Below are 144,179 nucleotides of genomic sequence, written 5' to 3' on the forward strand. Positions count from 1 at the left end.
ATAGTAGCCAATACTCTTTTTATGTATTTGCACTCATGGTATTTACAATAGGATTTATTTCTCTATTGGTTATAGAAGCCAAGACTCTTTTATGTACAGTGAGGTCAATCAGATTATGCATAGAGCCAAGCGTGCAAGCTTGTATGTCTATTGTGAAGTCTAGCATTATTGACTAGTCAATGGGAGGGGTGATGACCCTAGATGAGAATAAAGTTCGAGAATTAAGAGGCTTCTAAGGAAAGGTTCACACCACTATTGGTATCAACCACGAATAGCCACTCTCTCTCTCTCTCTTGAAGTGTTCGAGTTGTACATTGATGAGATTTTATTTTCTTGACGACAGATGAAGAGGGTCTAGATTGTAATTAGCCTAGACAATTATGCCCCTTATTCTATATGCTACATATACATATGACATAGTTCTTATTTTATATTTATTAGAGGGGTTACTAAAGACATTTGGATGCTTTGCACACTTTTTATAAGAGGGATCTCACAGCGAATCTTCGTAAAACAAGATTATCATTTTCAACACTTCCATATAATATTTCACATATAGAGGGGTTACTAAAGACATTTGGATGCTTTGCACACTTTTTATAAGAGGGATCTCACATCGAATCTTCGTAAAACAAGATTATCATTTTCAACACTTCCATATAATATTTCACATATAGAGGTGATGCAATTGAGATAAGGACATCAAAAGTCTATCTTTTACTAGTCCTCTTCACCATGCAACATGTTGCCTAGGCTCACTTGCTAAGGAGCTATGTTGCAATGGCCCAGTTAGAGAGAGAGAGAGAGAGAGAGAGAGAGAGAGAGATTTGTGAGTACATTGTGTGTGTGTGTGAGAGAGAGATTTTGTGTGAGTACATTGTGCATTTAATTTTTTTTGCTTCCATGTGTGTGAGAAAGTGGGAGAATGAGAGGGTGAGGCTGAGAAAGAGAGAGTGAGGGTGATAGACAAACCGTTTATGGAGTGAAGAACATTGATGTGAGTGACACATCGAAGGAGAAAAGAAAAGGAGGGAGCAACCAAATGAAGGTGGTACTTTGGAGCTCAGTGGCTTGGATGGGACAACCAAACCTTGCAATAATAATCTCATATAGAAACTTTGCCGTAAATGTAGCCTTGTTATCCGTAAGAGCCTTATCCTTGACTCACTTGGTATAGTAATCAATTGCTACCAAAATATACTTATTTGCTAGTTCTTGTGAGACGAGGGGCTTGACATGTACAACAAAATCTAAATCCCACTTTTGGAAAGGCTCTAACATCAATATTGGATTATGTGGCATTCTATTTGTAGCATTTGGTTGACCTGACCTCTCGCAAAAATCACAAGCGATTACGTACTGCCATTTATCTTTCAATATTATTGGCCATCATAAACTTGTCTGAAAGATTTTACGACTTGTTACATCATCTAAGAAATGACCTCCAGTGACACCTTGGTGTGCCTCCATAAGAACTGCATTCTTCTCATCATGATCTGGTACTACACACACCTCCTCAAAACCTAATCAATTTCCATTTGTATGACCTGCTAAAGGTTCTACTATGGAGTGCCAATATCTTGCAATGATCTCTTAAAATAAAGGTTCTACTGTGGGGTGCTACTCTCTTCTGATGATCTCTTGACATAAAGGTTCTCTTGCAAAGTGCTAATCTCTTTCGATGATCTCTTAACATTTCTTCTGAAAATGCTCCATTAGCTAGGAACATCAGCATTTCATCATACCATGTCAGTTGAGGAACATTCAATATGAATAAATCTACATCGAAAAATTGGTCTAGCACACCCTCTGGTGGTTCTTTGGAATCAACCTCGTTACTTACTACTACAAAGGTACCATTTTTTTTGAATTCAGGCTGAGCCTAGTCTCTCAGCACAATGTTAATTATTCTTGAGTACGCTAATGTTTTCCATGTTTAGCATCTTGATTGTAAGTAACACGATGTTTAGTAATCTGGGTTGCACAAACTTCCTTGTTTGACTAATGTTTCACAATGACATCTATTTGTGTAAACTTGCATCTCTGATTAATGTTTAACAATCACATCTATTTGATGTTTAACCTGTAAATTCTATATTGGTTTATTAGCCAACACTTTTGCCAATCCTGTTTGTGATCGATTACTCAAGCATGCTCTGGTTGACGTTTTGATGTTTTGAGAATTATGTAGTTGTGCCTGCATGAATTTTGCTTGGGTAGATGTTCTCCCCTTGCCATTAAAGTTATGGATTTTTTTTGTTGTCTACTTGGTCATCCTTGGGTTCGTCTTTGTTTCCATAAACATTCGGATGGCATTGGTGTCTTGTTAGCATGTTTTCGATGTCTTGAATATGAGTACTACTAAGCTACGGCATGATGTGTCCTTGTTCTTCTATAATGGATGATAGACAAGGAACGATGTTATGATGCTCCGACAAGAACATTGCCGAATCTCTGACACTTCTAGAATCATGACTCTCAAAACATAATGTCAACACAACATTTAAAGGCAGATTACAACATGAAAATTTATTAATTTTTGGACTTCTTTTCATCAACGTGGGTGTAGTTGACATGTCATCTTGGCATGACATGTCAGGGTGGTCTAGTTGGTCTCCTAGGAGCATCCCTACCCCATCTGCTAACCAGCCATGGCTCAGCAATAGGTGTCCCTCCAATACCCAAAGTTTCAGGGCAAGAAGAAGGAGAATCTGAACATACATGTAGCAGATTTTGGAAATAATTGGTTGGCCAATGGCATGCAAGCCCTTCTATTTTGACAATCCACAAATGCAATGCATTCAGTGGAACCTTTGATGGCTAGGCCACCAACGTCCAAAAATATGTATCATCCAATGCAAGTTTTTTAGTGCTTAGTGCGATATATATAACTTTCCAAATCGAGGAACAAAGTGTCACCTCTCAAGGAACAAAGTATCACCTCTATTCAGCATGGTTGTTCCAAATCGAGGAACAAAGTATCACCTCTATTCAGCATGGTTGTTCTCATTCCTAAGCTGTTACCCCCCCTAAGGTATGCACATCAACCTTGGTAGCCCCTAAGTTAAGAAGGTAGGTAAAGGTGATGACCCTTGTCAAACAAGTGGGTTAGATGACCATGACTTCTACACCCTATTAGAGTTACTGAAAAAAGTGAGTCTCCACAAGAATTTCTCAGCCTTGGGATAAAACAAGTATCATTCACCTACACTAAGAATAGTGAAGGACCTATTGTAAAACCATTATTGAAAAAAGATAAGTCTCTTCAAGAATTTCTCAACCCTATGGTAAAGAAATGTCAACATCTACCAACTCTAAGAATGGTAAGAACCACAAGAACCATGGCCAAAAAAAAATATGACACACAAGAACCTCCCACATCACAACTAATGCAAACAATCCTCTCCAACCAACTCAATCAAGGTACACACTTTGGTTTTCAATAGCTCAATTGAATCACAAGATGAAATTTGAAATTTGAATTGTATGCCAAATTGTGACTTATAGTTCAAATTGATCTTAACGTATGTGTCTAGTTATATGATGCACATATTGAATTGTTCGATGTGTACAATTGACATACAATTGTAAATATAATTGAATGACGTACACATTAAATTGTTCCATGTCTAGTTGTATGACATACACTTGAATTGATTGTACTGGGCATAAAGTCATAAAATTTCCTCAAATTTTTATGCTTTTTATAAACACCAAGTATTTTCATGCACAAATCTCATCCACACTCACTAGAATCCATTTTCACAAGCATTTTCCATGCATAAATCACATCTACTCACTCATTAGAATCCATTTTCACAAGCACCTTTCATTAATCATCATTTTCTATACTAATCATTATTTAACTATGATAAAAACTTAATCAACGTATTAATTATAAATTAAGCACATCAATTCATTTTCTCACTTTGTTGTCACATTGCATAAGCTTTCACTTTCACAACACATCTTCACACTATTACAAACATGAGGTCTCTACAGGAACATGATAAAGATGCTCTGGCAATAATCACATCATCAAAGAGGTCAAAAAAGTGAGCTAAGGGAGAGTGGACTCCTGCATTGGTGGTGACCATATGGAAGAAATCTAGGAAAGCACCCACTCAAGGACCAAAGCCTATCCAAGTACACCACAATGGCCTTATCTTCATCATGTCATATCATAGCACTTCAACATCTTTCAGAGACCAAAAATACAAAAGTGCCATTACCCATTTCCCCCTTGGTCCCTTAGTGCAAACACTACCATGGGTCATGGACATACTAGGGTGTATCTAGTCTATATCTTCTTATGACCCTAATACAAAGCAAGGGTGTATCTAGTCTATATCTTCTTATGACCGTAACACAAAGCAAGGGTGAGTGATACCTAATGAGACAACTCCCACATGGTCATCTGACTCCACATACTCAAGTTGCAATGCCATACACCTCCCACTGCTCCTAGAAAAGTTCTATGCACAATGCCAAGGACAAATAAGCTATATGTACATGAAACCATTGAACATGAGGTTAGGGTCAAGGACACCACAAAAAGAGCACAAGCCTGAAAGACATAACAAGAAGTTGAAAGGTTCTTGCAAAGTGAGCTTGCTGGTTTAAGGACCATGCATTCCCACCAATCTATTTAAGCTCATTGAAAGGCCTAGTTGGAACTAGAAAAGTAGTTAAGATAAGAGAAAGACCACCTCAATTTTTGTAGACCAAGAAGACATCAGCTAGCCCAACATAGAAGAGGAAATAGAGAGGGACCATAAAGAGCTGGAAAGGGCAAGAGAAACACCACCAAAGGCATCTCTAAAGTTAAAGGAATTGAAAGAGTGGCTAGACCAAGTGTATATGCAAGCCATAGAGATATCCTTGCTCTCTAAGGTCCTGAAACTCCTTTCACTCTTTCTATTTCAACCTTGACACTCTCTTGAAACAACATAATATTAAGTGCATTCAATCATTAACTCCTAACTGGCTCCACAAACTTAATAGCCACAACTTGCATATGCATATTGCACTATGGCCATGTCCTTTTTTTTAAGGGACGTCACTTTACTAATCCTTGGAATGTATTTTCCCTACTGCTCCATCCCATAGTCAATAATTTCAGCTCTCATGGTGCCACATTTACAAGATGCTTAAATCTTAGATGATGAAGATAAAGGTATCCTATAGATTTTTTAACCCAAAAGAGATTACCCCATCTAAAGAGCCATCGGAAGAGATTTTAAGGAATAGATTCCAATGATTCCAAGCTCAAGGATAGAGAGAGGCCTACTCCACTTACCAACACCTAGTGAATCATAGTAGCATTACTTATAATCCTAGGGACATACCTTCCTTCACCAATGGTCTAAGCATGTTTCCTTTCATGCCAAAAACACACACACACACACACACACACACACACACATTTACATTTCCATGAAGCTTCAATGACGTTACATATTTCTTAAGCCAAATTAGCATATAAATGCTAATTTGACTTAAATGCTAAAAGGTACCCAAGCTTAATGTAAATGGTTTACATTAAGCTCTTTGGTACCTTTTTTAATATAAAAATTTCCCAAAGACCAATGCTAAGATCATTAACCCTTTTGCTTCACTTAATAAATCGGCCATCCACATGCTTCCCAAAAAGCCCTTCTTTAAACTTTTTCACTTCCTTGTGTAAAGACCTTCCACAAACCCATTTCTTGTTGAAATTGCGTAAAAAATTATATTGCAAATTTCCAAGCTTTCCCCAAATCTCATCAAAAGTTCTATTTCAAAAATCCCAAGTTTCCCCAAATGTTTCAACAAGACTGGGTTTCCCAAAAGATGGGAAATTCGGGCTTTGAGCTATCCACAGATCGATGGGAAATGAGAAAATATGGCCTTTAATCAAAATTACCAAGTTCCACTTCAATCTGAATTAAATTCAAACCGATAATATAAGAGCTGTTAAATTTACTTTATTTATCTGAGCTACCCCCATAGATTGATGGGAAGTGAGAAAGGAGTGTGACCAGATATTGCCTTCAATCAAAATTACCAAGCTCCACTTCAACAAGAGCTAAAAAATTGCATAACAATTATATAATTACATGATGTTTTATGCAATATTATGAAATTTGTAATAAAATCAAAATTATATTGCATAAAAAATAAAAGTCAAACCGGGAATATAAGAGCTAAGTTAAATTTACTTTATTGATCCCTATTTTTACCTTCTATCTTTATTTATTTATTTTCTCGCATGAAGCACAATATGGGAGATAAACTTGTGCCTCCTTCAAGAATAGCTTTTGGCATTGCAAAACTTAATTGCTTTAGAAAGGCAAGCCAAAGAATCATATGGTCTATTGTTGCCCCACAAAAGAGGAGACATCTCACTTGATTGTCCTGAAAAGAAGAAGTCGAATTCGGTGGCACAAGTACATATGATCAAATAAACAAAGATGAGGAAAAGGATTAATCCTTCAAGCAAGATGGCAACTTGAACCCTAACTATTCTAGAAGCAAGCAAGATTTTCATGGGTTTTAGATCTAAACTCTACACCTTCTAGTTATAAATCTAAACTCTACACCTTTTAGAGGTAACCAAGATTTTCATGGGTTTTAAATCTAAACTCTACACCTTCTAGTTATAAAGTGAAACTGCATTCGCTAGTACCAAATATAACTGCACACAAGAGGTGAAAGATTTAGGTCTAATAATCAAACCATTAGAAGAGAAACAAGACTTTCTAGTACCTCCACTTGGGGGGATAGATAGCATTTTGAGCATGCCATGGGCATCATCATAACCCAAAGACTAACTACATTATATCCACACCATCTGGTTGGTGGATGGCAACAAAGAAATTTGCCTTAAGTGTCAATCTAAAGGAGAATTGAGTCCTTTGTTGAGTCATACAAAGAGGCCCTTGAGAAAGGAAGGGAAAAATTTCATGGTGTTAGTCAATCAATTAATGGCTATTCTTGACACACTAACAAGTCCATCTCCATGTCAATTTCTCTCAGAATTCTTTGATTGATTAGATGATCACAAAATTGAGATAATTCTTAGAAATTATCCATCCCGTAAAGCTTCATATAGAGCTAACATAGTGAAAGGAAATCCAAAAACAAATTGAGGCATTGTTAGAAAGATGTTTGATTAGACCCAATAGGCAAAAGGAATCCCAAATACAAATCAAGGAGTTGTTAGAAAGAGGTTTGATTAGGCCTAGTAGCTATTTGGAGCTCCAGTACTCCTTATGAAGAAGAAGGAAGGGACCTTTGAATATGTGTTAACAACCCCTCTGGCACTTCCTAAAGCCAGACCAGAGGATCACAAAATTGAGATAATGCCTAGAAATTAACCACCATGTAAAGCTCCATATAGAACTAACATATTAGAGCAAAAGGAAACCCAAAAGAACAATGAGGAGTTTTTAGAAAGAGGTTTGATTAGACCAAGTAGTTTTCCGTTTGGGGATTTGATGTAGATTACTCATGCTTTGGTATATAATTAGATGTGGCAACCCTTGTTAACCCTAAAATGGGTTAACACCCCCCCTTCTTCCTGATGTCAATCGCGTCCTTGTTGTGATATCAAAATTGAAGACTTTGTCGAGGAGTTTTTTTAGCATTAATAAAAAAAATGTTACGTGTCTTTGATCCTCCGGGGGGATGAAGAAGAATCTAGTTAGTAAAGGAAAATGTTAATAGTGGATGGGATGCTAATTGGAATGGGGGGCATTGCGTGTGATTTCTATCTTTTTTCTTCTTCTTTATTTGTTTGTTACATGCAAGCTTACAATATTTATTGAGGTTAGCGGGGATTCTATGTGGCTCTATTAGCAATGGAAGAAGAGAGATGGAGCATTGACGAGAAAGCACATCCCTTTGGTTAAATGTGTCCCTTTGTAAACTATCCAGAGGATTCTATAGGTCATTAGATTCTCTTTGACCATTTGTCAAGCTGATGCATAATAAAGTACAAAAGTGTGAGTCCTTAAACTCGTGTTGGAGCTGTTGCAGTCAAAACATTTGATGAAGGTTACTTTGCAAGGCTAAGCTTTAAGCAATTCCATGGTCCCCCCATCCCAGAGATGTACCTGGAAGGTATCGATACGAGGTTTCCACCAATGAGTGAGTAAAAAGTGTACTCACTGAGCAGTTGCTTCTTTTGATTATAATAGACAAGGATGATATTGTAGAAGAATGGTTCGTAAGAGTGGAAACGTGATGAAAAAACATTATAGCCAATTGAGTGAGTTTTAGCCACACGATGATTTTACAGGGAGTAGGAATTACAATCGTGATTATTAAAGAATCATGGTGGTAAAAATCATATGCTTACACTAGATGATGATTGATGTGAATTAAGAAAAAGAGGAAACATATGTTAGCTATGGTTTTGATGGAAATTGAGATAGCCTAGTCAGCGTGATTATGCAGAGATAAGAATCACGAGTGTGATCCTTGGAAGAAGAACACGGCCACATGAGAATTAATGCAACACAACATAGAATATGAATGTGGAGTGAAATTTGATAGTATGATTTGAATCTATGTGGACACATTTTGGTAACTATGATTTGTGATGATGTGGCATAAATAAGGACATTGAAAATCATGGCAACTTAGCCTTTTGGTTTTCCTTATATGCTGATGATGTACATAGTATGTACAAACAACCTTGTATGTGTAAATGATTGAGAGGGTAAATCTTTGTTGGTGTGATTATTAATCATGGCATGATTCCTGTGTGGCATGACTATAAAATCATGCAATCAAAGTTGATATTTTTGGTGATGATGATGATGCTTTGTACTTCTTGATACTTATACTTCATCATTGATACCATTCTTTAGTTGTTTGTTGAGCTTTGAATGGCATGACTTTTACTAATGTGTGGTAATCATGACTGTGATTTTTGGAGAATCATAGTAGATGATTTCTTGATGTTACCATGTTTTAAGCCTTTTTCATCCATGTAAAGCATATATGAACCTTAGATGATCATTTTCTATGCATTTCTAGTGGTGTGATTTTGCAAAAGGAAGAATCACAACTATGATCAATAATCATGGCATGAAAATTTCTTGGTTGTTGCACTTTTAGCCATTAGAAATGTACTTGGTTGCATTTCAGAGTAAAAGTATACCTCTTTTAGCCATTAGAAATGTACTTGCTTGCATTTGAGAGTAAAATTATACCTCTTCCTTGAAGGTGACTAATTTTTGGTATCCTATGTTTATCTCATTCATTGTAGCCATCTCAGACACTTTGTAGGCTATTGAGCAAAATTGTATTGAGAGTGAAAGTGTACCTCTTTCTTGAAGCTGACTACTTTCTTGAAGCTGACTACTTTCTAGTATCCTTTATTTATCTCATTCATTGTAACCATCCCAAATGCTTCATAGTAGGTTGTGGGAGGTACTTGTGGCATTTTTCCTCAAGTAGTGGTTCTTGTGGCTCCCCAATTATGATTTTGCACTCCTGTGAGTAGTGGGGTTTTGTGTCTACCACCTTTTTTGGGAGTGTAGATATGTGTATCTGCCCACTGAGCTTCTCCAATTGCAGCTATTGGTTTAAAGAGTGGTTTTATGTAGATGATTTGTGGGGACATCTCTATAATTTTGAATTAGGATCCATGGGACAAGTGAGTGATGCACAATCATGCATGCCATATTTCTCAAGCAACCTTAAAGTATACTTCTTTTAACAAAGAAAGATGCCAGAAGCAAATTGCCACACTTCTAAACCAAGAAAATAGTGGAGTAGTCCAAGATCAGTCATGGCAAATGATGTCGTGAGTTGAGTTTGAACCCATTTGAGTAGGTCCAAATTAGAGCCAGTGAGTGTCAGATCATCCACATAAAGCACAAGAATGCATATATCATCATCCACAAAAAGCACATAAAGATTAGGATCTTCATGAGTCCTCTCAAAATGTAGAGAAAGGAGAAAACTGTCAATCTTCTAATACCAAGCTCAAGGAGCTTGCTTAAGACCATAAAGAGCTTTCTGTAATAAATACACATCATGTTCATGAACCTGTGCAATAAAACCTTCAGGTTGTGCCACATAAACTTCCTCCTCTAAATCTCCATTCAAGAAGGCAGATTTAACATCCATTTGATATATAGGCCAGGCATAGTGTGCAGCAAGAGCAAAAACAACACGAATAGTAGAATATCTGGCAGTAGGAGCAAAAGTTTCATCAAAGTCTTCACCTTCTTTTTTAGCATAACCTTTAGCAACAAGTCGTGCCTTGTACTTATCAAGAGTACCATCAGAATGAAACTTGACTTTGAAAATCCACTTAACACCAATGACCTTTTTATGTGAAGGTGGTGGAACTAACTGCCATGTGTTATTAGATTCAATAGAAGAAATCTGTGCTTGCATTGCTTCACACTAATGTGGTAAGAAAAGAGCTTCCTTTACCATTTTAGGCTCAAACACATCACCAATATGAGACATCAAGGCAATATTTAACTGAAGGGCGTGTACGTAAGACACGTGTAGTAGATTGTTGAGCATTTGAAAGTGATATACCTGAATCCTGAAGTAGAGAGCGAACCCATTTTGGAGGACCAGAAGTCCGTGTAGAATCCAGTGGAGGGGATGAAGTAGGAACTGATGGTGTAGATGAGGATGAGACTGTAGGGAATGAGAGAGGCTCAAGCTCAAGAGATGGAAATGGATCTAAGAGAGATGTAGAAGGTGGTAACTCATCAAGACCAAAAACATGCTCATCAAAGATGGCATCACGTGAAAGAACAATATCCTCACAAGAAGGATCCCAAAAACGGAACCCTTTGGAGCGAGAAGCATATCCCGTGAATATCATAGGTTTGGACTTAGCATCAAGAATGCTCCTCTTAGAAGAAGGCACATGCACATGAGCAACACAACCAAAGACATGAAAATGAGAAACAGTAGGCTTGTGGCTTGTGAAAGCCTCCTCTGGAGTCATGCCGTCCACTGCTTTCGTAAGAGAGCGATTGAGAAGATAAAGTGAAGTAGCTATAGCCTCACCCCAAAAGGAGGAAGGTAGCTTCGCATGATGTAAGAGGGAGCGGGCCATTTCGTTCACCGTTCTATTCTCTTTCTTTCAACCACACCATTCTGCTGAGGAGTGTAGGGTATGGTGGTTTGTCGTTGTATGCCTTTTGAAGCTAGAAAATCCTCAAATGCTGTAAACTCACCTCCATTGTCAGTCCTGAGAAAAGATACCTTTTGACTTGCTTGATTCTCCATTTGGGCAAGCCAAACCTTGAAATGAGAAAGAGCATCAGACTTCTTAGGTAAGAAATAAACCCATGATTTGCGAGAGAAGTCATCCACAAGAAGCATATGATACTTGGATCCACCAAGCGATTGTACTTCCATAGGTCCTGCAAGATCAGCATGAATAAGCTCAAGTATGCGTGTGGCCCTATGAGTAGCCTCCTCTGGAAAAGAAGCCCGATGTTGCTTTCCTTGAGCACAAAAAGAACAAATGTGATGTGGCGAGGTTTCTGAAGCTTTGGTAGACCTATAACCATGTCATGTGAGACAAGATGTTGCAAAGTAGCAAGAGGAACATGGCCAAAGCGGAAATGCCATAGATCACTATCTTCATTAGAAACAAGTGCTTTAGAAGAAGCAAGATGAGACTCATGTGGTGGCAACTGTGCTGTAAAAGAGCTTATATGATAAAGCCCAGCATTTTGATAACCATGTGCCACACAAGAAAGTGACTGTCTATCAATGATTTCAATCACTTCTTCATCATCAAAGTAAACCCCAAGACCTTGAGAAGTAGCCTTAGAGATAGAAAATAAGTTGGCACAGACATCTTAGGCACATGCAAAACATCATGTAAGATAGCATCTCCAAAAGAAACATCACCAATACCAATCACACAGGGAGAGACGAAGCATCACCAATGTGTACTGATGAAGAGATAGACTTATGGTTTTCCAATAAGGAAGAACTATTCGTCATGTGAGAGGTAGCACCACTATCGGCAATCCACTCATCCGCAGTATGCGTATCAAGTTCTTTGATTACCACAAGTGATGTGTCACATGAAGAAGTAGAAGACATAGCAACATATGCAACCTTGGAGTTACTGTCTTCCTTCTTGTCTTTGTCTTTGTCGTGAGAAGATGTTGATGTAGAAGAACCCTTAGATTTGGATTCAAGTTCAGCTTTTACCTTCTTGGATGCCGCCTTCTTAGCAAAACAACGATCCTCCGTATGGCCACTACGACCATAGAAAGTGCACTCCTTGGAAGAATCCTTTGATTTGTCCTTGTCGCCTTTGGTTGAAGAATCTTTAGCATTGGAATTAGAGCCTTTGCGTTGATCATTCCCCTTGCCTTTGCCTTTGCCCTTGCCTTGGCTTACAAAATCCGAGTCCTTTTTGTTTTGCTTGCGAGTAAGGCACTTATCATGAAGAAGACCCATAGTCTCTTCAAAGGAAGGGGAAGGAACTCGAAGAAAGATGTTATCTTTGAACGATTCAAAAGAAGAAGGCAATTTACCAAGTAGCTTGTGGACCGGATTGCTTACCAATGTACCAAACTCTTCAAGTTGCCGCTTGATTCGATTGAATTCTCCAAGCTTCTCCACTATGTTGTCGGATTCGGAGATAGAAAGCTTATCCAAATTTTCTTTCAACTTAGCCATCTTAATCGTTGAAAGTCTTCCATATTGCATTTGTATAGCGTGCCATAATTGTTGAGCCGTACTCCTTGTAGTAGAAAGAAGTTGAGACACAACCGATATAGACATGCCATGCACAAGTAAAGCTTTGGCCCGTGCATCCATATAGGTTTGATATTGTTGAGCCGTACTCCTTGTAGTAGAAAGAAGTTGAGACACAACCGATATAGACATGCCATGCACAAGTAAAGCTTTGGCCCGTGCATCCATATAGGTTTGATATTGAGAAGGCACCATACGAGGAGAAGTGATTATAGACCACACCCCGGCGCTTTCCAAAAGAAGTTGCATAAACAAGGACAAAGTGTGGTAGTTGTTTGGGGTAAGGTTTTGTGAATCGGAAAGACTTGGAAGGCTCAAAGATTGAGTGAATGGGTTAAAGGGCTGATATGATTGAGTGGGGAGAGGAGTAGTAGTGGAAGTAGTAGAAGGAGGAATCATAGTCGATGAAGTTGCCATAAAAGGCATAGATGATGTAGGGGGATATACCATAGAGGGCATAGAAGTATGTGGATAGGAAGACATAAAAGACAAAGAAGAAAGAGAGAAAGGATCCGTAGAAGGTAATGGATATGACGGAAAAGAGAAAGTAGAAGCACCTACCGAAGAAGGAATTGCACCAACTTCCATTGTAGTAGTTGCCGGTCCACTCCAACCATCGTAGGAGATGTAGGATTCATAGTATCTTCAAGTTTGCCTTTGTCTTTTGGAGTAGAGGACTTCCGAGATCCCATAGGGAGAGGAGGGTGGGAAAACACAAGGGAAGAAGTGTCGTACCTCCAAAAACGCAGCCAATAGATGGGCTGTCCACCAAGGAAGTATCTCCAAAATATGCACAAAGATAGTGCGAAAATGCAGCCACAAAACGCACCCGATATATGAACAAATAGACTCCGTAGAAACCACCAAAAGAGGGCTGAGAATGTAGCCTCAGATAGAAGGAGTATGGAGGAGTTGATTGTCCACAAAAACGCAAACACAAAGTGTGTAGCAAAGTGGAATTTTCAACCAGTAGAAAAGGTGTAGAAAAGAGGATAAATATGTACCTCAAAACACCATGAAGAGGGCTGAAGTTGATGATGAAAACGCAGCCAAGAAATGGCTACAAATCTCTCCACAATAAGCCTCCAAAAAAACGCTACCGCATGTGGCGAAAACTAGTTTGGCAATGTTTTCACCCGCAAGTAGAGTTGTAGGACTCGGATTGAAGTGCTTTAAAAACACACTTGTAGAGGATGGTAAGGGGATGGTTTGAAGCCTTTTGCATCATTAAATGAGTGCAAGGATGATGAGTAAGGGCTTCTGCAAAAAACGCAAGCAGAAATTCTACATGCAAGCAGTCTGTGAAGAATAACTCAAAAACGGTGAGGAATTTGCGAAAACTTTTTTCTGCTAAGTTGTAGACCACGATGATTCCAGTAGGTTTCGCGGGCACAATCCTCAAAAACGCATTCGTTTAGTAGAAAATCAAAAAAATAAAAAAACACCATTGAAAGCGGGGGGATTGTTGAAGAGGACTAGAGGTAGAGAGGAAGAAGGATAAGGAGGCTCTATGTGCGCCACCACCTTGCTCTGATACCATGTGAGAAAAAAGAGATGAGAGAAGAGACAATGTACTCAAGAACTCATCAATGAACCACTAGCCAACTTGATTAGAAATGAACTACAATGCCTCATATATATAGGCACAAGATGAATGGATCTCTAGAAAAGTTCCTCCACCCTTTCCTCCACCCAAAAATGTGTAAATAAGAAAAAATGAAAATGAATGCTATAAATCCCAAAAATGCCTAGAGGCTAAAGAGTGTGCCACTAGCGTGACACCATCTAGAGATGACACCTATCCAACACTTGATTAGTATAAAAGAGGGAAAGATTAGTGAAACGATTAATTTTATATTAATCCTTGATCACCTTTTTACATAACTCATTAAGACTAATGAGCATTTAATGAGAAGATGCTCATGAGTTGTCAATTTGTCCATTTTGGGGGTCATTTATGAAGGGTGTAAGGTGTGTCATTAAAGAGTTGACTTTTTTGGGAAAAGGCCCATATCCCTTTCATTCTAAATTCAAAAAATATTTATCCCAAAAAGGAAAATTCGTATTTTCATTAGACTTTAAATAAAAAATAAAAAAATTAAAATTTAATTCTCACGTGAAGTCCGGTTCACGCGTGAAGAGTTCTTCATGGCGTGAAATAGTAGTTCACGCACGCACAATTTTAAAAAAATGAAATTTAATTCTCACGTGAAGTCTGGTTCACACGTGAAGAGCTCTTCATGGTGTGAAACAAAAGTTTATGTGGGTGTCAGGCTTTTTCTGTAAAGCTGTTTTGAGTCAGTGTACATATGGTATGGATGGTGTGCAATAAAACTTTGCCCTGAATGCCCTGGCAAATGTACAGCCTGAATGATTTGGTTGAAGGTCGTTTTATGCACGTGTTCTTTTGTTGGGAGAAAATGCTAAAAATCTAGAGCTTTATAGCAATTGTGTGGTGTGCCGGTGGTTGCTAAAAGCAGAGCACCGAGACTGGGAATTTGATGGCTTGGTAGTTCTGAAGTTGATGATTATGGTTGTGAGCAACCCTAGCATTGTATTGGAGTGTTGTATGCACCATATACTTAGGTGAAACTAATAGTAAGTGGTGTGGTGGCCCTTAGTGTGGTTTGGGGAAAGAAGTTTTAAAAAAATATATAAAATAAGTGGCCAGCTTGAAGAGACACGTGGAGCTTGAAAAGGCCGCCAGCTTAACGTGTAGAAGGTGATAGAGGCTGCTTCGAGAAGATTGTAAGGAGCTGGAGGGCGTGAAAGAAGGAGACGGCGGCCGTTTTGAAAAAGAAGACAGCGCAGAGAAGGGCTGCTCAACAGAAAGGAGAGTCGCCTTGAGAAGAGCAGTGGCCGCTATCTGGAGAGGTGACAAGCTAGCGTAGGAGAGTGCAGAGACGCAAGACGAAGGGAAAACAAAGAGGATCGTCGCCTTGCGAGTGGGCTGCAACGCCAGAGAGAGCCGACTGGCTGCTGTGTGTCTTGCTGGGGGGCTGCTGCAGCGAGAAGAGGTGAGGCTGGTTACAGGCGAAGAAGAGGCACTGTACAGAGGAGAGTCGTCATCTTTTGCTTGGGGCTGCCCTGAAGAACTGGAGGGACCTGCGCTCAAAACGCAGTGAGAGAGAAAGAGAGAGAGAGAGAAAGAGGGGCTGGAGCGCAACCGTAGGCCTGAAGGGAGCGCAGCTGCAGAGAAGGTGCTTATTTTTGCATGGCTAGGTGCAGATATATACTGCCTGTCGGGTAAACTTTGCAGAGGCTGGTGCAGAGCCACAGCCGGGGGCGGATATTGTTGTAGCCTGAGAGAAGCTATATAGTGCTACCTCATAGATGACCAAGGGCTGGATGGTGACACCCGTGGGAAGAGCAAAGGGAGAGGTCACCGTGTGCTGCAGAGAGGGCCGAGAGCTGGTGGCCGAGTTGAAGAGGGAAGCAAGAGGCGAATCAACAAGAGGAGAAGTTCCCGGCCAGCAACAGCAAATGAAGATGTAAGTGAAAGTCATTGGCAGGAAAGAGAGGGTCATCAAGAGAAAGGGAAGCAGACGAGAAGATAACCGGTAAGAGTAGCAAGGTGGTGAAGAAGTCAAAGAGGAAGTAGCTGGTGATTTCATAAGCAGAGGGAGTGGTTAGTTGCTGCTACAGATGCTAGGTTAACTGCTGTTGTGATATATACACAGAGAGTGTTTTTTTATTATTGTCATGTATTTAATTTTAGAACTAGGTCCTGACATTGATGAGATCTACTTTGAAGACCCTACACCCTTTGAAATTGTGTTTTCCAGTAGCTGTTCTAGTTATTGGTCAGTAGTAATCTATATAGATGAGGGGGAGTGGTCGAACTGTGAATGGATCTTAGATGAAGATGGTTCAGAGGACATCTTAGATGTCCAACTCTGTAGAGATGAGGATTTTTATTGAAATATAGGTGTTGCTTTGTATCTTTTCTTGTCTGGTGTGGGTTGAGCAGTGAGTGTGGATTGTGTTCCAGCCAAAGAAGCTGGTGGTGCCTCTTGTGCTTATGAGTGTTCTGAAGGTGGTGAGTCGGCGAGCTATAGTGGCCTTCTTGTGTTTCTGAGCTGCCTCACATCTGTCTGGTGCCCCCACTGAGGAATGGCTCTGTTATTTCCTTCAGTTATCAGGGTGTGTGCCCTAGGTGTTGAGAGTTTTAGAAAGGGTGCTTTCTTGGGATCTGAGGTGAAGTTTGGGGGGTGAAAATGATGTCTTATCCAGAGTTTTATGGTGGTCCGAATGAGGATGTGGCAGACTTTTTGGAAAGGATGGAGGTTGCATGCATCAGCAACCATATTAGTGAGTCGGTACAGGTGTTGCGGCTTCTGAGCATCTGTTTGAAAGGGGATGCAAGGACCTGGTACAGGACTTATGAAGAATCATTGAGGGCTGCTGTTCCACATCAAGATATGACTGAAAATGGATTAAAGACAGCACTCAGCAACAGGTTCAAGAAGGTGGAAGACCCCGACAAGGTTTGGCATGAGGTGCAAGCTCTGACACAAGGTGAGTTTGAATCATTAGATGATTATATGAAGAAATTTTCTTTGCTTTGGGAAACTCTATGCAGGGCTTTAGGGGAAGACCAGGTGCCGCCTGATATGATGAAAAAGAATAAGTTTGTAGCCGGGCTTAAGAGGAGTATCTGCTGGAAAGTGGAATTGAAGAAGCCCAGGTCTTTTGAGGATGCGGTAGAAATTGCTAAGTCAAAAGATTGGAAGCTGCAACGAATGAATCAGCTGGGGATGATTCTAGTTGTAGCTCAGCCGGAGATTTGTAGAGTGGAGGCCACACCCATGAGTGCAGTGATCGAGAGGATGAAGCCCACTGAAGCCCAAGCTATGCAGATGGTGCCTCAAGCTAGTCAAGGAGTACCTATGGTTCCTGCAGGTTCTGATGAGGGATTGCGGCAGGATATGAAACAGATGGTTGATCTTATGAAGAATTTGAGCTTGAATTTAATGGGAAGTACAGGTGATGGACGTGGTAGAGGCCGTGGCTACAATCATGAGGGGGGAGATGGACAAGCAGGGTATGGACGTGGTCGCGGTAGGGGCCGTCGTTTCATCCCTACATGCTGGAACTGTGGTGAGCTTGGTCATCTGAGTACAGATTGTGATAAGCCTCAGCGTATGGGTGGTGATATGTACCCACTACCTTCACAGTTACCTGATAGGTCAAAAGATTATGGTATTGATATCAGGGATCAAGCAGGCCCCAGTGGAATCACAGCTGAGGAGAAGGGGAAGGCAAAGGTTATGAATGTTGTCACACTGGAGAATGTTCAGGTGAGAGAAGAAGGGGATGTGATGCCTGTTGGCAAGCGCACCACAGATGAAAGAGAAGGGAAAGGGGCGGCTGGACCCAGCCGTAAGAAGGGGAAGCAGCAGGAAGGAGAAGATGTGAAAGCCAAAAGGAAACGGAAGCCTCGTAGAAGGTTCCAGGTATCAGATTTCCCACTGGGGGATGGGCAAACCAGCTATGACTTGAAATCTGATTTGGTGAACAGGAAGGCAAACATCACCTTTGGGCAGCTGGTGGAGATGGTGCCAAAATTGAGAAGACAATGGAAGAGACTGGTGAATCCAATGGAAAAGGAGTCAGAGAAGAGGTCAGTCAAGGTCCTATCTTTAGAGGAGCTTCCAGATATTTGTCCTATTGTGGAGGTGTGGAGTAAGGGTAGAAACCTTGGTGAGGCCTATATAGATGGAGGGGCTCAAATCTGTGTGATTACCCAGTCATGTGTGGAGCAGTCAGGCTTGAGGGTGTCTGGGGTTTCTGGGTTTCGAATCAGGATGGCTAATCATCAAAAGGTAAAATGTCTTGGTATGATAAAGGAATTGGAAATTGAAGCTTTTAATGTCAAAGCTACTGTAGATTTCCATGTGATGCCTGCGGGTCTGGGTGCTTTTCCAATCATTCTTGGACGACCCTGGTTGCGAGTGGGTGCAGTACAAGATTGGAGGTATGGGACCATTTCTTTGCATAATAAGCAGGGTAATAAAAAATCTTTTGAGATGCATAGTAGGAGATCTTTAAACGATGTGTGGGAGAGGCCACAGGATTCAAGTGAAGAGGAAACTACCACCACCACTTCTGAATCAGAGACGGATTCATCGACCACTGCTTCTAGTGGAGAAGGGGCAGATGTGGCTTTTCTTATATCAGAGCAACAAAGTAATGAAGTTAAAGCGGTGCATGAAGTGGGTGCTGAGGGAGAAGATACTATGGGGTCATATGAAGTGATCGAGGAATTACTGCAGCCAAAGATAGAAGTGAAGAAGAAGCAGGAGCTGATTGAAGGAATGCTGAGTCCGGATCTCTCAAGTGGAGAAAAGGTTAGATATGTTAATATGCTTTCTCATTTTCCAGAATTGTTCATCACTTCTTATAGAGAGATTCGAGGATTTAAAGGGCCAGACCTGAGGATTGAATTGAAGGAGGGTGTAAAAACTGTTAGGCAGAAGCTTCGCAGGATGGGACGAGAACAAATGCAGGCCCTAAGAGAGGAAGTTGATAAGCTGTTGAGTGCAGGTTTCATTACACCAGTGGATACAGCTGAGTGGGTAAGTCCTACGGTGGTGAGTCCAAAGAAAGATGGCAGGTGGCGTATATGTGTGGATTTCAAGCCTTTGAATGCTGCTACGAAGAAGGATTCTTACCCTCTACCCTTTTTGGATGAAATCTTGGATACTGTAGCTGGATATGAAAGGTATAGTGTTTGTGATGGGTATTCAGGTTATTTCCAGTTAAAGATTGCAGAAGAAGATCAGTGCAAGACGACTTTCATTACACCGTGGGGATGTTTCTGCTACAAAGTTCTTCCTTTTGGATTGATGAATGGACCAGCCTACTATCAAAGAAGGGCAAATTGGGTATTATCTCCTTTTTTGAATAAGTTTGTGAAGGATTTTATTGATGATTTTTGTATATACAGCTCCAGGCAAGAACATTGTGACAAGCTGGCTACAGTCTTTCAGCGTTATGATGAGTGTGGTGGTCAATTAAATCCAAAAAAGTGCTTTTTAGCTCAACCGAGGGTGAAGCTTTTGGGCCATGTTATATCAGAGAATGGTATTGATCCAGATCCTGATAAAGTCAAGTCTCTTCTTCTTCTTCCTACACCAAAGAATACAAGGCAACTGGCCACTTTTGTGCAAAAGGTGAAGTATATGGCTCGATTCATTTCTTTATCTTCACAGTTGCTATATCCTTTGCAGCAAGCAGCACAGCATGATCCTTTGCATTGGACGGAGGAGTGTAAAGTGGCTTTCCAGAAAGTGAAAGAGGTATTGGGAGCTATTCCTACAATGCAGGCACCTAATTGGGAACAGGTATTTTATGTCAATCTTTCAGTAGGTGAGGATGCAATTGGAGCTATGCTGTTACAGAAGGGGAAAGAATCACATTATATGCAACCAGTCTACTGTGCTAGCAGAGTAAAACTTGCCAGAGAGAGGTTGCTATCAGAGGTGGAACTTGTTATGGTCAGTGTACTTTATGCATGCAGGCGGTTCCGCCATTACTTATTGCCTCGCCCCTTTGTGTTTTTGACAAGTTACACTTTTTTGCCTCAGTTGATAAATGGTACAAATTTATCTAAGGCTATGATGAAGTGGGTGATTGAGCTGCAGGAATTTACCTTTTCATTTCTGGTGGAAGAGAGTACCAGGGCTACCTTAGCGGATCTACTGACATATAAGGAGAGTCCTCTTCTTATAAAGGAGGAAACCATCAAGAAGCCAGTTGAGGATGCGGCTGAGTTGGTGAATGCACACTTATTATATTTTGATGGTTCTTACAGGAAAAGCCATGATGCAGCCTCAGGAGGTTTGGTGCTTTATGATCCACAGGGTTGCCTTGTTTTTAAAAAGGGTGTTAAAGTGGATGCACATAGCAACAATGAAGCGGAGTATCTGACTCTGGAAGTTGGATTGCAAATATGCTTGAAGCATGGTGTACACAGGATTCGCATTCGAGGAGATGCATTGCTGGTGGTAAAACAGGTATTGGGAGTTTGGAAGTCAAAGAATTTGTTACTCAAAGAAATGTGTTTCAAGATTAAGGGTCTACTGAAGGGATTTGAAGCTTGGAGCCTGAAGCATGTGGATCGAGGCCATAATGAGGAGGCTCATGAAGCAGCCCAGGGAATGATTGGTGAAGTATTTGTTCTTAAAGCTCATGCATTATTTTATTGTGGCAGGGAGAATCTACAGGATGTGGAAGAGTTTTTGTTAACAGGGATGATTCCTAATGGTATTGACAAATCAAAAAAATATGGTTTCATCAGGAAAGCTACAAGGTATGTGATGATTGGTGATGCTTTGTATTTGAAAGGAATTGATTTGATAATGCGAAGGGTACCTTGGAAGGAAGAAATCTACAAAATTCTCAAGGAAAACCATGAAGGAGCATGCGGTGGACATTTTGCATCAAAGATTACCTTACATAAGGTATTGCAGGAAGGTTATGTGTGGCCAAGTGTGCATAAAGATGTTAATCATTGGTGCAGGTCATGCAAACAATGCCAAGCTCACAGTAAACGGATTTTAAAGCCTGAGATGAGGAAGACAATTCTTGCTTATGATGTTTTTGAAAAATGGGGAATTGATGCTGTGGGACCATTACCTATTACCAGCCGAGGGAAGTGTTACATCTTAACTGCAGTGGATTACCTTTCTAGATGGGCGGAAGCAAAGGCAGTGAAACAAATTACAGCTAAGGAGGTAGCAAAATTTGTATATCAAGATATCTGTTGTAAATTTGGTGTGCCATTGGAATTGCTTTCTGATCAGGGTCCAGGATTCAGAGCAGAGCTTATGGATTATTTGTGTACAAAAATGAAGATCAGCCGCAGCTTTACTACACCTTACTATCCACAGTGTAATGGCCTGAATGAGCGGTTCAATGGTGAATTGATCAAGATTTTATCTAAAGTGACAGAGCAACAAGGGAAGATTTGGGATCTGGAGTTGCCTGCTGCCTTGTGGGCATACCGAACAGCCATTAAAACTGGTACGGGTTTCACTCCATTTTGTCTTGTTTTTGGGAAGGAAGCCTTATTGCCTATTGAGGTGGAGATACCAGCTGTGAAAATGTTGGAAAAGCTTTTGGAAGAGCCTAAAGATGCCTTTAAAGAACGGCTGTCATATTTACAAGAAGCACAGCTGAACAGAGATAATGCTTTGAAGCATTATGAAGACATGCAGGCAAAGACGCTGGAGAAGTTCAACAAGAAGATTAAAAGCAAAGGAATTATGAAGGATGATCTGGTATTACGTTATAATAGCAGACTGGATAATGCCTTTCATAAAAAGTTTCAAATTAAGTGGGAAGGACCTTTCTTGGTGATGCAAGGATTTACAAATGGCACTTATCAATTGGCAGATTTAGATGGGACTTTACATGCTTCCAGGGTAAATGGATACAGGCTGAAGAAGTATTATGCACGTCTGATGGTAATGGTGCAGGATGCAGTGTCTGAAGATCTTATTCCAGATGAAGGGCAGTTTTTGGATATGGATTTAGGTCTGGAAATGCTTTTTGCTGCTGATCATGAATGATTCAGCAGGCTGGGGGTTGGGCAAAGTATGTCAGGCTTTTTCTGTAAAGCTGTTTTGAGTCAGTGTACATATGGTATGGATGGTGTGCAATAAAACTTTGCCCTGAATGCCCTGGCAAATGTACAGCCTGAATGATTTGGTTGAAGGTCGTTTTATGCACGTGTTCTTTTGTTGGGAGAAAATGCTAAAAATCTAGAGCTTTATAGCAATTGTGTGGTGTGCCGGTGGTTGCTAAAAGCAGAGCACCGAGACTGGGAATTTGATGGCTTGGTAGTTCTGAAGTTGATGATTATGGTTGTGAGCAACCCTAGCATTGTATTGGAGTGTTGTATGCACCATATACTTAGGTGAAACTAATAGTAAGTGGTGTGGTGGCCCTTAGTGTGGTTTGGGGAAAGAAGTTTTAAAAAAATATATAAAATAAGTGGCCAGCTTGAAGAGACACGTGGAGCTTGAAAAGGCCGCCAGCTTAACGTGTAGAAGGTGATAGAGGCTGCTTCGAGAAGATTGTAAGGAGCTGGAGGGCGTGAAAGAAGGAGACGGCGGCCGTTTTGAAAAAGAAGACAGCGCAGAGAAGGGCTGCTCAACAGAAAGGAGAGTCGCCTTGAGAAGAGCAGTGGCCGCTATCTGGAGAGGTGACAAGCTAGCGTAGGAGAGTGCAGAGACGCAAGACGAAGGGAAAACAAAGAGGATCGTCGCCTTGCGAGTGAGCTGCAACGCCAGAGAGAGCCGACTGGCTGCTGTGTGTCTTGCTGGGGGGCTGCTGCAGCGAGAAGAGGTGAGGCTGGTTACAGGCGAAGAAGAGGCACTGTACAGAGGAGAGTCGTCATCTTTGGGCTGCCCTGAAGAACTGGAGGGACCTGCGCTCAAAACGCAGTGAGAGAGAAAGAGAGAGAGAGAGAAAGAGGGGCTGGAGCGCAACCGTAGGCCTGAAGGGAGCGCAGCTGCAGAGAAGGTGCTTATTTTTGCATGGCTAGGTGCAGATATATACTGCCTGTCGGGTAAACTTTGCAGAGGCTGGTGCAGAGCCACAGCCGGGGGCGGATATTGTTGTAGCCTGAGAGAAGCTATATAGTGCTACCTCATAGATGACCAAGGGCTGGATGGTGACACCCGTGGGAAGAGCAAAGGGAGAGGTCACCGTGTGCTGCAGAGAGGGCCGAGAGCTGGTGGCCAGTGCGAGTTGAAGAGGGAAGCAAGAGGCGAATCAACAAGAGGAGAAGTTCCCGGCCAGCAACAGCAAATGAAGATGTAAGTGAAAGTCATTGGCAGGAAAGAGAGGGTCATCAAGAGAAAGGGAAGCAGACGAGAAGATAACCGGTAAGAGTAGCAAGGTGGTGAAGAAGTCAAAGAGGAAGTAGCTGGTGATTTCATAAGCAGAGGGAGTGGTTAGTTGCTGCTACAGATGCTAGGTTAACTGCTGTTGTGATATATACACAGAGAGTGTTTTTTTATTATTGTCATGTATTTAATTTTAGAACTAGGTCCTGACATTGATGAGATCTACTTTGAAGACCCTACACCCTTTGAAATTGTGTTTTCCAGTAGCTGTTCTAGTTATTGGTCAGTAGTAATCTATATAGATGAGGGGGAGTGGTCGAACTGTGAATGGATCTTAGATGAAGATGGTTCAGAGGACATCTTAGATGTCCAACTCTGTAGAGATGAGGATTTTTATTGAAATATAGGTGTTGCTTTGTATCTTTTCTTGTCTGGTGTGGGTTGAGCAGTGAGTGTGGATTGTGTTCCAGCCAAAGAAGCTGGTGGTGCCTCTTGTGCTTATGAGTGTTCTGAAGGTGGTGAGTCGGCGAGCTATAGTGGCCTTCTTGTGTTTCTGAGCTGCCTCACAGTGGGCAGCCAAAAAAATTTTGAAATTTAATTCTCACGGAAGTCCGGTTCACACGTGGAGTATTTCACCACGGCGTGAAACAAAAGTTTACGCGGAAAAAAAAATCAAAATTTAATTCTCACGTGAAGTCTAGTTCACATGTGAAGAGTGTTTCACGGCGTGATATAGAAGTTCACGCGGCCCAAAAATAAATAAATCAAAATTTAATTCACGTGAAGTCCGTTTCACACGTGAAGAGTGTTTCACGGCTTGAAACATAAGTTCATGCAGCCAAATAATAATAATTCAAAATTTAATTCTCATGTGAAGTCCAGTTCATGCGTGAAGAGTGTTTCATAGCATGAAACAAAAGTTCATGCGACCAAAAAATAAATAAATAAATAAAATAAAGACTCTAGAAACCACCCCTGTTTGGAGGCCCGTATCTCCTAAACGGTGTATCCGATGAAAGGCGCTCTAGGGCTCATCGAAAAGCTGACATCGAGCTCTTCAACTTTGGACTCGGTCATTTGAAGTCAAAATTGATCATTTTAGCCTCCGACCAGCAGTCTCAGGACTCGACCCGGAAATCAAGGTAAAAAACAGTCCAAAAACCACGAAAAATCACCAAAAAAATAGCACAAAAACGACGATGAGCTATATTCGGGCTACTTTTTGAGGGTCTGAACGACAAAATCACAGACGAATCAGAGAAATAAAGTTGTAATACAAAAATACTACAACATCATTCAGAGTTTTTCAAAATTCTTTTTGGAACACCCTAAAAAACGTGCTGCGAAACAGGGGAAAATTTATTGGGAAAATTTTTTCGTCTTGAGACAGTGATGGAAAATAGGTTTCAGGACCTCCTCTTCCATCTAGGAAGTTCCTAGCATACACTTTTTCCAAAAAAATATCTCTAAGAGGTCGTTCACGTACGTATAGCGCTTAAGCTAATTAGGGCAAATGGACACCCATTTGATCCAACGAAGAGTACGCCAAGCCTCTTGAGGCTGTATAACGGGCTGTGGGAAAGTATAAAAAGCAAAAATAAAATAATATTTTGTGATTGCTCATTAAGGAGCATTTAGGCACATGGCCACAATAGAGGGATTGCCTACAATTACACAAGGACTAAATCCAATGGCTGACATCTTCGAGCCATTGAGATCCATACCACCAATTCACCTCCCCATACCATTGACCATGCCTATAACAAGCATGTCATCGGGTTTTACACCCCCTATCACTTTGATTCCACCAGGCTTTGGCCCCTTGCCTAACATTCCTACAAATTCTATAAGTACCAACGCTTTCCTGGTGGATGCCCATACCTTGGACATACTGACTAGTCTAGAAAGAGGGGGTGGCCCAAGGAGTCAGTGAGTCTCTTCTAACAAGAGCACTTACATATGGCCTCAGTGACTCATACAGAAATACGGCCATACAAATTTCCAAAATCATGGGCAAATATGATGGAACAACAGACCCTATTCAATTCAAAAGTTTGAACAGAGATGTGAAGCCTTTGGAAATCCAAACTTATGCCCACTAAAGTACATGCGTTGAACTTATACTTAGAGGGAAAAGCTAGTCGATGATTCATCACATTAATGCCGGCGATAAAGACCAACTTCAAAACCTTGAAGCCAGCCTTTATACATGGCTTTTCTAGACAAGGTGATCGGTGGAGTGCAGTAACAGAACTCTATTCAATTGAGCGTCAACCAAATGAATCCATTAGAGATTTTATCCTTCGGATAAAACTCTTGGACTCACGTTATGAGTCATGGGAAAAATTAAACGATGTTCAATTGAGGAGGTGATTCATGATGGGCTTAAAGAATAACAGCTTACACAACTTGATCATTGTATCCATTCCGGAAACATTCGATCAATGTTGTAAAGAAGCAATGCGTTTAGATGGCAGCGTGCTAGAAGATAATCATGCTACTATGAGATGTTATTTATCTAAACCAAATGAAGCAATGGCAAAAGAAAGACCGATCTCAGAATTGACATTCCCCGAATTCTATGCAGCCTTGCTTAAAACCTTACGGTCAACATCTCTAGAGCAGAAGAAAACCTTCAAAATCAAACATCCTTAATGCCTATAAAAATGACGAGTGAAATGCCTTGTGTTGAATGCAATCACTATGACCATCCTAATCCTCATTGTGCATACAAGGCACCTGTTTTTCTATACTGCATGTATTGTAAAACCTTTGATCATGATACTAAAAAATGTCCTGCTTCATCCACGATGGACTCACAACCTCCCATGCACACAATAGAAACTGTCCAAAGGGTGGAAACTGTCCAAAGGGTAGAAACTAGCAGTTAATCGGACACTTCAATGTTTCTATTGTCATGGACCTCACAAGGTGGTAGAGTGCAATACTTCCATGCCCATAGTCACCAACACCTTGCAACCAATGTGTGAACATTGTGGCATTGATCACATGTTCCACGATTGCCCAAGACGAGTTGCTTCAATGCAACTTGTCTCACAAAATACAACTCTTAACATCTTAAGTGTACAAAATGGGCAATTGGCCACGGTGCCATTGAATGTGCTTACACGTTTAGAAGCCAAGGCACGACAAACAGTCAAAAAGAACGCAAAAGACAATACCTCAACATGGGTAGAAGAACATGCTTTAAAACAGAACCCAAAAGAGAAAACAAAACCTTCTAAACCCAAGAAAAACAAAGAACAACAAATTGTTGAAACCAAGGTCGAAGTAAAAGACAGGGAAAAAGAATTGGTAGAAGTAAACCCAAAGGGGACATAAACAAGATAGAGCCAAAAGCTATACATGATGTAGAAGCATCCACATCAAAGACTACCACACAAACCACAACACCCATACGTGCGACACAGGATACAAAAGCCCAAAAGAAAATTCGATCTCGTCGCATGGGTAAACATAGTGAAAAACTGACAAACCAAAGGAAGTCAGAGAATGAAACAAGTTCTAGTACATCACTAAGTGAGGATGAGACAAGTTCTTACTCTTCGATCACATAGACCAATTAAGAAACTAGATCCCACCCAACCACCCCAAATGGATAATAATGATCACATGACATATGCAGAACGCAAAAGTGAGCTCAAGAGTGCATGCTTAGCATGGTTGAATGTCTTACAGAGTCACCGGTTGTGATTGAGCCTCATAATGCCAAAAGTAAAACAATAACCAAGATACAAAACCTAGAGGAGTACCGCTTTCCCTTTCAAGAGGAAGACACACTCCCTACGGAAGAGTCATTTAAAATAGACTATACGAACTATAGGCTTGAGAAAGCACGTACGGAATTCGATAATTCCCTTGCAAGATTAAAAGAGTCTCTCAAAACCTCGTATAGAGGAATGATCTTCTCGCATAATAAAGCTAGAATCATATCAACACTTCTCGCATAATAAAGCTAGAATCATATCAACACTTCTCGCATAATAAAGCTAGAATGATCTTCTCGTATAAAGCTAGAATCATATCAACACTTCTCGCATAATAAAGCTAGAATCATATCAACACTTGCACCTTTAATGGCTCAACCTGAGTTATACAAGGACATAATAACAAACTACATAAAATAGGACTATCAGGATTCGCAAACAGCCCAACAGCCCTCATTAAGTATTGTTAGAGGGCCAAGTGTGCCATTGTACGCATTGGGTACTCTTGAAAAAGCTGAGACCCAAACGGAGGATGAAAGTGAATGGGAATATGAAACAGACACAGGATCTGAAGCTGAAACAATAACCAAAACACCCATGGTTCCTTTGGAAGACTCCATCATGGTATGGTTGGATTTCCCTACACGAAATGATGTTCAGCGCAAACGTGCAAGCAAGTCATAACATCATGTGACAATAGACACTTGGGTGTCACTGGGACAACCTGAACACCCCGACAAGCAATAGTCTTGCAAAAAGAACCACTGAACAAAACATTGAAGTTCCAGGTTACTTTAGATACATTGCTCGAACAATGGATGGCAATATGGAATTTACATTTCATGTTATCCTAGATTCCCTTGTGTATGATGTCATCATTGGCGGCCCTTGGATAAGTGAATCATTGTATTCAGTAGATGAATCCATACAAACAGTCACCTTGAACACTCCTCCATGCAATGTACAATTGCTATTACGGGAGGAAGGAACCTTGCAGGAGCCGGAATGTCCCCCTAGGATTTTGGTTGGATTGAAAATTTCAAATGAAATCACCACAGCTCAAGCACAGCTTTATCCAAAACGAGAACATAATCTCATGACCCTCGAGCTATGGGATTTGTTAGGTCAACCAACACTCACGGCACATCCTGAAAGGATTACCTTTACACAAGACTTGAACATGCCATGTCTGGGGTACTTTGAATATACAATGTATATTGAAACTAACCCCTTCACTTGCAAGTTTTTTGTGGTTATGTGTTGGAAGCATATTTGATCTTGGGGCATAAATGGACTGTTGCTGCCCAAGCACCACTGTGCTTTGCTAGCGATAGAGTCATCATGATGGTCTCAACGACAAAAAGTTGACAATACCATACTGCGAGAAAGAGGATCCCACTTTAATGGATATCTATGATGCTAAACGCAAAAGGATACAAGCCTCTTCCACAAAAGCCCCTCTACACAATGACCTACCATCTGCATCAACAACCAACTTTGATAAAGCCTCTACTCCTTCAACCCCATCCTCACCTACAAGGTTCGATGCCAAAACCTCGCAATCAGCACCTATTCTTGAAGAATTCCCTAGAGCCCACAACTATCTAACTCTAACAGGGAACTCAAAGGAAAGGCCCTGACTCCTATGCATCTTCATCGACAAACCTCACCAAAGGAGACAACCATATGCTCAAAGGCCTCGTCATCGAAAACCACTCAACAAGAGACTCTAACCTCATCATCAACAATGCCCATGAGTCTCAAACCTGCAGCCTCAACGCCAACCAAAGTCAAGGAGGGCCCCAAACCTTCCACATCACCCCAAAAGAAAACTCCCCCAAGACTACCACAATCACGATACCTTAATAATATCAAAATGTGGGTGGAGAAGCAGCTACTTGTAGCTCAAGGCTACTATGAAGGTGCCAATCAAATTTGGGTGCCTCGACAGTCAAAACCTCTTCCTCAACGTAGCACTCGAAAGCCAAGGAAGAAGAATAGTACTCCACAACACCGTCCACACAAAAGCCTATGTGAGTTCCTTAAAGAACTCCACCAATGCAACAAATGTGGGTACCAAAAACATTACTGCAAGCACAAGGGTACTACCAAAGAAATACCAAAGCTTGGGTCCCCAAGCGCATCACAAAGTCCCCTAAGCTCGCACAAAGAAGAAAGCCTCAACACCAAGCACATCGGCAACCAAAGTACAATGTTCATCAAAGATGGGTGCCTGTGCATGTACTTCAACAACAAGGATACTATGATGGTAATTCCATCATATGGTTGCCAAAATCGAACAATGTGAAGAAAACCTCACCACCGACTTCAACCCCAACAACTTCACCTATAGTTCGACAAGAATGGAGGCCCAAGAAATAGCAAGCAAATCCCTCAACCACTCTCGTGCATCCAGCATCAACAAAGGAGCTTGTCTGTTCAAGCAAACAATCAGCAGTCTTCCCTAATGCCTCGACATCATTTCAACAACAAATTTAAGATCAAATACGAAGACTTAAGAGCACATCAAGAACAAAATAACAATGCTCTTGTAACCCCTATGGAAATGATAAATGATCCATCCTAAGCAAGTGCAAACACAGTTGTAAAGTCACGGCCCATGTCAGTCTCTGTAATTTCACGTCATGACTTTCACGTCTGCAAATTCACGTCATGACTTTCACGTCTGCAAATTTCACGTCTGCAATTTCATGTCATGACTTTCACGTCTGCAATTTCATGTCTGCAATTTCACGTCATGACTTTCACGTCTTGGATCTTCACGTCTGTAACTTCACGTCATGACTTTCACATCTGCTATTTCACATCATGACTTTCACGTCTGCTATTTCACGCTTCAGTGTTTCACGTCTTAGCAGTTCACGTGGAAAACAAAAAAAAAACCCAAAAAAGGGGGTCAAATTTTACAAATTCTCTCTACCCTAAGAGTAGGCTTAAATCTGGGAATAATTTTTTTCTTTTGGTCCTTTGGTCTCACTCTTTCAATGGCTTGTAGTTGGATGAGAATTTGCCAAAACTTGTCCACATATACTTGAACAATCTCTTTGTCAAGTTGTTGAAGCATGTCCCATTATTAACACGATCTAGCTTTGTATTGAGGTGGTAAGAAATTATGTTTGATGAGCTTTTGGAACTCCTTGCAAGTTTTTGGCCTTTCTTGCCCTTGCTTGATTGCATTCCACCACCATAATGATACATTTTCGGCTAAGTAATTTGCATCTAGTTAACCTTATCCTTCTCAAAAAAATCTTCCCTGAAAAAATAATCATCAAGCTAGCTAATCCACGACAACACCATCCTTGCATTCTTTTTACCATCAAAATTGTGGAATGTAAAAGCTTTATAGCAACTGATTTTCTTCCCTTTTCATCGTTCTTGCTCTCGGACAGTCTCCTTAATGGTATGTTAAATGTCGAGTTCAAGTTCAACACTTCGAGCTCATTTCCTGCTAGAGATTAGTTCTTCCAACTCCTTTCTCTGAAGAAGAAAATATTATGCCTAAGTTTCTTGTGACTTTCAAGAATCATCCTATCAAAGATGCTAAACGGATACCGGAAAGGTTTTTTTGTTCTTTACCAAAATCTAATCCACTCATACCATCCACACAATTGAGGTCAATTATAACTAGAGCAAGAGAGGATGTTAGTCATAACCTCTATAAGTCAAGTGGGGACACCTATGCAATCATACACATGGGAACGTTGGTGATCCCATTATTTAATTCTATATGTGTGACGTATATTTATCGGGGATATCTTATGTGTGGGATGTGCCTTTTATTTATACCATTTTATAGGATCAATGTGTTTAATCAGCTGTGTGCTGGTATAATATAGTGAGGATTAATATGTTTAATCAGCTGTGTGCTGGTATAATATAGTGAGGATTAATATGTTTAATCAGCTGTGTGCTGGTATAATATAGTGAGGATTAATATGTTTAATCAGCTGTGTGCTGGTATAATATAGTGAGGATTAATGTGTTTAATTGGCTCTGTGCATTGAATAATATTATTTTGATGTGGGTGATGATTGAGTAGCGGACTATTTGTTGTAGGTTGGAACATGTGTTGGACCACAATGAGATACTTTGAAAAATATGTGAACACCTATTATGGTTATATATTTTGGCATTTATATTTTTGGAAGGCTAAGGCCTCAAACCTTTGTATAAACAAATTAGTATTATTACTTTTGGTAGGCTCAAGACTTGGTAATTTTAGCTTTCTATATTTTTGGAAGAGCTAGTATGCTCAAGAACTCAAAAGGCTATTTAGCTTTATTTTTTGAATAATCTTTTTGGAAAAGCAAGCAATAATATATTAAATATGGGTCGTTGGTGCGATGGGCCACACTCATCCAGGGGGTTGGAAAAGCATTTTCTCAATGTCCACCCTCGTGTCGTTTCTACGGGTGACAGATGTGCTCTATTTTATAAGGTCCCCTTTATGAGAGGAGTAGCTTATTGTGGTGGTGAGCACCCAAGCACCTGACAATTTCCAATTTAGGCACTGGTGTGGCTAGATGGTTAGAAGATTGGCTTATGTAGACTTGGCACTCTGCCAAGTAGGATGCATGTTAGTGAGAGCTATGTGACCGCATTAGTGAGTGTTAGATAGAAAATTGAGGACACGTTCTCGGGTGTTACGAGGACCATTTTAGAGTCTAGACGGTCTTAGATGGCCATGGAACCTATGCTAAGTTCCTATGGGTCTTAGTTGTAGTCTAATATGGTCCCAATTGGATGATGTAGTCGATTGATCATTTTGGACCAAGTTGTGGGTTGGCCGACGTGGCCAACCTACGTCCATGCTATCCCAATTGGATGATGTAGTCGATTGATCATTTTGGACCAAGTTGTGGGTTGGCCGACGTGGCCAACCTACGTCCATGCTGACCTTGGGTACTATAGACTAGTTTGGTAGCCTTAGTTCATCATTGAGTTCATTGTGTTAAGTTCCTATGGGTCTTAGTTGTAGTCTAATATGGTCCCAATTGGATGATGTAGTCGATTGATCATTTTGGACCAAGTTGTGGGTTGGCCGACGTGGCCAACCTACGTCCATGCTGACCTTGGGTACTATAGACTAGTTTGGTAGCCTTAGTTCATCATTGAGTTCATTGTGTTCAAGCACTCCTGTAAGCAAGACATCTTCCGCAGAGCTTGGTCTAGATTGCTATCAAAGCTCCTTACCCGAAGCACACGGGTGGTGGGCGGGTGCCATCAGTTTGTAATCAAGTTTGCAAGCAATTACATTGTTTACTCTTCACTTCTTTCTATAATTCAATGTTTCATATTGTGTTGATCTTGCTTCCGCTGATGTGTATTCTTTCACCCAGTAGTCTGAGTAGGAGCTTTTAAGACCGAGCTAGATGGTTGGGTTTCTATTCACTGCATTTATGCATAATGCACTCCCATTGCCTCTTCAGATCACATTGATATTCCATGGGAACAAACTCCTTTAAGAGTGTCTTGCAGTAATCATCCCAAAAACTGATGGCATGCTGTTGTAGGTGGTCTTCCCACTGCACAAGTGTGGCACCTGTCAGAGCCATGTGAACCAAATAAAGTTGAATGGCATCAAAACCACCTCCTACTACCAACATGGCTGACATCCTGCATGTCTAATAATTACGACTTCATCGTCCATCTTCTCGTTGAACTTGGGAGGCTTTAGAAGCTTCAACAATTGTGCTTGTTCCTCACGAGGCATGGAGGAAGAACTCGCCAAACTGGTAGTGCCCTGTTATTAAGCCAAGGAAGATAATGGGAACTAGGAGAGGGACTCTGGGAAGGAGATTGTTAGCAACACAAATGACAAAAGCTAGACCAAGAGTGAGGCTTACTTGATTCATCCATACCTCCATCTAAGGGAGAAAAAACTCTAACAAGGGGAGTTAGCACCACTTCATCCTTGGAATCTTCTGGCCATCAAATGTGTCTAAATGTGGAGCGATAGGTGCTTAGGGTGCAATATCTATCTTGTCTAGATGGGTAAACAACTCCTCCATACAAGCCACTTATGCATCAATACTCGCTTTCATGATAAGGAGTAGTTTTGTAAGTTGTTCTAAATCTATGACTAATAGCTAAGAACTAACTAGTGAAATAAACGCTTTTTCCAAACCGAACCTTCCTTACTCCTAGAATCTAGGAGCTCCACCCTATCCAAGTCGTCAGTCGTCCCATAAGAAAAAATTTGCAAGTTCCATAGGCTCTGATACCAATTGTATGTTTATGTGCTAAGGGTTATTAGAATAGAAGAGGAGAGAGCAACACATCTCAAACACAACGTGCACACAAGTAGTATTGTATTGTATTACGTATACAACAAAAGTGTTAAAGTTGAATTCCAAGTACAAAATATGACCACAAATGATGTTAAAGCCAATATATGTTATAGATCTTCCTTGGCAAGCCCTTAGTCTAGAGACAACCTCTATAGAGGCTGATCGCTTCATGGAATACGAGATGGGAGATCGAGTACCCACACATGCTATATAGAGGGGGCTAGAGTCTAGTTAGCCTATGTTGAGCGTGTTGGCTCTTAGAGGACATGCCCATGACCACCAATGTGATGGTCGACTGCCACATGGCACAACTCGACTTCCTTGCTAACTAGTACTCAACAAAGCTCTACACGGTGCTCATGCGCTCCCGTGTGATGGTTACTTGCCACGTGTGCTACCAAGGACATGTGGATACAAGGGTGTATAACACCATTTATCATTTATTATCAGTTTCCTTTTGCTGGAGACATCATTACGTACGAGCACTTGGCATTTTAGGCAATTTCAGCTTCTTGACAAACACATCTATTATTAGAGTCCATTGTTAGAGACATCATGTTACGTACGAGCATTTGACATTTTAGACAACTTTAGCTTCTTGATGAACACGTAATTCAAGAGGTTGTGTTTCTCACTATCATGTGCCATGATCCTAACATTCTGACCCTCGATCTTGCCTCGTATCCTCATAAGATCATATGATCCAAAATTAGGATCCCACATAGTAGATGATAGGCAACACACATATGATGCCTTCATGGTAAACCTTTACTTCCCTTATCTTCAAAGAACCCGGAAAGAAAACTTTTGCACAAACTGCACATGTTTTTATTGAGATTTAGCTAATTTAGCACCTTCTTCTTTCTTCTTTGGGTACTTAAAAACAGAGTGGCCCAAACTCATGTATTGAAAACAAAAGGCCTTCATCTTTGGTCTTCTAAAAATACTTAGATGGCACACCCGGATACTTTGGTTAAGTTTCCTTGGAGAAGCACATTCGGTTTCTTTAAAGTTTCCCTTTTTTAAAGATGTCCGTTTTAGTTTTCTTAAGCTTTGCCCATAGACTTTGGATTATTATGAAAGATGTGGCATGCTTTATTGCATCTTCAAGAGTCTGGGGAGACTCCGATCACACATGTAACGATAATGTGAGTCTAACCCCCTAACCTTTTGAAAGTTATCAATGTCCTTAAGCTTAAGGATACATTCACCGCAAGATGCAATGGGTTTATCTAGAGGTTTTTAAACCATTTTACACTCATCCTAGGCGGTCCAAGATGCTACTATTCATTTCTTTTTATACATTACTTGTTTGAACTCCTCCCAGATTACTGACGACTAGCTTTAAAGCTCTGGAGAGAGGATTTTTAAGGTTCATAACCTGGTTGGGCAGCTAGAAGGTGTTGCATAAAAAACCTCAAATTGCTAGTGAAGAGAGGCAAACAGTTCCAACTTTACTCTATGAAGATGCTTCTTAAGGTGCTGTCCCCTATAATCTTCTACTATAGCTACGTTTTATTATTAAGGTCTGTTAGATTAATGGAAGCAATATATACTATACTTCACCCAAAGCGCTCTATGCACACAGCAACACGTTGCCGCACAGGGATTGCCTGTGGTGTCCTCTTTGGTGACAGCATGACCAATGTCATCACAGAGCTGATTAAAGGTGGTTCGGCTCATTCTGAAGGCCTGGTGAAACACGGGATCAGGGAAGTCGGGCTCGTTGCATCGGTCCCACCATGCCTGTGATCAGTTCTTCTTCCAAGCCTTCTCTGCACAGTCTTGGCAACCACAGTAGCGCCATCAGCAGCGGCAGTGTTCAATAAGTGGGCCTTCTTCACCTTGATGTCGTCTCCCTCCTCATCCACTGAGAAAGCGACAGCCTCGAGTGAACATGTTGACAATGCTCTTAAAGTGGCATCGGCTTCTTTATCTGTCTTTGTTATTTTTCCTTTCCCTCTTTTTTACAGGTCTCTTCTCTTCATACCTTGCAGCACAAATTGATATTTGTATGTGCATCATGTTGCAATTTCCTTTTTTTTTTTTTTTAAATGGCGAAAAAATTTATTGCAATTTGTCATTGATGTTATATTTGACCTTGCATAGGTTTATCAATGCTGTACTACCAACCATGGGCAAGGCCACAGTTTGTGATCAAATCAGATGCTTTGAAAGGAGGCCCTCGTCATGTTAAACACACCCATTTGATTCTTGGAGATGCATCAGGACAAGGCCTGGCAGGGCGAGTTCAATGTGAAGGTTGGTATAGAGTTCAAAATGCATGTCTGTTTAGTGTTTTTTGAATGTGAACTGTTTCACTTATTGTTAGTCTTTAGCAAAGGGAAGGACTCTGATTCAATCTACAAATGATTAACTCATATAGTTTAGCAGTGCTACTATACTTTACAGGTAGCCTTGTTTGAGAGCTGCCAAAGAGAGAGATGCTCTTGGCTAGTTAATAAGAAATGAAAGAGCCATCTGCCTCCACCTTGAAAGGTTGGGGACGTGGGTGGACATGTGAGAAGGAAAGTCAAAGGCTGCATTTGTGTAAGAGTCACTACTATGATCTGCATGTGTTTGTCTCATGAAGATAAGAGTTGATTATGGCTATAGATGAAGGTGCACCGGTTGCATTCTGTGACATGCCTCGTGGAAGCATGTCTAGGATTAACGTTAAGCAAAAGACATTAATGCTAATCCTATGTTTATGATAGTTATTGTTTTCATGTGTTCATTACTTAGCATGGTTCTGAGGCACATTCTTTATATTATTTTGAAAGAAACCCATTAACCACTTTGACTTTCCGATTATGTCCATGATTGCTTGCCTTTTCTCCCTTTTTAATAGGTTTAACAGCTTTAGTTGGGAAAAAGAAGATGGGGCTCACAAATGGGTCATGCTTGCCAACAAAAGGAGAGCGAGTTTCTTTTGTGACATTTTTTGTGCCACCTAATGAAGAACCATCACACAACAATGATAAGGTTGCTAATGCTGACATTATGGAATTTGGAAACTCTACCCTCAGCAAAGCTGATAGGCCTTACACTATTCTCACCATCTTTCTGGAATCTTTACAGGTATGTGTCTTTATGTTGCTATTTTTTTTCTCACCAATTGTTCCATACATATAAGTGCATATATGTATGTATGTAGTAGCTTGAAATGTTTCTCTTGTTGTGGGTCAGATCTCGAATCCAGGTAGCGTGGCAACTATTTTGACGGATCAAGTTTCACCCATTTTGACAACTAAGCTACCTGAAGGTGTTCGTGTCTACAGGACTAGTGGAAATTTTGCTCGAAACAACCTTATGCTTCAAAGATTAGAGTCATACATTGTAAGTGTTGTGAAGTATAATATCACACAAGATCTAGATCAACGAGCATTCCACCCATCGGCCTTTTGCGAGTTTGCAGTAGTTCAAGACTGACCTCATGGAGAAACCCCCTTCAACATTGGAGCTTTCCTCCTGTTGATTTTCACCCTGTAGCAGAGCTGACTGCCAGGTACACTAAAGGAGAAAGGTGGGTTCTACTTGTGGACGGTATGTCCTAGGGAGTCTCAAGGTAGAACCTTACACAAATGAACACACTTAAGCTCTCTCATTCAATGAACATTATAGACAAGATAACACGACACAACAAGACACAATGGAGTGCACAATACTCAGGGCTCAAACCATTAACCTCTCATCACCGTTACAAGGCTACTCACTGCGCCACACACTCAGGAGTGGTCACGATGAGATAGTCCGACACAGACTCTGCTAGAATTGAAATGGGAAGACACAAGACGTAGTACACTCGACTGGTACAACAATGACTCAATTGCTCAATAGAGAGAACGCCAGCTTCCCACTGTGTAGAGTCCTTTTGTAAGCTTGGAGAGTCTGGTAGGTGAGCAGCGCTAGCAGTGGATTTAATGTTGATGCGCCCCACTGAAGTAGCCGTTGAATGACTGCTTCTATGATTGATTTATTTTGGCTCCCTGGATGTCCTTTGGGAGTTCCCAATCTGCTTGGGAGAGTTCCCTCTAGATTTGGGAGTTCCTTATCTACTAGCATGCTGGGCACCCTTAGTGGCTACTGGTGTGCCCACCACTAGAGTGCTCATCGTGCCGGTGAAGCCAAGAAGAAGCAGCACATTGAAAATGGATAAACTGAATGCTTATAAAACCAAAACGAGATGAGGAAAGGGTGCGTTGTGGAAAGGGACAGGAGTGGCCATCAAGGTCTCTCGACATCCATCATTGCACCACCTGGCTCTTCATCGTCCATCACCATCTGCACTCCAAGGGCGTGTCCAACAACCGCCACCATCACCATCAGTACTCCCTCGCCATCTCACTGCCCACCACCGCCACTCTCTGACTCACCATCGCTCTCTCATGGCCCCATTTCTCCTCATCCCTTTCCCCCTTCTCTCTCATGGCCCCCAACCTCCCTCTCTCTCATCATGCCCTTCTCTCCCTCTCTCATCGCCTCTCCCCACGCTCTCTCAGACCTTCTGTTCTTCTCTCTCATCTCCCCCCTCCCCTCTCTCTCATCGCCCCCTTCTCTCTCTCATTGTAACCCATGGATACTTTGTAACATATTTTTGGTCTCATAGACCCTAGTGGTCTTTTGAAGACGTTAATTCTTTCTTCTTGCTCATCGCCTCTCCCCGCCATCTCACACACCATTTTTTTTCCCTTTCCTTCTCATTAGTTCTTTTTCAACTCGTTTTGAACTTTGGAGGTGCTCACTAGGCTTGTGTGACGGGCAAGGCAATGTCAGCATACATTCCGATGAAGTGCCCGTGATAGCAAGTGTGCCCGCCAAAGACTTGGGTGTCCTTTGAGCTCTTTGAGATGATAGGATGAGGGAGGTGAAGAATGGCAATGATTTTGTCTGGATCTGGGGCAAGACCCTCGGCAGAGAGAATGTGCTCAAGGAGGGTGCCTACCAAGAATTGGCATTTGACAGGTTTGAGGTGCAGGTGGAATAACCAACACTTGTTGAAGATTTGAGGTGATTGGAGCAGGTGCTCACTGAAAGCTTCTAAGCATGAGAAGAGGTGGGTGCCGGTAAAGTTGGAGAAATCATCCACAAAAGTGCAAAAGAACCTGAGGATAAATTTCCTAAAGATGCTGGTGACAATCCTCTGGAATGTTTCTAGTGCATTGCACAGGCCAAATATCATCTTGTGCTGTCTTGGCACGATCATCTGGGTGAATGGCAACTTGGTTGTAACCACTAAGCCCATCCATAAAGCTGTATAGGGCGTGACCAGGTACATACTCGAGAACCCTGTCCATGAATGGAAGAGGAAATCCATCTTTTAGAGTCCCTTTGTTAAGAGAACGGAAATCTACACACCTGAATTTTGTTGGACTTCTTCTTGGGCATGATGGCCATGGGAGACAGCCTGTCAGAGTGCTCGATTGGCGAGATGATGCTCGAAGCCTCCATCTTCTCCAGCTCTAGCTTCACTGCTTTCAGCATGCTTGGGATTCAACTTGTATGCACACCCATGAATATGACGTGCACCTTCTTGTAAAAAAATGGTGTGCACGCCTATGTTTGCTGGGACATCTTGTAGCTCTTTGTAGGTCCAAACAAAAACATATTTGCAGGAGTGAAAGAAGGCTGAGGCTTGTACAAGCAAGACGTGATGGTCCCACAACCAAGAGGCTAGTAAGATCGGCCGTGGCTCCTCCGTTGTGCCAAGATTGAATTCCTTCGCTGGATCTTGAGAGGGCAGTCAGGGAGGAAGCTCCCCTCTCTGGGCAGCTTGGTTGAGCATGGTGGGGTCACGGGCTGGCCTGGCCTGGCCGTTGGTCGATTGAGAAGTCGCCATGCTGATCATGTTGCTATGTGGGAGGGAGCTCTTCAAGAGGAACGGGGGGTGACTGTTGGTTGTGGGTTTGGGTGGATGGGGTGGCACCTTGGCAGGTGAAACCTCCTTTGGTGAGGTGGAGGTGACCTCTGGAAGCTTCTTGCCATGCTCGATCATTAATGGGTCCTCCCAACCCAATGGCCTCAATTGTTTCTGCTTCTGTGTCTGCTTGCAATAGTGGAGTGATCTCCAGCTTGTGGCAAGCCAGGGTGCCTGCTGCTTGCAGCAATTTGGCATCTTGTGTGTAAGGCATGATGCCTTCCTCTTCGTCTGTGCTGGTTGGTGTAGGTATTGTGGGCATGATTGTGCCACCGTGCACTGCTTGATCCATTCCTCCTTCCAACTTCAGTGCATCTGGAAGGTGGATGACCACAAAGTCGAGAACAAACTGGGCACCATCTAGCTGCACTGGTACTCTCTCCACCAGGTCCAGAGGAGTGACTTCACGCTGATCAGCCATCCGTACATGGAAGTTGGCAGATTGGGTGAGCTAAAAGCCGATGGCCTGCATGGTCAACTCAGGCATCAAGTTGACATTAGACCCACTATCTATGATTGCACTAGAAAGTGATGTGCCTTTCATGTGGACTGTCGGGAGGGGACTCTGGTAGTCGGTGGAGTGGCAATGGTTGGGCCTATCCCCATGTAGGTGGCAATGTCCTGTGTCCCCGGTTGCCTACCACTAAGAGGAGCTGATGGCCTATGTCATTCCCATCAAATGAGCAACAAATGCTGCAAATTGTTGGTGGACCTCAGAGCTCGAGTGAAGTAGATCATGAAGGGACACATCCGGTTGATAGCGTTGAAGAATGGAGTGGATTGATGTTGTTGATAGCTTGAGGATAGAGGACGGTGCGAATGGTGAGTTGGGAGGTATGGCAGCCTCGTGTGGTGGTGTAGTCAGAAGATCTTTGTAGCTTTGTAAGAATGCATAGTCCACTAGATTGCGGGGAAGAGGAGATGCGTCTTCAAGATTTTCTTCAGGTTTGGGCACGGGTGATCACTCTGCAGGTGGGGGATTGATCACCAGCAGTTGGAGTGGGTAGTAAGAGGGTAACTCCTAAGGGTGGAGGGGAGGTGATGGGGGGTGGAAGTGGTGACAAGGGGTGTGCTCCTCCCACCAAGACGAGGTGTGCTGTTGGGAAAGTGAAGTCCGTGGATGGAGAAGCAGAAGCGCTGGCCCTCTATGTGGAGTAGTCGATCCTTAGAGTCCGGGCAGTAGCGGCAAGGTGGTGATCCTGCAGGTAGGGGATTGATCACCAGTGGTTGGAGTGGGTAGTAAGAGGGCGACTCCTAAGGGTGGAGGGGAGGTGATTAGGGCTGGAAGTGGTGACTGTGTGAAAATGGCATTTTATCCAGCCCTAAAAAGGGGATTTATCTTGATTATTCTGGATTTATTAGTTCTTTATTCATGTTTTTGTGTCTTGCTGCTAGCCGACTGTCCTTTCACTGGACCGACCAGCAGCTCACACACTATATATAGCATAGCCTCTTCATTCAGCTTTTCGTACCACTTCATAGCATAGTAACATCCGTTTCGTCGTTTCGTCATTTTGATGGTTTCGTTTTCGAAATGACACTTCTTATATACACATACCAAATCTATAACATAGCCAACAGAAAGATGAAGATGCATTTTTTGGGACTAGTGGGTATGAAATTCATGATTTTGGGAGTAGGTTTTTTGGTATTTTCAAAATTTGGGCAAGAAAAGGAGAGAAAGAGCGGAGGAAAGAAACAAGTTGGAAGGGAATAGGGAGGTGAGAAGAAAAGGAGAGAAAGTTGGAAGACAAAAAAAGGAGAGAGAGGAGGGGTGGACTGTGGAGGAGAAGAGAGAGAGAGGAAAAGGGAAGAGGAAGTGAAGGAGCGAAAAGAAGGAGTGGACGAGGAGAAGAGGCGGAGCAACGGGTTGCGGCCGAGAAGAAGTGTCGGATGTGTGAAGTTCCAAATGGGCAGCAAACAGGGACGGAGACAATGACAGAAATCGCATTTGCCAAAAAAAAAAACTTTTTGCCCGTTTTTTTGACCTCACTTTACATCTGGGTGAAACACAGTTTCGATGGGCAGGTTTCATTTTGTTTCGAAACGTTTTGTGCTAGAAACGTTTCATGTTGTTTCAAGAGGGCAAAACGGGTTTTTATGTTACTATGCTTCATAGATCATATCTGGTACTACACCTGTTGGTGGTTGCTGCTGCTGCTGGGACTTGCACTACATAGGATTCATCATCCTTGCCTGTCAACTCCAGCACATCAGCGTTTTATATCAGTTCATGGGACAACAGCCCTCTCTGCTACAATAGAGCATAGTACATACCATCATTTTACATTAGCTCCTGGGGGGACAGTAGCCCTTTCTGCTACACTTCAGTACATCAGCGTTTTTATCTTCAGTTCATAGGACAACAGCCCTCTTTGCTACACTGTACAACACCTCAGTGTTTTTATCATCAATACATATCTTGGGATAGCAGCCCACTCTTTGCTACAGTTCTTCATTGTTTTTCTTCTACAGTTTACCTTGGGACAGCAGGCCACTCTTTGCTCACCATCTCACACCACTTGGGACACCACTTGGGACGGCAACCCTCTCTGCTCCTCTTCATCCCTCGGGTATTGCAGCACCCTTGTCACCAGAGCTTGCACCACTTCCACCACTCGGGACGGCAGGCCTCTCTGCTTCTCACCACCCCTCAGATATTGCAGCACCCTTGTCACCAGAGCTTGCACCACTCGGGACGACAGCCCTCTCTGCTCTTCATCACCATTCAGGTATAGCAGCACCCTTGTCACCAGAGTCTGCGTCATCATTGACATCATCATCACTTCACCTTCCGCTGCCCACTACCACCTCGGAGTGCCTCTACATCCACCGACGCGAGCCTTTGACACCAACCACCTCATGGAGTTCCTTTGCCTCACATCGACGCGTGCCTTCGTCACCGACTGTGCTTCAGTTCCGTCATCGTCTTTGCTTTTGCACTGGTCTTCTTCACAGAGTCACCTCACATGGGCTTGAGAGGGTGTGTGAAAATGGCATTTTATCCAGCCCTAAAAAGGGGATTTATCTGGATTATTCTGGATTTATTAGTTTTTTAATCATGTTTTTGTGTCTTGCTGCTGGCCGACTGTCCTTTCACTGGACCGACCAGCAGCCCACACACTATATATAGCATAGCCTCTTCATTCAGCTTTTCGTATCACTTCATAGATCATATCTGGTACCACACCTGTTGGTTGTTGTTGCTGTCGGGGCCTGCACTACATCCGATTCATCATCCTTGCCTGTCAGCTCCAGCACATCAGCGTTTCATATCAGTTCATGGGACAGCAGCCCTCCCTGCTACAATAGAGCATACCATCGTTTTACATCAGCTCGTGGGGGGACAGCAGCCCTCTCTGCTACACTTCAGTACATCAGCGTTTTTATCTTCGGTTCATAGGACAACAGCCCTCCCTGCTACATAGTACAACACCTCAGTGTTTTTATCATCAATACATATCTTGGGATAGCAGCCCACTCTCTGCTACAGTTCTTCATTGTTTTTCTTCTACAGTTTACCTTGGGACTGTTATGACCGTGTGAAAATGGAACAACACAAGTGTGGGCATGGTGGTTGCTGAGCAAAAATATTAAAAGATTCACATTTGGGGTGCCCGGACAAATGAGAATGATGTGTGGACACTTCAGATGTGAAGGGGAACCAAAACATTAATGTTTTTAATGTTTTATTTATGGTTGCCCCTAGGCCTTAGTGGCCCCTAGGGAACTTTAATGATTATTAAAGTTGGGGCCCTAGGATAAGTTTGGAGAGGAGGCAACTCCACTTTTGGAGTTACACGCCTCTCTCATCCCTCTCTCTCTCTTGCTTTTGGAGAGTCGTGCAAGTTCTCAAGCGTGGGAGAGAAGCTGGTCGACTGAACTGTTTGGCTGCTGTGCGTTGGGCTGCGTGCTGGATTCTCTGTACAGAATAGGACAGGCCGTACAGCTGCAGCACGTGGCTGCCTGTACAGGGTACGGCTCTGCTGGGAGAGCAGGTAGAGGCTGCGCTGCAGGTTCTGGCGGCGGCTGTGCTGCAGGTACAGTCGTACAGCAGGTACAGGCGGCTGTACGACTGTTGACAGGCGGCTGTACGACTGTTGACAGGCGGCTGGTTGCAGGTACAGAACTGTACCATCAGGTACAGTCGGGTACAGCAGGCGCATAAGTAGACTCAGGCGACAGTAGCGCAGTCCGTACAGTTCTGTACGGACAGATTCAGTCAGGTGTGCAGAGGCTGTACGGACAGGTACAATGGAGAATTACTGACCTGTACGGACAGGTACATCATCTCCAGTTGCAGGCAGAGCTTTTCCAGAGCTTGGTTGGTGCAATAGTCAAGTGGTTGCAGGGGAAAGAGTACAGACAGTCGTCAAGTGCAGATTGGTACGAACTGTTCCACGGGTGCAGAATCACGCACTGACTTGGTAAGCTCTGAACTTGTTCATCTGTCTTTCTTTCCGTTGGCTTATGTCTGCTGCAGAGTTGTGCTATCTGGCCCCTTGTGAGAGGAGGGGTATGGCAGATTGAAAAGGGTGGAAACAAAGATTGGACAGTGAATGTATGTTTGTGCTGAGTTGTGGAATCATGTGCATGAGATATGCTAGATGTATGCTCAAGGCTGTCCTGCTGAATGGTCTTGGCTGATCAGAGGGAAGCACAGAGTGTTGCTTTGAGACACAGATCTGTGTGTGTGAATCCTCTGTGCTAAGAGGTATTGTGGGCTGCCAGATTGGACATACAGGTGTATTCTCTTGGCTGGTTTTGTTGTACTCAGCCTTACATATTTTTGAAATTGAATAAAGAAATACCGCAAGGGGCGCCAAGCTTTGGGGCCAACAGGTGTCGTTCTCTTTTCAGATTTGGAGCACTCTAGCTCCAATCACTTTTGTTTTTTTATATCTGGACTACAAGTGGAAGGGTGACTGCTAGTCTACCGCACTTTGGTTTCTACCAGAGGCCAGTTTCAAGGTTCCGTTGCCGGGACCTATCATCAACTTTCTTAAGGGGGTGAGCTCGTGGTTGCCTCGAGGAAAGTCATCGCTGAAAAATTCAGCAACATGTCTGATACAGAAGACGAGTACTTTTATCATGAAGAGGAAGAGCAAGAGACCTCTCATGAGAGAAATGAATCCGAGGATATTCTTGCAGGAGAACAGGCTCCAGATGATGAGCATTATGAGGATGTAACACAGCCAGAAGATGTGCTTGGTAAAGAGGAAGATGATGCTCAGTTTAAAAATCGTTTGGCTGGTGTTATGGATGTGTTTATGCAGCTCACACAAAGTGAGAAGTTTGCTGAATTTATGAGATCCCGTATAGAGCCCGAGAAGAAGAAGAAGAAGGTGCGTTCTAAGAACCTTCCTCAGGGTCATAGTGGTGCCTTCCCACAGGATCCATCTTTTGGACAGTTTCGGAACATGCAACAGGCTTTTGGTGCTAACTCTCAGAGTTCCTTCTTTGGACAGCCATCTATTCCTCAGCAGACTATGCATCCAGGTTATTTTGGTGGTGGCTCAGTGTTCCAATCTATGACTGGGGGTTATCCTCAGGGAGGCATGGGTTTGCCAGGGCCTTTTGGAGCTAATTTTCAGGCTGGTATGCAGGAGAATATGTATGGTGGTATGCAGTCCGGAATGCAAGGAAATATGTTTGGGAGCATGCAACCTGGAATGCAAGCAAATATGTATGGTGGCATGCAGCCCGTTATGCATAATGGAATGTTTGGAAACATGGCTGGAATGTATGGCATGCCAGGTGTGGGAATGGGTAATGTTGACCCTATGATGGGCATGAATGTTGGGGGCAGCAATCTTGCGAAGCCACTTCCATACGATAATCTAACGCCTATGGGAAAGGCGAAGGATTATAAGGAAGGGGGAGCTGCAGTGAGATTTGACACATTCAGTGGGGCCAAAGATAAATTAAAAGCACTTACCTTTTTACAGCAGTTTGATGCTGCTTTCTCTGGTGGTAATTACACGGAGTCCTCAAAGGTGAGGAAAGCTGCCACTTTTCTCAAAGGCAATGCATTGCAGTGGTGGTCTACTCTTCTTCTGCAGGGCATAGCACCCACTACTTGGGTACAATTTAAACAGGTGTTCTCTTCCGTATGGCTCACATCTACATTTGAGGTGGATGTTATGACTGCATGGCACAAGTTGGATGCTTCAAAGTGTGAAAATTTGGAAGATTATAACAAGAAGTTTTGGGAAGCTTTACTCCCAGTGACTTCTTACCGTGCAGTGCCTTTGTCTGAGCAGGTAGAGAAGTATTGTTGTGGGCTGCCCAAAGAGGTGCGTGATTATTGTATCAAGACTCCAGTAACGAACATGTCACAGATGATAGAGAATGCTATGACAGCTAATGCGTTACTCACTGGAGGTTCATCTGGGTTTAAAGGAAGTAAGAACTCGAGCAAGAAAGCTGAAAAATCTGGGCATACTTCACGTGATGCTAAAGGGTCTTCAGAGACGCGGTATAAGAAGTTGCCAATGCCCAAGAGATCTTCTGAGGAAAGACAGGCTTTGAGAGATGCTCGGAAATGTTTTTACTGTACTGAAGAGGGACATATGTCATTTAATTGTCCCAAGAGAAAGTCCCAAAAGGACTCTGACAATAAAGGAGAGCCCAAGTCAAAGAAACCAAAACCTTCTGTAGGGTTAGTTCCTGATCTTGTGGGAGAATAGCCAGGTGGTGAAGAGACAGAGTTGTGCAGGGCATGGGGCAAAGTGAGAGATCAAAATGCCTTGATATTCTTTGACACAGGTGCTAGAGCCAACTTTATTTCACCGGATTTGGCTGGCCGATTGGGGATTCGTGCAGAGGATATGGGGCCGTTATATGAGGCTAACATGGCTTGTCCAGGGTATGCAGAACCCGTTACTCCTATCATTGGGAAGCTCAGGCTTCATTTGCAGGGTTATGTGGACAGCGAAGAGTTTTTCATCATGCCACTTGATGGTTGTGATGTTTTGTTGGGTATGCCATGGTGCCACAGAGTACATGCGGTGGTGGATACATACAATAGGAAAATCACTCTGACTCATAGAGGGAAAGAACATGTTTTGGATGTAAAACTTAAAGGGGAATCTGTTCCTATTGTATCAGCTTCGGCAATTTCATTAGTAATGAAAAAGCATCTTTCCGCGTACTTGATTTATGTAAAGGATGCACAAGATGATGAGTCTAAGTCTAATTTGTCTATGCTAGATAAGGACAGGACTGATTTCTTATGTGGGTTCCAAGATTGTTTTTCCGAGTCATTGCCAGGAGAACTTCCTCCTGAGAGGCCAGAAGATCATGCCATTGATCTAATTCGTGGTAGTACTCCACCAAATAGACTGCCGTACCGTGTTAGTGCAGCCCAACAAGAAGAAATTATGAGTCAGGTGTAGGAGCTTTTGAATAAAGGGTTGATACAGCCTAGCTCATCACCCTTTTGCTCACCTATACTCTTAGTGCAAAAGAAGGATGGTTCTTGGTGCATGTGTATTGATTGAACAAGAATACCATCAAGAATCGATTCTCCATACCGAGGATCGATGACATTTTGGACCGCTTACAGGGCTCCACAGTCTTTTGTCGTATTGACTTGAAAAGCGGGTATCATCAGATACGTATTAGACCCGAGGATGTGCATAAGACAGCATTCCGAACCATGTTTGGGTTGAATGAGTTTTTGGTTATACCCTTTGGTTTGACAAATGCACCTGCCACATTTAACAGAATGATGGACAGGATTTTCAGGCCTCATAGAGCGTTTGTGGGCACATTCTTTGATGATATGATTGTGCATTCACAAACTGAGGAAGAGCATAGAAGGCATTTGGCCATTGTGTTTGCAGAACTCAGGAACCATAGGCTGGTTGTTAATGGCAAGAAGAGTGAGTTTTTCTTGCAAGAGATACATTTCTTGGGGCATATTGTGTCTAAGCATGGAGTCCGTATGGATCCAGCGAAGGTGGAAGCAATTCTTAATTGGCCAGATTTGAGGACCGTGCATGATGTACGCAGCTTTCTAGGATTGTGTTCCTATTACAGGTGGTACATACGGTATTTTGCTGAAATTGCGTCGCCCCTTCATGCCTTAACAAAGAAGGCAACTCCGTTTAGATGGGTTGATCGGGAAATTACAGCCTTCAAAAAGCTCAAAGAAAAGCTTACTTCGGATCCAGTATTGGTGTTACCGGACCTCCGAAAGACTTTTGTTGTCCAGTGTGATGCATGTGGAAGTAGCATCGGGGCAGTTCTCATGCAGGAAGGACATGTGATAGCCTATGAGAGTAGAATATTGCAAGATGCCGAGAAGCATTTACAGGTTTATGAGAAAGAGATGTTGGCTGTAATTCACGCTCTTTCTACATGGAAACACTATTTGCTTGGGGCTGATTTCACTGTGCAGACAGATCATCAGACCTTGCGTTATTTCCTCACGCAAACTAAGCTTTCAGAGAAGCATATGCGTTGGGCAAACTTTTTGTCTATGTTTCACTTCCAGATTGTGCATGTGGAAGGCAAAAAGAATGTAGTGGCAGATGCTTTGTCACGCAAGCCACAGGTCTCAGCAGTTTCATTTGCTTATCATCATGAGCTTGATGAAATGAAAGAGCAGTATGCCCATGATGAGGACTTTGAAAGGTTGTATGATCAGATGTCTGAGGGTCAGCGGCATGAGCACCATACTCTCAAAGATGGGTTTCTATTGATGCATGGCAGACTGTGTGTTACCAGGCCATTGCGACTCAAGGTTATGATTGAAAGTCATGCTCCACCGTATGCAGGTCATAGAGGTATTGACGCCACGGTAAAAGCAATGGAGACTTTCTTTTATAGGCCAACCTTGAGAAGAGATGTTGATGCCTTTGTTAGGCAATGCATCGTATGTCAGAAGGTAAAGTTTGACCGTCAAAAGACACCAGGGTTACTACAGCCACCTATCCCAGATAGACCTTGGGAGAGCATTGCCATGGATTTTATATTTGATCTTCCACGCAATGATGGCATTTGGACTATCATATGCAGGTTCAGTAAGCAGGCTCCTTTCATTCCCGTGCGTAAGACGATCAAAGTGGATCATATGGTGAAGTTGTTCATGGCGAACATCTTCAAGTATCATGGCTTGCCTACGCCTATCATTAGTGACCGTGATCCACGGATGACGAGTTTGTTTTGGAGAGGGTTGTTTGACAACATGGGTACAACTCTCAAGTTTTCATCATCATTTCATCCACAAACAGGTACCACCCATTTTGCATACAAAGGATAAGATCTTTGAGGCTGATCAGTATGTGGAGAGTATGGATGAAGCTTATTGGAGAGTTAAGTTGGCACTCCAAAAAACTCAGCAGAAGCAAAAGAAAGCCGCAGACCGTCACAGACATGCATTAGAGTTTGCATTGGGTGATTGGGTTCTTTTGCGCTTTGAAAAGGCTAGACTCAAGAAGCTGAAGGGTAAAGAGCGCTTATTCCCTAAGTTAAGCATGCGTTATTATGGGCCTTTTCAGGTATTGGAAAAGATTCGTGAGGTGGCCTATCGCTTGAAGCTACCAGATCACTGGAGGATTCACAATGCTTTTCACGTGAGTCTCCTTAGACCTTTCCGTGGGGATGTGCCTGAGGATGTATCAGATGAGGCTCAGCCGGAAGTTGAGGAACTTGATGAGGTTCTTATTCCAGAGCAGATACTGGCACATAAGGAAAGAAAGGTACGAGGTAAAGTTTCCCGTCGCTATCTTGTGAAGTTCAAGAACTATTCACCGATGGATGCGAAGTGGATGGAGGAAGGTGACTTAACAGATTCACCTCAGGTTTTGCAGCTTTATCTCGATGCCTTTGAGTTAGAGCCGACTCTTGTTGTGGCTCATTCAGGTTCAGTAGAGCATGGGTCTGGAGCATTGCCTGATGCTCAAGAGGGGGGTAGCACCTCCACTCCCTTGATACAGACAGGCTCAGATGACATCTAGAGGTCGCTTGGTGCAGTTTTTATCTCACCCGAACGTACTAATGGCTGACAGTACATCTGTTTATGGGACTTCTATGATATATATGTACTAGTCACATGGGATATTGTGGTTGTGTATGGTTCACAGTGGTATGCAACTTGGACTACTACTACGCCATTGGTTTGCAGTGAATGTTGATACATGTGCATGGCTTAGAGAGATTGGGACGCTGATCTTGCCATATTGTATGTTTCACTTTGGATATTTTGCTGTATCACCAGAATGCAATCGAGGACGCTGGCCATTTTTCAAGAGGGGGGTATGTCATGACCCTGTGAAAATGGAATAGCACAAGTGTGGGCATGGTGGTTGCTGAGCAAAAATATTAAAAGATTCACATTTGGGGTGCCTGGACAAATGAGAATGATGTGCGGACACTTCAGATGTGAAGGGGAACCAAAACATTATTGTTTTTAATGTTTTATTTATGGTTGCCTCTAGGCCTTAGTGGCCCCTAGGGAACTTTAATGATTATTAAAGTTGGGGCCCTAGGATAAGTTTGGAGAGGAGGCAACTCCACTTTTGGAGTTACATGCCTCTCTCATCCCTCTCTCTCTTGCTTTTGGAGAGTCGTGCAAGTTCTCAAGCGTGGGAGAGAAGCTGGTCGACTGAACTGTTTGGCTGCTGTGCGTTGGGCTGCGTGCTGGATTCTCTGTACAGAACAGGACAGGCCGTACAGCTGCAGGTACAGTCCACGTGGCTGCTCGTACAGGGTACGGCTCTGCTGGTACAGGCGGCGCTGACATAGGCTGAGAGCAGGTAGAGGCTGCGCTGCAGGTTCTGGCGGCGGCTGTGCTGCAGGTACAATCGTACGGACAGCAGGTACATGTGGCTGTACGACTGCTGACAGGCGGCTGGTTGCAGGTACAGAACTGTACCATCAGGTACAGTCGAGCACAGCAGGCGCATAAGTAGACTCAGGCGACAGTAGCACAGTCCGTACAGTTCTGTACGGACAGATTCAGTCAGGTGTGCAGAGGCTGTATGGGGACAGGTACAGTGGAGAATTACTGACCTGTACGGACAGGTATAGCATCTCCGGTTGCAGGCAGAGCTTTTCCAGAGCTTGGTTGGTGCAATAGTCAAGTGGTTGCAGGGGAAAGAGTACAGACAGTCGTTGTCAAGTGCAGACTGGTACGAACTGTTCCACGGGTGCAGAATCACGCACTGACTTGGTAAGCTCTGAACTTGTTCATCTATCTTTCTTTCCGTTGGCTTATGTCTGCAGAGTTGTGCTCTTTGGCCCCTTGTGAGAGGAGGGGTATGGCAGATTGAAAAGGGTGGAAACAAAGATTGGACAGTGAATGTATGTTTGTGCTGAGTTGTGGAATCATGTGCATGAGATATGCCAGATGTATGCTCAAGGCTGTCTTGCTGAATGGTCTTGGCTGATCAGAGGGAAGCACAGAGTGTTGCTTTGAGACACAGATCTGTGTGTGTGAATCCTCTGTGCTAAGAGGTATTGTGGGCTGCCAGATTGGACATACAGGTGTATTCTCTTGGCTGGTTTTGTTGTACTCAGCCTTACATATTTTTGAAATTGAATAAAGAAATACCGCAAGGGGCGCCAAGCTTTGGGGCCAACAGGTGTCGTTCTCTTTTCAGATTTGGAGCACTCTAGCTCCAATCACCTTTGTTTTTTATATCTGGACTACAAGTGGAAGGGTGACTGCTAGTCTACCGCACTTTGGTTTCTACCAGAGGCCGGTTTCAGGGACAGCAGGCCACTCTCTGCTCACCATCTCACGCCACTCGGGACAGCAGCCCTCTCTGCTCCTCTCCATCCCTTAGGTATTGCAACACCCTTGTCACCAGAGCTTGCACCACTTCCATCACTCGGGACGGCAACCTCCTCTGCTTCTCTCCACCCCTCAGGTATTGTAGCACCCTTGTCACCAGAGCTTGCACCACTCAGGACGGCAGCCCTCTCTGCTCTTTATCACCATTCAGGTACAGCAGCACCCTTGTCACCAGAGTCTGCATCATCATCACTTCACCTTCCGTTGCCCACTACCACCTCGGAGTGCCTCTGCATCCATCGACGCGAGCCTTCGACAACGACCATCTCATGGAGTGCCTTTGCCTCACATCGACGCGAGCCTTCGTCACTGACCGTGCTTTAGCTCTGACATCGTCTTTGCTTCTGCATTGGTCTTCTTCACAGAGTCACCTCACATCAGAGGGCTCTTGTACATATGTTCACTCACCATCATATATACACTCACTCACCCATTTCATGGTGTGTTGTTTTGCTCTGATCTCTCGTACATCTGGTCCTTTCGTCCTTTTGCCCTCATAGTGACAAGGGTTGTGCTCCTCCCACCAAGACGAGCGGTGGAGTTGGGAAAGTGAAGTCCATGGATGGAGAAGTTGAAGTGCTGGCCCTCTATGTGGACTCTGGAGGAGTCACGGGTATAGTGATCCTTAGAGCCCGGGCAATTGCTTTGGTAGTGACCATACTCACCACATCTGTAAGAGAGGACTGGCCGTGTGCGGGGTGGAAGCGGACGAGGTGGGCGAGCTGTGGGGGTTGAGTGGCAGCTAGAGGATTGGGGATCAGAGGTGGAAGAGTTGATGGTGAGGGAGGGGCTTGTTGGGTGTAGGTGGGTGCCAGGATTGGTTGGTGGTAGACATGAGGAGTGTAGAGGCCTGCCCATTGACTGACAACTGTGGTTGTTGGTGGAAATGGCTGTTGTTGGTGTAACTGGCGGAACTTCATGACCACCCTTCTCATAGAAGTGAATGTATCTCTTTCTTGGACACTTTTTTGTGGAGTGATTGTGGCAAACCAAACTGATCTTTTGGCTTCATGTTGAGCCTTGAGCTCTTCTTTCTCCTTCTTAAGCTTGGCAATACTACCTTCTTCTTGCTGAGCTTTTTTGATCTTAAGAGCTTCTAGCTCATGTTGAGATGATGATCTTCATTGTGGGCCTTATGGACCTTGAGGGCTTGCAAGTCCATTTTGAGTTTGGTCATCAGGTCGTTGGAAATGGTGGTGGAATTGGGAGTGCTAGCCCCTCCATTGCCGTCACCTTTGAACAAGAGGTGTGCATTTTCAAGTTGAGCAGCGAGTTCTCTGCAAGGTGGCACCTTACTTGATGCTATGCAGGATCTTCTGTTGAGTGGTTTGAGGAAGAGCCTAATTCATGTTGGTGTTGGACTCACACACTCACACAGAGAAACTTGCACATTAGGGTTAGGTGCAGCAAGAAGAAGCACACACAGAAATGAGAGAGAGAGAGAGAGAGAGAGAGAGAGAGAGAGAGAGCCAAAAGTGTGGTAGCCACAAAATGCAAGTCAACCCTTGCATGTGTGTCACACTTGATATCCAAGGGGAAAAACCACATGGGAAAAAGTGCCCTTGGTTAAGCCCTGTTTACACATAGCACTACCATAAGTGAGCATATGCCTACAAATCCCCCCTGTAGTGAAAGTGTGAACCTGTACAAGGTAGCAGATCACACTCTGTATGAGAGTAAGCCCAAAGCTTTGCGGAAAGCTTCAAACTTTTCTCGAGGTAAAGCCTTTGTGAATAGATCTGCAACATTATCCTGTGTAGGGCAATAAGATAAACTGATCTCCCCTGCATGTAATCTCTCTCTGACATGGTGATAATGAATCTCAATGTGCTTGGTATGTGCATGAAATACGGGATTTGGTGCCACGGCCATAGCACTCTGGCTATCAGTGAGAATGGTGGTGGGTGTCTGTTGACACTCACGAAGATCAGCCAACAATCTCCTCAACCATACACAATCTACTGTAGCTGTGAAGACTGCCCTGTACTCAGTCTCACAAGTAGATGTGGCAACAATGGGTTGCTTTTTGCTCAACCAAGATATGCATGAACTGCCAAGAAAAAAACAATTCCCACTGGTGGATTGCCTGGTATCATAATCACCAGTCCAATCTGAATCACTGTATGCATAAAGCTGCAAGTTGCCCGCCCTGGGATAGAACAAACCAAGATCCAAGGTACCGAAAAATGCGTTTGACTGCTTGCCAATGCTTTGTGCCTGGGCTGTGCATGAATTTGCTCAACAAAGACACCCCAAAAGATGTCTGGCCTAGTGTTACACAAGTAAATGAGGCATCCTATTGCCTGGCTGTAAATACCGGCGTCAAAAGGCTCTCCAATATCATGCATAGTAAGCCGTACACCTGGTTCTACTGGAGTAGAAATGGGCTTACATTCAGCCATGTGAAACCTTTTTAGCAAACTTTTTATGTACTTAGTTTGCTGCATAACAATGCCATCATCTGTATGCATAAACTGTATGCCGAGATAGTAGTGTAAAGGCCCCAAATCTGACATATCAAATTCAGCTTTCAAATCAGCTTTGAAATTTGAAATTTGTGCTTTGCTAGTACTTGTAATGAGCATGTCATCTACATACAAGACTATGAGAATATCGGCACCGGTTTTCTTCACATACAATGTGCTTTCAGCTAGACTATTCACATAACCTTGGCTGGTTAGAAGAGCATATATTTTATCATACCAAGCTCTTGGACTCTGGAGCTTGCTTTAACCCATACAATGCTTTGTGTAACCCTCATACTTTATGTTCCTCACCAGGAACTACAAAACCAATGGGCTAATTTACATATACTTCCTCCTGTAAATCCCCATTTAAGAATGCAGTTTTGATGTCCAATTGATGCACTTTCCATCCTTTATGTGCAGCCAATGCAATCACTGATCTTATTGTGGTCATTCTCGAAGTAGGAGCAAAAGTCTCCTCATAATCTATTCCCTTTTTTTGGGAGTAGCCTTTAGCCACAAGTCTTGCTTTGTACTTGTCAATAGTACCATTAGACTTTCTTTTGACTTTGTACACCCACTTTGTACCAATGACATGCTTGCCTTTAGGCAATTCCACAAGATCCCAAGTATTGTTCTTCATGATAGAAGAGATTTCAGCTTGCATAGCTTGCACCCAATGCTCATTCTCATGTGCTTCTTCATAAGAAGAAGGCTCTTCTGAATCAAAGAGACCACCCATGGCTAATGCAGACTCCTCATGATGCATATTCAATGCATGGCTGGAACTAGCCCTTGTTCTACCTGTGAGTGGAGCTGCAAGTTTGCTTTCTTGCAAAGTTTTCAGCAACCATCTTGGCACTGACTTGGCTGTGTCTATGGCTGTTTGCTCTTCCTTGACAAGATCTTCCACTTCTTCCATAGAAGGGGGTTGAATGGCTGGCTGTTCCACATGTTCTACACGAGGATTTTCTTGTGTAGGGGCTGGCTGATCTGAATCCCCCCTAATTGCAATGGGTAATAGTCCATCAAACATGTCTTGTATGCCTGTATCATTACTTTTATACAAGCTGTACATGGGCTGGTCTGAATTTTCAACAAATACCACATCTCTACTGACAAAAACGCATTTCATTGCTTTGTCATCTAGCTTTGTTCGGAGTTGTTCTGGCACATGTGCATATGCCAAACACCCAAATGTATGCATATAATCCACTGTTGGCTTTCGGTTATACCAAGCCTCAAATGGTGTTATGGTTTTCAAAGCTTTTGTTGGACACCTGTTCAACACATGAGTTGCACACATTATAGCTTCCATCCAAAAATTGTGAGGCAACTTTTGTGCTTTCACCATGCATCTTGCCATCTCCATGAGAGATCTATTTTTCCTCTCAGCTAGCATCAAACTCCGAAAATTTATATGCCCAAAACGAGCATGCCATAGCTCTGCATCATGCATAGCAGGAGTGTGGGCAGTCACTGTATTTGCATCATAAGTATGCTTGTCATAGCTGTCTAGCTTATACAAGCCTTTGTATCATGTTCCAGAAGTGACTATTTCATAACCCTTTGATGGGTCTTTTACCATTCTCATCTTCAAATTCAACCTTTAAACCTTGGTCGTTTATGGCTGAGACGGAGAGCAGATTTTTCTTTATCCCTGGAACATACAATACATTTTTCATACATATATTGGCACCATTGGCTGCAATAAGTATGACATTGCCAATTCCCTTTACTGGGTATGTGGTATGTTCTGCACATGATACACTGTGGCCATTTGAAGCATAAACCAAGTGCTGAAATACATCTTTGCATGAAGTGATGTGGCTCGAAGCACCACTATCAAAATACCATGATACATCCTATCTGTCAGATGCAATGCAAGACATATCATTGTTTGAAGCACTTGGTGTGTCACTAGTGCATGTGACCAAAAAAGTGTACTCTTCTTGAATTACATTAGCTGATTGCTGTGCTTTGTCATCAGAAGAGTCTGCTACTGCATTTCCTGCTTCTTTCCTTTTCTCTTTTGCAATCTGCTTTATACATTCACTGATGTAGTGTCCAAGCTTATGGAAATAGTGACATTTGCCCTTCTTTTTGGGCTTGTTTGCATCCCCTTTGTCAGACTTTTCACCACCAGAAGAGGGCTGTCCATGACCAGCCTTGGTAGACTGTTGTCCCCCATGCCTAAAGCTCTTTGCTTTACCCTTATCCTTGGCTGTAAATGCCTTGTCTCCACCACGATTACTAGATAAGTTTGCTCTTGTTTGCTCTTCCTGCAAGAGTAAACCCACCAGCTCTTCAAAAGTGACGGGATCACCACCTCCTCTCATAGAGAGGTTGAAAGAGGTGCGAAAGCCCAAGTAGGAAGGTGGTAAAGAATGAAGAGTGTTGGTGACCAGCTGTCTGTCTGGGATAACCTCATCAATGTTGAGCAATTGTTCGTGCAAATCTTTCACTTTGGTGAGATGATCTGCCATGGAGTCACCCTCATCCATAGAAAGATGATCCAATTGCCTCTTCAAGTATGCAACTCTTGCCGGTTGCGCACCTGATACATTGCTTCCAATGTGCCCTATGCAAGCTTCGATGTCTTGCAAGAATGAATGTGTGGAATAATAGTACTTTTCATTGAAAGGGCTATCAATGATATGGCCTGTGCATCCCTAGAGTCCCATCTCTTCTGCTCTTGTGTGGGAGCAGGTTCTATCTCAGGAGCTCTTTGAGCATCTCCCCTTTGAGGCGTGGCTGGCTGTATGGTAAGTGGGCATGTGTCATCACCACACACGATGCCCCAAAGCCCTTTGGCTACCAGCAAATTACGGATCATGAAACTCCAGAGGGAGTAGTTAGATCCATCCAACTTGTCCTCCTGGGTGAGCACACCAAATACATCTGTAGCATTTTGAGCCATGTCAACAAAATATACCTACAAGCAAACCAAGCACTAATGTGCACTGCCAGGCAACCAAATGTCCTGTGCAAATGTTTGCCTGCAAACTGAAGCAAGTGTAAACCTTCACCAAATTGTCCAATTACACACAATGTGTATAATGCGACAAATCACAGTTGTAATGCCCAATTACATGCTCCAATATGAAAAACCCCAATTTTTATGCACTCCAATCACTTCAATGTGCAGTTAATTGGCCAATTTTCACAAAAGCCCCACATTTTTGCAATTGAAAGAGGCTCAATTTGTTGATTTTGACCTCAATTTGAAAAACCCCCAAATGCAATTTTTCTGGCAAAGGGGAATTTTTGGCAAACCCCTAGAAATTTCTGAACCTACCCTACCCTGAAATGGCTTCAAATCTGTGTTAAAAAAAAAAACGATAAAAATCTGAATTAATGTTACTTGAGATGAGAGCAGGTGTGGGAACAGACGGCGGGACCGTGGTTGTATTGAAGATGGTCATGTGCAGGTATTGAAGACAAAGGTGTGGGAACAGACGGCAGGACAGTGGTTGTATTGAAGATGGCCATGTACAGGTATTGAAGATGGCCATGTACAGGTATTGAAGACAATAGGCAACAGGTATAGGCGGGTACAACCCTGGCAGGCGACGTGTGCAGGTACAGAAGGTGCACATGACGTGGCGAAGAACTGGCCAGCGCAGGTACAGGGGGTAGATGAACCGGCGGGGGTGTCAGCGCAGGTACAATCATGCAGTTGAGGTGGCAAAAAAGTTGTCCACTGCAGAGGGTCGGAGTCGGCGCAGGAGGTAGCGGTGGGCGGAGGCGTTTCGCTGGGTGGCGGTGGACGTCTCCCCAGTAGTGCTGCCGACTTTGGGCGGCGATCGTGGTTGAGATAGCAGAGGTGGCCGGAATGCCTGCGTCGACGGAAACTCCACAGCAACGGACGGACTGGTTCCGACGACGAACGGAACCGTGCAAGCGAAGGAATTTCATAGTTGTCGGATGGAAACTCACAGTATGTTGCAGGGACAGAATTTCTAGAATCTGAGAACCTCCAGTGCTCTGATACCAATTGTTGGTGTTGGACTCGCACTCGCACACACAAAAACCTGCACATTAGGGTTAGGTGCAGGAAGAAGAAGCTCACACAGAAATGAGAGAGAGAGAGAGAGAGAGAGAGCCAAAAGTGTGGTAGCCAAAAAATGCAAGTCAACCCTTGCATGTGTGTCACATCCATATAATATAGAAGTACAAAATATTATATGTACAGTGTCCTTTCACACTTGATATCCAAGGGGAAAAACCACATGGGAAAAAGTGCCCTTGGTTAAGCCCTGTTCACACATAGCACTACCATAAGTGAGCATATGCTTACAATTCACCTATGCTGGCACACCATGAAGTCATGTAGATGGGTGGGCAAGCGCGTCACTAGGATGGTTGCCCATGTCATGAGCTCTGAGACTGTCTCACTGGGAAGCATCTTCAAGTTGTGGAGTTCCTACAACACTTGCTCCTCATGATTACTTAGATGGAAGGTCCTAGAGAAGATGTTGCACAGGATTGTCCAGTTGGCAAACTAGTTCACTGAAAACTGACCTAACCATTTGTTGGCCGACCCCTCCAAGGTGGAAGGAAAGAGCACCACATAGGCATCCTCCCTCTCTAGCCCTTTGCTTCTACACATTGCCAGGAAACGTCGCACATGGTCGTTGGCGTCCTTTGCGGTTCCCTTGAAGGTTGGCAGTTTGACATTCACATGTCCCAACATGCTCGCCAGGGGTTTCGTTCCAGCCAGATTTGCATTGGCCATGGGTGGAGGTGAGGGTAAGGGTGGAGGAGGGCTACGAGGAGGGACAAAGTTGAAATTGGGTTTCCTATGAGTGTAACAACGAATTGACAAGGGGATTTTTAGTGGACTTGATGACCCAACCCAAGAGCACGTGTTGGGCATGCGACACTAGACTCTAAAACTCACAAGGAACTCTTGATTGTGAAGATTCCCCAACAAGATCATGAAATTTTAGCATACTTGTAGTAGACCTTGTTGCCTGGCACGCTAGGGTTTGTGACACTAGACTGTGCCACGGGTTTACTCTATGGCTTTTTCGCTCTATGGCAAGTGCTACTTGACTAGGGAGACATGTGGCTACATTGCCCCGCTCCACTACGCACTCACACAACTCTGACAAGACACTATGCTTATCGTGCACCTAAGACTAGACAATGACATGAGAGAGAGACGGTCAACAAGACAACTCAAGAGATAGTACAGAACATGAGAGAGAAACGCTAACACTTCGATTCATTAAAACTCCCCCTCCCCCACAATCCCAGAGTTACATGTTGATACAAGTGGTCATTCCATGGTAGGTGCACCGTTTGGCACCGAGTAATGTTATTGTGCGGTTGCCACTAATTGCCGATTTGCTGGCACCATCCACGTAACTCGCTTTGGAATGTGCTGTTGATTTGGCACCGAGTAATATTATTGTGCGGTTGCCACTAATTGCTGATTTGGTGGCACCATCCACGCAACTTACTTTGGAATGTGCTGTTGATTCTAGTAGAAGTGCAAGAAGTACGTAGCTGATGAAAAGGGCAAGTGGATTGAAACATGAATCTTTTCTCCAAGTACTTATGTAGCTTGCAATTAAATTAAACATGGATATACACATTGAATTAACACACCATAGGATAGCATAAGAAGAAGAAAATACTTATCAACACATGAAGAAGAGCATTAGGTGTAATCTTTCCTTGCGACATGTGTGGCTCCTTTCCCCACACGCGGTATTTATGCCATATATTTTTAACCCTTGGTGTCACCATTTGGCCACCCAATTGGTCCACCCGTGCTTTCTCATCATGTATGTACATTGGACTGGTGTCCATGGTAGTTGTATATGCTGGGGATTGATGCCACTCATGTGATAGTGTGGACTTGGCTTTCCGTTGGGACGTGTGCCTCTGTGTACATGCCCAGAAATGCGTGGTGGATTGGTGTTCCATTGGGTCTGGTACCTCGTGTACTTGCCTGGAGCACGTCTATTTTGGTATAGTCTCATGAACGGGGATTGTCCATACCAATGCTGCATTGCATAGCATCTTTATTGACTTGCTTGCAATTGAAATTGCATGCTGTTTTCATGCTTGCTTGACCAATGTGTAGTTCTGGGTAAGGGGACTCCCGCCCGTGAACCGTGCGTGTGAAACTGTCAATTGACATGGTTATGTGGCATGTGATAGGTTGTAAGTATTGGTCATAAACCTAGCCTTAGAAGTTAGCACTAATTTATAAGTGAGTGTGTACACACGTCATTAAGTTTTGGTGAAACTCACTTATAAATTATGACTAGCTCGGTGTTCACACACACTGATGTCCCGAGGTGGACAAAACACAATGTCTACCGCCCAGACTTTATCCCCTTTGTACAAAGGGAGTAACCAGCCATGTGTCCTTTCTAGCTTGCTCCACAAAGCACCTGCCTCCCACCTAGAGTGGACAACTCACCACCTCACTCTTCCCTCTCTCTAGAAGAAGGCGTCTCCTTCATGAGGCCATTTGGGCTGTATTTTTGGCACTTTCCTCTTCCCAATTTCATATCCAAGCCTGCTAAGGTGTTTCCCAAGCTTCCAAGAGTGTTTCCGGGTGCTAATCACTCTCCTACACACTCCCAATGATTGAAATTCAGCAAAACAGTTCTCTTTCTTGCTGTAATTTCTGGTATTTTTGTTGAAAACCCTAATTTCAGCCCTCCTTTCTCAAGTTGAACCATAGGGGAAGCTTTCCTAGGGTTCCCTTCATCCTCTTGAAGACTTTTGTTGCAAAGAATTGCGACAAATTGATAAGCTTTTATGCTTAAATATGGAAGCAAGTAGCAGGAGGGAGGAACCAGATTACAAGATCACATATCCTGTGTAGTGTTCTCTTGTCCTACGTGCTCTCTTTGTCGCTACCATGTATTGGTGGAACAATAGAGAGCAGATGGTAGGGAACATGGGCACTTGAGAGGGTAGTGTGAGTTGCAAGTCTACACCTACTGTATTTATATGCATTGGTATGGAAATCTGGTCAGAAATGCCCATGATACTATGTACTTGATTCTCCCAAGATCAATGTACTTTATTTGAGGGAGAGGCCGGCCGTTCCAGCTCATTGTGTGTCTCTTGTCAATTTAGCAAATTACTTCTTGTATTGAGCATGTGCCCATCAAATCTTAGTATATTTAAGTGTATTGATTAGCATTATGTTTAACCAAGTTACACTTGGAGCCAATAATAGCATCTTTTTCACTTTTGGGTTCTTGCTTTACGTATAAATAATCTTGTACAAAGTTTCTAAGGTTTACTCGTGACAAAACCTTTGTCCAATAATAAATACAAATGGGCCTATACACAACTACTTGTGCACATACGCACATTAAAATAATCTTGGGCAAATACACACATAAAATAATCTTGTGTTCATACGCACATAAAATCTAGCCATATGATAGGCTACAAATGATTAATTAAATGCTAATACAAAAATATCATGATTAGCACATGATCTTCGTCTTCACACCACCGCTCAATCCATTATCCATAGGACACCTCAATCGGTACTCTCACACGTCTCACTACTTGTACTCATAGATATAATCCACATCAGTTAAACAATGAATTGAACACATCAATCAATCCCAACACTGTCGTGAGAAATAGGCAACCATACTATCAAATCACACATACCTATTGACACGGCATCCTCGATATAAAAAAATATAATTCCCAATAACTCGAGAGTGATTTTTCGTAACATTCCCTCTTGCTTGGGTTGCATCTGACCTCAATTGCATAAATTTGTGAGAGGATGGTTTCATGATTGGTGTGGAAAACTCGATCAACATATAATGCAGATGTGTAACAGTCCAATCAAATGAATGTATGAGTCTAAGTGTCCCATACCATAGAGACACATTCCACATATAGACATAAGATGGTACAAGATAAAAGTCATAAATGTGTTTGGTGTATTCATATGAAATTAATCATAGTATCCCATACCACTAGACTAACTCGAGATAATACTCCTTAAGAATGGAAGTTTGAGACGGAGTGGGTAGTTCCCTTTGAAACTTACATTTCGACACAAATTTCTGTCTCTGAACAAAATAAACAAATATAAATTTAACTTCCTAGTCAAAAATCAAATCAAAGTTGCAAATTGTTGCGAAAATAAATCTTGATGAATCAAAGGTTAGTAAATAATTTTCTTGAATAGTATGAATAACTTGATACACACTTAATTTCTAGCTTCTCATTAATTGTGATTTATGGTAGATCTTGATCTTACAATTATAATTGACATAAAACTACTTTCATATATCTTGGTTGTTACTAGTTAGTCTTGGGATTCTTGTATTCTATGATTTTGTATTTGTTACTCAATATTCGTATTGTCCTACTTCTCTAACCAACAATAAGGTGAGTGATAGAAATGTTGATTAGTTTGTGGTTGGCTCTCTCAATGACTTGATATGTGATTGATACCTTGAAATCATCTAACTCATGATGATTTATTCTTGATCTTGTCAATGATTGTTAGTGTTCTTGTAAGGTTTGGGAAACTTTGGTCTTGAAAGGTGCTTGATGCTTTTGGTGGTCCAGTAGGAGTAATGTGAAAGGTGCTTTTGATACAGGATTTTCTTGGTGAATTGTTGGGCAAAATGCAAGCTAGGAACAAGGAGGCTATTGAGCACATCATTTTTATGGATGGAGACATCATCGTAGTGGAAGATCTTCAATGCCTTTTCAAAACTTACACAGAGTTCGACATTGCTTTGACGTTCCGCAACAACAAGGACCAGCCTATCAACTCAGGGGTTATGATGGTACGGGGAGAGGCTGAAAGTGTGTCAAGGTATCAGCTATCCTAATAAAATTGAATAATATATTGCCCACTTATGTTTGCAACATAATCATGGGAAACACCGCAAAACGGGGGTTTGATGTTTATGTCCGTTTCTGTTTCCACTCCACTCCCACTCCCATTTCCATTATCGTTTCTGTTTTCATTTCTGTTTCCCATAATTATGGTTTGCAATGTCATGGCTATCAAACTGATATTTTCTTCTATAACTCTTTGAGAGGTTTTTTGGCAGAGCGAGAGGCTTTCTCATGGATGTAGTGAAGGTGTACAAAGCTAGATTCACTAAAGCTGCAAGAATGCTTGGTGATCAGTTATCTCTAGCAACAGTTGTCCAAAAACACTATGACAAGATCGGTTTGCGATTCAAGAAGCCAACAATCTTCAACTATCAGATTTTAGGAGGACGAGTACTTTTTTTGCCTTCTCAAGACTACAATTGGACGCCGTCCGAAGGTGCAGGGCAATTCCATGGCATGCCCGAAGATGTCAAAGTAAGAAACTTTTTGTTTTTCTACCGTGTGTACAAAAGCAGGCGCTATGATCTCAACATAATACTTGTCTTAGCACATGGGCTCAACATAATACACTCCCATCTACTATGTAGTATGGCACCTTGAATATGATTTAGCATTTTCCATGCAAAGGATCTCCTTCCAAGTGGAGCTATTCTCCACAACAAGGTCATATGGTTAATAAATAGTCATTGGGAGTCTTGAATAGCGTTAATGTTAGAAGTTTTGGATTCATTTCTGTCACCATTTGGCCACCCAACTAGTCCACCCGTGCTTTCTCATTATGTATATACATAATGGTATCCATGGTAGTTGCAAATGCCGGGGATTGATGCCACTCATGTGATACTGTGGATTTGGCTTTCAGTTGGAACTTGTGCCTATGTACATGCTTGGAAATGCCTGGAGGATTGGTGTTCCATTGGGTCTGGTATCTTGTGTACTTGCTTGGAACATGTCTACTATGGTATAGTCTCATGAACGGGGATTGTCCATACCAGTGTTACATTGCATAGCATCTTTATGTGCTTGCCTGCAAATTGAATTTTCATGCTGTTTTCTTGCTTGCTTGACCAATCTGCAGTTCCAGGTAAGGGGATGCCTGCCCGTGAACCGTGCGTGTGAAACTGTCTGCTGACATGATATATGTGGCATGTGACAAGTGGTAAGTATTGGTCAAAACCTAGCCTTAAAAACTAGCATTAATCTATAAGTGAGTGTGTTCTCACTTTTCCTCTCTGCCTGACACCTAGGGTGGACATCTTGTCATCTCTCTTTCTTCTCTCTCTAGAAGTTAGCGCCCTCCTTCATGAGGCTCCTTGGCTGTATTTTTTACACTTTCTCCTTCCCTACACTATATCTAGTGTGATTTCCAAGCTTCCAAGAGTGTTTCGAAGTCGTATTCACTCTCCCACACACTCCCAATGATTGAAATTCAGCAAAACAACCCTTTTGTTTGCTGTATTTCCTGGTCTTTTGGCTGAAAACCCTAATTTTAGCCTTTCTTTCTAAAGTTGAACCATAGGGGAAGCCTTCTAGGGTTCCTTGCATCCACTTGAAGGCTTTTGTTGCGAAGAATCGCTATAGATTGAAGATTTCAACACTCGAGACGCTTCCATCGCGAAGACTTCCGCTGTCATCGACTCTACGTAAGTTTTAATGCTCAATTATGGAGCAGGACTCCATGTTCACATACCTTGTGTACTGTTCTCTTGGCCTATGTGCTCTCTTGCAAATTGTTTCTACCATGTGTTGGTGTAATAATAGAGAGCAGATGGTAGGGAGCATGGGCACTTAAGAGGATAGTGTGAGTTGCAGATCTTCACTGACAACCATATTGTTTGCAATACTGTATTTGTCACTACTAGAAGGGGGGGGGGTTGGGGGGGGAGGGGAGACCCGGAACAATAATAGACCAATACTTCAAATACCACACAAAGCTTTGAAAACATAGCGGAATAACCATAAACAATATAATAACACCGCATTGAGCTGGAACAGCCACCTCCCGTAGCAACTTCTTTATTCAAGAAGAAGCTTTTATAATAAACCAAAATGCAGGCGCATATAGCACCGGATTTTCCACAAAGCATCTGCAAATCTCTTGCCCAAACATCCATCTAGTGCCATGGTAAAAAAACACAGCACTCAGAGCCTCAAATAAGCCCCAGAAGAGCTCTTAAAACTGTCCTAGGTTCCTCCAAAACAATCCATGAAACAACCCCAAATCTGCCGATGACAAGGTGAGAAGAGAGACAAAAAGCCTAATAAAAACAAATCGGCTAGCCTGTAGATGATTAGAAGCAAACCGGCCAGCTCTGTATCAGCCCAGAAAGGAGTCGACCAGCACTATTAGGCCGTGGGAGAATCCGACCAACCATGTGCCTGTTTTGGAAGAAGTCAACCAGTCCTCTAGAAGCTATGCAAGAAATCCACCAGCCTTGTAGTAGCTATGAAGCAAGTCGGCCTGCTGAAAAACAGCCCTCCTACCTTGCTTTAATAGAGTCGACCAGCTATATTTGAAGTCCTTTATGCCCAAAATAGGTGAACTTGTCCAAAAATATCAACTTTATGCTTTTCCCAACTTGATGTCTAGGTTTTGGCTCGAAATATCAACTTTTGTGCTTTTCCCAAGCTTGTAGCCCAAGTTTTCTCTAGGCGCCTCCTTCTGTCCGCATATACATACTCGAAATAGTAATGTGTCCAGTCCTTCATTAATGATGTATGAAAACACGGACTTTTTTTTTTTCCACTGGCCTTTGGCCCAAGATCCTCCCATAGTTACCAAATTTCACCATGCGTAAACAGCCGCCCATAGGCGCTTATTTATCCACTCGTTAGGCGATGCCGCCGAGGAAGCACCAAGGGGAGTTTTGAATCCAAGACCTCTTGGTCCTAGGTAAACACCTTCACCACTTGAGCTATCATCCCATTGGTGAAAACACTGACTTATAAACATTATAAGTCACTTTAATGATAAAAATCCCATGGTGCTCATGCTGCATAGCCATCTTTCAGGCCAAACTTTGCCAGCAAATGTTCCAACTTTCTTCTGTGGAAAATCCCCGTTCACACCTTGGTTCCGCTTAGTGTGTGAAACACCGGTCAAGACTAGTGAAGGGACCAAATGGTGACATCCCCTTTGTCTTATAAAGCAGTTGTCTGCAACTGTATAAACTTGATACCATTGAGATATCCTTCAAGTGTAGTAGATGCATTGCCAATCCATGATATTTCATAATTCTGGCATTAAAGCCATAAATCCGGATCCACGATCCCAAGTCGGATACGGGCACAAGAGCCAACCGTATCGAGAAAGAATCTTTATCCATATCTTGAGTCAACAACTATGATAATAACTAGACACAGGCACAAGAGCTAACCGTATCGAGAAAGAATCTTTATCTATATCCTGAGTCAACAACCCTAAGAGCCAACTGTGTCCCAAATATCCATAAATCCATAAGCCAGATAATGTCATGTGCATCCCGCACTTGGCTGCCACGTAGACATATCTAAACAAGAAGGTGGAGGACCTGAAGTGGAAACTGGTCTCATGTGAGCCTAGTCCGAGACAAGTCAGTTAGGGTTCCACTCTATGCGTCCGAGGTTAGGTGTACATTGTTCTGCACATGAAGTAGTGCCAATCCGTACTGTGAGTCTCCCTCTGGAATGATGTCAAGTGATCTGAGTATCTAGTTTGTGACAGGGTGCCGGACATCTGTAGAAGCATGTAGGAGGCGAGCCCATAGGGCTACCCCAGGGCAGCTTAGAGCTCTTGTTGTGGGCATGGGTGAGGTGTGGAACCACCCCCAAGGGGCCAAGAGGGCCCCAGGCTGTGCCTGGCAGAATGCACAATGGAAATAAAGACATGGTATCAGAGCCCCAGGTGGCTTGAAGCTTGGAGACGGTGGGACGTCGAGGGTTTGCTGATTGAGGTGTTGATTGGAGACTGTTTAGGCTATACGGGACTTAGAGATCGTGTAGAAGGCGGCCATCACCATTGGACAGCCACCTTGCATTCTATTTGTAGCCTCTTCTTCTTCTTCCCAGCCATCCTCCCTTCACAAGACCTTTTGAACCCTTGAGATGGCAGATTTGCCTGAGATGGCTGAGAAGCACGTGAAGATCCTGACACTCCCCACGTTCCCAGTGGACCGACAGTTGGACGAGAACAACTACGGCATATGGAAGGTAATGATGGAATCTGTTTTGGAGTCCTATGACTTGGTTGATTTCATTGTTGTTGGGGTTCCACGGCCGGAGTTGGAAGATGGGGAGTTACCCTCTATTCGGAAGGAACGAGAGGCACATGCATAGTTATGGGATCGTGTTAATGCCCGAGTCCGTTCTTTCATCTTCCTCAATTGCACACCACAAGTGATCAATCACATAAAGCATATGACGCTGGCCAGAGGGATTTGGCAGCATTTGGCTTCTCTCTACAACAAGGTATCACCCATGAAGAGGATCTCCTTGGAAGTTCAGATGCGGGTGATGAATCTTGCAAAGATGTCAATGATGCGGAAGCACATCAACAAGCTGCAGGCTCTTCAGCAGGAGGTTCTCCAGGCCGGGAAAGAGATATCGTCAAAGGATATGGCCATAACATTGTTGTCACACTTGCCCTCTCAGTACTCAGCATTTTACTCTTCTTTGATCACCAGTGTGGCAGGCTCAGCACCATCACATGGGAGGAGCTTGTGCCCATGGTCTTGGACCAGGAAGAGCGATTCACGAACCCTCCGCAAGGCGGAGGTTTTGAGGCCTTGACTGGCCAATGGTCGAAAGGCCGTAACAACAACAACAAGGGAAAAGGGAAGTTTTCATCGGAGAAGTCTACTGATAAGAAGCTCGATTCAGACCGAGAGAAACTGAAGGCCGAGAGGACCTGTAATGATTGTGGCGAGAAAGGCCACTATTGGAGAAAGTGTCCCAAGCGGACTGGAAAGAGTGCCGATTCTTCAGCTTCAGATGCAAAGACTCTAGCCTTTGTGCACTTGGAGATGTTGGACACCGATGCTTCATCTTCTTCGAGCGAGGAGGCAGTTGGCTTCATCGCCAAGGATACTCGGGAATGGATTCTTGATAGTGGTGCTTCCAGGCACATGACTCCTTCCCGTGACTTCTTTCAAGATTGACGGGGACCGGAATTGGGTCGGTGACGGGCGTGCACGCAAGCGGCCGGAAGGGTGACGGCGATGGAACACGTCATAGCGGGTGACGGACAGAAGGCGGTGCACGAACCAATGGAAGGTTGAGCTGGGCAATGGCCTGCGTGAGTGGAAGCCGGTAGGAGAGCTCTGACACCACTATTGGCCCTAGAGGGCAGCTGCAGCAACAGAGTTAGGGTTCGGCACAGCAGCAGCACTGACTCACACAGTGAATTAGGCACACATAGTACACTCAAGATGATGGTGAGAGATGCAAAGAATGGGATTGCATTGGAATGTGTGGAGCTAGTAGGGCAACTCCATAATACAACTAAAGTAGATGGTGTCTTTTCACACCAGATCTCCAAGAAGTGATGTACCACATGGTGGCTAGGAGCGCATGGTTGGCCACAATCACGCAACTGGAGAGGGAGAGGCGGGCGGTGCTCAATACAAAAGCTTCTTCCGAATGCTCAATGGAAGGGGATCTAGGTGCTGCTCGGCTGAGATGTTAATCCCTACCTGACACTCAAGGTATTTGATCGGGGTGTCCTTAGGGATCCACTAAAATGACTCAACATGATGCTACACCGGAGTGGGTGAAGATTCTACCCATAAACCATATGACTGACAACCTTGACTAAAAACCCTGCCATTCCTCATATTCCACTCCACGTTTGATGTTGAAAACCGTGCATGTGTCGCCTTGCCTGCAATCCCCGTCCCTTAACACAATGATGGTCTTCTTTTTGAGGATGATCATGCCTTTGCTCCACCCTTGAATTTCTCATGAGAGCCTCCGTTATTGTCACATGCGCTCTGCACTGTAGTGCATGGTGACAAGATGGCTCATCATCATCAGTGCAACATTGTACATTATTAGTACCCTTTAGGATGATATCTGTCGTACGCCGTGACCCCATTGTAATCCTCAGTCCAGGATAAGTCTAGCATGAGCTACGTAGCTCATTCCTCAGCCATAGTGAGTGAGTCATTCAGTCCAAGTCCCTTAACCCACTTGAAGAGATGCATTCATGCATGTAGAGTAAGTAGAAATCTTAGGGTTTGCATTAGAAAGCACTCTGCATATTGCATATCATTCATCCATTGCATATAGACCATTAAAGAAAATTTAAATAACATCTAGTATTTATTAGTATTTATCTGGCATTTTTTGCAAATTTTCTAGCATTGTTATAGCATTTAAATACCATCAATATCATTTATTAGCCATAAGATCAAGTCGTGTAGCTCTAGGGAGCCAACCGACCAGCCCATGAGCATATAAATAGCCTTGCTATTACATCACTCCGATCATCTATCTTCAAGCGTGTGAGCCTTCAGCACAAGGAGCATAAACAATTGGACATTCAGCCATCAAAGCTCAAGCGTTGCAGTCCTCAGCCCTGGAGCATCATCATTTGATAGTTTCAGCCCCGTATCAACAAAGCGCATCTCTTGCAGCCGGCCAGCCCCAGAGCTCCATCAGCCTTGTGTTTTCAGCATACACAGCATACACAGCAGCCGGCCAGCATCTGTGCATCATCTTCACTGCGTTTTCAGCATCTAACAGCATTCAGCCCGCATACAACTCATCGTTTTGCTTCAGCCACTTTGGTGAAGGTAAAACTCAGCATTCATATTCATTTTCAACATTCATACATAGCCTAGAACAGTCCATACCTCAGGCTTGGATTTGCAGCCTTCCCTCATTCCATTGGGAAGAGTGCATAGGCTCGAGATTGGTCATCATTGGTACTTCTACAGCCGTGTACAGGTCAGCCCGACTCTTGGTTCTCAGTGACCTTACGTTTGGCTTATTGTCAATCTCTTCAAAGTAATAAAGCAAATACTATTCCAGTAACCGGATAAGGGGGCCTTCGGTGGGTAATTCAGGACCCCATACGGTGTACAATTTCTCTCTCTCTCTCAAATCTCTTAAAGTTTGAAGTCATAAAAGTGGATTGCTAAACTCGCAAAACTCAGGATACAAAAGGTGGTGTAAGAATTTGTGTGACAGGATTCTTAATTATGAATACTTCCGTTGCATGTTACATTGGTATCAAATTCAGCTTGTCCACACACACCGCATCCTAGCATGAGGGCATCCTTGGATGGTCAGATTGCGTTCTAGCACGACCACTGACTTTAGCATCATGTCTACAGAGGAGAGTACCCATCAACCGGAAGAAGTCTCCCCCGAAGGAGACCTTGCTCTTCCGACTATCGCAGACACCATAGCTCTACTCAGAGCTCAGAACTAGCTTCTCATGGAGCGTCTCCAACTCTTGGAGGCAATAGCAGCACGTCCTCCTTTGCCTCTAGCAACCCCCGACTACATCTCCCTCTTCTTTCAGATGGAACAACAAAGAAGAGGAGACGAGGTTCGACGGAGAGAAGAAAAAGCAAAAGCTGAAGCAAGAAAGCAACAAGAAAAAGCAGATAGATGGGACTATGAGGAAGCCCAATGTAGGATCGAAGAAGACTAGCATTAGGCTGAACTCGCTACTCAGGAGCACCAACGAGAGCTCGATCGAGAACGTATGTTACTCGAGCACCAAAGGGAAAAGGAGGCCATACATCTTAGATATCAACACCTCTCTTCATTTTCTTTAGCCTTAGGTGCCACTAGCTAGCAACTCGCGACATTGATTACCGTCATTCGAAGTCAACCGAATTTTAGTGAGTATGATGGTAAGTGTGATCTTTTAGGAGTTAATCAATTCATTCATCAATTTACTGCTTATTTTCCATGAGCTAGGATTAGAGATCCTCAGGACAGAGCCCACGTAGCGGCTCCCCACCTTACGGGTGAGGCAGTCACTTGGTGGCAGCATTGGTCTAGACTTCATACAAACCAGAGCACAGGTGTCATAGCATTTAGCTGGGATACATTTGTTCATGACCTAAAGACCAGGTTTCTCCAGCCCCAGTATATGATTGGCCTGGCAGATGAGTTTTATGGACTCAAACATAATGGGTCACCAGTGCTTCAGTTTTTCGAAAAGGTTATAACTTTTTTTTTTTCCGAGAAAAGATCCTTTCATTAGTTATATAAAAACGCCCGTAGGGCTACAAAAGATCTCTCCTGCTCCTAAGAGAGAGAAGAGCAGCGAATACATCATGGCAGCCCGGGAGACTCCCTAGGTGCTGCAAAATACAAGCATCAGTACAAAGAACTGAGCGGCTAAATCATACAATAGGGGGGGGGGGAAGAGCCAAACAGGTGGCCTGTAGTGCCAACGGGGGGATCCCGTGTGTAAGGTGTAGAAAGGGCCACAGCGCCAAGTGGTGTGAAAGGCCTGGCGCCGTAAGATCGCCTCATCCGAGTCTCCCCGGATGCGGTCGTACTGTCCTCGCAGGGTGTGGATCAACTCCTGCCAAATCCCCCGTAGTCTCTGCTGGTGGCTCCAATCTCCCCTCAAAGGCCGAAAAGCACCGGGCCCTCCAGGTGAACTAGATGGTGAGGCTGCTGAGGAGCTCCCATCGTAAATCCCTCTCCTGTGTCCAGCTGGCGGACGAGAAATCCGGTGCCGGAACCAGGCGAGGCTGGCCCCTAATAAATCTGATGGCCTGACTGCCCTGCTCCATCTCATAGCCCATAGCAGGCCCTAACGAAGTCGACCAAGCAGCGGCTCCCCACGTAAACATACCCTCTGGAGAGAGGGGGGCCAGAATACGCAGCATCCGCAGCCAAATCTGCTGTGCCTGAGGGCAGTCCCAAAGGCAATGTCTCTGTGTCTCCATAGGGTGGCCGCATCGGACACAGGCCGCCGGAAGACCGCTGTAAACAAGCCAAGTGCCAACTGCTGAGCCCCTGTGGGCGACCAGCCACTGAAAAGCCGAGATCCTGCGGGCCTGCCGACTAGCCCAGAGCCGAGCCCAGAAATCCTCCAGGAACTCCTGTGAGAGTCCCTGCAATCGCCAATGTCCCGCTGCTGCTGGAGAAACCGTCCTCCTCGCCGTCAAAATATGCCGTCCCAGCCGAACAGTATACTGGAAAAAGGTGATCTCTGTGGCCTCAAGGGATGCATAAGGATCATGCCACTCGTACTCCCCGGGGTCCCACTGTAGGCGGGCCAAGTGGCGCGCTGCATATGCCCATATGCGCCAATCCGGGAGCACATCAGCAGGGTCGGGGTCAATATGCCACTTCCGAGAAGCGGCAGCCACTACCCGAATCCTCTGAAAGGTGCACTCTGCAACCAAAGGCGACTCCACCTCCACTCTCTGGAGTCTGCCCTCATCCTGAATCTCATAGTAGAGGCATCTGCCATCCTCAGTGCTAGCTCTGACAGCAATCAGGATCTCCAACTGTGTAAAGGCTCCCATCCACTGTGGGGCCACTAGCTCGAGAGGCGTGAACCACTCCTCTGTGAGTGCCTCCTGTATATCATCCCTCATAATCAACCCCCGTCTGAAGTGACTCAGTCTCTCCACCTGGATCTCCTCTGGTAGACTGCAGAAAGCCTGCCAGTCTCCAAAACTACGAGCGGGGCCTGCCGCTAAAGGTCCCCAGGCTAGAGGAGGCCGAGAACCCAGCATATGACCCTGCTCCGTGCGAACCGCTGGGCTCCAGATGAGCGGCTGCCTGGCCCGCTCCTCAACACAAGAAGGAGGCCGCTGAGAGAGCCCCGGTCTCAGCAGCTCCCAAGCTCTCAAGATACTCAAAGCAAATCTGTCCTCCCATCCTCTACTGAGGCCTGTCCTCCTCATCTCTATGAAGATCCAGCGAATCTCTGGTGCCCAAGTACCCCCTGCAGGGGGCGCCCGAGCCTGCAGTCGCTGCAAGAGGAGCTCTTTCCACGGCTCAGCGCCTGGAAGCAACCCCCGAACAATAAGCTTCCCCAATAAGGCTCTGCTCTGATCGACTGGATCTATAATGCCCAAACCGCCCTGAGCCAGCGGAAGTGTAATAACTGCCCATGCAACCTTTGCCCGAGCTGGCTGACCGTCCCGCCCAGACCACAGAAAGTTCCTGATCAGCCTCTGTACCTGGCTGATGCAAGAGCTCGAGCAAATCCAGCAAGACGTAATGTACCACATGGTCGCTAACAGCACCTTATTTGCCACCACCACCCTCCCAGCCAAGGAAAGTCGAGCTGTACTCCAATACAATAGCTTCTTCCCAATGCTCAGAAGAAGCGGGGCAATCTGTTGCTCAGGTGACAAATCGAGGCCAATCTGGCATCCCAAATACCGCACTGCTGTGCCTGGAGGAATCCATCTAAAACCGGGGTCCGGGCTCCATGCCGGAGTGGGAGCACTACTGATCCAAAAGGCCACTGTCTTGCGCCAATTGATCAATGCTCCCGAAGCTGCACTAAAAACCTGGAGCGACTGCTCAGCCCGAATAAGATTGGCCTCTTGGCCATGCAAAAATAAGCCCGTGTCGTCTGCAAACTCAGCATCAAGCAAATCCTCCCCCCGGACTGGGAGCTGAAGTCCTCTCAAACCAACCTCCTCTGCCGTCAAATACATACTCATAGCCTCCGCAAAGAAGAGAAAAAGGAAAGGGGCGAGAGGACACCCCTGACGGACTGATCTGGTCAGCTCAAAACTCGGCCCCCGTCCTCCTGCAATCAGCACCTGGCTGCGAGCTGTGGAATACAGAGCTGCCACCCCTCTGATCCATCCTGGCTCAAAGCCCAGGCGAAGCATAGTGCCCTCTAAGAATCCCCAATCAACTCTATCGTATGCCTTCTCAAAATCGAGAAGCATCACGACCAAGTCCTCGCCAAGAAATCTAGCTCGGGTCGTCGCCTCCCAGAAAGTAAAGATGTTGTCAAGGATACTGCGCTCCTTGACAAATCCTGTCTGAGTAGCATGAATCAACTCCCCCAGGAAGGGCTGGATCCTCAAACTCAAGGCCTTTGCTAAGACCTTGTAGACAGTATTGAGGATCGTAATAGGCCTCCAATGCCGAATGTCATCTGATAATCCCTCCCCCTTGGGGATAAGATAGATCAAGCCCTCTGAAAAGCTCTGCGGCATCACCCCAATGTCCAAAACATGCTGAAAGCCCCTGCGGAGGCCTGGCCCCAAAAGGTCCCAATAGCGCATAAAAAAGGCCGGCGTCAGTCCGTCCTCCCCTGGGCAACTATGTCGCGGCAGGACCCTCAAGGCCTCGGCAAGCTCAATCTCTGACAGAGGCGCACCTAGAACTGTACGCATATGGTCTGTGACCCTCCTCTGCACATGGGCCCACACAGTCTGTCTGCAAGCATCTCGATCCTCAGTGGCTGGCTCCGCTGAAAGCAGGTCACTATAAAATGCAGTGGCAATGGCTCTGATCTCCCCGAGCTCAGTAGCTACCGATCCATCCGGTCTACTAAGCTGGCGGACTCCTGCTCGCGCATGACGGGGTCCAGTGATCTCAAAAAACTCCCCAGTCACTCTATCACCAAGCTGCGTCCACTGAGAGGCCTGACGACGATAGTAAAACTCATGTCTCTGCTCCTCTACCTCTCTAACCTCCTGGCGTGCCTGGCTCAGCTGGGACGCCACCCACTCACATGCAGGCTGCTGCTCCTGAAGGCGCTGTAGTGAAGCAAGGCTGCGTCTCAGCCGTTGCTCCCGCTCGCGAATCTCTCCCAGTCGTGTCAAAGCTGCAGCGTGTAGAAAAGAGCTAAGATCAATGAGTCCCTAGGCACACTGGCTCGCTGCATCCTGGTCAGAGCACTGACTATCATGCCAGATCCTCTCAATGTCCTCAGCGAGACTGGGATCTGCAAGTACCCTCTCTGGGATCCTCAACTGCAAGCTGGGCTCCCGTGTCCCCTCCTCCAATGTCAATATAACTGGCGCATGATCTGAAAATGAGGTGCCAGCGAGAATGCCGACGGAGCCCCCTCGCTCCCCTAACCAGTCGCCCACATAAAAGCGATCAATCCGTGATAGATTAGTCCCTCCCTGCCGGCGATCCGACCGAGAGAAACTAAGACTGTCCTGAGACCGGGAGAAAGCCCCATGCTGCCATGCATCAGTGATCCTCAGTGACATGCAAAACCGGTCCCAGGCTGCAAGCTCCGTGCCGTGCACTGTTACATGACTGCCTCCCACCCTATCTGCCGGGTCCTCTAGCATGTTGAAGTCTCCCCCAACACACCAATGTGCGGCCTCTGGCAATGCATCTGTAACCTGAGTCCAGAACTCTGCTCTGGCACTAGCATGATTGGGCGCATAGATGTTGAGCACACCCAATAGCTCATCATGCATCCTCAGAATGACATACTGTGCTCTACCAGGCACAATGATCCCTCGATCCACAATGGCCTGCCGCCATACATCTGCAATAACCATGCATACTCCTCCCTGTCCACCCAAAGGACCAAACCCTGCAGACCAAAAAGTGTCCCATCTACCAGGCATCACCGAACCATATCTCCGGATCCTGCTCTCACCCAAGTGGTGCTCCTGCATCATCAAAATGTCAATGCTGCCACCAACCAGGCATCTCTGAAGCTCCTGCCTCAAGCAACCTCGATAGCGTATAAAGTGTGCTCCGCCAAGGCCCTGTACATTCCATGAGATGATCCTCATGGATGCCCTGCTGAGGTGGATGCTGCCTCAGCCGTACGGCGGGCCTTCGCAAGCGGCTTGGATGGAGAGTAGTCCCCATCCGAACGGCTGCGAATCTGCCCACCCGGTGTACTGCAAGAATCCCGGATCAGGCGCCAGTGGCTGTGGCCCATGGCGACTGCCTCCTGCTCTGACAGAGAAACCTCGTGTATACTCACATATCCAGGGTCGCGTGCCAAGTCTGCCACTATGCGCACGACCAAATGCCGAATCCCTGAGGTATCCACACTCCCGGGATCCAAGAAAAAATGAGCCAACTCCCAAAGTCGGCCTATCACATCTGTCACCTCCAGATCGCTCATGTGGTGAGAAAACTCAACTGCCTGAGTCTTCAAAGTGTTGAGAGCGAGCTCTAGAGTCCACTCCCGGTCACAAGGTCCACATAGAGGGAACGAGAAGGCCACCGCTGAGTCTAGTACCTCCTCCCCGCGGGCCGGAGGTATCACTACATGAACTCGAATGGGTGCTGGCTCATGGGGGCCCTCTGCTCCAAAAAGCCGTGTGAAGGTATAATCAAAGGCCTCCGAGCGCTGTCTAATGCCAAGGCGACTCAGCCGACTGCGGATAGATGAAATCCGTGAGGCCCTAATCGGCATAGGTCTCCTCTGTGATGCTCGAGCGAGGTCAGTGCTCAGCGCTCTCCGGACTGCAGGTGAGCGCCAGGGAACAGCCAAGGCCTCCCGGGAAGGTGAGGCGGGCGGAGGGGGAGGAGGGGGAGGCGAGGGAGGTGGAGAGGGAGCCGCTGCCGAAACCGGAGCGGGGGCGGGAGGAGGCGATGGTGGAAGCGAGGCGGTGGGAGGGGACGGGGGTGAAGGGGGGGTGAAGGGGGGGAGCTGGCATCTCCTGGTCCTCGGTCGCTGCAGGGGTCTCCTCCTGAAGGGGAGCAAAGCTGTTCCTCACGGGAACCCAGTGAGGCTGAGACTGTGGCTGCTGCTGCAGCGGTCTCTGGGCGTGCTGCTGTGGCTGTCTCCCTCGGCGGCGCCCCTGTCCAGGCTGCCACTCCGAGGTCTTTGTGGCCTGAGCAGGTGTCCCGGAGGCAGCCTGCCGAGCCGAATCTGTGGGCGGGCCATCAGTAGCCTGCTGCTGTGGTGAGGGTCGAGGTCTCCTGCGAGGGCAGGCCTTGGCCAGATGACCGACCTGCCTGCAAATGAAGCACTGGTTCGGGAGCCCCGAGAACTCCACTCTCCGATCTATCCACCCCCCCCCTATCCTAGGTAACTGAATGACCTTAGGAAGGGAGGAGATGTCAGACACCAACACTCTGACCGAAGGTGGCCCAGTTGCTCTAGCCACCACTGAAGCTGCTGAGGGGCCCGTCTCTAGTACCGAGCCCACCAATGCTCCGAGCCTGGAGAGGAGCGGAAGATACTCCCGGCGGAGACCAGGGAAACAAACTGTAACATGGAAGAGGCGCTCTCCCTGCTCCGCCGCTGCTGGGTCAAATCCATGCTGCCAAGGTCTGAAGAAAGCCCGAGCACCCCTGATGTCAAGGGGACTCATGGCAAGGACCTTGGCAACGCTCTGGGCGGCCTCGAACTCGATCTGATAATGTCCCCGGCCCAGAAGCTGTACATCCAGGATCTTGCCCACATCTGCAAGAAGGCGGGCCTGAAGAAGATCCCTGATCTCCCCTCTGCTGGGGCGAGTGCCAACTATACGGCAGATGGTGGAATGAGCCTGGAGGCGTTCCACCTCTGCGGTGAGGCTCGCTTCCTCTTCCGGCGAAAGAGAAAGCCTGATGGGGGTGACCTCAGGGGCGGGCGAGGGGGCTGCGGATGAGTCCCTCTGAGGCGGGGCGGGAGGAGCCTCCATCAGTGTCTGAAGCTGCGGCGAAGGCGGGAACCTGCTGGAACCGAGTTGCACACAGAGAGGCGGAATGCGGAGCGAAAATGAAAACAAAACCCCCAGGGGGCGGAAGCAAGAAAAGGAGGGAGGGGGGGGGAGAAGGCGAAAGAGATAAAACCTAAAAAAAAGGGGGGGGGAGGGCAGGGGCTGCGCGCAAGAGGAATGGGAGGAAAAAGCGAACTGGCGGAGGGGGGGGAATGAGTCGCTGCAGAGAGGAGGAGGGCGCGCAGACAAGGGGGGGGAGGCGTAAGGGAGAGGAAGGCGGCGAGCAGAGCTATGGGCAGCAGCGAAGGCAGGCGGAAGGGGGGGGGGGGGGGCGCAACAGCGAATGCAGACGGGGGGGGGCTAAACGAAAGGCGGCGGGGGTCAATGAAGGCGGCGGGCAATGCAGGCGGCGGGCAATGCAGGGAAGGCGGAGAAGGAGGAAGCGAGGAGGAAACGAGGGGGCGAGCAGGCAGGGCGATGGGCGCAGTGCAACGCGAGCAGGGAGAGGGGGGCGGGAGCTTCAGCGAGCGGTCTCGTGATTAACAACTAAGATTCCGAAAAGGTTATAACTTTAGCACAACAATCAGGATTATTTGAGCAGGCCAAGATGGATCAATTCATTCACGGATTAGATCATAATATCCGGTTCAGAGTTCACAACTTTGAACCTAGTACATACGACCAGGTTTCGACTCTTGCTCAAAATGAAGAAATGAAGATGAACGGAGGCAAGTCCAAGCAGTCGTCACAGTCCAGTAGCAAACCCCAACAGCAGCAATCTGCTGTGCAGCCAGGGAAAGGTAATGCATCTTCTAAAGATGCTAAGAAGGACAATAGTAATAGCTCTAGTTCAGGGGGTAAGAAGGATAAAGAATCCAAGCCTAAGAAAACCCTTGAGGAAAAGACTAAAGCAGACATCACTGGAGGTTATCTTCCTCCAAAGGAGCAAAGGAAATACGAGTCAGAAAACATATGCTTTTTCTGTTATACCATAGGACATGGTAAGAAGGATTGCCACAAATGGCAAGCGGAGCAAGCCTCCAAAGCTCCTTCTGTCACAGTTGTCACAGCATCTTCAACTCCTCCAGTCCCACCTACTATCACAAATGCAGTTCAGCTTTTACCTTCTATGCATCCTATGCTATTTGTGGTATTTGATGCTAAGCAGGAGGGTGAGAGCAATGCTGCACAGAAAAGCCTCATCTGAGCTTATGGCTCTGCCAAGGGCCGACAGTTTGTAGTCCTATTCGACATGGGAGTTCTGAGGACGCCATCTCTCCCCAGTTGGCTAACAAGATGAGCTGCACATTAGTACCATATCATTTAGATGTGGACGGGTTCACACTTGGTCTCCGCACCCACATATCTCAGAAGGCACAACAATTTGTCTTTGAAGTTCAAAAGGCCTCATTCCAACGAGATTTCATTGTCTTGCCTCTTCTGGGGTGTGACATGATCTTGGGAATCCAGTGGTTTCGTCAATACGAGTCTATTCCCGATTGGGGGTAGGGCACTTTTACTTTCTGTAAAGTTTTTCTTGAGCCTGTCATGATTCGTGGAGATAGAAGTATTCTTGGTATCCCATTGATTTCGCACCTCCATGCCCGACGAGCTATCCGCAAGGGAGCGGAAGGGGCACTACTTTATGTTCGTACTCAGATAGCCTCTACCTCATTGGTAGCACCTATCTCATCTTCACTCCCATAGTTCACAGACCTCCTGTCCAGACATCAGGACATTATGCTTAGGGATGATCTTCCGCACAGTCTCCCTCCATCACGTCTTGAGGACCATTATATCAATTTGGTCCCTCGATCAGAACCTCCTAGTAGGTTCCCCTATCATCTTTCCAAGACTTTAGAGGGCAAGCTAGAAAGACAGTTATCTGAGCTTCTCTGAGCCGGATTCGTTCGGCCTTATTCCTCACCATTTGCTGCACCCATCCTATTTGTCCAAAAGAAGGACAAGTCTGCACGCCTTTGTGTAGACTACAGGACATTGAATAAACTCACCATTAAGAATAAGTTTCCTATGCCAAGGATTGAGTACATTTTGGAGCGTCTAGACGGTGCAAAATTTTTCATTAAGATCGACCTCAAGAGTGGTTACCATCAGGTTCGCATTTTCGAAGTTGACATTCCAAAAACAGCTTTCCAAACATAGCGTGGTCATTACGAGTTTGTAGTCATGCCTTTTGGGCTTACAAATGCACCCGCAACCTTTAATAAAATGATGTCCAGGATTTGCGCAGTCCTCATTGGTAAGTGTGTCTTCATCTTTCTTGATGACATGCTTCTATTCTCAGCCACTACGGAGCAGCATGAGAAAGATGTGGAGAAGGTCTTGCAACTTTTGCGAGATACTGGGCTCTACATAAAAAGTCTATCTTCAGCGTTAAAGAGGTTCAATACTTGGGCTATATCATCGGTTCCGATGGGATTCGATTGGACCCTCAAAGGTTCAAGGGATCTTGGATTGGGACATCCCTCAGACCGCCCAAGAGATCCGTTCTTTCACAAAAGTCCGAGTCATAGGCAAGGCGCTTGATGCATTCCGTACACTCCAGAAAGTTGCCTCAGAAGCACCTGTTTTGAAGTTAGTTGGGATAAACCTTTTGAGGTCATTATCGATGCCAGCAATGTAGCCATAGGTGTAGTTCTCCAACAGGACAATCGACCCGTGGCCTACTACAGTAGAAAGTTGGATGTCGCCGAAAAGAATTATTCAGTTTATGACAAAGAGCTTTTGGGTGTGATCACAACGCTCAAACATTGGAAGCCTTTCCTTTATGGACAGGTCTTCACAGTCAAAATAGACCACCAAGCACTTAAGTGGCTTGAAACCATGCCAAGTGCCCAGTGGAGTGATCGGCAAGCCAGATGGAGTCAGCTCTTTCAACAATTTAGAGGAATGATCGAGTACATCCCTGGTAAGCATAACCCAGTCTCGCAGATGCTCCTAGTCGAAAGGCCAGCATCCAGGCAGTGCAGGAGAGGGGATATGAGCATTATTCATCTCCTGGTAGTGTGCCCAAACTGTGTATCAGGGGTGCCCGGTTCATCCCTCGCGCGCCTCTAACGGTTCGAGGCGTTCGACTGCCTGATCGAGGCGTCCAACAAAAAAATAAATAAATAAATAAATAAAATATATATATATATATATATATATATATATATATATTTGCTGGTTTGAGTCTTTAGACGGGGGCTTTAAGGGCCCAAGGCAGCCCCTCTCACACACGCTCTCTCTCTCCCTCATTCTCTCCCTCCCTCCCTCCCTTAAGCCTTTCTCAAGACCCAAAGTTCAAAGTTCAAAGTTCAAACACACTAGTATGATGATGTTTTTTATACCCACTTTTGGAGCTCTCTCTATACTCTATCGGTTCATTTCAGTTCATTTCATTTTACTTTGTACCCTTGAATCTTGATGATGTATCCAAATGATGATGATGTATCCAAATTTGGGTCTCATAGGTCATTTTGGCCTTTTGCAGACGTTTAATACAGCTTTCTTTCTTTCACACACACACACACTCTCTCTCCCTCTCATACACACCCTCTCTCTCCCTCCCTCAAGGCTCATACATACACACTCTAGTCTCTCGCTCTCTCTCTCAACTTTCACTATATATATTATATCTATCTATCACTATATATGTATATATATATATACCAGACGCCTCTAACGTCTCTAAAAAATACGAGTCTTTCGAGGCGCGTACCATACCCGCCTCGTACCAAACGCCTCTGACGCCTCTAACAACCTTGCTCAAGGTGTTCACCTTGAGAGGGGGATGTGGTTACTTGGCAAGGTGAGCCACTCCTATTCCCCAGGCAGATGGCCTTCTAGATTACAGGGTAAAGGCACAGGAGTCTTCATCCCTAGGATGAGCATTGATTTGGGAGCTTGGTGTACAGGTTGATATTGGCATTCATGCAGAGGCAAGCTAAGTCACTTGGTGACAAGAGCTGTTGTTGAGGTTCACAGGTATCAGTTGCAGGATGGGAACAAGATGCATGGCAGGTGTACAGGTTCATTGGGTACAGGCAGGTATCAGTGGAGCAGTAGTTTGGAGCAGATGATTGACATCAAATTGTGCTTTGGGATGATGAGTTGTGGATGGTTGGTTCCACATGGACACATGACTAGTTGGTTGGGAGCATGCCAGCTGGGGTTGTCAGGTTTTGGTAGGAGAGCTTTCTTGAGCTCAGTGCCATAATTAACACCAAAGAGCTTAGGGGGTGTTGCCATGTGATTGGGTGACTCATAGGGGTGTGTGAGTAGTAGTCCCATCACGCGACGGCAAGTTATGGATACAGGTTTTAAAGGTCAGGTGCCGGCAGGATTGTCAACTACAGTGCTGGAGATATGTTTTCTTCCAGCAGGACAGAGAGGCATTCTTGGACCGAGGGATACATGGAGATCCGGAAACCTTGTATCTGGAGATTGGTGCTCAACAAGCTCAGAGTTGGAGGCTTGAGTACCAGGGCTGATGTTGACATTGTGGGCCTCTAGGGTGTCTAGAGGGGGTGCCAACAGGGAGACAGTTTGGCGGTGTTCTCTAAGGAGCAGATTTTTTCTTGGAGGTAGAGAGTCAAACGACATCCTTTCTTGGGCTGAAGAGGGAGCACATTGTGTGGATTGGTGTGATACAGATTGGGTTGGAGATATGGACATCTGGTGGTTCATTTTTTGGATTTTGTTAGACTTCTGGATTGGGAGCAGTTTCTTGGAGTAAGTGGTAGAGGTGGGAGCAAATCGACTTCTCGACTTGCTTTGGAGGTTTTCTTTTCCAGCTCCTTGGACCGGTTTCTCTCCTAGGATCTGAGAGGGGATGTTAGCATTATTCATCTCCTGGTAGTGTGCCTAAGCTGTGTATCAGGGGTGCCTAGATTTATCCCGGGCAGCACCATATTTTCTCCTCTAGTCAGGGCCCTTAGTTGTAGGGTTGGCCACCCATTTCTCACATGTTTATTTTGTCCAATCGTGGGCCTTTTTCTAGAGCCAGTCGGCCAACTCCAATAGGAGCTATATAAGGCCAGGCTCTTACTCACTTGTAGACACCTTGACAGGGGCTTCTAGGCCCGGATCCTCCCTTAGGGGAGTAGCTCATCATGCCCTCACTTACGGGGACCACCCCTTGTACAGGGCTGATTGTATCATTGCTTCTTCATCATTATGCAGATTCATTTTCTTTCTCTTTGTGTCTATGTCTCACGCTTTCCATTGCGCACTTTTGACATCTACCATTCTCGAAATCACGGGGAAGGTCTTAGATAGCATGAAAGACCAGTATGTCGACTCCCCTGAGTTTGGTACTCAATACAATTTGGCCCTCACTTTTGAGCCTGGCCATTATTCAATACAGAACGGTTGGTTGTTCTTCAAGAACCGCCTCTGTGTCATTCGGGAAAAGCAATTAGCTCTTCTCCATGATGCCCATGACTCCTTAGTTGGAGGACATAGAGGTATCAACAGTACCCTTGAGAAATTAGAACAATCCTTTTATAGGCCAAAAATGAGGCGTGATGTATATTCACATATTCAAGCCTGTAAGATTTGTCAAAAAGTTAAAGTTCCACATACAAAGAAGACTGGGTTACTTCAACCTTTGCCTATCCCCGACGGACCTTTCATCGACATGTCTATGGAGTTTGTGGGGCCTCTACCAACATCCATCGGATTCGGTAACACTCAGTGTTTCACCATTGTGGATCGCTTCAGGAAGTTCTGCATGCTCATCCCATGCAAGCATACGGCCACAGCTGAGGACGTAGCCCGTCTTTTTCTCAAACATTGGTACTCCATTTGTGGTTTGCCTCGCACCATTACATCAAATAGGGATTCCAAGTTTACCGCGCATTTTTGGAGGGCATTAAAATACTTAGGAACTAAGTTACAGTTGTCTAATGCATTCCATCCACAGACAGACGGCTAGACAGAAATCTATAACCAGTTGGCCTTTGATGTTCTCAAGTCATATTGTCATGACCAGCGGTCCAAATAGGAGCATTATCTTCCATCGGTCCAAGACATCTTGAACGATACTCATTCATCCAGTGTCGGACGGACTCTGTATGAAGCAACCTTTGGTCGCCGTTTCTCCTCTCTTTTGACGAGATTGGTGTCTCCATCTCTTGAAGCTAATAAAACGACGGAAGTATTTTTCGACATCATTGAGTCAGTTAAGGACCACTTTACCAAAGCTCAGGAAGCTTATAGCAGACAGGCAAATAAGTTTAAATGAGATGTCCACTTCAAGGAAGGGGATTGGGTCTATTTGCGCATCATGAAACAAAGATTGAAACAAGTGGGCAAACGTTGTCCCAAGCTTTCTTTCCGTAGTTTTGGGACCTTTCCCAATAGTTAAAAAGATAAGTGATGTCTCCATGAAGTTGCCTAACAATTGGACAATGCATGATGTTTTCATGTTTCTTCGCTAAAACCATATGTTGGATTAGAAGTGTTTGATGTTTCTGATGAACAGCAGCCAGACGTGGTAGACGAAGTAGAAGTCATCGAGCCTGAGCAGATCCTTCTTCATCGTTGGAAGCATGGTTCCGATCGACGGATACGTCAGTTCTATATACGAAGTTCCGAGATCGAGGTACCCACGAAGCCGTTTGGCTAGACGAGGAGTTCTTTCAAGAGTACCCCCAGTTGTTGGCGGATACCTTGGAAGCCATGAACTAGCCGCCAAGCTAAGCAAGAGAGAATGTCACATGCACTCTGCACTGTAGTGCATGGTGACAAGATGGCTCATCATCATCAGTGCAACATTGTACATTATTAGTACCCTTTAGGATGATATTTGTCGTACGCCATGACCCCATTGTAATCCTCAATCCAGGATAAGTCACTTAGGTCATTCCTCAGCCATAGTGAGTCAGTCAGTCAGTCCAAGTCCCTTAACGCACTTGAAGAGATGCATTCATGCATGTAAAGTCAGTAGAAACCTTAGGATTTGCATTAGAAAGCACTCTGCATATTGCATGTCATTCATCCATTGCATATAGACCATTGTTGAAGCCTTCAAATAACATCTAGTATTTATATTTATCTGACATTTTTTTCCATATTTTCCAGCATTATTATAGCATTTAAATACCATCAATATCATTTATTAGCCATAAGATCCAGTCATGTAGCTCTAGGGAGCCAACCGACCAGCCCATGAGCATATAAATAGCCTTGCTATTGCATCACTCCAATCATCTATCTTCAAGCGTGTGAGCCTTCAACACAAGGAGCATAAACGATTGGACATTCAGCCATAGATATCATAATTCAGCCATCAAAGCTCAAGAGTTGCAGTCCTCAGCCCTGGAGCATATCGCTTGACAGTTTCAGCCCTGCATCAGCAAAACGCAGCATCTCTTGCAGCCGGCCAGCCCCAGAGCTCCATCAGCCTTGCGTTTTTAGCATACACAGCAGCCGGCCAGCATCTGTGTATCATCTTCATTGCGTTTTCAGCATCTAACAGCATTCAAGCCGCATACAACTCATCGTTTTGCTTCAGCCACTTTGGTGAAGGTAAAACTCAGCATTCATATTCATTTTCAGCATTCATATATAGCCCAGAACAGTCCCAAATAGTCCATACCTCAGCCTCAGATTTGCAGCCTTCCCTCGTTCCATTGTTCAGCCCAACTCTTGGTCCTCAGAGATCTTGCGTTTGGCTTATCGTCAGTCCACAGTCAGCCGGAAGAAGTCTCCCCCGAAGGAGACCTTGCTCTTCCGACTACCGCAGACACCATAGCTCTACTCAGAGCTCAAAACTAGCTTCTCATGGAGCGTCTCCAACTCTTCGAGGCAACAACAGCACGTCCTCCTCCGCATCTAGCAACCCCCGAGCCCCGACTACATCTCCCTCTTCTTTCAGATGGAACAACAAAGAAGAGAAGACGAGGTTCTACGGAGAGAAGAAAAAGCAGAAGCTGAAGCAAGAAAACAACAAGAAAAAGCAGATAGATGGGAATATGAGGAAGCCCAATGTAGGATCGAAGAAGACCGATGTCAGGCTGAACTCGTCGCTTGGGAGCACCAGCGAGAGCTCGATCGAGAACGTATGTTACTCAAGCACCAAAGGGAGCCTTGCCTTTTCAGTATACACAGCAGCCGGCCAGCATCTGTGCATCATCTTCACTGCGTTTTCAGCATCTAACAGCGTTCAGCCCGCATACAACTCATCGTTTTGCTTCAGCCACTTTGGTGAAGGTAAAACTCAGCATTCATATTCATTTTCAACATTCATACATAGCCTAGAATAGTCCCAAATAGTCCATACCTCAGCCTCAGATTTGCAGCCTTCCCTCATTCCATTGGAAAGAGTGCATAGGCTCGAGATTGGTCATCATTGGTGCTTCTACAGCCGTGTACAATTCAGCGTGACTCTTGGTCCTCAGAGATCTTGCGTTTGGCTTATCGTCAGTCCACAGTCAGTCTCTTCAAAGTAATAAAGCAAATACTATTCCAGTAACGGGATGGGGGGGGCCTTCAGTGGGTAATTCAGGACTCCATACGGTGTACAGTTTCTCTCTCTCTCTCTCTCTCTCTCTCTCTCTCTCTCTCTCTCTCAAATCTCTTAAAGTTTGAAGTCATAAAAGTGGATTGCTAAACTCGCGAAACTTAGGATACAGAAGGCGGTGTGAGAATTTGTGTGACGGGATCCTTAATTACGAATACTTCCGCTGTATGTTACAATTATGCCCCTTTCAGCATACAACTCCCAAGGTTGCTTTCTTGTGGTTTTTCTTACTACTACGGACCAGCCCTCACTGTGTTTCTTGTTGGATTTTATGCTGTGTATGCACCCAGGGGAGTGCTAGTGATCATCAGTAGGTTACTAGGGCACTTTTTACTTCAGTTAGTGGAGGTTTTTTCCCCTAGTTTAGCTTAGTTTCACTTATAAAGGTTTATAAGTGATTTGGTCCACCTGGCACTATTTATGACCGGACCATGTGAACACACTTTAGGTCACATCTTTTATATGTGGCTATTGTACTTCATTTTATCATTATCAATATATGAGCAAACGTGTTCCTCTCTCTCACTCTCACGTTTTCTGTTAGTGTGCCTTCCAAAACCCTAACCCTAACAGCTTAACCCTACATTGTGGTATCAGAGCAGGTTCGCCATCAGCTGGCACGCCTGCCCTGTCCGTACAGGCCCTCGCCACCCATCAACTGCCCGTACAGTCCCTCGCCATTAGATTGCCCTGCTCCGTACAGGCGCCTGCCCTATTCCATACACTGCTCCGTACACTGCTCCGTACACTGGTCGACCAGCCTACTCTGTACAGCAGACAGCAGGCGACCAGCACCTGCTGCGTATACCTGCAGCAGACCAGCACCTGTCTGTCCATACAGGCGACTACTGTTCCGTACAGCTGTTCCATACAGCAGACAGCAGTCGACCAGCACCTGCTTCTCCTCCGTACACTGTTCCGTACACTTGTTCTGTACAGCCTACAGCCGACAAGTACCTGCAAAATCACATGGGTAAAAATTTACAGCTTTACATGTTTTGAAATTTGGGCATTTTCTCTGTGAAAGTTTTTCTGGCAGATACAGGGAGGTTTTCTTGCAAAGAAACCTCTACAGGCTTTTGCAAGGCTTTGGGTGCAGAAATTTTGGGCATTTCGGCACTATGTGAGCCACTTTTGTTGCTCTACTCAGTCAGTGGTGCATTGTCTTGCACATTTAGAGGATTGAGAGTGCAGGCATATTTGGGTCAGTTGTACTCAGTGGAGTACAATTGTACTCAGTGGAGTACAATTGCTTTCAGGGTTGTTGTTTTTGGGTTTTTTGATACACAAGTACAACATTGTGCACTGGCATAATGGCAAATCAACAACAGAGTGATGTGTTCACGTATTTGTCTAAGGAAGACAAGCTGGATGGCATGAATTACTCCTTGTGGAGTGTCATGCTGAGAAATGTGCTCGTGGCAAAAGGTCTTTAGGATTTTGTTAGTGGTGATGAACCACGTCCAGGTCCATTGGCTCCAAAGACTCCTCCTCAAGGTGCTGCTTGTGGAAGAGGACAACAGGCACAGGCACCGGTTCAGCCACAGCCTGTTCAAAGAACAAATGCCCAGAAGACATGGGATGCCAAAGATGCACAAGCCTTATCACTTATTGCATTGTCAGTACAGAGGTCTATTATACCTCATATTCGTTCAGCTGGCTCTTCACGGAATGCATGGGTGACTTTGGAGTAGATGTATGCTGCTCGTGATGAGGCACGGATCTCATTTTTGAAAAGAGAGCTGGAAAACCAGAAGATGCATGAAGGAGATGATATGTCTAGCCACTTGAACAAGCTACAGGATTTGAGAGAGCAACTCATCAATGTGGATGAGATTATTCCTGAGACACAGCTTGTATCCACCATCTTAAACTCTTTGCCAAGATCCTACTTGGCTTTTCATACCTCTTTGAACCTCAGCATGAGGAATGCTATTGAGCCCCTAAAGTATCAGGAACTTGTTGCTCTCTTGTTACAGGAAGAGCAAATCAGGAAGAACATGAACATGAACACAAGTGCTGAACAAGCATTTGTGACAGGTCAAAAAGGGAAAGGCAAGTCTCAGCCAAAGAGTTCAAATCAGAATTCAGGTGATGGTGGTTCATCTCAGGATACCAAGAAAGGTGATGGACAGCCCAAGAAGAAAGGCAAATGCCATTACTGTAAGAAGCCAGGTCACTACATCACAGAGTGTAGGAAGAGGATTGCCAAAGAGAAGGAGTAGTCTGGGTTGTCTATAAAAGATACCTCTAAAGCTCCTCCGGAGACTGCTTCCTTTGTTGAAGACAGGGATTACTGTTTCTACACATGCAGTTATGATGCCTCTTGGTCTTCACAGGCACTCAGTGTGACTGAGCATGCATGTACTTGGTATTTCGATAGTGGTGCTTCAAAGCATATTACATCTTGCAGGGATTTGTTTTGTAATGTATGCCCTACCCCTGTTGGCAAGACCGTTCAGTGTGCCAATAATGCTTCATATCCAGTTCGTGGCATTGGGGAGATTCAGCTCACAGCCATTGATGGCTTTATTCTTCGCTTACAGATGCCTTATATGTACCAGGGATAAAGAAGAATCTGTTGTCCATTTCTTCTTTAGCACAGTGTGGTATGCAAGTCAACTTTGATGATGACAAATGCATGGTCAGAGACAAAGCTAATGCCTTGACCTTGATGCTTACTGGTACATTATGTCATGGACTTTATCAGTTGGATGTATTTCAGCCAGTGGATCAGTCTACTTATCATGCATTCACTCTTACTCCAGCTATGGTTGATGCGGAGTTATGGCATGCTCGCATGGGACATGTAAATTTTGGTAGTCTTATGCTTATGCAGCGACATAACATGTTGACAGACCTACCTCTTATGGAGAAGCCTCCAGATCACATATGTGAAGGATGTATTTTGGGAAAAATGCATCGGTTTTCCTTTCCACGTGATCAGGCTCTACGAGCAACTACAAAGCTGCAGCTTATACACAGTGATCTTTGTGGTCCCATGCAGAGGAAGTCATTAGGAGGTTGCTTCTATTTTGCTACATTTATTGATGACTTCTCTCGTATATGCTGGGTCTATCCGTTGACACGGAAATCACAGGTATATGATGCATTTTTGGCCTTTGTAGCACTTGCTGAAACAGAGTCAGGATGCAAGGTTAAGACCCTCCGTTCTGACCGAGGGGGGGAATATGTGTCACACGTTGAATTCCTTTCTTGAGAGTAGAGGTATCAAGCATCAGTATACTACTCCTTATACTCCACAACAAAATGGGGTTGCAGAAAGGAAGAATCGGTCACTCATGGAGATGGCCAGATGTATGTTAAAGGCAAAGAAGTTACCACATGTCTTTTGGGTGGAAGCTGTTATGTGTGCTTGTCATATTTTGAATCGATGTCCCACAAAGGCATTGGTTTCCATTACTCCTTTTGAGGCTTGGCATGGCCGCAAGCCTTCGGTATCACACTTTCGTACTTTTGGGTGTCTTGCATATGCACACATACATGAAGAGTTGAGGAGGAAGTTGGATGATAAAGCCACAAAATGTATTTTTGTTGGGTACAGCCGTGAGAGCAAGGGCTACCGGTTATATGACCCACTGTCCAAGAAGATATTCACTAGTCGGGATGTGATTTTTGATGAAAAATCAGAATTATCCATGGCTAGTTATGATGCAAATCAGGCTGAAAATGATGTGTTTGAAGGCCTACTACCTATGGAGTTTCATTCCACAGTTGGTGATCCAACCCATGAGGGTGCAGGGCAGCCAGCTAATCATGAAGGTGGTGCAGAAATTCAGCAGGAGATTGAGCCAAAAGTTGAGCCAAATATGGGGCAACAAGCTCCACAGGTCAGACATATACCTAGATGGTATTTGAGGACATTACAGGACAGCCATCTAGATGCTCCTCTTGCTGGCCGTACTCGTAGGGAGACACGGACCAATGAGCATGCACACATCATGGATTTAAATATGGTTATGGCAGCTAGTTTACAGGATGATGATGAGCCTGATTCATTTGTGGATGCACGAGACAATGTGCATTGGAACAAAGCCATGCAGGATGAACTTGATTCTATTAAAAAGAATCAAACATGGGATTTGGTTGATCTACCCAAAGGCAAGAAAGCCCTTGGTACTAAGTGGGTCTATAAGTTGAAAAGACATGCAGATGGATCCATTGACAGGTACAAAGCCCGTCTAGTTGCAAAGGGCAAGAAAGCCCTTGGTACTAAGTGGGTCTATAAGTTGAAAAGACATGCAGATGGATCCATTGACAGGTACAAAGCCCGTCTAGTTGCAAAGGGCTATGCACAGAAGAAGGGCATTGATTATGAGGAGACATTTGCTCCTACATCTCGTATGTCGACACTTAGGAGTGTCATTGCATTGGCTGCACATCGTGGTTGGGTTGTTCATCAGTTGGACATCAAGACTACTTTCCTACATGGGGACCTTGAGGAGGAAGTTTATGTACATCAGCCCATAGGTTTTGCAGAACATGGTCATGAAGGGAAAGTATGCAGGCTGAAAAAGGCCTTGTATGGTTTGAAACAAGCTCCACGAGCTTGGTATGCAAAGATAGATGCTTTCCTGCTCACTCAAGGCTTTGTGAACAGTCCATCAGAAGCCACTTTGTATGTAAAGAAAGAAGAGAAAGATCTGCTAGTCATCAGTCTTTATGTAGATGATCTTTTGCTCATGGGATCAAATGATGACAAAATTGCAGCTTTTAAAGAGATATTACAACAGACATTTGCCATGTCTGATTTGGGGCTCGTACACTCCTATTTGGGCATACAGTTTGTGCAGGATAACAGAGGCATTGGGTTGTTGCAATCTCGGTCTGTTGCTAAACTTCTGGAGAAGTTCAAATTTCAAGATTGCAAGCCTATCAGCACTCCTATGGAGCCTGGAATGAAACTGTCACTACAAGATGACTGTATTTTATTTGATGCCACTACATATGCTCAGGTTGTTGGGTGCCTTATTTACTTGTGTACTACATAGCCAGATATTCAGTATGCCGTATCTCAGTTGAGCAGATTCATGCACAGCCCGCGATTGTCACATTGGCAAGCTGTGAAGCGTGTATTTCGGTATTTGCAGGGTACCTTGTCTCTTGGATTGCTTTATCCTGAGGGGGGTGACATGCAGCTATATGCTTACAGCGATTCAGATTGGGCTGGTGATTTTGATACTAGACATTCCACTAGTGGAAATTGTTTCTTTCTTGGCTCTTCATGTATTTCTTGGCTAAGCAAGAAACAGACCACAGTGGCCACTTTGTCTTGTGAGGCAGAGTACAGAGCAGCCTACACTACTACCGTTGAGTGCGTATGGCTGCGTCGTCTTATGACTGATATGGATATTTCAGTGGAGGAGCCTACACCTATCTATACTGATAGTCAGAGTGCCATTGCCGTGGCCAGGAATCCTGTGTTTCATGCTCGCACGAAACACATTGAGATTCACTATCACTTTGTTCGGGAGAGACTCCAGGCAGGTGATATCAGTTTGATTTACTGCCCTACAGATCAGAATGTGGCAGACACGAGTTAGAATGCTCCCTCCTAGGAGCGTTGCACATCCTTAAAGAGCTTGCTCTTTACTGACTCCATTAGTGGCTATTGTACTTCATTTTATCATTATCAATATATGAGCAAACGTGTTCCTCTCTCTCACTCTCACGTTTTCTGTTAGTGTGCCTTCCAAAACCCTAACCCTAACAGCTCAACCCTACATTTCTTACTACGGATCTGTGCACCTTCCGGGGCTTCTACTGCTTAGCTTGGTTGAGCCTGATGCTCTGATACCAATGTGGCATGTGGATGCCTTGACTTACTTGATCCAGCCCTAAGCCTACTGATTAGGAAGTCGCCAGCAAAGGGTAGTTGGAGTTAGTGGCGTGTTGTCCCACACACCGTTGTAACCCTCTTGTATGTTGTAATATTGTCATGTCGTCTCAGGCATTTATTAGGCCATTTGTCGTGTGCCTGTCATCGGGTCAAGAAGTCAAGCGGATCACCCTGGTGTGTGCAAATCTCATTTTGAGTACTAGCAACACCAAACATTTAGGGATTCCATGCTTGGGAGCTTTGGGCAGTCTTTTGGGCACCCTAGTTGGGGGCCATGGTGCCTAGGGTGGCCATGACGGTTGACCCAATAAGATACGCGCCAAAGAGAAATTGGCAAAAAGGAATAGAGTTGGGGACCTCCAGCCTTGCAGCTAGGGATATAGAGTTGAGAAACCTAGTTTGAGGAAAGCCGTGGCACACAGCCTCATTAAAAAGCTGAGCTTAGCCAAGGGCCATTTTATCCACCCACAAGAAGAAAATCATATTATTGTCTTACAAAAGAGCAGGGTCTATAAGGCCAAGGAAGTACATTGAGAGTGTCTATCATGCACCTTGGCATTAAAAAATATTAAAAAAGGTAAAACAACTTACTGACTAATACATAAAGATGCTGAAAATAGTCTACTATTGTAGCATGCAATAGGTTGACCATCGTAATGCGCAACAAAGCCTTCTTTAAACCTGTGAGTTTATGCAATCCGAGAGAGAGAGAGAGAGAGAGAGAGAGAGTCGACACTAGATTGGCTCCCAATTACCCTCCCCCCCCCCCCCCCCCCCCCCCCCCCCAGCACGGCAAGCAGGAGTATTTGCTTGTATTACTTTGGAGAACTTTGTACAACGATGAGAATGATGACTGTGGACTGCCAAATGCACGGATGAGGAAGACCGAATGCAGGCTGACCATATGCTGAAACATAGGAGTAAGTGATGCTATTACCATTGTGTTTGATGTACTGTGCCTCCACCTTGGGGTATTCAGTTCCCTACTAGCATACCAATGTTCTTACACATGCAAACCGTTTTCCTTTGATGATGATCTGGCTCTCTTGAATCCATTGAAAATCCTCTCATGCTAGGGTGCCCATGTCTACTGCTGGCTGCCATGACTTTAAAACCGAGACATTTCCCGCTCATCTGAGTTCTGCAATGCCTTGACCATGTGGAAGTGTTCAGCCACAGATGAATACATGAGAAGAAATTTACAAAGCATGTACACAGAACTCAAAACAGACTTACAAGACAAAACATGTGCTATGTTCCAGAAGAGAATTACAGCTGGTCCATAGGGCAGACTCGGTCCTAGCTTTCACTTGACGGTTCGGCGATGATTGCGGACTAGACACAGAAGACACTTCCTATGGGATTTCCACTGCTGCATTCAAGTAATTACACAGGACAAGGCAGTTGGGGCAACGATGCTTTTGTTGACCTTGGGTTGTTGAGTTGGCCCGTTCCAAAACGTTCGTAATGGTTAGATGGTTTTAGAGCCCTTCTGAGGAGGATGCATTACAAGTACCATTTGTGTGCATAAAATTAACCTCACTACCATCTCGGCTAGTGTAGAAATCTTCGCTCTTATTAGGTCAGGCAACTCATCTATGCAAAGTGACAAAGATTGTCTAAGATTGTATCTCCTCACAGAGCCCCCCAAAGATGTCTAGTATTTACCTTCTCACAGCTTTATCATGCTTTTTTCATGCCTGCATTGTGCTGATGTGGTGTCACGGCCTTCAGATGGCCAACTTATAAAAAATTATTGTCTTGTGCGATAACTAGGTTGATTTTGCAGATGTGGCCTTGCATATAATGTTATAGTTTTGTGGGATAATGAGGTTGATTTTGCAGGTGCTGCACTTCAAGGGCTCTAGAAAAATGATTGTCTTGTGCGATAACTAGGTTGATTTTGCAGATGTGGCCTTGCATATAATGTTATAGTTTTGTGGGATAATGAGGTTGATTTTGCAGGTGCTGCACTTCAAGGGCTCTAGAAAAAGGCTTATGGTAGAAGCTTGGAATTTCTTCAAACACTCACAGAGAGGCCTTTCAGATATGAAATGCCTCATTCTAAGGAGTGGGCGGGCAAAATATGATTTTTGATCCACTTCATCTCCAAGCATGCCTACATCAAAACCCTTCTAAAGGGACTGGGGTCAGGGATCGTTTCAGTTTTTGCAGGTACTCGATCATCTTCTTTCTCTCTCTCAAGGGTTGTGCTTTGTTGAAGGTATATAACCAAGTATATGCATCAGACATTCAAGCATTTTTGAGGACATCCCACTTAAATTGCAGGTGTTGATCAATCTTGAAGTGAGTGAGCAGTGGTTTCAAGGAACCGCTTCACCCATAAAAGTAGAGCAATGTGCTGTGCAACATGGCCAAGCCCATTGAATAGAGACGTACACAAACACAAAGCTGGCTTCAAAGCATAATGCAGATTCTAGAGTCTTTTTAGAGCATAATGCAGATTCTAGAGTCTTTTTAGATGTCTCTATTTCTTGTACTTTCTGTCTCCCTACAGCATCACCTTACTTTCACTGTGTTTTAGGTAGAATTTGGAAATATGGTAAAGGTAGACATGTAGACATGAGAGATGTATATGTGAAAGGTGGCCCAGGTATTCATTCCCATATGGAAATATGGCCGAGGTTCTCCGGTCATCATACATCACTATCTCATTAAATTGTTTTGGGAGCATTGGTTGCATAATAAATCCCCCCCTGCACGCCCCCACCCGATCCCCTCACGGCTGCATATGATTTTATATCAGAATCACCATCACATAGTCCTTCCTTTGGGTGCCATTTATTGTAAGTCTCATGTATTCTACAGTCATATTCAGGCATATAGCAATGAATTCAGTTCTGTCATGTATACTCTGGTGTCATTTGGCATATGTCATGTATGGCAATTCCTTCTGTCAATGTCATGTCATTGTAAAGCATTTGTCTGCTTGTGTGTTGGTCAGATGTGGCAATTCTCACTGTTAGATCTAAAAGATTTGTTAGAAGCCACGTAATGCTTCTATAAGTTATAATAATTTACAAATGCACATTAGGGGTGGCTCATTAAGTAAAGGATCAAGCATCGAAAATTCCTATCCACGTTCAATCGAGACATTTATTTTTCTCATCCAAGATCTAATGAAAGCTAGATATTTTGGCAAGAGTTAGAACGAGTACTAGAACTTAAGTCTGAGATGTGAAGCCTTTTTTTTTTTGGCCATGCCATACATCTTGACAAACATCTACTCATGCGCACAAGCAGTTACTAAACAATGACAATAATATCCTTAGCAGGATATTTCTATGCCAATTGTAGGACATGTGGCTTCTCAGTTGACACTTTTTTTTGGTGTCCACCCTCTCTAAAGTTCCCTCAACCACACCAATGTGCTCTTTCTACACGATTATTTCTTAATGAGTCTCTTTTTATGTTTGTAAAGGATATAACGTTAATGGATGTACTAATAAGGGTAGGTTAATAATTAAACCTCTGTGAGACCAAGGTTATTTCTCTTGTTATTGACTCAAAATCTCTTTGAGAAAACTGTTATGCATTTTTTAAGCAATATGACCCTTCAGTCTACAAGCAATATCAATAAACTAGTGGGATTTGATTATATGAGACAACGTGGTTTAGTCAAAGATTGTGGTAAGTTTTGGTCATGCCTACAAGTTGAGTGCATTGTTGAGTGAGTTTATATTCTTTGTAGAACTTTATAAAGAGAAGTTTTGATGGCTAGAACCATCGGTAATCTTGTTATTTACTTTAGTGTTATAAGGTAGGTTATGCATGTGACCCTTCCCTATGCATAGAAACTCATGTAGTTCTGGTGCTACACGGGAAACTTTTCAATAATCAAGTCATTTTTGGAAGTATTTTGCTTTGAAATTTATAGTAATGCCATATCAATGAATTTTCTTACTATACTTAATTCACACAATAATTTGCAACTTAATTTACACAATAGAATGTTGTCGTAGTGCTTGGGAGGGAGCAAGGAGTGGAAAGATGTGAGTATTGTAGATTGACCCCACAAGTGGATTATCAATGGCCTCTTTGCATTAGATTTTCTAGCCGGCAATGTTGTTGATGAGCTCATGTGTGGCTCACTCGAGTCTTTGAGGTCCACTACATGGCAAGATCAGGGAAGCAAAAATAGTTGAGATTTGAAAGTGTGCGAGCTGCAAGGTGAAGCATCCACCATCCTCCTCATAGAGTAGAATTACATCCATCTCCATGGCCCAAGAAATTGTGCCCTTGTAAGTGTTGGGTTTGGATGTGCACAGACTAAGAATCCTCCACCCAACTTGTTGGGCCTTTGGGCAGTCTGAAAGGCAATGTCATTGAGTCTCCATTGGGGCACTACATTGGTTCCACGTGCTATACACAAGGATGGGCATCATGCAATATCAACCACATGCCAACTGTGAGGTTAAGAAGTCCTAACAACCATAAGAAAAGAGTGTGGAAATTGCATCAAAATGCCAACCCTAAGTCTATTAGCAAAAGAAGTCTACTAGCCGATCCATGCTCTTGCAAAAGCTCTTGAGTATTGGATGCTGGTTTAGGTCTCTGCAATACCTTTCTCTAGGATCCCACTTATATATATGTGTGTGTGTGCATGCATGCATATACCATTCGGGATAGCGACAGTTGGCATGGTAGGAAGGGACACTATTATATCTCAAGGATATGTCTAGTGTGAAAAAAAAGTGCTATGTAGACTATGTTTTAGGCAAAAGGACCTAGATATAGTTATTTTAGCCATCCGTAATCATTTTATACCTTGTTTTTTTGCCATGCAAGCTTTTCACGTGCACTCTGCAAAAGTGTTGACAGTGACTTTTTAGTTATGCAATGTTTTTGTGCATGTTCACATAGACTAGTATGCATAGTAGATGATTTGAAGTGTCTATAGAGATTTGGGATTTGTACATATATGGTAGATGTATGTTGATGCAATTGGTTCACATAAAGTGACTATATAATAGGTTTACACTACCACTAGTAATTGTGTATGTATTTATTAGAGATACTATTAGAGCTTTCATGATTATTGTCAGCGTTAAAGTTACTGCAAGTTCCATTTGGCCTAAAGAATGCCATATTTGATGTATGTAAAAGTTATTATAGGTAGTAATGCTTGACAATCTATCTTAGATTGTGAGCAAGAAGCCAGATAAGAACAAATTCCAAGCATGGAGGTTTATGATGACAAAATTCCTCATTTGGGAGTTTATTAGAGGTGAAAAGAAGGAGCCCAAGCTTCTGGAAGAAAATCCAACTCCACAACAAGTACATTCTTTTAAGGCACGACCTGAGAGGGTCAAGAAGGTTATGTATTAGCAACACCTAAAGATGCATGGGATACCTTGGTTAAGCTATATAGCACAAGTACAAAGGCTAGCAAGATAAGCAAGACCTCCATAATGTGCAAAGAAACAATCTTTGTATCAATGATTACTCATTGAAGATTAAAGGGTATGCAAATGCCTTCAACTCTATTGGAGCACTAATTAATGATAACTTGTTTAATGTCGATCACTTTGAGCGGGCTTGGAAAAGACTATAATCAATTTCGGGACATCTATTTGAAATAGAGAAAAAAATATATAATTTCATAACCTTAATAAGTGGGGAGATTAATGTTGGAAATAAATCATCCTCGAGTAATATACACGTTCAAGCCTTCTACATAGACATACATTAGTGTAGAGGTAAATTTTCATATAGAGGCCAAGGTGCATGCTGATATGGAAACATGAATCATGGACAACAACAACATGATTCTAATTATTCGCTAAAAGGTGGAAGAGGCAACTCTAGAGATAGGGGGAGTCAGAGAGGCCGGGGTGGATGACAAATCAGTAGAGTGGAAATAGCATTGAGTAGTGCTATTACTACGGTAGACCAGGGCATATCGTTGCAAAGGACTGCTATAAAAAGCAGAATGACATATAAAGTGGAAAGTTGTAGCAAGGAAACTATGCATCGTCAAGTAAGCAGGCTGAAGGTAGAAGTGAGGAACTTTTTGTAATGTAGTATATATGCTTATTCCACGACCGTAGATACATCAAATTCATGAGATGTAGGTATGTTAATTTGAGTGCCTCTAACCACATGACTAGATATAGTCAATGGTTTACAGAATTAAGGAATTTAGAAAAATTAGGTTATATAGAAATAAGTGATGATTCAATGCACCCTATTGCGCATGTTGAAAAAGTTCCTTTGTCTATGTAGGATGGCAAAATGAAGTATCTTGCTGATATGCATCATGTGTTGAGCATAACAAAGAACCCAATTTCTATGGAAAAATGATTGAGCACGATCTACAAGTGAGGTTTAAACCTCATAGATGTTATGTGGAAGATTTCAATTATCTGATGCTACTTAGTTACAAAGGAAAACCCAGTTGGAAGAATGTTTACATTGGATGTAAACATCTATGAGGTTTAAACCTCATAGATGTTATGTGGAAGATTTCAATTATCTGATGCTACTTAGTTACAAAGGAAAACCCAGTTGGAAGAATGTTTACATTGGATGTAAACATGTCTAAAGTAAAGGCTACAATGTTTGCACATTGTATATGTGTGGTAGTATACCATGTGTAATGTTTGCACATGGTATAGATGTGATAGTAGTAGACATTGATATTTAGCATAAACACATTGGACATGTTAATATCCAATGGCTAAAGAATATGTAGGCCCAAAGTATTGTTACAGGTTTACCAAAGTTTGAAGTGGATGGAATGCACAGGGTATATCAAAGACCTTTGGATGTGGTGTATTCATATGTATGGGGACCAAACATATGAATACATCATCCCATTATTATGTATCTTTCATTGATGGCCACATTGGGAAGGTGTGGATATATCTTATGAAAGAGAAAAGTGGTGTTTAAAGTGATGAGTTTACTCACTCTTTCAATGCTTCAATTATATGTTAGAAAAAGACAAGCATGCGTATAAAATGCCTCAGGTCATATGGTGGGGGAGATTATTTCTCTAATGAATTTAGTGGCAATTGGAAAAGCATGGGTTGAAGAAGCAGTTTACATAGAGTTACACACCATGCCATAAAACGGGGTTGCAAAGAAAGGAAAAACATGCATACTACAGAAGTTGCTCGTGCATTGATGAATGAGAAAGGGATGCCTCATAATTTTTGGGCTGAAGCAGTAGCATTTTATTTAGCATTTATTGAAGCAGTATCATTTGCAGTCTTCATCATGAACATGATGCACACTTAAATAATCTATGGCATGATGCCTTAACAAAAGTAGAAAGCCGGATTTGGCACACTGGAAAGTGTTTGGGTGCATTTCTTATGTACGTGTACCAAATGAAGCGAGAAGTAAACTAGTTCCCAAGGTAGAAAGATTTATATTCATTAGTTATTCCCTTGAGAAGAAAGGTTATAGACGTTATAATCCCACTACGCTTGAGATGCGAGTCAGCAAGGGTGTTGTGTTTGATGAGACGAGTAGCTGTTGTTTTGTTGATATACGCTAGTGAAGGATTCTATAGAGAGACTCAAATGGATGCCTTAGCAGGTGAGCACCAATCATAGGCACTAAGTGGACCAAGAGAGACCTCTAGCAATGGCTCTATTGTGAGATTCTAGTCATGCAAGTTGAGGCCATTAGGCATTTTGATGTGTCATGTGTGCTGGTACTATAGGTGCTGAAATTCAACAAGTTCACATGTATCATGCAAGGGGGAAAGAAAAGTGGAATTACACACCCATATTTTGTTTGTAGGCTGCATAAAGCCTTCTATGGCTTGAATCATGCACTTAAACCATGGTTGGTCGTCAGACAAGATAGGGGAGTATCTTGTCCCTATGAATCTTCTTTGTAGTCAATGCCTTCGTAAAGATATCAGAGCTGCCTAATCCTCTATGCTGCTAACATTATCTAAATCCACATCACCTACTAGAACCTATGAAGCTTCTTTGTACCCAATGCCTTCGTAAAGATGTCACCCACCTAATCCTCTATGCTGCTGACATTATCTAAATCCACATCACCTGCTAGAACCTTCTCCCTCAAAAAGTGATAAGGCACCTTAATGTGCTTTGTCCCAACATGATACAATGGGTTACTAGAGCCACCTGTATGCTACTCGTATTGGTAGTGGTCATGGTGGGCTCACCCATATCTAGCTTGTGTAACCAAGATACCTCACATGTAGCCGTAGAGCAGTGCCCCTGTACTTAGCCTCTATACTTGACAAAGAAACCATCGGTTGCTTCTTGTTGCTCTAGCTAACAACATTGCTCCTAAAAAAGAGAACATAAGCCACTAGTAGATCTCTTGTCTGAGACACTACTAGCCCAATGTGCATCTATATACCCATGTACATGTACTTGTGTCCCAATCTCATATAGAAGGAGTATAGAAGTCCATAATGTATTGTAGACTTTTGATACCTCATTATCCTCCTAGTTATGTCTTTAAGTGTGTCTTCCTCAGGGCGTGTATAGACTAACTTGCCAATCTAACTGAATAGCTCAAATCTAGCATGGTGGTAGTCATGTAAACAAAACTACCTACTATAGGTGCCTATACATAGTAGGGTCCATCACCTATATTTGTAGACAGCCTCCTGTTCTTCTCCAACAGAACTGAGATTTACACTTTGTCATCCCATCCTTGGACAGCATGTCCAAAGCATACTCCTTCACAGCAAAAGCTAAACCCACCTCTATACCCATGAAGTATTGGAACTCACCCAGATCTTTTATTTCAAATTGCTTCTTAAGAAGCATCTTCACCACATGAGTGGCGTCATTAATATCACATGTAAAGTCATCAACGTAAATGCCCACAAGTATAATTCCCCTATTAATCTTTCACATAGAATGAGAAAGCACCATTAGATATCTAAAATCTAATAGTAATAAGATACTCCTTTATCTTGTATGACCATGCTCTAGGTGCCTACTTCAAGCCATATAAGGTTTCGTACAACTTGTAAATGAAATCAGAGTGTGCATGATCGTCATATCCTGGTGTCTCACCATGTAAACTTCCTCCTCCTTTGTAAGTAACCATATAAAAATGAATTCTTTGTATCTATATGATGTAAAGACCAATCCTTAGCCATAGTAAATGACTACTCTCATTGTCACCAGTTCAGCAACCAAGCTAAATGTCTCCTTAGCATTTAATCCATCCACCCAATTCTTTACTTTAGCCTCTATAGGATCCTTCAGTGGCATATACAAACTAGTCATCTCATCACACACAACATTCCTGTTCACACATATATCATGCATATTGGGGTTATAGTATCTATATCCTTTTTGCTCAAGGGAATATAACATTAAAGGAACCCATTTGATTCTTTACTTCATCCTTTACTGGTCCTCTAAGTTCCTATGATTATTGCTCAAAATTTAAGGCACCCATCTGATTCTTTTCTTCAGTCTCTATAGAATCTTACTGGCATCAACTAGCTACTCATCCCATCAATAAACACAATATCTTTGCTCACTCACATCTCTCATGCATAGTGGCATTATAGAATCTATAACCTTTTTTCTCAAGGGAATACAACATTTAAGGCACCCATCTAATTCTTTGCTTTAGCCTCTATAGAAACCTTCACTACCATAAACATTCCTACTCACTTGCATCTCATGCAAGTGGGGTCATAAAATCTATAATACCAATGAATATAATTTCTTTTGCATGGGATTCAACTTACTTCTCACCTCATTTGGTACATGTATATAAGCAACGTATCTAAACACTTTCTTCAAGTGTGCCAAATTTGGTTTTCTTCCAAGAAACTTTTGTTCAGGTGTCATGTCATGAACTACTACAATGGGCTTCTATTCATTGTATCAATTGCAATCGCTATTGCTTCAACCTAAAAATAATGAGGCATTCCTTTCTCATTCATCAATGCACAAGTAACTTTTACAATATACATGTTTTTTCTTTATCTCCATTCCCATTTTGGAATGAGGTGTACCTACACATGTAAACTACCTCTTTATCCCATGCTATCTCAAATAGTCACTGAATTTATTGGAGAAATATTCCCCCCCACTTACCTGACCTTAGGAATTTTGTGTAAGCCTTTTTCTTTCTCTACTATTTCTTTGAATCTTTGAAAGTGAGTAATTACTTCATGCTTTTCTTTCATGAAATATACCCACACTTTCCTAGTGTGGTCACATCAATGAAATATGCATAATAATGGCATCCTCTTTCATGAAATATACCCATTTTCTAGTGTGGTTTAATGAAGATACATAATAATGGCATCCTCTGATTGATGTCGCCTTTATTGGTCCCCCATTCATTACAATTTACCACATCCAAAGGTATTTGACTTACTTGCTTATCATATGCAAAAATGCATGCTTGCCCACCAATTGGCATGCTTGACATACTTAAGATGAATTCCATCCATCTTTAGCCCCACTTAATATTGACTTGTCCGATACTCTTATGCCAAATATCAATATATGCAATCACACATATACCATGTGTAAACCTTGTAGCCTTTATTTTATGCATGCTTACATCCAATGTAAACATTATGCCAACTCTGTTTCCCTTTGCAACCAAGTAGAGCTGGTTATTAAAATCTTCCACATAACATCAAACGAGGGTTAAACCTCATTGGCAGACCTTAATCATTCACTCATCAAATAATCAGGTTCTTTGTTATGTTTGGGCACAGGACGCACATCAACAAGATACATTAGCATGATACTTCATTTTCCACCCTCCATAGATAAAGGGACTTTCATAACATACGTGATATGGTGCGTTTTATCATCACCTATTTCTACATAGCCTAGTTTTTTCGAGGTTTTTTCAAATCCCTTAATTCTTTGAATCACTCATCACCATGGTGGTCATGTGGGTAGAGGCACCTGAATCAATATACCATGCATCTCTTGAATTTGATGCATCCACAGTTATGGAACTAAGCGTATGCTACATCATAAAAAGTTTCTCACTTCTATCGTCAAACTGCTTACTTGATGATGCATAGCTCCCTTGCAAACTCCCACTTTTTATGTTATTCTGCTTTTTATAGTAGTCCTTTTCAATATGGCTTGGTTTACCATAGTAATCTTTGCTATATGGCCTTGTTTGCCATAGTAATAGTACTCTATGCTATATCTCCACTCTCATTTCTTTGCCATCCACCTCAGCCTCTTTGGCTCCCCCTATCTCTAGGAGAGTGGCCTATTCTACTTGTTTGCAAATTGGAATCATGTTGTCATTGTCCATGATTCCTATTTCCATATCAGCTTGCACCTCAGCATGTAGATGAAGATCTACCTCTATCTCTATATGTGTCTATGTAGAAGGTCTCTTCTTGTATATTACTATAGGATGATTTATTCCCAACAACATTCATCTTCTCTCACTGATGAGAAGGGCTATAAGGTCGTGAAAGTTTAGGAAATTTTCTCAAGTTTAGAAAGTCATCAAAAATTGGTCATAGTCTTTTCTATGCCTATTCAATGCCTATTCAAAAAGTGACTGTCACCACCAAGTTATCATCATCAACTGGTGCTCCAATAGAGGTGAGGGTATATGCAATCCCTTTAATCTTCAATGTGAGTAATTACCGGTACATAACTTATTCCTTTACACATTACGTAGCTCTTGCTTTAATAAGTGCATCTTCCTTACCTTTGGTACGTGCGGTTTACAGCGTAACAAAGATATTCTACACATCTTCAAGTGTCACTGCATCATGTATATTCTACACATGATGTATATCCTTACCTTTGGTACTTGCGGTTTACAGCATAACAAAGATATTCTACACATCTTTGTCACTGCATCATGTATATTATCAAAAGTAGAACCAAACACACTAATAGAGAGCTTATGTATAACCTTGTTGGCCCTACTATTCCTTAAGGCTTGTACCAATTGTGGAGTGGGATATTCTTTCAGAGCATGGGCTCCTTCTCATCATCTATAGTAAACTCCTAATATCATGAACATCCATGCTTGGAAGTTATTCTTGTCTAGCTTTTTGCTCACAATCTAGGATAAATTGTCAAACATTGAACCTAGAATAACTTTCACCTATACTAAATATGGTATTATATGTGGGCCAAACAAAACTTGTAGTAACTTTTGCACTCACAATAATCTTATAATCTCCAATAATCTATCTAATAGATACATATACAATTACTACTAGTATAGCATCCACTTTATTGAGAAGAATGCAGGGGGTGAGGATGAGCTTGAGCTCCTTACAAATAAGAAATCTTCTTACACACATGAGAGTAAACCAAGCACACAAGAGAGAGATTAATGGATGAATTTATTATAACATAAAGATAAGAGTACATACTATAAGGAAAAATACTCTACTCTAAAACATACATGAATGTATATAGTGTGAACCCGACGATATAAGTTGGCACTATAACTATGCCATAACTCTACTAAACTTGAAGTGATTGTCATACAGCCTATGACCGAAGTGATTATCATACAACCTATAAAACCATTGGTGGCATATCAACCATAATCTCACCAACCTTGCCAGTAGTGCATGTGCAGAGATGTCATCTTGGCATGTCATCCATATCCACACCACTTGAGTTCTAGATCTCAATGCTCCCCCTCAAGCTCAACTCCAAACTCTACAGCCCAAGTAAGCTTCTAAAGTGTGAAGCTTCTCTATACCCAATGTCTTTTTGTGAAGATGTCACCCACCTATGATCCTCTATGCTTATATAAACCAAATCCGCATCACTTGTTAAAACCTTCTTCCTCACACAAAATGATAATGCACCTCTATGTGTTTTGTGTCCTAGCATGGATTACACTCTACACCACTCATATTGTGACAGTATAAATGATAATTTCCTTATCCATGGGCTCATCATTACCTGCAACAACAAGTAGCTTGTATAACTAAGCCACCTCACATGTCGTCATAAAAGAACCCATGTTACCTAGAATAACTTTCACTTGCAAAAAATATAGTATTATGTAGGCCCAAAATACTTGCACTAACTTCTACACTCACAATAATCTTACAATCTCCAATAGTCTGTTTGATAGATACATACACAATAACCACCAGCAGTATAGTAGCCACTTTGTTGAGAAGAATACAAGGAGTGAGGGTGAGCTTAAGCTCCTTATTACAAGCAATCTTCTCGCACCACACACAAAAGAAGACCAAGCACACGAGAGAGAGAGAGAGAGAGAGAGAGAGAGAGAGAGAGAGAGAGAGAGAGAGAGAGAGAGAGAGAGAGAGAGAGAGAGATGAAATGAAATGATATATTAACGTCTTCAAAAGGCCAAAATGACCTATGAGACCAAAAAGGTTACAACAATTGGTGGATCTGATACAATGTCTATGTAAGAAAAGCTAAAACAACTGAACAACTAACTGAAACTGAAACAACAACTATGAGGAAAAGTAAGGTACTAGGAGCTCCTAATGGATAACATCTGGGAAGGAAAACTCCAGCAACAAAGGTAAGCATCATATACATCACTATCCAAAGATATCTCTCATCAATCGATGGCGGATATCCTCAATGTCCTCCATGGTGGATATCCTCAATGTCCTCCATGGTGAGTACTCTGACTGGACATCTCCCATGCCGTGCTAGTATGGTCCTGATCCTCTTGTTGTAGTCTCCGTCGGTGTCAAGATGGGCCTCTCATCTTGGGGCACTTGGACCGCCCCAGCTCTATAGCCCGATCAATCAGTGTACGTCTAGTGCAGCTATACTCTGGGACTAGTTGCAATGCCTGTTGGCTTGACTGCTCAAGCTCTGGTCGAAAGAAGTCTGTAATCTGCCTGTGTAGGTGTCTCTCCCTCTCTGATCCCCTCCCTCTCAAGATACCCTCTCTATGTCTACACAGCTCGAGAAAGTATAATCCGAGGCATCTCTGATCCTGGTATCTCATGACTCTAGAAAGTGGTCCGAAACCCTCTCTGAACAAGCAATGAAAACGGCCTCGTATCTCATAATATACTGGACAGTGACATGTAATGTAGCTCTGTCTCTGGCTCCATCTGGCACAACTGACAAATCCTGGCCTCAGCTGGTACTCCTCTGAATCTGCTAGTCTCAATCTCTAGCTGGTGTGAGGATGTGCGCATCTGACCAATAGCACACCGGACCCCATGAGAAAGATGAGTATCCATGTAGCTGGGTCATTTGAGAATATTGTTATACTTATATCTCATGAGTTAAGGTTTTTCTCTCATTTGGAAATATTATTGGCTTCTTGCTATCACAAACCCATCCTCCGTGATCTGGAGAAGATGATCTCTATAGAAAGCCATCTTCGTACCAAGCTCGTGTTTCGGCTGTATCCATGTCCTCCTAGTGTCCTCCTAGTGTCCAGCTGAGTCAAGTCCTGCCTGATAAGTCTGGTAATCTCTGCCCGTGTGAGAGAGAGGGAGGGTGCATCCAGGGAGGAGTACTGAAATGGAGGTAGCCTGTCCATACTAAAGCCATGCAGTTGGAACCAAGCTGTCATATGTGCATACCAACATGATCCGTCTCCCTGTGATGCCAACTATCATGAAGACTCCATGGCTAAGCGAGCATATTTGTCTCTAAGGGAGAGCCCAAGTGCTATGTATAAAGGAGACTGATCGAGTGAGTGCCTCTATTACCAATGGGGGGGCAGCCATCTCTGCACGGGTAATATCATGTGGTACGGAGGGCTTGTTGGCCCTAATAATCCGGGAAATCATAGAAACCAAGGGCCTCTCCATACATCTCCATCTATCAGTGCTACCAGCTCGGCTGTGGTGATCCACTGAGGGTCCCCATATCCACTCCATACAGCATGGCTGAAGTGACCAAAGTGTCAAAGAGCCAAAGCTTTGTTCGAGGTTCCTGAAACTAAACCTGCGAACACATCCTCTCTAGTCTCCCCAATGCTGCATAAGCTCTGGTCAATCTGGTCTCCGCTCTCAAGGAAAATAGTGGGCCATAAAAACCACACCAAGGTAAGTATATGCATCTGTATACTCCACTGTCTCCTAACCATATGTAAAGGTGGGTGCTGACCTCCTAACCCACTGCGGTGTGGTGTTAAACACCATCACCTTGGTTTTACCAAGGTTAACAGAAGGTTAACAGACAATCCACTGTCCTGTGCAAACGTGTGTAATGCATCCAAATGATGCTGCATTCCCTCTGGAGAATCTGAGATCAACACAATTCAGCAGCATACAATAACAGCGGAATCCATGTCCCTGCTAGCTGTGCTCCTTTGTCACCCTCCCGCTCTACATAGTCCGAAACCTCATCCACATACATCCCAAATAAGGTGGGAGAAAGGGGGTAGCCCTGTTTCACCCCAATAGTGGAGTGAACCATCTCAGATATACCCTGAGTAGTACTACGTACCTGCCCCACAACTGTCCTGTAGTATAAAGCTATGATTCCCCAAATCAGCTCTGTGGGCACTCCCATCTCCTGTAGTCTGCGCATTAGTCTGGCTCTCGGTACTGTGTCAAAAGCTTTGCGAAAATCCACAAAGCAACAATAAATCCTCCTGTCATATGATCTACCCTCCTCAATAATAGCTCTGAGTGTCAAGATATGGTCAAGAGTGGAGAACCCTGCCTGCCCTGATGCTTGCACGTATGCCCTCTCTCTCTGCCCATCTACTCAACTCCTGCTCAAGAATAGATGCATATAATCTAGCCAATGTGTGACCAATCATGATGGTACAATAATTCCAAGGAAGCATGGGATCCCCTCTGACTTGAAGATAGGCACAATTGTGGACATATTCCAAGTCTCAGGAAAACCCTCACACATGGCTCGGTTAAACATCATAGCAATAAGATCTGCAAGCATATCTCTGGCATGAATAAAGTGCTTTGCTACCAAACCATCATGATCATATGCTCTCCCAGTCCTCATCCTGTCAATAGCTTTCCTTACCATCTCAGCAGTAAAGAAAGCACGTCTCTGGGCATGGCTCCGATGGGTCTGGCAGGGGTGGCTGTCCTGGTGCTCTGTACAGGGATGCTGCATACTCACCGCAAATATCTGTGAAGGTAATGGCTGGTGATGGTGAATGCTCATGGAATAGTCTCCATGCCTCACCTGAGTCCTGACTCATAAATAACTGATACAAATCCCTCTCTAACTGAGCAAGATAAGCCCTCTTCTTCCGTCGTACTAGGCGCCAGAAGGTAATCCGTGTGACTGTCTGTGAGTGGTAACACCCATGAGCACCTCTCTCTGTAATCTGATCCTCATCTCTCTGCACTCCTCATCATACCAGCTGTTCTGGGGCATGTTCCCAGATCATCTCCGTGTAGGCTGACTATGGGGATATGCCTCTGATGCTGCAACATGAAGCGTCTCTATCAATATCTGAGTGATCTTATCTAATGGCTGTCCCGGCTCCTCGTTCGGCACATAAGCGTCTGTATATCTCATCCATGTACACGATGTCAGTCTCCCTCATAAAGGTATAATGAGTGTGTGTGGAGACCTGTCCCAATGGAGCTGTGTGTTGAACTGAAATGTGAGAGTGAAGGACAAGATAGTATGATCCACTGCTACTCGGCCTAGTGCCTACCATAAAATCCTAAAAAGAGGGAATGAGACTGGGCTGAGCCATAACATAGTCCACTGTACTAGCACCATGCCGATGTGGAAAGCAAGTGACACCACCCGCCGCTGCCGGGAATCTCTTTAGGCCATTCAGGATGGCCAATCCATGTGCAGTCCCCATGTCTATCAAATACCACCCATACTCAGTGTGTTCCTCATCCTGTGAGAGTCTATCAAATACCACCCATACTCAGTGTGTTCCTCATCCTGTGAGAGTCTAGATAGGCCCATATCCCTAACATCAAGCTCCCTCAACACCTCCTCTGAGGTATCATAAAATACTTTCTGGTTATGGGCGGTGTTGGCATTGAAGTCCCCCAGGAGAATGATGTCACCATCCCTGGAGAACTCCCAAATGTCATCCAAAATAGAAAAGGGAGACTGCCCTCTAGGTGATGCATACACTGATGTACTAGGAGCAAAATAGCATATAGCAATGTAGAGATATCTGCTCGTCTCTGTCCTCAGTCTAACCCACATGTACCTAGTCTGCTCATCTCTGTGGACTATATGTATTAGTGGTGGCTGCAACTCCTCTCTAAACAATACTGCCACTCCTTCTGAGCCCCGTCCTCTATGCTCTGAATGAGTCTCATGTCTACAAGTTGTCTCCCATCGGTATCCACTAACATGTGGCATGGATTGTCCAGGAGCCTGAGCGTCTCAGAGTAGAAGATGATGTCCCTCCTAGTGAAACTATCCTCAAAAGCCCCTACATCAAGGCGTAGAGATCCATTACAATTCCAAGTAGCAACTTTGAGTGTAGTCCCATAGGTCTCGCGCCGTCATGAAGAGCGCCTCTCCATAATCACCACTCTACCATCTCTATAGAAGGCCACTTTCCCTTTCTCTCGGGCTGCCCTACCTGCTAGAACATTCTCCCTCATAAAATGATAATGCATTTCAATATGCTTCGACCTAGCATGATACACTGGGTCAGTGGGGGCTAATTGTATGTCGTTCATGTTAATACAAATAAAAGCTACCATGTTCATGGGCTCACCCATATTTGTAAGTTTCTTGTGAAACAAAGATACCTCACATGTCGCCATAGTAGCACATGTATACTCAGCCCTTCGTACTCCGATAAAGCAACCATGGATTGCTTCTTGTGTTGCTGGCTTGCTTCTTATGTTGCTCTAGCTAATGCCTGATCTTTCTAGTGTGTCTATAATTTGCTAGACAGTTTGATGAGTCTTAGGCTCCCACTCCTCAGTTGGACCGCCTATGATAATGTTTCTAATGACATCTACAAAACTCCTTTGAGTATTAGACTTCCACTCCTCGATTGGACTACCTGTGATAATGTTTTTAATGACGTCTATAAAACCCCTTTGAGTGGTTGTAGGGGAGGTAGGCTCTAACTGCTTGGCCCATATGCATCTCTGAAAAAATATGTTGGGAATAGGCCTCACTCAAGCTAGCATCCTCGCTATCACTCAAATGTCGGTCCCTAGGGTTGCTTGGCTCGTGTGAGGTCTCAAGGATTGTGAAGCATGTGTAGAGATTACTTTGAGAAGGTGCTCTTGATTTAACGTCATTAGAGGCACCCTCCTCAAGCGTGGGATTAAGTCCAAAAATCCTTCCTGACCTCATGTACAGGTAAGGGTGGTCAACTTAGAGCACTTGCCCTAGTGATACAAGTCAAGCAATGATCTAGGATATTCTAGATTTCTTCTGAATTTTTTAAGTTTTTGTCTCTACTAGACTTGTGAATGTGCGTTCACCAGTTGAGAATGTGCATTCTGAGTAAGTACGTGCATGGCTGAGAGAGTTGAAAGCTACGTGTTTATGGCCATGTCCTAGTTAGACTTGTGAACGTGCATTCACAAAGTTAAGAATGTATGTGGGAACTAGGAACATGCATGGCCCGATATGATTTGTGAAAGCACATTTCGAGGTGTGAATTAGACTTATGAACACATGTTTTGAGGTGTAAACATGCATGGCCAGAATGCCTGCAGACTTGTGAAGGTGCATTCAGAATTCTTAGGAGAGTAAGTCTCTTTTATGAGAGCTAGGGTCTTTAACCTCGCCTCCTTTATTGTCATCACAAAGGACCTTTGCAAATGGGTTAGGGAAGTGAAAAGAGAGAGAGGGAGAGAGAGAGAGAGAGAGAGAGAGGGGGGGGGGAGGGAGGGAGGGAGGGAGCTATGGAAAGCTCAACCTTTACTTCGATGCCATGGCGATAAGTGGAAGCATGAGAGAGTAGACAAGAGAAGAAGGAAGGGAGAAGAGAGCACACATCAATATCATCACTCACCCACACAATCCCTAAGCATGCATGTAACCAAGAAGAGAAAATTATACAAGCAACTTCAATCACAAGAGCAAGAAGACTCAACTCAATTGTGAGAATGGGATTCTATATTATCATTAGTCAAAATGTCTTATATACAATACTTGTTTGTATAATGTCCGACCACCCAAGGAATGTTCGAGGACCCAATAAGCTAGTCTAAGTTAATTTCCTAGTCTAAATATACATTATTGGCATTACACAAGATGTAAACTCGGAGTTTGACTATCTTTGGACATTACACAAGTCATAAGCTTGGAGATTTCCCATAATCGTTTTACATGAAGCGCGTTGCATAGTACAAAGATATGGCTTGAAGGAGTTGCCACGTGTTCTGGTGTAATGCTAGCCAATTTCATCAACAAGGCTGTAAACTTGTTTCAGTGCCATTGAAACACAACACTAAGCTTTTCGCAAATAGAGGTGAGCTTTTAGAGAACCCCACTATGTACAAGCATATAGTGGTTAGCTTGATCTACATAACCATTGCTAGACCAAAATTGGGCTATGATGTTTTGACTTGTGAATTAGTTTGTACATGCTCCCACAAGAAGCCACACTTAGATGTGGCTAGACGAGTTCTTAGATACATAAATTCCAATGTTAATTATGGATTTTTCTATGAGGCTTATAAAAAGATACAACTACATAGATGACAGATACTAATTGGGCTAGTAGTGTCTCAAACAAGATAACTACCAGTGGTTTCATGTTTAAAGATCCTAAAATTTAACTCTGATGTTACTGATCATATATGAAGTCTTAATGCACTAATAAAACTTTTCTAAAAACTAGACACTTTAAGTTTTAAGTACAACCTTTCTAAAACCTAGACACCTAAGTACAATTTTCAACATGGTAGCTAGGAGTCTATACTCGAACATGCATCTAACCACTTCATTGTCTATTTTTACTACCTATTTTTTGAGTGACCAAGGACATGGGTATACTCGAACATGCATCTAACCACTTCATTGTCTATTTTTACTACCTATTTTTTGAGTGACCAAGGGCATGGGTATACACGATCACACGGATAGTTTGGACACATAGGGATGTAGAAAAACTCCTTTAGATCCCATATGGATGGATGGATTCTATAGAACATGTCTTGGGCTTGGTAATACAATGACATGGCATTTTAGATTTACTAAGCAAATAGGAAAATATGTTGTATATTACAATATTGGAACAAAATAAGAGAAAGTACGTGGAGAAGAATAAGAGAAGCCTCTTTACTACATTTGGGTTGATTCTGTGGTCATACATACCATAATATCATAGTTTAATTGCATATAAATAGTAAGTTTAATAAAACTTTGAATAGAGAATCTTTGTTCATTCCGATCATCAAACCAAGTAGATATTAGATCTAACCCAATTCTTCTTATCATTTCTATCAAAAAACACCTGTATATGATTACAGTAAGATGAAATTCCTCTAGAAAATTGCATTACAAGGCTATGTACCACCTATTTTAAGGAAGCTAAAATCTAGGAGTGATCAATCATGGGTGTCACATACAGCTTTTATCGAGGTTAATTAGGGTAAATAGTATGTTTTCTTTTCCGAGCCAAGGTCAAAAGCGAGCACGCTCGTTCTAAGACTCAAACAGATATACACTTTTGTCATTAACTTCGTCGGGTAAGTAGTATGTGGCTTTGTTAAAAGGCACAATCTACCCAATGTTCACAATAAAAGCTTGATTGGAATTTAGTATGTGAGAGCACTCACTTCCCCATATTCCCAACTGGTGGCTTTGTTAAAAGGCACAATCTACCCAATGTTCACGATAAAAGCTTGATTGGAATTTAGTATGTGAGAGCACCAACTTCCCCATATTCCCAACTGTGTAGCACATCTAAATCTACAAAAAGCAAACAATTCTTGATACCCAAATAGTGGGAGATGATTGTAAAATAACAGTACAAAATTATAAAAGCCACATGTGAAGAAAAGCTCATGTACACAAACTTGGACATAAAATTAGCTAACATAATTTATACAAGCCTTAAAATTTGCCACAATAAACAATTCTTTATTATATACCACACAGACAAACTCACCACTATTACAATCTGTAACTGATAATATTCCAACATATTACATTAGTAGTTTCCACAAACCCTTCGAAAGAAATCAGGCAGCAACAAACAAGTACTAACAAGAATTCTGATCACGGATTAAAAACATTTAGTAAGAGAAGCAAGAGGGATGCAAACATGCGCATTAAGTCCAACTCTAGGTTTAGCTCAAATACACAACTCAGAGCAGGTAACTTTAACCAACATGGTAAAAGCTAGCCAGTTCCTACTCATTTGATTTGAAATCAAACTCTTGACGACTTCTCTCTTGCATCTAGATCAAAGAACAACGAATGACCAATCAATGACAAGGCTTCCCCGACCAATCAAGACAACTACCTAACTCATCTCTAGTTCAAATGAAAGACAAAGTCAAACTCTTACATTGCAAAAATCAAGGTTCATTATTTGGAATGGGATGAGAACCAACTAAAAAGCAAGCAAGCAACTTAGCCAACCAATCCAAGGAGAGGTAACACCATGTCATTTTATTCAATGTTAGCTGCCCAACCTTTTTCAAAGCATGGACAACAGGTGGCATCCTAGTCAGCAACGATCCGCGTAGCTTGTTTTTCTGTGTAAAGGGGTGAGCGCCCACGTATTATCATTGCACATTTGTGCTTCAAATTACGTAGTCGTAAAGTGTGCACCCATGTGAGCCCTGATCGAGGGACCAACCAATCATATACCCTTGACAATTCCACCATGCGAACTTTTTCACCCAAAAAGGACACGGTCCCCCATTTTTGCTTGTGGAAAGGGGTGACTGGGCTCAGGGCCTCCATCCCACTTGCCTAGCAGACAATTCCATACCGCACAATGGGTAGGAGCAGTATCAGAATGAAGTGAACATAAGGTAGAGAGCATGTCTAGCACCTTAAAAACTTTTGACCATGATACGAAATGCTATTTATTTATTTGCATAAAAACTAAACTGGCCATGTCCTTGTTTACAAGTTTAGAATGTGATAAAATTAGAAATAGGATCATCAAAACCAGGCCCTGCAGGTGAAGAAAAGGAAAACCACACAAGAAGAGCCTTGCCAGCCAAAAGTACCATGACTAGGCGATCGAGACATCCACATGCTCCTAAACAGCTATTGCCAAATCATGGCAAATTTTCAGCAGATCGGGCACCAAGGGCAGTAACTACCCAATATTGGTGAAAAACAGCAATATCACTTCAAGCCTGCACAGTGGTCACTTCACAATCAGACCTCCCTTGGCAGAAAATGGGCTCAGAAAACTTACAATCTCTAAATCTCCTACCCCTTACCTTGCTGGCAATGTTGCTCGAAAGCCAGTCCAGACCTTCATATAGGCCTTCTCCAGAAGTAGCACATGTGCTCTGAATATACCTGTACCAAATGAAAAAAAACCATAAAGCCCGCTATTGCAGTAGGTTCTTACACTGTAGATAAAAATCTTGTACCATGTATATAGACATCAATTATTGATACTTCTCAGAATACAGTAGTTCACTAAGTTGCTTCAACCATCTAGGTTAAGCCTATCAATCAACCTCCTTGTAAATCAGTGCGTTGCCACCACCATCTATACTAATACTAGCAACCAACCTCATTGTAAAGTGCTAGGATGAAGCATTCAGATGACCCATTGCAAGCTTTTACACTATTCAGCCTAGCTCACATCACAAATGAGAGCATACCAGTGGCGCTGGCGCAGAGAATGAAGGCCCAGCTTATCTGTGATTTCAGCTGCATTCATGGCATTCGGAAGATCCTGCTTGTTGGCAAATACAAGAAGCACAGCATCCCGCAGCTCGTCCTGAAGAAAGGGGGAGAAGAAGAAAATGTTGAAAAAACAGCTCTTCTATTTGGGTTTTTTTTTTAACATGCATGGCAAAGTCAATGAGAAGGCATTGTTTCCACACATTACCTTACATATCAATGGCGCAGACAAGCAAAAAAAAATACACTCTCCATGCATCCAGCAAACCATTCAAACATGTATATATATACTACATAAGCCTTCTTTCATTAACATAATCTCTTCTATTCTGGATCAAACACTCTAACTTGAATATAGCACCAGTATTGAGCTGAGAGTGACCTCATTCAACATTCTATGTAGCTCATCTCGGGCTTCAACTACCCGGTCTCTATCATTACTGTCCACCACAAAGATAAGACCCTGGGTGTTCTGGAAGTAGTGCCTCCACAGTGGTCGAATCTGCTCCAAATACACCGCTTTTCATTAAAACATGACTTGAGTTAAGCTATATAAGAACGGCTCAGTGGAGAAGTTCAAGAACATGTAACATAAAAAAACCGTCCCCATTACAAAACACACTTAAAATTATAGAAGCTGACTAGAGACCACTATGCCTGGATGCAATGTAAACAAGAGGTATGTAGCTGGAAGCACGGTCACCTTGTCCTGGCCTCCCACATCCCAGACGGTGAAACTGATGTTCTTGTACTCCACAGTTTCCACATTGAAACCTGCTCCACAAAACATATCAAATCATACTAACGCAGGCAGGACCTGCATAATTACAATTAATGGGAAGAGGCAGTCCAAGTAACATCAAAAGGTTATCCCCACAGCAGTCTTGGTGTCGGAAGTCTTCATGTAGAGACAAGAAGAAAAGATCCATGACAAACTTGCAAAGTAGACAGTGGTCTGCCTAAAAAACCTTAGCATTTACGAACCAAAGAACAGATCTCAACAAACCCTAACCCTAGAATCCTGAAAAACCCTGTCGATAAGGTGGATCCCAAGAAACTCTGGCAATGGCATGGATCCATACCCAGCACAGCTGATCAACTGTCTAATCTTAAAACGATGGGTTGGATCCAAGGAAACTATCAACAATGAAGCGACACTGAGATGGATCCCAAGAATCCCTAACTAGCAAACAATGAAGCGACACTAACTGGATCAAGGAAACCCTGACCCTAGCAACAATGAAGCGACACTCAGATGGATCCCAAGAATCACCCTAACCCTAGCAGCAGAATAACCCTAGCCCTGACAACGGCGAATAACAATGAAGATATGCTAAACCGAGCAGAATGCACAAACCCCAGATGAAGAATTAGGGTCAAACAGGTGCAAGACGCATTGTTGGGTAAGTGTGCAGATAGCCATGGCCGGAAGGAGAAAGAAAAGGCACTTACCGATGGTGGGGATGGTGGTGACGATCTCGCCGAGCTTGAGCTTGTAGAGAATGGTGGTTTTGCCGGCCGCATCGAGGCCGACCATCAGGATCCGCATCTCCTTCTTGGCGAACAGGCGCTGGAAGAGCTTGGTAAAGGTGAGACCCATGGCCGCAGCAGGAACAGGAAAATCGACAGCGGCGGTGGCGGCTGCAGAAGCAGAAGCAGAAGAAGAAGAAGAAAAACCTGCAACACTCTCGGGTTTTGTAAAATTATGGTCGTTAGATTATTTTTTTTATCATTTAAATTTTAGATTAGAGTTCTTAATCTATCAATATTAAGAGGAGAATCCTTTTTTTTATCATTTAAATTTTAGATTATAGTTCTTAATCTATCAATATTAAGAGGAGAATCCTTTTTCCTTTGGCCCCAATGCATACCTTCACTTCAAACTTCCATATCAATTCAGTGTCTTTTAGAGACTCCCCATATCATCGGGTCGTAGCTGAGTTGTTGAGGTGTTTAGTCGATATTGAGAGCTATGCCTTAGCTACTCGTGTAAATGAAGGTTTTGCATAAATAAGCGTCCAGGGGATGAGGGAGTTGACGGAGAAGACCCCCCTTTTAGAGACGACGAAGTAGGTTACGAGGAGATCCACATTTACAGAGAGCAAATAGGGGATCTGAGTATGATGGGCAGAGTGATTCTAATCATCACAACGATGTCGACGCCAATGGGGTTTTCGCTTGGACCTTATCAACCATCCATGATGACGTAGAAGATAATTGCCCAACGTCAGACAAGTTTCCATCTTTGCGTCGATTGGATTCTATCGTTTAATATTTCAATCAAAGCCAGCTTAGTTGCAAAGTCTCTAAATGATTTATGCGATGTTAGGGTGCAAGGTGCCTAATTAATATATGGCCGATAACAATGATGGTATGATACATGTGCAATAGTTATATCTAGCATTAGGTGAAATTTGGACTAGAAAGTATTAAAAAAAGAATGATCCAGACAATGAGAGAACTAGGATTCAAGATCCATGTAACATGGATCTTTTTAAATCTTCTACCACCAACTAGGTCGATCACGTAACCTTTTTGTCTCTCCTCACCCTTTCTAGATTTGCACGTTGTTGATATCTTTAGATGACATATGTGAGACAGCTACGATGCTAGGTTGTGAAGTGTCCATATAAATATTGTGTGCTGCTCAGTTGCAAAGTGTCTAAATGATTTATGCAATGTTAGGGTGCAAGGTGCCTAATTAATACATGGCCGATAACAATGATGGTAGGATACATGTGCAATAGTTATATCTAGCATTAGGTGAAATTTGGACTAAAAAAGGGCCGTATAAGAAAGTATTACAAAAAGAATGATCTAGCCAATGAGAGAACTAGGATTCAAGATCCATGTAACATGGATCTTTTTAAATCTTCTGCCAAAGTTTCTCAAATAAAATATTGAGATGTTTACATTAAAATACAGATGTACCTTGTACTCCTGACAACAAGGTGATTTGACTGTAATTCAAAATATTCCCCCCTTTCCACATTTCCTCTTCCCTCCCCTCCCCCCCCCTCCTCCTCGCACCTCCTTTTTTTAACTCATAATTCAACTCCACCATAGCTTTTGCTTTTCTCCTTTTTTTGTGAGGAAAACGTTTACAGGTATGTTGCTTAGCCTACTAGCCTTCAAGTCTTTATGATTCTAATTTTTTATTACACCTTGTTGATATTTATGTCATTATTTAATTAGTTTTTTAGGTTCCAAGTTGCTGATAATGTGTGTTATATTGTAGATTTTAGCTTTCTATTTTAAAGTTTTGGTGTTGCTCAAATTTTTTTCAGAGTAAGTAATAATCACTCTTTAGGTTTTTAAATTAAGTTTACACTTTAGATTTAGAGATTAATCTTCCATTATACTCGTATAACTTTTTATAGAGTAGGTAATAATCACTCTTTAGGTTTTTAATTAAGTTAGACTTTGGATTTGGAGGTTAATCTTCCATGATGTTTGTAGAATTTTTTTCACAATAGGTAATAAGCAATCTTTAGGTTTTTTTTGGTCTACGGGTTCTATTTTTTCAGTAATCAAAGGATTTTATTTATCTATCAACATCTTCTTTAAAGAGTTAGAAGGTAACACATTTTATATTCTACTTATTATTTGATTCTTAGTCTTATTTTTACTGTAATGTCCATTATATATATTTTTTAAAGATGGAAAACAAGATTTAAAGTGTTTTCCTTTTGTACGTGCAAATGTAAGGTTATAACTTCTATACATAGTATTAAGGTTCGAAACAGAAGAGATGATGAGAAAAGATAAAAATTTTATATTGAAAATTTTTAGATTAAAATATGCTATATCTGTATGACTTTCAGCATTATATCCATAATGGTAATCTATAAAGTGCTAAAGTGGAAAGCTAAATGTTTTTCATACTAAAATCGAAACTTTGCTATATGAGGAAGAGAACTCTGCTATGCCAGCTTCTTAGCATCACCACGTATATTTACTATATGATTCCTTGTACGTTGTGTCATCAAGTAATATTAAGTATGGTTCCTTGTAACCCCCATCACTCCCATTACTGTCAAGTCTCGAATGGCCACAACCTACTATAGATGTGATTGCAACTTGTAAGGTAAAACTTGAAAATGATGTGTAAGCTTCAATGAAACCAAATAGATGCTCAAAAGACATTCACCTTAGTTAGTTTATTCCCTTTGGTTGTTTTATTCTCTTATTTACAACTTGCAAAGAATTCTAGAGAACAAAGATTCCATATGGTTGCAAGAGTCCAACTAAAGAACGGATGAAACATCTCTTGGGTAAGCAATGGGATACAAAGAGAACCTATCAAGAGGACATAGTTGATTATTGAGTTTCAAAATCTTATATAACATTCTGGTAATAATTTGGTTAATGTGATTATAGCCTCTATTTTTTAGTTAGTATAGTAAGTACTTTTATTATGTGAGATAAATAGGTGCTCTATTATATGACAAACATTATGTATGTGATTTGTCTATAAGAGGTGGAGACGGAATGGCTCAGCACGGGACCAAGACATATGCAGTGATTCAGAAATGGTGGAACTGAACATTCTTTGGGGAGAACATGAAATCATTACAGCAACTGTGAAAGATCGATGGCCATTAGCCTTCCTTAGACAAGACATTTTCTTGATGTTGAGTGACCCTCTTACTAAATTTTATTTTAAGTTAGATGGTAAGAAGTTGAGGAGCATATTTGAGAACTCCTTCACCTGCACATAGTGTATTAAACCCATATCTTAGAGATTGTGGATTGATGTAATTGATAATTTACTGTTAACTATTTTGGTCTTTCTCAAATGTTTGATTCTTTACTTTGCAATTAAAAATTATATAACTATGCTATCTATAGTAAACTTTCCAATACAATAAAAGTTTGAAATATAACTATTATATATAATCTACCATGCCTTTCAAATGTACTAAGAACTTATAATTTAACAAAAGCAAAGGTCATGAAATAAAAAATTATAATGTAAAGTGAAAAAGAATATTTTTTATCAAGAAATCAAAAAATTTATATGGTCAAAATAAATATTTGTATTAGGAATGCGAAAAGTAGCTCCAGTGCTACCAAAAAGAAAACAATAATAGAATATTTGCATGGAAAAAATAAAAGTATACAAAAAACTTTACATGTGGAAAGTAAAAAGTTAGCATGGGAAAAGTAAGAACTCACACTCCTTGAGCCATAAAGAGTGTATAACTGGCTTAATCTGGGTACTTACTTTTGATACCACTAAAAAGAAGATTTGTTATTGGGAAAGAAAAAAGTTTGTATGGACCAATGAATGTTTGTATTAGAAATGCAAAAAGTAGCTCCAGTGCTAGTAAAAAGAAATGAATAATAGAATATTCACAGAGACAAAAGAAAATTATACAAAAAAGATAGCACAAAAAACTTTACATAGGGAAAAGAAAAAAGTTAGCCTATGGAAACTGAGAACTCTCACTACTTGAGTTTAAATATTATATAATTGGTTTAATTAGACTACTTGCTTCCAGCACCACTTGCATTATGTAACATGGCACCACTATCCAAACTTGTCTTTGGATGTCATCCGGCTTCTCTGCCATTAAGAGACTTCAACAAAAAAATAAAGTTGGTTTCATAAAGAATTCATTTTGAATACTATTATGGACCATTATGAAGGGCCTAGTGTATGTCTTAATGAGAGAAGAATGATCGCATTGTTGATTTCCCTTCTCATGTCTCTTCGAATTGTCACGCCTTCAGATGTGGGGTAGTCATTAAAATTCCCTCTCCATAGATAGAAATGATGTGCACATTGAACCCTTGAGATATGCTCGAGAGTAATTGTTCATTATGTGCATCCAATGTGATAACTCTCTATTGTGTTTCTTGAGCCCTCTATTCCTACAAGTTTCTCTAAGACTCTTCTAATTTTAAATCAACCTACTGCATTCCTTACATCATGGTTTACTGCATCAATCTTTATCCCGCCATCACGTGCTTTCTTTCTTGGAGGGATATTTAGTATTTCAAAGATTTTTTTTATATTTCCATGGGCCGGGCTTAATTGATTTATCAAATCTATATGATACTCTCCTTAGAGAGTGTATATCTTTATCCATGAGTGCAACCCTATGAGCATGTGGATCCACCAATATATAACTATCTTATAGAAAATCAATCAGAAAATCAATCAAAAAATCTTCTGAAGCTTCTTATAAACAATCAAGAGCTTCTCTTTGCCACACCTGAAAGCTTGTGAATTTTTCTTTCTACCTTCTTTTTGTTTTTGAGATTTGAGAAGAAAACAAAGAATATAAGTAAATCGTGCAATGTGAGGATACAATTGGGACCCCTGTAGTCTCTTCTATCACACAGTTGAGCAGCTCGTGGAAATTCAAGGCTTATAATGCTCTAAAACCCCAAGAAACACAAGATTTATGCCATAGATGCAGAAAAATGAAAAAATTACTTGATGGAACGTTGTTTCTCTTAGATGTTGCCAATAATGCTAAAGATGATGTGTTTGTTGTTGATGGCCCTGACGTTGCCTATGGAGCTGCTATTCTTGATGGTGATGTTGTTGGGAATCTAGAGATTGCCCAAAAAAAAAAACATAATGCCAAATCTAGGAGGGTTTAAATAGGTTGGATAATCTGAAACTAAGAGCTAAGAGATAAGCAGCCTTGATGTTTAAAAAATAATGTCGTTGTCTAAAAATTGAGTCCTTTATAATTAGAAACTAGCAAATTTTAATGCTAATGAATGTCCTTAGGAAATGAGCCCTTGTGCTTTTTGGAAAAGACACTTACTTTGGAAAAAGAGCCCTTGTATTTTCAAGAAAGAGCTCTGTTGCTTGAAAAAGAGAAATCTATCTCGAAAAAGAAAGAGAGCTTCGTTGCTATTCAAATTGGGATATGTAGAAAATGAGCCAAGAAACCATTTTATACTCGTGTCACTTTTGAAAAAATCTTTGTTTTACTAGATTTTATTTATAGTACATGCTCTAGCATTTCGGGAGTCTTGGTCTAATTTGACTAAATTTCACTTCACAAGACTATGACTATACGGACTCTTTATGAAAGGTAAAATCACAAATATTCATTCCTTCTTGTTATATAGCGTTTTTCTTGAAGTATTATTTTCCTATGGCATAATTTAATCCTTGTGTTTGATGCACTTAACTAGTGGGTACCCTATCGTGTGAAGAGAATGCCAAAGAGAACCTTAGAGCATCTTCTTTGCACCATGGGTCATCTAGTCCTAAAGATATTATGGGTACTCTACCATGTGAAGAGAAGGTCCATGGGTTCTTTGGAATTATTCTTTTTTTTGGATGAGACACCTCATCTAGTCCTAAAGATATTATGGGTACTCTACTATGTGAAGAGAAGGTCCATGGGTTCTTTGGAATTCTTCTTTTTGGAGGATGAGACACCTCCAACAACACAGAGAAAGCCCATGGGTTCTTTGGAATTCTTCTTTTCAGATAATGAGACACCTCCTTCAACAATAGAGTGATATTAACAATATATAACATTTTTCAAAAATGTAGGTTTACAGTGTTACTTCACACATGATGCAGTCAGGGATGTTAAAGAGCCAATTTGCAGAAGAGAGTCCTAGGGAGAAGCTATTCAATTTCCTTTACAAAGTTGGTGCATACAAAAAATTTACAGCTATGGGTACCCCACAAAGTTTAACCTAGCCGACCTAATAGCAAGAAATTATGCTTACTATGAAGACATCTTTTCATAATTTCAAAGAATTACATATGGTCCTTCATCGGTTATATTGTCTAAAGATTATATGTGCATGTTAGTGATCTTACATTGACTGCCAATTACAATTACTTACAAAAAGATATATGTCCCTACTAGAGGATATAAAGTGCACACATACATGTACTACACATAGAGGTAGAAAGTGCAAGTTTCTAGATCTAGAGCGAGTCTGTGTAACAGAACTAACAGGAATCCGGCCACCACAGGGTCAAGACGTCCGGATTCGGCTCCATCTCATTGGAATTGACAGGAATCCGGATAGAGGGTCACGACATCTGGATCTGGCTCCATCTCAGAACTGATAGGAGTCTAGATATAGGATGAAGACGTTTGGATCCACCTCCATCTCGAAATTGATAGGAATTAGGATGGAGGGTGAAGACATCTGGATCCAGCTCCATCATCGGGACAACCTGATGAACTTCAATGGTAAGTAATTGGCTAATTCTTGAAGTATTATCTTGAAATATGGTGTCAATGGAAAAATGATATTAATATTAAAATAATGAAGCATGAGAGGATCGGAGGAGACACTTAGCTGGGATACTACCAACATGCTCGCAAGACCCAATGAGAAGGCATGAGGTCCAAAGGAAGCCCAGTGAGGTCCCAACCACAATAATATTGAAAGAATGAGGCATGAGAGGGCCGGAGAAGATGCTTAGATGTGAGATACTATTGAGATGCCTGTAAGACCGAGTGAGAAGGCATGAGGTCTGGAGGAAGCCCATGCAAGGTCCCGACTGCTTGACCTATAAGTCCTAAATGAGGCATGAGGAGGACCAGAGGAAGAGTCTTGCACTGAGGATACTATCGAAACGCATGTAGGAACCAGTGAGAAGACATGAGGTCCGGAGGAAGTCTAATTGAAGATCCCTACTAAGTCAACTATAAGTCTCAAATAAAAAGGCATGAAAGCTGGAGGAAAAAGCTCAGTGAGATACATGCCGAGATGCCTATAAGACCCAGTGAGAAGGCATGAGGTCCGGAGGAAAAGCTCCCTACATAGTTACCTATAAGGAAAAGGAACAAACAAAATATAAACCAAAATGGAAATGTTAAAAGCATAAGGAAATGACATAATGATTTCTAGAATGTAGTTACTTGTTGGATGTTGTAATTTCAGGACCCAAGGGAGGACTCACTTTGTGGACTTCCAAAGATAAAGCTGACTTCTTGGATACATGGAACAGAAGCAGGTGGCTACATCGACACAGATGGTAGCACACTTGAGTACCCATAAACAATATTCTTCATCAGCATATACTTGTAGACTCTTCATCACATTGGTGGAAATCATCTTCCCACCATCTCCTTGGTCTACCATCAGTTTTTGTGGTTCTACATGATATATTGTATAACTTGAAATGGCTTCCATTGTACCTTATAGCAGCCACTTATTCATAGTTTTTCATGATGTACTTGGCATTGATATGAGATAGTACACCTCAAACTAAACAAAGGGTAAGAGAGGTGTTGAAACGGGTGTGAACACCCCATAGCATTTTGGCATTAGCTTGGGTGTGAACCATTACTAGCATTAGCTTAGGCTAATGAGCTATGGGATTTGGTCATCAAGAGATGTCATATCGAGAAGTGGTTACAAGAGGGCTGGTGGGGAGTTAGGATCTTGTGGAGGTTATGGGAGCCCAATAGTCACATGGGTATCCCAAGAGTCACATGGTTGGATGGCTATATAAAGCCCCTCTTGTATGCAAATTGTACATGATTCTTGTACATATACAAGATGATGGATAGGGAATACATTATGATGTTTTGCTTGTATCTTTATCTTGTATCTTTTATCTTGTTCTTGATCCATGTCTCTTACACCATGCTCATGTGTACATGTGTACTCCATGGCTATGTGTGTAGAAGCATGTGTTTTCCTCCATGTCAGTAATACTAAAGAATGTTTCTTGGGTTAGTATCCATCTCATCTCTATTTTACACTACATAGTTCTGTCTATCCCTTGTACAGTCTGTGTTAATTGCATTCCTGTCTAGAATCAAGATTAGGATCCGTTCTTATCTGGACGTGACTCCTATCTGGACATGACTCCTATCTAGAATCAGGATCTCGAATCAAGATCAGGAGCCGTTCTTGTCTGGATGTGTCAGAATCAGGATCAATAGTCGTTCCTGTCTGGAATCATGAGACGGACCTAGGAACTAACCTCTGTGCAGTCACGATTAACTCCCCCAAGTCTATGTAGACCGACAGCTCAACACGAGCATTGGTTTATTGTATTGGGTATAGTTGTATTAGCCGCTGCTCTTACGAAGCCGACTAGGTGGTCCAAAACCATGCAAGTGTCGGGTCTTGTTTGGACATCGACAACAGTGTGGCACTCAAATTAAAGGAATGGGATTATACCTTGTTTCCCTTCCAAGCTAGAGTTATTATAATACTATCTTCAGTTTTACACCCCTTTTATAGATCTTAACAACTGCCATGCTAAATATCTTGAAGCCATTAAGGCATTTTTATGGAGGAATGGGCTTCAAAAGAGACCCTCTCACTAGGTTGCTTGAAATAAGGTTTGTACCCTTAAGAAATATGGTGGTCTTGGATACTCAATTTCCAAGTAAATGCTGAGGCAAGGTGGGTTGCTTCCCAAGTTAGCAAGTTTGTTTCCTTGAGCAACCTTGGGCATGTATGTTAAAAGAGTTGTCTAGATATTTTTAAGTTGAGTGCAAGGGGATATGGCATAATTTGACTTGGCTAGATAAAATTGTTTCATTGGCTCCTCATGTAAGAATGCTAAAAAAAGTTGTCTATATATTTTCAAGTTGAGTGCATGGGGATATGGCATAATCTAACTATAAATTGTTTGATTAGCTCATATCATATGTAAGAATGCCCCTTTTAAAAGTTCTTACTAACCATAAAATCACAAGGAATTATCTCTTTAGATGGCTATTTAGTGGTCTATATTAGTCTATCACCCCTTCACTCATCTAGATAGCTGCAGTTAGTTCAGGGATGGGCCTCTCTTGGGGTGTGGAGAGAGATGGATGGCTTAAGGTGATGTTTAACATTGAGAGGAGTGATATGGGGTTGTGAGTGGTGGGCCATCAAGCCAACTAAGAAACCCTTGCTACATATTGGGAAGAACAAGAGATTTTTTAGGAATAATTTCATGTCTCCACCTAAGTGTAATCAAAGAATAATCAAGGCCATAATCCTAGTTAAAGCCAAGAGATTGAAGGGAAAGAATCTTCTCAGCACCTCAAATGTCTTATCTTCCAAATGAGCTCCCAAATGAGACTCCACCAAGAAGACACATGTTTTAGATGTCAAAAAATTGGACACAAAATCAAGGATTGTCCTATTCAGCCACATACCCTTTTTGCCTAGACACAAAATCAAGGATTGTCCCTTAGGTTCAAGGTTCTACCCTTAGGAGTTTACGATGGCATTCTTGTTATAGATTAGCCTACTAAAAATCAACCTGATATCCATTGCCATAAGGGAACCATCTCTTTCTTAGATCTACAAGGAACCAAAGTCTAAGGGATTAGAACCTTTGGGTCCTCGTCACTACAGTTAGTCAAAGCTTCCAAGCTACTAAAAGGGCTCAAAAGAAGCAATTCGTTTATGTAGTCAAATTGAACCCAATAACCAAGGATTCAAAGCCTAAAGAGCCAGAATAGCTAAGTGAATATGTTGATCTATTCCCTACGGAACTCTTAGAAATTCCTCCTACTCGAAAAGTGAAACATGAGATCGAGTTGATACTAAGAGCCCAACCCACAGCCAAGCATGCCTACAAAATGGAAGTTTTTGAAGCCATTGAACTTAAAAATAATTGAGGCAACTGTTATAATAATGGTTTGCTTAGCCCAGTGTATCATCATGGGGAGAACCTGTTCTCTTTCAAAAAAAGAAAGATGGAACGAACACTCATACTATGTATTAGCTAGCTCATACAGAGGTCTAAACCAACTAACCATCTAGAATCATCATGAACAAGTACCCCATTCCAAGGATTAATGAGCTCTTAGGCCAACTTTACGGTGCCCAAATCTTCACAAAGATTGACTTAAATCTAGATGCTACTAAGTTGAGATCAAGGCATAAGACATCCCACAAAAACATATTTTAACACTCAATATGGGCATTATGAATTCACAACTTATGCCATTTGGGTCGACCAATTCCCCTACCACTTTCAACCGTCTCATGCAAGAAGTCTTCAGAGAACAATTGGATGACTATGTATTAGTTTTCTTTGATGATGTCCCTTTGTGTGGCAGGATTCTTGTCAAATGTTGTTAAGTAGGACCTGATCATGTCTTCTTCTGTCCCTATGCTTTTTATGTTTTTATGCATATTTAAGTGCTCTTATGAAGCAGATTTACATGAAGTACAAGAATTGAGTCGTATAGACTCTTATTAAATAGCTCTGTGATAAAGTAGCCACTTGTTGTGGTGAGGATTGAAAGAATTACGTCGACTTGTGGCTAATATAGATATTGTCACTCACTAAGGATTAAAGATTATTAAGTTGTGAAGATAAGATGTACCTGGAAGTCGATAGTGAGGCTTTGGTGCAAATGTTCTCTAGTGCATGAGTATGGATATGTACTCATGGAGCAGCTGCTACATTCAACTAATCGGAACCCGAATCTCTAAAAGAAGTTCAAGGATTTTTGGGACTGCCAGGGTGGTTTAGAATCTTTATACCCCGTTATGCTAAGGTAGTGTCTCATTTGACCACCCTCTTAAGAAAGAATTCTTCTTTTCAATGGTCCCCCAAATGTCAAAGTACTTTTGATAAATTAAATATTGCTCTGGTAACAAGCCCTATTCCTAAGTTGTTAGACTTCAATAGACCTTTTGATATAGTCACTAATGCGAGTGGCTTTGCCATGGGGGGAGTTTTATGCAAGAAGGTTATGCAGTGGCCTATGAATCCAGAAACTTAGACCTCATGAAAAAAATTATATAGTCCATGACTTGGAGCTACTTGCTATGGTTTATGCATTGAAGTTATGGTAAAATCAAAAAGGTTTCCAAATAGGGGATCCTATCTTTTCACTTTTCCATGAGACTATAGGGTAAAGCTAACCTAGGCCTCCCTTCTTTAAGAGTTTTCATAAACCATTAAACTTAAAAAGCTTAGTCATAATAGTTTTCAAATAAGTATTGGGATCTTGAGTCTCTCCTTTTGAGGAGAGAGAATTAGTTGATGGGAGCTTACCCTATCTCTGCTGCATGTTATTAGGGTAATGATAGCCTAAGCATTCCCTCTTTTATAGTATGCTTTAATCCTTAAGATCAAAGATCTTGATGTCTCCTTTTTAAGGAGAAAGTTGGGTGAATCAAGCAAAACTATAGGTTGCATATTAAAGATTAATGTCAATAAATAAAGGAAGGAACGATACTTTTTACATTTCCTTATATACGGGACTATTGCATGAAAAAGTACTTTTGATTTATTCGCATAGGGGAAAGGGAAAACTTATCTTTTCCCTTTAGATAAGGGTTATCTTTTGGTTCCAAGGACTTATATAAGACTACTCTTATTGGTAGATAAGCTATTCTTGAAACCTAGTGACCACCATGATGGTAAAAAGGGTTTTCAAAGAATAAAATTTAGGTTTCATTAAGTTTTATTGATGTTAAGAGAAAGCATTATTAAGAAGTAGTCATACACACACTTCTTTATACCCTAACTAGTAAGGGGGATTTACATAAAAGTTTACTAATGACCATTTATTAGATTCATAACCTATGGTTAAGACTAATCCTTTAAAGTTAATAATAAGCATAGAAGTCATAAACTAAAGGAAGTTGCTAACCTTACATTTATTGATCTTTGTGGATTCAACCCTACTACATAATGTTAATTTTATGAGTCTGATGATATCTATATACATGATGACATTAATTTTACGAGTTTGATGATATCTATATACATGATGATGCTAACCCAAATTTTTAGTTAGAATGGTTAGGTTCATTTCCTCCCATGGTTAAATAATATGTTCAATATGCTAATATGTGTATCCAAACATCACTTATACCTAATGTCAAGGTAACTTAGCTCACATATTGGAAAGGAGAGTCACTTGTTATGCAAATAAGATTATATGAATAAATCACGAAAAAGGTAAACTCTTAAAGAAATTATATCCGACCTATACTTTCGATTCCTCAATAGATTAAAGGAAGACTTATGTTGGAGAACTATCCATAATAATCAAGGGGAAGATTCCCTTAATTTACATAAGAAATGTATCTTACAGATGATTGGAGAAAATAATCTTATAACTCTTCAGTGGATCCTTATGGGATTGTCTACTGTGGGGATAAGCAAAAATTAAAAAGATTATGTTTCCCACCATGAGTGTGCAAATGCGGCCATAGGAAGAACCGTCTACCCTGGAGATGAACCCCCTAGTAGAACATATAGGGTCATATCACTGTCAAGTGACACCCCTTATGGGAACGTTTATCGAGGCTATAACCCCTTCTTGCAGTTGAGTAAGAAAAAGGGCAAAGGCAAAGGACCTAAAGAAATTGGTCCTCTCTTGAAGCTTAATATTGTTCTTGAAGTTGGGACCTAAAGGAATTGGTCCAAGATACCTTATCATGTGTAAGATATCTAAAATAGCAAAGGTTATGAGGGGGAAAAATAATAGGATTCCCAATGTTAAAAGACTCAAAGAAGTAAGCAACATTTTGAAATAAACAATTTATTTTAGGAATGGACTTCCTATCTTTAATGTCTGCATTGCATGGAACCCCAATACCGGCTAGGGGGCATAGAAACTCAGCTCCCTATAGCCATATTTAGTAGTGATGTGTTTGAACACACTAGGACCAGCTGGGAACTTTTTCCCTCTTTAGGATGTTTTTTTCCCCGTGCGCTAGTATACACCCATCTTGGGGTATACTTATCTTCTTTGTACAACACACATTCATTATCTATCTATCATCTCATTGTGTGCTCCCTTGAGCTTCTCCACTATGTGTGTGTGTGCATGCACATTCCTACAACCCTATTTCCAACATTTGGTATCAGAGCGTATGCTCCTCACCCCTATGCTATTATCTCCCCCTCACCGTGAGTCATCTGTCTTGTTGAATTGGATCAAGAAGCCCTTTTGGGAGAAGAAAGAGGATCAGGAAGTGTGAAGTACTTTTTACTGAGGTTTTTTGGTCAGGTTTTCGTTTCGGACATGTTTTGGGGGCCGTTTGCGTGGTTTTTGGTTTTCTATAGACATCTTCGGGGACTGGATTTACACTATCCTTCATCGAATTTTGGAGTAGTTTGGTCATATCTACTATAGAGATGGGTGTGCAGATACACGAGAAAGTATCTAAGGGCTTCACTTTAGCGACATCGATCTGTGCATATTACGAGGAGTAAAATTTCTACTCACACTATACTCTGCATTTCCTTCATACACCTTGTAGGTGTCCATTGTCATTGACCTTATTAGTAGCCACCTTGGTTGCATCAAAGAGCACTTAGCACTTTGCAAGTTGTGTGATTACTTGCTTGGGTATTATTAGAAATGCCATACAGTGATGTATTTTAAATGTTATCCTGTTGAGGATAAGCTTGACAGGACCAACTACTCGTTATGGTCCTAACCTTTACACCACATGTCGTATGACTACCATGTGGACTATCATTGCATTTACAGCGCATAAATGTTGGAATGTAGGTTAGTTGGATATCAAAACTGCTTTCTTGAATGGAGAGTTGCATAAGGAGGTCTATGTATCTCAACCTCGTGGTTTTGTTCAGAAAAGTTTGGAATCAAAAGTATGCAGATTGAAGAAATATGGTCTTAAGCAGGCTCCCAGAGCATGGTACGCAAAGATACATGCATACTTGGTTGCACAAGGTTTTTGTAGTAGCAGCCCAATTAACTGATAACTTAATGTAGGCATGGATAATCAAAAACCAGCAAATTCTCATTAGGCCAATGCCAAGAATAATAGCTTACGCAACTTGATCATTGTATCCAAACCATAAACATTTGATCAATGTTCTAAAGAAGCAATACGTTTACATGATAACATGTTAGAAGATGAGCATGCTACGAGGTGTTTCTCATCTAAACCATGTGAAGCAATGGCAAAAGAAAGATCGATCTCGGAATTGACATTCCCTAAATTTTATACAGCCTTGCTTAAAACCTTACAGCAAACATCTCTAAGAGAGTGTGAGATCCCAGTCTCCACCACGCAACAGATTCGGGGTACTAGCAGCGGAAGTAGCACATCGTGCGCGGGTAGGGGTCTCACACTCGGGGCCTCGCCCACGGATATCCGGACAAGAGACTAATCTGTCGGTTTGTCCAAAATCGAAATCGGAAAAACTCCCTTTACCCGGAAAGCACGGGCGATTCCACCAAGATAACCTTGTACTCTAACGTAGTCAAGATCATTACTGATCACGCTGATCCGACTGCACCTATAAAGATACTCGGTCGGATCAAGGAAGAAACTTGCACTTGGATCATTGGGATCAACGCTTTTTTCCCCATCAAGAGGCACAGCCGTTGATTCCTATCCATAGAACAAATTACTATCCGGGATTTACTTTATCTATCGTAATAACAGAAATTAAAATCTCGATTTACGGATCCATCAGTCCAGCCTAACCCCATCCGATCCCATGGGTTAGCCAACCGCCCAACCACTGTAGTGATGGGATCCAATTTGGAATTTGGTTAGGTTTTGTCCTGGGTACCAAGGAAAAGAGTTCCAAGGCCCCCTAGCCGGAAGTTCATGCAAACATAAAACTAGTCATACCACTTACACACCCAATATGAAATTGCCTTTTTCTTAGCATCACTAGCTTTAAAACAATCCTTTAATAAAACCATTATGTCACTGATGACAATCCTCAAAGTCTCTGGTTGAATCCTTATTTCTAGTCATTCTTTCATCGGTGTACTTATGGCATCATTGGCAACCAGAACGCTCACCACCTGTTCTCTCAGGGGCCTTTTCCATAGTTCCTAGCTCATAGTAACCGGCAATATATTCATATAATAGAATGGAATCTCCGTGGAAGATCAGCAAGATCAACCCACAGATCCATATAAAAGAGCCATGGACTCATCTGTTGAGGACCAGCAAGGTCAATCAACCAGATCCATGCCCGGTTTCAGAAAACAACTCTTACTCCTTGTTCCAATATCTTCCACGACGCACGTGTGGGTATCTTCGGCGACCCAGAGCCTGAGCACCGTATGGTCAGCACCCTCTAGGATCCTTCGCAGGTGACCTAGCGCTTTACTCATAGGCTGCTTCCTTGGTCCCTCATCCACCGTACCGGAAGCTCACCATTTAAATCGAACCGAGGCTGGTCAAGACCTCGATCGACCTTGCTACGCGAGACGTCCTCCATTGACTCTCCGTTAGCAGTTGCAACTTTATCAGTTCAGTCTTCATGACCTTAATCCTCAAGACGGTCAAAATGCTTCTCCAGCATTCTTGACATAAAACAGTCATTTACAAACAGTCACAAAATACAGTTTCTATAACGAACTCTTGTCTTTCCATATTATCCACTCTCGGACCACATATTCCACATTCCATTCAGTGTGTACTCGTTCTCATCCATTCACTCATATAGACTACATTATCTCACATACATCTTCATATTCATTATTCTACATACATATCCATGTTCGTACGTCCACATCATACATCCAGTTTCACATTCATACATACACATCTACATGTATACATCCACATCTACATTCATACATCCATACCTCCATTTCCACATCCACACATCCACATTCATATTCTTACATCCACATTCACATGCATACATCCATTTTCACATCCTCATTCATACATCCACATTCACATACATACATCCACATCTGTATATACTCCATGCATCCACATCCACCTATTCATTCACATTCACATCCATACATCCACATCTACATACATACATCTACATCTACATACTTACATCCATTTTCACATCCTCATTCATACATCCACATTCACATACATACATCCACATCCGTATCTACATCCATACATCCACATCCACCTCTTCATTTACAATCACATCCATACATCCACATCTACATACATACATCCACATCTACATACATACATCCATACATCCACATCTACATACATACATCCATTTTCACATCCTCATTCATACATACACATCCACATACATACATACACATCCGTATCTACATCCATACATCCACATCCACATCAACATTCACATTCATACATATACATCTACATGTATACATCCACATCACATTCATACAACCATATTACATCCATTCTCGTCCTAACACATCCCATATACATCTTAACACATCCTAACTCATCTTAACACATTCTATCACATCTCATACACATCTTATCACATCTTTTTACATCTCATACACCTCTTATCACATCCTATCACTTTCCATACGCATCTTATCAAATCTTATCACATCTCATACACATCTTATCACATCTTTTTACATCTCATACACCTCTTATCACATCCTATCACTTTTCATACGCATCTTATCAATTCTTATCACATCTCATACACCTCTTATCACATCCTATCACTTTTCATACGCATCTTATCAATTCTTATCACATCTCATACACCTCTTATCACATCTTATCACATTTCATATCTTAAAAAAAAAAAGAGAATTCTTATATTTGATATAAGATTTCTCTACACATTTATTTATACATAAATTCCATTTAAGGAGACTAACACTTTCGAATTAAAATCAATCTTTTATGCATCTTCTTATGCATAAATTTAATTTGGTAGGAAATTACACTTTTAGAATAAAAGAATTTCTCTTATGCATCTAAGTTAAGCATAAAATCCATTTATGAGAAAAATCACACTTTTAGTATAAAAAGAATATCTTTTATGCATTAAAACAGTTAGAAACAAGTCTTTTATATTTCTGAAGAGGGATTGATTACAGGGGAAGATGCTGGACATTTTGAGAGGCTGGGGAGGAATCTTACAGAGAGGATAAAAACCTTCAAAACCAGACATCCTTAATGCCTCTAAAAGTGAGGAGCAAAATGTCTTGTGTTGAGTGCAATCACTACGACCATCCCAATTCTCATTGTGCATACAAGGCACATGTCCTTTTATACTGCATATATTGTAAAACCTTTGACCATGATACTAAGAAGTATCCCACTTCATCCACAATGGACTCAAAACCTCCATCTCCCATGTACCAAACAGAAACAATCCAAAGGGTAGAAATTGCTCAGGAAGCAGTTAATCGAACACTTCAGTGTTTCTATTGTCGTGGACCTTACAAGGTGGTAGATTGCACAGTTTGGAATACTTCCATGCCCATAGTCACTGACATCTTGCGACCAATGTGTGAACGATGTGGCATTGATCACATGTTCCAAGATTGCCCAAGACGAGTTGCTTCAATGCAACTTGTCTCACAAAATACAACTCTTAACATCTTAAGTGTACAAAACAGGCAATTATCCACGGTACCCTTGAATGTCCTTACATGCTTTTTACAAGCCAAGGCACAAGAAACAATAAAATGGAAAGCAAAAGACAATACCTCAACATGGGTAGAAGAACATGCTTTAAAACATAACCTAAAAGAGAAAACAAAACCTTCTAAACTAAAGAAAGACAAGGGACAAAAAACTATCGAAACCAAGGTTGAATTAAAAGACAGGGAAAGGGAGCCTGTAGTAGAGGACATAAACCCAAAAGGGAACATAAACACAAAAGAGCCAAAAGCTATACAAGATGCAGAAGCATTCACATCAAAAGACACAACACAACCCACAACACCCATACATGCGACATAGGATACAAAAACCCAAAAGAAAATTCGATCTCGTCGCATGGATAAACATAATGAAAAACTGACAAATTAAAGAAATTCAGAGAATCAAACAAATTCTAGTACATCACTAAGTGAGGATGAATCAAGTTCTTACTCTTCGCTCAGTGCACCACATAGACCAATCAAGAAACTAGAACCCACCCAACCACCCCAAATGGATAATAATAATCACATGACATATGCGGAACGCAAAAAGCAAGCTCAGGAGAGCATGCTTAGCTTAGTTGAATGTCTTACAGGGTCCCCGGTTGTGATTGAGCCTCATAATCCCAATCCTAAAAGAGTAACCAAGATACAAAGCCTAGAAGAGTACCGCTTTCCCTTTCAAGAGGAAGACATACTCTCTACAGAAGAGTCATTTGAAAGAGATGGTACGAACTATAGGCTTTAGAAAGCACGCGAGGAATTCGATAATTCCCTTACAATATTAAAACAGTCTTGCAAGACCTCATTTGGAGGAATGCTCTTCTCTCATGATAAAGCCAGCATCACATCAACACTTGCACCTTTAATGGCTCAACCTGAGTTATACAAGGACATAATGAACTATATAAAACATGACTGTGAGGATTCGCAACTTTCCAAACAGCCCTCTTAAGAATTATCAGAGGGCCAAGTGTGCCAGTGTATGCATTGGGTATACTTGAAAAAGCTGAGACCCTCTTAAGAATTATCAGAGGGCCAAGTGTGCGAGTGTATGCATTGGGTACACTTGAAAAAGCTGAGACCCAAACAAAGGATGAAAGTGAATGGGAATATGAAATAGAAATAGGATCTGAAGCTGAAACAATACCCGAAACACCCATGGCTTCTTTGGAAGATTCTATCATGGTGTGGTTGGATTTCCCCATAGAAAATGATGTTTAGCACAAATGCGCATTGATTAGCCCTCGATCTAGTCATAACATCATGACAATAGACACTTAGGTGTCATTGGGACAACCTAAACTCATCCCTACAAGCAATAGTCTTTCAAAAGGAGCCAATGGACAAAACATTGAAGTTCCAAGTTACTTTCGATACACTACTCAAACAATTGATGGCGATATGGAACTTACATAATGTGTTACCCTAGATTCCCTTAGAGTATGATGTCATCCTTGGTGGACCTTGGATAAGTGAATCGTTGTATTCACTAGATAAATCCATGCAAATAGTCACCTTGAACACTCCTACACAGGTAATGTTTGCTATTAATAGGAGGAAGAAACCTTGCAAGAGCTGGAACTTCCAACATATCTTACTGAAAAGATCCCTAGGATTTTCATTGGATTGGAAATTCCAAATAAAATCACCACAGCTTAAGCACAGCTTTATCCAACACGAGAACACAATCTTATGACCCTCGAGCTATGGGATTTGTTAGGTCAACCAACACTCACGGCGGCACATTATAAAAGGATTACCTTTACACAAGACTTGAACATGCCATGTCTGGGGTACTTTGAACATACAATGTATATTGAAACTAACCCCCTCACTTGTAAGTTTTTTGTGTGGTTGAGTATGTGTTGGAAGCAGATTTGATTTTGGGGCATAAATGGACTATTGTTGCCCAAGCACCACTGTGCTTTGCTAGCAATAGAGTCATCATGATGGTCAACGACAAAAAGTTGACAATACCATATTGCAAGGAAGAGGATCCAACTTTAATGGATATCTATGATGCTGAATGCAAAAGGATACAAGACTCTTCCACAAAAGCCTCTATACACAATGACCTACCATTTGCGCGCCAACGACTGACTTGGATAAAGCATCTCCTTCGATCCCATCCTCACCTACGAAGTTCGATGCCAAGACCTCGCAAATCAACATCTATTCCTGAAGAAATCCCACAGCCAAACCATCTATCTCTAACACGGAACTCAAAGGAAAGACCCCGTAGCCTATGCATCTTCATCGACAAACTTTACTAAAGGAGATAACCACATGTTCAAAGGCCTCGTCATCGCTCGACAGCCACTCCACAAGAGACTCTAACCTCATTATTATAAACAATGCCCATGGGTCTCAAACCTGCAGCCTCAGCGCCAACCAAAGTCAAGGAGGGCCCCAAACCTTCCACATCAACCCTAAAGAAAACTCCACCAAGACTACCACAATCACGATATCTTAATAGTATCAAAATGTGGGTGGAGAAGCAGTTACTTGTAGCTCACGGCGGCTATTGTGAAGGTGCCAATCAAATTTGGGTGCCTCGACAGTCAAAACCTCTTTCTCAACGTAGCACTCGAAAGCCAAGGAAGAAGAAAAGTACTCCACAACAACGTCCACAAAAGCCTATGCAAGTTCCTCAAAGAACTCTACCAATGCAACAAGTGTGGGTACCAAAAACACTTTTGCAAGCACAAGGGTACTACCGAAGAAATACCAAAGCTTGGGTTTCCAAGTGCATCACAAAGTCCCCTAAGCTTGCACAAAGAAGAAAGCCTCAACACTAAGCACATCGGCCATCAAATTATAGTGTTTCGTCAAAGATGGGTGCCTGTGCATGTATTTCAACAATAAGGATACTATGATGGTAATTCCATCATATGGTTTCCAAAATTGAACAATGTGAAGAAAACCTCACCACCGACTTTAACTCCAACAACTTCACCTATAGTTCGACAAGAATGGAGGCCCAAACAACAGCAAATCACTCAACCACTCTCGTGCATTCAGCACCAATATAAGAGCTTGTTTGTTCAAGCAAACATTCAACAGTCTTCCCTACTGCCTCAACATCATTTTAGCAACAAATTCAAGAACAAATACGGAGACTTAGGAGCATATCAAGAACAAAATAACAATGCTCTTGTCACCCCTTTGGAAGCGAGAAATGAGCCCACAAGAAGTTGTTGCTTGCAAATCATGACCTAGATGACCCATAAAATTATTAAAAAAAACCCTCAAGGTCAAAATCTGCAAATTCACGGAATTTCATCTCGTGAAATTACAATTCACGAAGTTCCATCTCATGGCTTAAGAACCTGCACTTTCACGATTTAAGCCCATCACGGATAAAACCATATCACGCAATAGCTACTATATATTTGTTAAGCTTATTGCTTACTATTCAATAAAGGCATTTCCCATTTGAAGGTCTATGGGATGTGAGAATGGCACGCTGGAGGGATCTTGAATAAATCAAAGAGGAGCATAGAGTGAGGAATATTGATTTGAATCTAATAAAATGGTTATGACAAGATTGGAAAGGGCCCGCATGTCTACTATTTTTAATGGTTATGACAAGATTGGAAAGGGCCCACATGTCTACTATTTTTAATGGTGAGCATTGGGTTAAAGATTGGTGTTGGGTTAAAGATTGGTGTTGGAAAGGACCCACATGTCTACTATTTTTAATGGTGAGCATTGGGTTAAAGATTGGTGTTGGAAAGGGCTGATGATGTGTGTCTACTATTTTTAATGGTGAGCATTGGGTTAAAGATTGGTGTTGGAAAGGGCTGATGTGTGTCTATTGTTTTTAATGGTGAGCACCAAATTAAAGTTTGGTGTTGGAAAGGGGGGTTCACCCTTGTGTAGATGTAAATCAAATAAAATTTATAAGGAGATGGTTTACTCTTTATGCAATGTAAATAGGGTGAATAAAATAGACTGAAGTGGGGTTGGCAGGTGTGGAGAGAGAGATGGGATGATTTATGGGGCTTGTAAATCCCTCTCAAGTACATTGTTCTTTTGTGGAAATGTATGATGGGTGCTCTGCCTATTGGCGAGAAACTATGTAATAGGAGATGGGCAAAAGGAAGATGCCCCAGATGCTTGACTGCTAAAGAAGACATATGGCACTTACTCTGGGACTGCCCTACTTTAAGAGAGGTATGGATTAAAGTGAATAGATGTATCTCTCAAGTGTTGCAATTCAGAGTATCCTGGTCTCATTGGGTTTTAGGCAAGAAGGTCGACTCTACTATGAGGAGTCTCAAACTCTTTTTGATCTAACGAGGTTCACAATGTTATGGGAAATTAAGGAATGACTAATGTATGGGGAAGGAGGGAACCAGAGTCCAAATGCAAACTTATTGTTGATGCTATGTAAAGTTGATTAGTCATGCTTTTCAATCATATGTATATACTAATGGGAAAAATGAGATTGGTTATGAGGTCACAAGATTCTGACTCTTGATATTTGTAGGGCTTCTCGTTTCATTGATGTGGATGAGGAAGCTATGCTTGACTGGCTTATGGTCCACAAGGTGGAGCCTCATGGAAGATTATTGGTCATGTTCAAGAAATGGAGATACACTGAGTACACTTCTTCGGGTATTAGTGTCATAGATATGGTTAGAGTTGGTAAGGACTTGGGTGTGACTATGGACTATTCTTCTTCCCTAAGAGATAATTTTGTGTAGAATATCTCATCTGATGAAGAGTAGTGTGGTTGTTTGTTTAAGGAAGAGCGTCGCTTCCTCGGGTATGTAAACAAACTGATACTAGCTATGTGACATGAGAAATCTAACAACATAATATAAGTATACAGTTATTTTTTAAAAAAAAAGATAATAAGATATCATAGGCCAAATGGTAAAGCATATTCGTAGAAAAAAAGTTTGTGGCAATCTTTATTTTGTCAAAGTGTTAATGTAGCAAGCAACTTGAGCAAGCCGGATGTGGTGAGCGGCAAAACACATCCATGGTTTGGCAAAAGTGCATGCCAAGTCAAGGGCAAGGTTACCTTGTTTGTCAATGCACAATTGGTTGCGACATCCAAACTTATTGTTTAGCTAGGTTCAAGGCATAGGACATGGCTTTGCTTCAAATTAGTACCTTAAGTTGGATCTTTTTCCATGGAAAGTCGTGCAACACTTGACTCAGTCTACTCCTTGCCCAAGCTTAGATGTGTAAACTTTAAAGGCCCTAAGGATAATATAATAATATACCCACTCATTAATAAGAAGTCACAATAATATACCCAATCATTAAAGGCCGTAAGGATAATATAATAATATACCCACTGGCCAACTTGAAAGTGGCGCCCAGGTCTGAACCCAAGCGCAGGAAAACAGGAGATGTGAAACGAGCATACTGCACACTTTGGCGCGCACGAAATGGAGAACGCTCAAGGGACTGCACGTGCAGGCAGTCCACCTGAAAGCGAACGGTTCGCCAAGCTTAAGCTGGCCTTCTCCGTGGCGATGCACTCCTTGCTGACAGCTTGCCCTCGCCAGGTACATTATTTTCTCACTTGTTTCCTCTGGCAGTTTGGGCACTGTCCATTTGAGAGAGAGAGAGAGAGAGAGAGAGAGAGAGGGGCTCGTCTTGTTGTGCGGTGGCCTGTTGCTAATGATGGTGTAGGGAATGACCTTGGGGAGGGCCATTCGGCGGCAGGTTGTATCTGGGAGCCTCCCTGCAGAACGGCCCTCATCAGGGACATTCCCGGCCTTCAGAGACAGGTGGAATTAGCTGCAGGTGCATATGGCCGAGAGTCCAATGCTTTGGATATGTGCATGCTTTGGTTATCTTGTGTTTGCAAGCCTTTCTAGATCATGTCTCCTCATCATAGCCAGCATGTTTCGTATTTGTACGCCTATGATTCTTGTGTTTATTTGGTTTTTGAACACTGGACACTTTTTCATGAGTGTCTTATGCATGTTTGAAGGTTTCTTCTAGCAAGCCTACCCTCTTGCATGGAAGACAAGAGCAAGACATCAACCATGCAAAATAATGTGTTACTGTAATATCCAGGAATTCACAGGCTACCTTTCGTTTTTGAAGCCTTATCAACAGGATGCTTTGTTTAAGCTTTACACACAGGTAGAGGAGCCTTTGATTTATCATAAGAGTCGTTTGAGGGCATGATTTGTAAGCTATTTTCTGACTGTTTGCATGTCAGATGGTGGTGTCTGTGCAAGAAAATTTGGAGGTAACACTCTTACACTTGTGACAACAAAAAATGATTATGATGCAATCACCATTTTTTCTTTTCGGTGCTATGTTTTTTTTAAAAATGAAAATTGCTTTCTTGTTAGAACAAGGCTCGTTATGTGCTTGTTGGTGGAGAGTTTTTAGATGGGCTTCTTTGCTTATTAAGAGTACTTTGCTTTTCCTCTCTCTACCAGCTTCATTCTAGCTGTAACACGCGGAAGCTTTGGGAGTCTTCTTTCAGCCCTAAACACCACTGGAAACATGTTGATGCAAAACGCAGACATGAAGAGAGAGTAGAGAGAGAGAGAGATATACAAAAAGGTACTTTTCTACAGCCCTAGGCTGCCTCATACAAAAGGTGATAAACACCCAAAATCTGGTCCTAATGCTGGACCCTAAGGACCCATTCCCTAGAGGAATGAATGATTCTCACAATGAGCATACATGCCTATTTATAGGCCTTGGGACAAGTGGAGAACTGGCCGACTGCTGGCCGGCCAGCAGGCGTGGTATATATTCCATAACAATGCAGCGTTTCTGATCTGGACCAGCCGCCTCTAATCTGGTCCGGCTTGCCTCTGATCGGATCCAGCCGACCACCTTTGCAAGCAGCCGACAGCACAACCACATCCTTCCTTGCAGGTCCACACTGGCCTCTGCTGCACATGATGCTCCTAAATTCTGGTTCTAACTGCATTTTTTTGGCTGCCTCTTCTGGATAATCTCTGAGAATGTCCATGGCATATTCATGCACATGACACTAGCAGAGTTTGGAGTAGATTATCATTAACATAGACCGTGTGTGTACATTAGATGTTGGCCGTCTTTGGCGGTTGTCCCTTGAGTAATCCATGCAGCTTACTAGGGAGGGACAAACTAGGTCTTGGTATTCACGGGTGGTTAGCTGGTTTGACCGACATGGCTTGCAGACGGACTGCCTTCCCCCCTTATGGTACAGCCGTGACTCCCCTCTTAGATCTATCCCAGCAAGGGATCAAGTGCTGTAATACGCGGAAGCTCTGGGAGTCTTTTTTCAGCCCTAAACACTCTTGGGAACATGCTCATGCAAACGCAGATATATATATATATATATATATATATATATAGAGAGAGAGAGAGAGAGAGAGAGAGAGAGAGAGGCTGGAAATTCAGGTATATTCATATAGTACAAAAAGGTACTCTTACACAGCCCTAGGCTGCCTTCATCTAAAAGGTGAACAACACCCAAAACTGTCCCCCTATGGGACTCCTAGAGACCCAATCCCTAGAGGATTGAGTGGTTCTATCTAGGAGCATTCTGGCCTATTTATAGTTGTTCTACTTCCTTGGAGAACTGGCCGACTGCTGGTCGGCCAACAGTCTTGCCCCCTTAAATCCATAAAATCCAGCGTTGCCCTCTGGTTGGTCCAGCCGCCTTCAGCCGCCTCTTGTTTTGGTCCAGCCGCCCACCTTCTGTAAGCAGCCGACAGCCCTTCTTGGTTCAGTTTCAGCCGCCGACAGCGCATCATTCCATCTCTTGGCTCCAAGTCCAATCTATTACCTTATCTACACTCCTTGCTCCAGCTTCTGTTTCTTATCCGGTTCATAGTCTTTATCTAGCTGCCTCTTCTGGATCAGCACCTAAGGATTGTACATGGCATTGATCATGCACATGACATCCCCCTCTGCTAAACTTGATGACGGGATTCCAACCTGTTCTTGGATGACCGTCATCATCCCATTCTTTTTCCCGAAGTCCCTTTGTCATCCATCCATCCCTGGTAACCCTTTTCTCTGAAATCCCGGCTTGGTCTTGAAACTACTGTCATAGACTAAGATCTATGCATCTGTTTCAATCTAGTGCACAATCCATTCCTGCCCTGATTTTGAACACTGTCTTGCTCTTCATTCTTGAGAAATGAGTCTGGCACCCTCACATCACCCTTGGAGGATAAACCTCCCTTGGGACCGTTGCCCGAGAACCTATCTGGCTCACAGGATTGCCATCCCCTTTGGCTTTGTGGAACACCACCAACAAACCTCCTGGGAACTCTTCCCGATTCTGTGTTCCTTGCCTTGGGCTTCGTATCTGTGTACCTTGGACCTGTACACCATCATATGGGATTGAATCAGTGTTTAGCTTTGCTGAGCCTGATGCTCTGATACCAATGTAATACACGGAAGCTCTGGGAGTCTTCTTTCAGCCCTAAACACTCTTGGGAACATGCTGATGCAAAACGCAGGTATAGAGAGAGAGAGTAGAGAGAGAGAGAGAGAAAAGCTGGAAATTCAGGTATATTCATATAGTACAAAAAGGTACTCTTACACAGCCCTAGGTTGCCTTCATCTAAAAGGTGAACAACACCCAAAACTGTCCCCCTATGGGACTCCTAGAGACCCAATCCCTAGAGGATTGAATGCTAGGAGCATTCTAGCCTATTTATAGCTTTTCTACTTCCTTGGAGAACTGGCCGACTGCTGGTTGCCCCCTTAAATCCATAAAATCCAGCGCTGCCCTCTGGTTGGTCCAGCCGCCTCTTGTTTTGGTCCAGCCGCCCACCTTCTGTAAGCAGCCGATAGCCCTTCCTGGTTCAGTTTCAGCCGACAGCGCATCATTCCATCTCCTGGCTGCAAGTCCAATCTATTACCTTATCTACACTCCTTGCTCCAGCTTCTGGTTCTTATCTGGTTCATAGTCTTTATCTGGCTGCCTCTTCTGGATCAGCACCTGAGGATTGTACATGGCATTGATCATGCACATGACAACTGCCTTATTAGCCTTGACTTGACAGGGCTGCCCATGAGCTGGACCACAGGTGTCCCCATCAGAGCTTCCTCCGAGAGAGGGCTCTCGAAACAGAGTGGAATCTCCTGCAAATCTCATGGCATGGTGGGCATCTTAGCAAATAATGCTCCTCTATCTCCACCTCCCCGGTTGTGTATGGCCTACTTACCTGTGCCTCTAGAGGGATGCCCTCTGTTCTGCTGTAAACAGTGAGATGACACTCTAGGCAGTGTCGATCTGGCATGTACCCAATGGAGCTTTGCCACTATGGAGAGGTCTTGTTGAGACAGCACCCAGGGAGTCAGAGCTAGCAAGATGCCTCTCAGATCTCTATTACAAAGCTTTTTTGGATTAGATGGTTGTCACCCAGGCTCGATGGGAGCAACGGGATCATACAGTTTGCTGCTCATACACCGGCACACGATCCTTTGGCCCCATGCACCGAAGGATCATCAAAGTGAGCATGCACAATCTCTTCTGAGAGGGAGACTTCCCTGGCCCCAGGGATCTCGTTGCTCCATTCGTCAGCTGCAGATCAAGGATATCCTGAAAAAAGGGAGAGCTCCCATCAAAGGAAGGAGATATCATCACCAACTTACGCTCTATTTTAGTGGAGGATGTTATTATTTGAGGCATTTTATATCAGGCACATGGCTATCTATATTGTATTCATTGACCCATGTTTTTAGCGTAGGTAGCTAGTTCTCTTTCCGAATTTTTTCCATGACTAACTATTTCTCATGGAGAATTTGTATTATTGTTTGGTCTCATAGACCCTGATCGACATTAGAGTCCAAGGATCCCGTGAGGATGACCAGATGACACATACAGTTGGGGACTGCACCATCACGACCCTTTAGGAGTCACACTCTACAGAGAGCCCATCAGTTGTGGTGGGCCAAATGTCCAAGGCACTCTGGCCCAAGGTGGACCTCCATACGACTTCTGCAGATACAAGAGATTTTACAGCGACAGAGAGATTCCCCCCCATAGGCAGTGGATATCAAGAGCCTCTTTGAGTGGAGAGATAGAGCTACAAGAATATTACTTGTTCAGATACCTAGTGCATTATGAGATATGGGGGAGGTTACATTGCCTTTTCAAAGATGGATTTGGCCCTCTTGCTCGGGCAATACACTACAGTGATCAGAGATGCTTAGGGATGTACTTGAGATGTGAGAGACACTGATGTGATCATACATAGAGGAGAGGATAGCAGGACTTCACCCAAGCCTACATCACAGATTTCTTCACCAACCTGCAAAAAGGTTCGAGATTTTGAGGCCATACCTGTGTTCAACAGGCTGAGTGCATAGTGAGAAGTGGAAAATTATTGAAGTAGTCTTCATCTTATCCGACATATTGTTTGGTATTTGTAGTCATCTGGGTATATATATATATATATATTGTTTGGTATTTATATTCATTTTTTGTTTACATTGTGAGAGTGCAAGCCAGGCGCTAGTACGGGCACACCAGTGTCGTGTGTGGACCCAGAACACAAGTGACATTTTCATATCTCTAGTGAGAAGTGGAAAATTCTTGAAGTAGTCTTCATCTTATCCGACATTGTTCAGTATTTGTATTCATCTTTTGTTTA

At 42.8% G+C, this 144,179-nt stretch overlaps 3 protein-coding genes across 10 annotated transcripts in view; 2 read left to right on the forward strand and 1 right to left on the reverse strand.

Annotated features, from left to right (window-relative positions):
* The first annotated feature begins 35,143 nt into the window (after positions 1-35,143).
* LOC147632617 (polyphosphatidylinositol phosphatase) lies at positions 35,144-94,217 on the forward strand. Of its 4 annotated transcripts, none has more exons than XM_086807402.1 (8): positions 35,144-35,612; positions 35,749-35,901; positions 36,491-36,720; positions 36,829-36,978; positions 62,434-62,654; positions 62,896-63,154; positions 93,591-93,800; positions 93,915-94,217. In XM_086807402.1, the coding sequence occupies exons 1-7, from the start codon at positions 35,537-35,539 to the stop codon at positions 93,720-93,722; spliced, it is 1,221 nt and encodes a 406-aa protein (XP_086663528.1). In that variant the 5' UTR covers positions 35,144-35,536; the 3' UTR covers positions 93,723-93,800; positions 93,915-94,217. The 4 variants fall into 4 exon arrangements, with proteins under 4 accessions (XP_086663528.1, XP_086663531.1, XP_086663529.1 ...); XM_086807405.1 differs by lacking the exon at positions 93,915-94,217 and adding an exon at positions 63,759-63,839 and having other exon boundaries at positions 93,591-93,728; XM_086807403.1 differs by lacking the exon at positions 93,915-94,217 and adding an exon at positions 92,426-92,545 and having other exon boundaries at positions 93,591-93,725.
* A 19,299-nt stretch (positions 94,218-113,516) lies between these two features.
* On the reverse strand, positions 113,517-115,990 carry LOC147632618 (ADP-ribosylation factor 1). Its single transcript, XM_086807406.1, has 6 exons — positions 115,775-115,990; positions 115,026-115,096; positions 114,705-114,824; positions 114,301-114,419; positions 113,908-113,989; positions 113,517-113,820 (listed from the first exon to the last, which is right to left on the reverse strand). Exons 1-6 carry the CDS (start codon positions 115,920-115,922, stop codon positions 113,815-113,817), a joined length of 546 nt encoding a protein of 181 aa, XP_086663532.1. The 5' UTR covers positions 115,923-115,990; the 3' UTR covers positions 113,517-113,814.
* Positions 115,991-138,919: 22,929 nt separating this feature from the next.
* The window catches only part of EMB3006 (embryo defective 3006), a 10,245-nt gene continuing 4,985 nt past the window's right edge, over positions 138,920-144,179 (forward strand). Inside the window, exons 1-3 of one of the 5 annotated variants that reach the window (XM_086807407.1) lie at positions 138,921-139,118; positions 139,561-139,704; positions 139,784-139,813. In XM_086807407.1, the coding sequence (XP_086663533.1) occupies positions 138,999-139,118; positions 139,561-139,704; positions 139,784-139,813 (294 nt within the window). In that variant the 5' untranslated portion in view covers positions 138,921-138,998. Of the gene's footprint in view, positions 139,119-139,549; positions 139,705-139,783; positions 139,814-144,179 lie in introns of all 5 variants that reach the window. The other 4 variants (XM_086807408.1, XM_086807410.1, XM_086807409.1 and 1 more) reach the window with 4 other exon arrangements.

Source organism: Cibotium barometz, chromosome 13 (genome assembly GCF_041138505.1).
Source record: "Cibotium barometz isolate CiBa-2024 chromosome 13, ASM4113850v1, whole genome shotgun sequence".
NCBI classification, from domain to species: Eukaryota; Viridiplantae; Streptophyta; class Polypodiopsida; order Cyatheales; family Cibotiaceae; genus Cibotium; species Cibotium barometz.

What these genes read in the sequence shown, in the direction of transcription:
- LOC147632617 (XM_086807402.1), top strand. Translation starts at nt 35,537, where the DNA reads ATGTTGACAATGCTCTTAAAGTGGCATCGGCTTCTTTATCTGTCTTTG. An exon ending in AGGGCGAGTTCAATGTGAAG is followed by an intron (nt 35,902 to 36,490) that starts GTTGGTATAGAG and finishes CCTTTTTAATAG; the next exon opens with GTTTAACAGCTTTAGTTGGG. An exon ending in AAAGATTAGAGTCATACATT is followed by an intron (nt 36,979 to 62,433) that starts GTAAGTGTTGTG and finishes CTTTTGATACAG; the next exon opens with GATTTTCTTGGTGAATTGTT.
- LOC147632618 (XM_086807406.1), bottom strand. Translation starts at nt 115,922, where the DNA reads ATGGGTCTCACCTTTACCAAGCTCTTCCAGCGCCTGTTCGCCAAGAAG. An exon ending in TACATAGAATGTTGAATGAG is followed by an intron (nt 114,420 to 114,704) that starts GTCACTCTCAGC and finishes CCCTTTCTTCAG; the next exon opens with GACGAGCTGCGGGATGCTGT. An exon ending in TCTCTGCGCCAGCGCCACTG is followed by an intron (nt 113,990 to 114,300) that starts GTATGCTCTCAT and finishes CATTTGGTACAG; the next exon opens with GTATATTCAGAGCACATGTG.